Source organism: Malus domestica, chromosome 17 (assembly GCF_042453785.1).
Source record: "Malus domestica chromosome 17, GDT2T_hap1".
Lineage (NCBI taxonomy): Eukaryota > Viridiplantae > Streptophyta > Magnoliopsida > Rosales > Rosaceae > Malus > Malus domestica.
In genome coordinates, this window is record NC_091677.1 from 7,855,561 (window position 1) to 7,979,094 (window position 123,534).

The 123,534-nt window shown below is 36.5% G+C and overlaps 10 protein-coding genes, 1 long non-coding RNA gene and 1 pseudogene across 19 annotated transcripts; 3 read left to right on the forward strand and 9 right to left on the reverse strand.

Moving 5' to 3' along the window:
• Positions 1 to 2,367: 2,367 nt before the first annotated feature.
• Positions 2,368 to 25,749, reverse strand: LOC103404801 (vascular-related unknown protein 4-like). Its single transcript, XM_070816309.1, has 4 exons — positions 25,654 to 25,749; positions 24,944 to 25,137; positions 2,802 to 3,225; positions 2,368 to 2,499 (listed from the first exon to the last, which is right to left on the reverse strand). Exons 1-4 carry the CDS (start codon positions 25,747 to 25,749, stop codon positions 2,368 to 2,370), a joined length of 846 nt encoding a protein of 281 aa, XP_070672410.1.
• A 24,311-nt stretch (positions 25,750 to 50,060) lies between these two features.
• Positions 50,061 to 56,009, forward strand: LOC103404802 (homeobox-leucine zipper protein HDG2). 5 transcript variants are annotated; one of them, XM_029097458.2, is made up of 14 exons: positions 50,210 to 50,454; positions 50,612 to 50,684; positions 50,998 to 51,132; positions 51,744 to 51,961; positions 52,075 to 52,192; positions 52,320 to 52,508; positions 52,695 to 53,138; positions 53,282 to 53,383; positions 53,501 to 53,704; positions 53,817 to 53,991; positions 54,243 to 54,514; positions 55,004 to 55,099; positions 55,198 to 55,582; positions 55,692 to 56,009. In XM_029097458.2, exons 3-13 carry the CDS (start codon positions 51,028 to 51,030, stop codon positions 55,549 to 55,551), a joined length of 2,277 nt encoding a protein of 758 aa, XP_028953291.1. In that variant the 5' UTR covers positions 50,210 to 50,454; positions 50,612 to 50,684; positions 50,998 to 51,027; the 3' UTR covers positions 55,552 to 55,582; positions 55,692 to 56,009. The 5 variants fall into 5 exon arrangements, with proteins under 5 accessions (XP_028953293.1, XP_070672798.1, XP_028953291.1 ...); XM_029097460.2 differs by having other exon boundaries at positions 50,061 to 50,454; positions 50,612 to 51,132; positions 55,004 to 55,093; XM_070816697.1 differs by having other exon boundaries at positions 50,061 to 50,454; positions 50,612 to 51,132; positions 55,004 to 55,093; positions 55,198 to 56,009.
• Positions 56,010 to 67,932: 11,923 nt separating this feature from the next.
• On the forward strand, positions 67,933 to 71,543 carry LOC103417113 (homeobox-leucine zipper protein PROTODERMAL FACTOR 2-like; annotated as a pseudogene).
• A 140-nt stretch (positions 71,544 to 71,683) lies between these two features.
• LOC103404804 (uncharacterized) lies at positions 71,684 to 73,266 on the reverse strand. The gene is made up of 2 exons (XM_008343769.4): positions 72,696 to 73,266; positions 71,684 to 72,176 (listed from the first exon to the last, which is right to left on the reverse strand). Exons 1-2 carry the CDS (start codon positions 73,020 to 73,022, stop codon positions 71,997 to 71,999), a joined length of 507 nt encoding a protein of 168 aa, XP_008341991.1. The 5' UTR covers positions 73,023 to 73,266; the 3' UTR covers positions 71,684 to 71,996.
• Positions 73,267 to 73,526: 260 nt separating this feature from the next.
• On the reverse strand, positions 73,527 to 75,169 carry LOC103404805 (uncharacterized). Of its 2 annotated transcripts, XR_011577766.1 has the most exons (3): positions 74,728 to 75,155; positions 73,662 to 73,948; positions 73,527 to 73,615 (listed from the first exon to the last, which is right to left on the reverse strand). XR_011577766.1 is itself a non-coding variant. In XM_008343770.4 (2 exons), exons 1-2 carry the CDS (start codon positions 75,049 to 75,051, stop codon positions 73,769 to 73,771), a joined length of 504 nt encoding a protein of 167 aa, XP_008341992.1. In that variant the 5' UTR covers positions 75,052 to 75,169; the 3' UTR covers positions 73,527 to 73,768. The 2 variants fall into 2 exon arrangements, 1 of the variants encoding a protein (XP_008341992.1); XM_008343770.4 differs by having other exon boundaries at positions 73,527 to 73,948; positions 74,728 to 75,169.
• A 1,379-nt stretch (positions 75,170 to 76,548) lies between these two features.
• Positions 76,549 to 77,627, reverse strand: LOC139193560 (uncharacterized). The gene is made up of 2 exons (XR_011577780.1): positions 77,125 to 77,627; positions 76,549 to 77,049 (listed from the first exon to the last, which is right to left on the reverse strand). It is a non-coding gene; the product is annotated as an uncharacterized lncRNA (long non-coding RNA).
• Positions 77,628 to 78,021: 394 nt separating this feature from the next.
• Positions 78,022 to 79,805, reverse strand: LOC103404806 (uncharacterized). Its single transcript, XM_008343772.4, has 2 exons — positions 79,361 to 79,805; positions 78,022 to 78,331 (listed from the first exon to the last, which is right to left on the reverse strand). Exons 1-2 carry the CDS (start codon positions 79,682 to 79,684, stop codon positions 78,152 to 78,154), a joined length of 504 nt encoding a protein of 167 aa, XP_008341994.3. The 5' UTR covers positions 79,685 to 79,805; the 3' UTR covers positions 78,022 to 78,151.
• A 6,887-nt stretch (positions 79,806 to 86,692) lies between these two features.
• Positions 86,693 to 88,150, reverse strand: LOC103404807 (uncharacterized). The gene is made up of 2 exons (XM_008343773.4): positions 87,779 to 88,150; positions 86,693 to 87,027 (listed from the first exon to the last, which is right to left on the reverse strand). The coding sequence occupies exons 1-2, from the start codon at positions 88,100 to 88,102 to the stop codon at positions 86,833 to 86,835; spliced, it is 519 nt and encodes a 172-aa protein (XP_008341995.3). The 5' UTR covers positions 88,103 to 88,150; the 3' UTR covers positions 86,693 to 86,832.
• A 2,459-nt stretch (positions 88,151 to 90,609) lies between these two features.
• Positions 90,610 to 91,775, reverse strand: LOC103404808 (uncharacterized). The gene is made up of 2 exons (XM_008343774.3): positions 91,349 to 91,775; positions 90,610 to 91,036 (listed from the first exon to the last, which is right to left on the reverse strand). Exons 1-2 carry the CDS (start codon positions 91,670 to 91,672, stop codon positions 90,854 to 90,856), a joined length of 507 nt encoding a protein of 168 aa, XP_008341996.2. The 5' UTR covers positions 91,673 to 91,775; the 3' UTR covers positions 90,610 to 90,853.
• A 1,943-nt stretch (positions 91,776 to 93,718) lies between these two features.
• On the forward strand, positions 93,719 to 100,513 carry LOC103404809 (uncharacterized). The gene is made up of 3 exons (XM_008343775.4): positions 93,719 to 93,923; positions 99,955 to 100,034; positions 100,219 to 100,513. Exons 1-3 carry the CDS (start codon positions 93,810 to 93,812, stop codon positions 100,286 to 100,288), a joined length of 264 nt encoding a protein of 87 aa, XP_008341997.1. The 5' UTR covers positions 93,719 to 93,809; the 3' UTR covers positions 100,289 to 100,513.
• Positions 100,514 to 100,679: 166 nt separating this feature from the next.
• Positions 100,680 to 103,889, reverse strand: LOC103404810 (septum-promoting GTP-binding protein 1-like). Its single transcript, XM_008343776.4, has 6 exons — positions 103,379 to 103,889; positions 102,872 to 102,998; positions 102,687 to 102,783; positions 102,548 to 102,587; positions 102,195 to 102,278; positions 100,680 to 101,128 (listed from the first exon to the last, which is right to left on the reverse strand). The coding sequence occupies exons 1-6, from the start codon at positions 103,691 to 103,693 to the stop codon at positions 100,964 to 100,966; spliced, it is 828 nt and encodes a 275-aa protein (XP_008341998.1). The 5' UTR covers positions 103,694 to 103,889; the 3' UTR covers positions 100,680 to 100,963.
• An 8,216-nt stretch (positions 103,890 to 112,105) lies between these two features.
• Positions 112,106 to 117,711, reverse strand: LOC103417115 (glutamate receptor 3.4-like). Of its 4 annotated transcripts, none has more exons than XM_008355314.4 (7): positions 117,019 to 117,711; positions 116,047 to 116,448; positions 114,047 to 115,383; positions 113,656 to 113,933; positions 113,549 to 113,580; positions 113,047 to 113,456; positions 112,106 to 112,843 (listed from the first exon to the last, which is right to left on the reverse strand). In XM_008355314.4, exons 2-7 carry the CDS (start codon positions 116,360 to 116,362, stop codon positions 112,376 to 112,378), a joined length of 2,841 nt encoding a protein of 946 aa, XP_008353536.1. In that variant the 5' UTR covers positions 116,363 to 116,448; positions 117,019 to 117,711; the 3' UTR covers positions 112,106 to 112,375. The 4 variants fall into 4 exon arrangements, with proteins under 4 accessions (XP_008353536.1, XP_008353538.1, XP_008353537.1 ...); XM_008355316.4 differs by having other exon boundaries at positions 116,047 to 116,376; positions 117,019 to 117,544; XM_008355315.4 differs by having other exon boundaries at positions 116,526 to 117,040.
• Between the last annotated feature and the right edge of the window lie 5,823 nt (positions 117,712 to 123,534).

The following is a 123,534-nucleotide window of genomic DNA, read 5'->3' on the forward strand; positions in this document are numbered from 1 at the left end:
AGACTGACGGAGACGATGAGTTAAAGGCCGAGTTTTTGTGCCCTTTTTGCGCCGAGGATTTTGATGTTGTTGGGTTTTGCTACCACATCGATGAGGAGCATCCAGTGGAGGCTAAGAACGGGGCATTTTGTTCAATTTCACCTTTTTTAGTTTAATTTTGTAAGTTTTATAGTAAAAGTGGTTGTTTGAATACGAACTTTCGAGATTTCATTAGTTTTTCCCTAAAATAATAATTTGGGATTTTTCTGTGTCTGGTTTGAAGAGAAAGAAATTAAAAAAAGAGAATTATGGGTTTGAATTGAAGAGAAAGAAAATGAAATGAAGAGAAAGTATGGGTTTGATTTACTGAGATTGATTTTTACTGGGATCAATCTGGGCATGCGAAGAACATGAAACGTATGGAAGAAGAGAAAGCAGAGAAACGGGAGAGAGAGGGAGAGTCAAATAAAAAGGGTAAGTTAGTCATTTAATCCCGTTCCGTTCTGTTCCATCTTGCTAGTACCAAACATGACACGAAATCTTTGTTCCGTCCCGTCCCATTCCATCTCGTTCCATCCCGTTTATGTACCAAACGGTACCTAAGTTTCATCCACACTAAAATTAGAATTCCTCGCAAAAAATTCCTAACGCCATATTAGACAATAAAAAAAAGAGACAATCACTAGCGAATTCTTAAAACCTTAGATATTCAAAGAATAAATCGACCATGCATATATCAATGAGGTTTCATTCAGATACCCTTTAGCCAAAAACACAGGAGGCACATATATAGGTAGCATCTTAGTCTTTAATTATGCAGAGAAGAATCTGATCGAAAGGTTTAGAAGAGGAATATTATAGAATATGAAAGAGTCAAAGGGCAGCAGCAGACTAAATTATGAATGCCGTCTCACCTGCTTTTAGTGCTCCGTGCACATGGAGGGGTCTTGTATTGCAGCCGTTTCTGAGTTTTTTTTATACATGAATGGCCTGCAAGAGTTTGGAGCTGAATTAATAAATAAACCTATCAATCTACTTTTTCCCCCTTTTATAACTATTTCTAGCTATTTTTAATGTTATTTCGGACGTACAAGGAACTTGCATCCTTTAGGATTTAGTTGTTTGCGATATTCTCATGCCCTTTGCATATATATTAATATATCATGTATCAATTATTAGTAGTCACCAAATATAATACCCTATTAGAATCTGTAGAATAAGAATTACATAAATTTTATCATATTTTATTTGCAAGTCATATGTATCGTTTTGGTTGGTTAATAGGACATTGTGTTTTAATTTACTACGTCCTAAGTTTTAACATTTTTTTTCTCAATATAACTTAGAATAGTAATGTCGTTTGTAACAATGAAAAAAAAATCTTATTTGGTATTTATATTCATACATGGGATCAGCGGATAAGTCGATGAGAAGAAATGTAGCAAGGGGGGCGCAAAAGGCTGGCCTTGTTTGATGACCCTGTTAATTAACCACAATCACTTTCATGTGCTACTTTCATTATTTTTTTTTTTTTTATTAAAGGGAACTGTTATTAGCAGTTCAAAAATTTTACTGTACACTCCTTACAATGGTATTTTTCTTTCTAATTATAGTAAGTTTGGAGTACAAATTTAGATTTTTGGAGTACTAATAACAATTCCCTTATTAAACTGCTGAATTTTGGGGTTACTTTTGAGGAAAGCTTCCAAAAAAGAACACGATTTACGTTATATAATTTGGCTTGCTTGATATTAAGACACGTTGTGGCATCAAATGAAGATCTCCAGTCTAAGACATTGCGTCCAAGTTAATTGATAAAATTGTTTACTAGTCTTAGCTACTTCATGTAACTTCAAATCCATTAGTAAAACTATTTATATTGCTAGATAAACGCTTATGTTAATTAGACTTGAATATTTATAGAACACGCATTTAGGAAAGTACACAACAGTCGTTAGGTTTATTCAAGCAATATAATACTAGCAAAAGAATATTTTCCAGTTATTTACTATGGTAAGATTTATCTATACATAAATTAGCTAGTTTAGTACTATATATCGTGAAATAACAAACCCATATAATATAGTTCATGTTAGTATACATGATGGAAGATTGATCTGGCAAAAATCTGGACTATAGAAGAAATGAAAGGTATACACACACACACACACACACACATATATATATATATATATATATATATATAGAGAGAGAGAGAGAGAGAGAGAGAGAGAGAGAGAGAGAGGGAATGATCACATATTTTACAAGAACTATATATACACTATATGGACAGATATTTCCTTTACACAGTAAGTTATGGAAGACAAAGAAAGCATCTGCAACTAGCAGAGAGGTTGAAATAGAGATTCTTCTTTGAAAAATGTGAAATTAACCAAGATAGTTCACCAACAAGGACATGGAGCACAACCCTTTTTTCTTTAAGTCCGTACAATCACTAGTTTTTTCATCATCTGCCTGTTCCATCTCTGCAAAATGTCCTACAGTAGTCTCCTCCTTACCCTACAAAACCATCAGGACCAAACAAAATGATCATAATTAATCAAATAATTAATCTCTTTTCAAGAGAGTACTAATAGAAGAAATAATAAGGAAAAGAAAAAGAATAGTACCAAAGAATTCATACTCATAAGAAGATCATCTATCTCTATCTGGGTTTATACCAACTGGTCTCGAATCACCAATCTATTAAAATAATAACGACCGCAAAAGAAAAGTCAATTCCCACAAACTAACAGAAATTGAAAAAAGAAAAGAAAAAGGGAACAATTAATTTGTATGTGTGGATCTAAATAAAGAAGGACCTTGGGACTATTAACCGGAGAACTAGCAGTGTCCTCCAAATCATCACCAGAAATCTTTTTGGTTCTTGTTTTCTTGAAGCTTAATTTCTTGGAAATGTTATTGGGTGGGACCCCAATAGAGCCTGCATGGTTTTGATTGTTGTGGGAAACTAATTTCCATGCAGCACCAGAAGCAGCATCAGAAACCAAAGAAGAGGTGCAGCCAAAACTTTGAGCTCCTCCTCGTCCTCCTCGTCCTTCTTCTTCTCTTCTGTTATTATTGTTGTTTGAGAAGTCTTCAAAGTAAGCAGTCCAACCACTCTCCTCCTCAGTGCATGAGTATGTGGTTTCTTTTGAAGGAACAGCTTTGAGCAGAGATGAATCGCTAGACTTCTCCATGACAGAGAGGGCAGCTGCCTGATATTTGCTGCCTGGCCTTTTGATTCTAAAAAGAGAGATTTATGTATAACTGAAAGAGAGGATTAAAAGAATGAGGAAAAAGGTGAACCCATAATGCAGTATCTTAGTGTGGGGCAGAGAGAGAGTGAAGGAAGTTAAAAAAAAAAACAGAATCTCGACATAAAACCAAGGGGTGAGAAATGGGGAAAGAAATAGGGAGATGGAGAGAGATAACAGAGAACTTGCAAAGAAAAATAAAAGTTACAGAGGAGGGAGGAGTTGACCTTTGTGGTAATAAAAAAATTTTAATTGTGAGGGGAAGATTAGTGATATATCACTTATTTTTATGTAAGTGTTAGAAAATTTTATTTTTTAAATTATTAATTTTTTAACACACATATCTCACTATTTGTATAATGATATATGATGTAACACTTTGTGTTTCCGTCACACTGAAAAATCTCTCTATGGTATTTATCAAATGGGATTTTCACAATTCACACCAATATATAGTAACCAACTTTTCTTTGTATGACTTGTGGCATCGTGGGTTCAAGTAAACCCGATCAATGCTTGGGTACTGCCTTGTCAGTATCCAATTTACTCACCCTCTTAGTTGGCCCACTAAAATCACAACACCTGTAAAAAAAAAAATTTACACAAACCTACAACCAAACACCATCTTCTTCCCTTTAAACCTATAACCAAACGCCATCATCTTCCACCCCTTTCTGGGTTACCATGGCAAATCTGTCATGGTTGCCGTCAGCCCCATCCCCTCCTCTACGCATCTCGCCCCTCGTCATCAACACATGCTTCATAATCAATATCATTTGAATCTTTACTGAGAATTAATGATTTTTTATGCTTTTAAAGTTAAATTTTGACATGTTGCGGGAAAAAAAAGGTTAAATTTTGACCGCAACTAAGAGATTAGAGTCTGAAAAATCACATCAAAATGGATTATTACCACACCTATTTGGTCGGATTTATAGGTTTTTATCAGTGTTGCAGAGGAAGGGTGACGATGGAGAAGAGATATCGGAGGTCTGGGGTGGCTTGACCATTGGAGGATGGAGTGGAGTGTGGGGTGTGATCGATGGAGGACAGAGGTTGGAGGAGAGATGGGAGTGGGTAGTGGGTGGTGACTGGTGAGGCTACTTGAAAGTGTGTGGAACGTGGAATGTCTGCGTCTAGGAAGAAGAAGATGAGTGTTTGGTTTATGGGTTAATGTGACAGGGTGTTTGGTTACCAATATAACAAGTGCGTTGTAGAATTTTTATTGGCCTACTTAGGTTAGTTTGGTATTGTTGTGTTTTGAACAAAAACTGTTTATGTTGTGCTGTAAAAATAAGCAGTTGTGAAATAAAGCAGTAAAGTGTTTGGTAACGATAATTGTAAAAGTGCTTTTAATATAAAAAAAAAGCAGTGTTGTAATGTTTGGTAAATATTTATGAAAAATGTTGTGATTGTGTAAAATGACAAAAAAACAAACAAAACAAAACTTATGGGCTTTTCTTCCTTTCTTTTTCTCCCTGCAAAAAAGTTCATGATTGTTTCCTTTTTCCTTTCTTCTTTGTTTCCCTTTCTTTCTAGCTTTTTCATTCTTTTTTCTTTATATTTTGTTATGCCAAAATATTTCTGGCTTTTCTTCCATTATACATCAATGATCCCTTTTGAAATTTCAAAGTCCTCACCCACCTTAGTCCCTTCGCATTTCTCTTTCAGTTCCTGCGATCTGGAACCTTCATCCTCTCTCCCATTTCTATTTCCGGAATTTCGATTTCCAGGGCATTACATGTTTTGGAAGGTGCAGTGGTAAATGGGTGGGTGGGATCTGGGTTATCATCTAGCAGGGAGTGGGTTGGGATCATGGTTTGCGAGGTGGCGATGGGTGTATTTGGTGGGGATTGGGAGAGAGATGGGGCTGGTGAATCTGGGGAGTAAGAAAAGATGGAGGGGATGGGGTGGTGAATCTAGGTAGTACGAGTCGGAGAGAGACTGGAGAAAGGGGGTGGAGTCCAGAACTGGGATGAAGGAGAAAGAGAGGGTAAGGTTGCCATTTTGAAAAATTCATTTAATGGCATTGTTCACCCGTGTATTGTGATAAAAAGCAAGTTTTCCAAAGGCTTTGCCTTTTTAGCTTTTATTTTTTTCACAAAAAAACTAAGTGCTTTTTTTAAAAATTAAGCAGTACCAAACTGTTACTTAATAAGGTGAGTAAATTGAGTACTGCCTAACCTGTACCCAAGTATTGTCCCTTCCCTAAGTCTCAGTAAGGTGAAAGTCCTCCTTGCCGTTTAATGTGACATTACTTTTATCACACAAACGTTATAATTAAAATTGTTCATTTTTTTTATCATCATCTAAAGATAATCTCTCAAGAAAATTCATTCAATTTTGAGTGTGTTTAGTCATTTATATTTGTCAAACACTCAAAATAGCATTCTTATGATGAATTAATTGTCAATTTGTTTGACATGCATGAATGACGAAACGGTTTTCAAATCGAAGAATTTTTCTAAAAATAATATTTAGGTAATGATATAAAGATAAGTTATCTCATTTCAATTATAACATCTGTACCGCTAAATGAGGCGATAATAGAGGGGCAAGGAGGGATTTTTTCTTACTGGGAAGGAGAAGTGTTGTCCTTAACTGGGGGCATGAGAGATTGAGCTTCAAAACCGTATTTCAAAGCCCAAGTTGGAATTTTGAGTCAAGTATACAGTCCAAATTAAGTTATCCTAGACAAACAACAGGGATTGGTCATTTGACTCATTTCGCACAAACTCATCAAATTCCGAGCTGACTAGAACATACAAGTTCTGTTGAACACACCCGTCCCTGCCATAACCAATTGGTTGTAGGTTAGGCAGATTGTTCCGGACGAATGCATATCGTGCAAGGGTGTCAAGAAATTGTCAAAATATTTCATTACTTTGGCCAGATTTTTCCTGGCCAGCGATTATTGAATAAACGACTGGAATTCCATCTAACATGACAGAAGTATAATGATTTATCACTCTGTCAAAGTTGTGATCATCGTTAAACTTGATTATCAATTAAAACCCCACCCCCATCCCTCCCCAAAAACAAAAGGAAAAAAAAACCAAACACTGTTAACCACACAAATGAAATGCCATTTTGAGTAGGACAACAAAATTTTGGTTCGGCTGGTATATGTTTACAAAAATCAAAATCTTCAAACAAACAAGTGGAAAAAGCCTAAAACAAGTAAGTAACAACTGGGATCGAGTGCGGGCTTATGCCGTGGTCATGAATAATCGGACATAAACACTCGAAGGCTCCTCCAAAAGCTACGAAAATGTCTCTTTAGACACAATTTAGCTAAAGCAACATCTACAACATTTTCCCATTTTTTGTTTCTCACTAAATAATCACACATCATATTTAGGCTTTTGCGCATGGTGTAGGCATTTATGTTCATTTTCTAGTTTGGATTCTTTGTTGTAGGGTTGGACCAACCTCAGATTACAGGTGCACCCAATTAGTTTGTCCTCAAAAATTTATGCCGACACCCAGGGCCCAAAGACAGGCCCAGGCCCAAGATCACTTTTTAACGTTTTATTTCAGGTTAAGGAAACTGCTCAAGTAGGGTTAGGAATAATTAATATTTGCCCATCTTTTAAAGCAAAATGATAACCACACTCAAATTTTCTTTTCATGTACACTCATCATTAATTTTAATCATAATTTTCGTTTAATCGATTCAATTTCGGTGACTTAAATAAAAAGAGGTGTGTAGGAGAGAAAAATTAATGATGTGTGGTTATCAATTGTGCAAATATGTTCTAGGCCTGCATTTGCTTTTACCAATTGTGCAAAGATCTATATCATGAAAAACAAAAACAAAAACAAAACAAAAAAGTGCACGAATACCTTTCTCGGTTAGTGTTGAAGTGCTCTTTTTTCTTCTGGTTGGAAAAGTTGAATTGTTGTTAAGTCCAGAGGGATTGAAATGTCCGTCTCTCGACCAACAACTAGAGGAAATAAAAAGTGAGATGTCAAAGTAATTCTTGTCAACCAAGAATACCATATTTCAATGAAAAAAAATATTTAAAAAAGATATTTAGTCTTTAACTGTCATGGGATTTATAAAATATAATTTAAGTGTGGTATTTTTATAATATAATGTTGATAAGACAATATTTCTCATGCCCTAGTGAGTAACCTTTGCAACTTCAGCATATTCTATTTCTTTTGAAGTACTGAGGTGCATGCCATGCACGTGCACTGCTAGTGATATCAGGTACATCAGAGATGATCTTGGTATAGTATTTTAATATGGGTAATGGTAGAGAAATCAAATTTTTAAACTAAAATTTATAAACCACATGTGTGGACATTGATGATTAGATTATTACTCAAGTATTAATTAACGTGTTTATTTCATATTGGTAACACATTATTTGTTTTAAAAATTTGATCTACCTAGCATTATCTATTTTAATACTCACCAATAACATGATTATAGGTACACGGCACGCCTAAGGTATGAGAAAATAAGGTCAAAATGCAAAGGTGTGGGAAATCAATCTGAACAAAAGAAAGCTCTACATCTGCGTACTACGATCTTATTTTCTTGACTTGCTAGCTCAATGTTGTCGATATGGCTCCATGGACACATAAATGTAAAAGTCCCATGAAAAATTACAGAATATTTCTAACATGGGATGCCCAGCATAGTTCATGCTCATTATACATACGCAAAGCAGAGCATCCAAATATTCTTCTTCACCAAATATATAGTTATTATCTCTTGGTCGACCTTATAGTACCTAACACTAAATTAATGAAGCAAATTATATAATATGTAACAAGACCTTGATATCAATGTCAGTAACTGTGAGAATCTGAAATATTGCACAAAGGGACCCAGTACATCTAGGGTGTGTTTGTTTGCCCTCACTAGCTTTCATTGGACTGGATTACGTGCTAATCCAACTTTGAAGCTCGTCATAGTCCTCCATTCCGATTCATCTGCGAGTTGTCCGTTTCATCAGTTTTCATTTTCGAATCCAGGGTTTCGTTATTATGCTTGAGATTTTTTAGATTTGTTTATAATATACCAGAGCCCATTGAGGAGGCATAAATCCCAGAGAGGTTCATGCATTGACAGTGCCCCCTTTTTCTCCCAAAACAAGAAAAAGAACGTCCACAAAATAAGAATTAAAACTTTAATTAATCTAAAAAGATGAAAATTTTCACCCATTTATTATCTTATTCTTTCCTTGCAAAACTTCAACTTTGTTCAGTCACCAACTTCAGTTTTTGTCCAGCTATCGAAATCTTTTGCAGGTCAGTTAGGATAAAAATATTTGCTTAAAAGCTCCAATCTTTGTTTATCCAAATGCATTTTGTGTGGCGAATTATGTTTCTTAATTATATGTATGTATATTATGTTTGGTTTCTGAGAAAATAAGAGATCATAAACTTGATTAATTGGATTCCAGGTTGATGTTTTGGATAATTGCATTCTATGTATTAATGTCGAAGATATAAGGAAAATAGGTAATTTAATTGGAAGCTTAGGAATTGAACTAGAATTAGAAGTTAGTCTAGTTTTTTAATGTGACAGTACACCAAACGCTTTACTAAGTTAGTTCAATTTTGTCTAATATAAGCCAGTCTAGTTTAGTCCTTGAAGCTAGTCCAGTCTGAGATAGTCTGGTGCAACAAACGCACTCCTAATCCTTTATTAAGTTTGAACTTTGAACCAACAAGAAATAAAAAAACTAACGAAAAGTAAAAAAAAAACTTCCCTTTTAATGAAAAGCTATTTTTAAAGGTATAGTGAATATTACCAGAAAAATGTATAAATGTAATTTTTCGTTAAAAGTAAACAGTATCTGAAGTGTTTTGTTAAAACTTAAAAAAAAAAATAAGGGCTAAAAACTAAGTTTGTTTTTTCTTATTAATGGTGATCGATCTGCAGCTTCTGCAAATTATGAAAAGTATCTAGGTTTGACTTCATCAACTAATTAATAAGGCGGCTCATTTGATGGTTGGTTGTGTGGGGATCCTAGAAGATATTATTGTATGCGCAAGGAAAAATACATAAGAGAATTGAAACCGTCAATTGCGCTAGTGGATTGCTATACTCTAAATATTAAAGGGGCCAATTACCCATGGGCATTGGCAGAAGAAAGGGTGTGTACTGTGTTATGAGGCTTTTTTACTTTGACAGTTAGACCTCATTCAATAAGAAGCTTGAAAATCGGAATATTCTTTGACATTAATACAATGTTATGTGAAGAAAATTTTATGCATATCATCGTAGTATACATATGAGAAGATATTGTCTAAGATTTCTTTGTGGGACTTTCCTGTATTTAACTTGACTCATCAATTAGAGAGCGCATTTCTACCAATTGAGCTATATCCCCATGAGCTAAGTGATGCGAGCAATAACTCGTTTTGTTGATCAATAAATTCAATAAACATTGGGTGCAACGTAGAATATTGATCGATCTTGGTTCGACATAATTTAAGCGTTATTGGTTTTTGAAACTCATGCCATGTAAATTTTTCTCACTTGAGTTTGCCATGAAATTAAAGCTGTATTTATGTTTGGTTTTTACTCCAATATAATGATCATCATTTTTTTGGAGTCAAATAATGACTAAAGAGAGAAAACCCAATTACTTGCCTCGCCCCCAGGTACATGACAGCTACAGTAGACCCCATTAAAGGGCGCCCAAGACAGATATGCATGGGGAACTGCCCTGAGATCAGGATGGCCTACAAGGACATGGTTTCTTAGCAGGACTTGCAATGTGTGCATGACTGGGTTGAATATTGTGGCATATATATCATGACAGGCACAACACAAATTTATGAATCAGGCATTCCTATTTGCTTCATGGCATGCAATTTGTTTTCTTTTTTGATAGGATGAGGAATAATATTTAGTTATTTCATTGTACATCGATATATTTATATTAAAGGGTTTGAGATTTAAGCTAAACTGCACAATAAGTTGACTATAACAAATTAATATTAAATTCGTCATTCATAATAGAACTTAATACCTCTACTTATAAACAATGAGAAATGCCACCAGACCATATTACATTTTGAATTAAACAAAATAACGTATATATCATATTCCTATAATCAAAATTTTGAAAAGAATATTTATCGAAAAACAAATAAGCTTTTTAGCCAAAATGGTCCTTGAGATTTGCATAATTTCTCATTTTGGGCCCTGAGATTTGAAATCGATAGAATTGATTCTGAGTTTGTCTACAATCAATCATTTTGGTTATTCCGTGAAAAAATCTCCATCAAATAAGGGAAAAATGGCAAAAATACCCTTGACTTTTGTCAAATCATTTTGGCCTATTGTTTATTAAATTGAGGGCAATTTTGTTATTTTAATCCTTATTTAACATAATTTTTTACCCAAAGACTAAAATGATTGATGGTGGATAATCTCAGTGATCACTTATATTTATTTCAAATCTCAAGGAACAAAGTGAGGAGTTATGCAAATTTTAGGGACTAGTTTGGTTAAAATAGGCTTCATAGCTTCACGTTCAATGGTGTTAATTTCAACATAATGTAAAGATCCAATGTTTGAATCACAACAACAACAACAACAACAACAACAAAGCCTTTTCCCACTAAGTGGGGTCGGCTATATGAATCCTAGAACACCATTGCGCTCATTTGTGTCATGTCCTCCGTTAGATCCAAGTACTCAAGTCTTTTCTTAGGGTCTCTTCCAAAGTTTTCCTAGGTCTTCCTCTACTCCTTCGGCCCCGAACCTCTGTCCCGTAGTCACATTTTCGAACCGGAGCGTCAGTAGGCCTTCTTTGCACATGTCCAAACCACCGGGACCGATTTTCTCTCATATTTCCTTCAATTTTGGCTACTCCTACTTTACCTCGGATATCCTAATTCTCAATCTTATCCTTTCTCGTGTGCCCATACATCCCACGAAGCATCCTCATCTCCGCTACACCCATTTTGTGTACGTTGATGCTTCACCGCCCAACATTCTGTGCCATACAACATCGCTGGCCTTATTGCCGTCCTATAAAATTTTCCCTTGAGCTTCAGTGGCCTACGACGGTCACACAACACGCCGGATGCACTCTTACACTTCATCCATCCAGCTTGTATTCTATGGTTGAGATCTCCATCTAATTCTCCGTTCTCTTGCAAGATAGATCCTAGGTAGCGAAAACGGTCACTTTTTGTGATCTTCGCTAGATTGCTCCGGTCATTAGTGTGGATAAGTATATAAATGGATAGAGATAGGAAAGCAAACACAAGATGTACGTGGTTCACCCAGATTGGCTACGTCCACGGAATAGAAGAGTTCTCATTAATTGTGAAGGGTTTACACAAGTACATAGGTTCAAGCTCTCCTTTAGTGAGTACAAGTGAATGATTTAGTACAAATGACATTAGGAAAAATTGTGGGAGAATGATCTCGTAGCCACGAAACTTCTAAGTACCGGAGTGTGGTATCGTCTTGACTTGCCTTATCTGTCTCATAGGTAGATGTGGCATCTTCTCTGGAAGTACTCTTCCTCCATCCAGGGGTGGTATCTGTAACTGGTGGAGATGCACAAGGTAATGTATCAATTTCACTTGAAGCTTACTTGTAGTTTCATGCTTGGTCAAGCGAGATACAAACCATGTAGTAGGAGTCCCCCAAGTCGCCGAGCTGGGGGATCTGCTGAAAGAGGTGACAGACAAGGTAAGCAATCAGAGCTCCGGCTGATTGTTCACATTCTCCCTATCTTGCAGGCAGCATGAAGGATAAAGAGAAGAAAAATGAGGAAAGATGATATGGGATACTTTTGCTTTTGAAGAAGTAACTTTCCACAGGCTTATTCTTGAACTGGGCTGGAGGGTTTTCTGGTTTCCTCCAGAGTATAAGGCCGACTGAAGAATTTGAGGGTCAAAACAAGTCCATCAAATCTAGAGTACGTTCGACCCTGCTGATATGGGATACTTTTGCTTTTGATAGAGTAGTGGATGTATCGGCACGTGTGCTGTTACGCTTGTCTCCACATGCTTCCTTGTATCCTTCTCACTTGCCCTATCTGTTCCTCAGGCAGATGCGGTATCTTCCCTGGAAACATAAGATGTTGAAGATGAGTACTCGAGAGCAATGCCAGGTAAGTAATCAGGTAAGGGGTTCCAGGCAGTCAGTTCCTGGCTGGAAGCTTGATTCCAAGTGCTGACTGATTGCTCTCTTTCTCCTTGTCTTGCAGGTAAGAACAAGGCCAAAGGAAAAGACAGGGAAAAAGCATGATATGGGATACTCTTGCTTTTAACCCTGATGATATGAGATATTCTTGCTCTAGTATAGCTTGTTTACAGAGGTATTATCGGGGGGAAAAAAAGCTGAATATTTCGAAAGGCTTTGTTGGGAGTGCCCTCTCAGATAAGAGAAAGGGTTAAGCATTTTTGCAGGTCTGCCTGTCCGTTAGGGATGGAAGTCGACATATATAGGAGTCTCCCTAACATCAAGTAATAATGCTATTCCTTTACCCTGCTTGGTTATAGCACGGTAGTGGGAGCTGCCAGCTTCACATGTTTTAACTCTGTCAGAGCACTTTGAAAAAGTGGTTTGTGGTATCTGGAAAGCTGATGTTGCGTGTGAAGATTACAGACCTGTCGGGGGTCTGGCTCTCGAGATTCGGAGAACGATGCCTCTTCGATTTTTGAGAAAGCAATCCTGCTGGGGGTCTGGCTCTCGAGATTCGGAGAGCGGTGTCTCTTCGATTTTTGAGAAAGTAATCATGTTGGGAGTCTGGCTCTCGAGATTCGGAGGGCGGTGCCTCTTCGATTTTGGAGCAAGCAATCTTGTTGGGAGTGTTTTCTCGAATGAGAGTAAAGGTTGGGCATGTTTGCTAGTCTACCTTGCCACGAAGCACAGAGGTTGACACACAGGGACTTTCCAATTATCCAGCAGTGGTACTGTTCCTTTACCCTCTCTTCGATTTTTGAGAAAGTAATCATGTTGGGAGTCTGGCTCTCGAGATTCGGAGGGCGGTGCCTCTTCGATTTTGGAGCAAGCAATCTTGTTAGGAGTGTTTTCTCGAATGTGAGTAAAGGTTGGGCATGTTTGCTAGTCTACCTTGCCACGAAGCACAGAGGTTGACACACCGGGACTTTCCAATTATCCAGCAGTGGTACTGTTCCTTTACCCTTGTGGGTAATAATATGGTAGCTAGACCTTCAAAATTTATGTGTCTAAACTTTGTTAGTGTTGTTTCTTTGCAATTCTTTTACCCTTCTTGGTCAGAGCGATGTAGTGGGAGCTGCAAGCTTCACGTGTCTCAACTTTGTCAGAGGACTTTGGCAAAGTTATCTGTGGTACCCATGAGCTACTGTTGCGTGTGGGAAGTGGGTGATTGAACAGTACGATTCATGTGCTTTCTACTTCGCCAGAAATCTTCGACAGAATGCCCATAATTTCCGCAAAGCTGAGTGTGCGTGTGACAGGTGCTGACAAGGCTGGAAAAGTAGGTGCCTCTTCGATTTCTGAAATCGGCCCTCGTGGTCTCTGAGCAGTCCAGCTTTTGAGAAAGCAAGCCTCTTCGATTTCTGAGATCGGCCTTTGTGGTCTTTGAGCAGCCCAGCTTTTGAAAATCTCTGAGCAGCCCAGCTTTTGAGAAAGCAAACGCCTCTTCGATTTCTGAGCAGGCGCCTCTTCGATTTCTGAAGCTTCGTCGAGTGCAGATTTTTATAGGGGCTGACATTAAGTTCCAAAGCACACTTGAATATCCACCAGTAGAAGCTCCATTCTTGCACTTCTAAGATCTTGATTTGTCCGACCTCTTCTCTCTTCAACACCTTTGAAAATGTCTGGCCCCTCCGACCGTCGTTTTGACTTGAACCTTGTTGAAGAGGCAGCCCCGCCTTCTCCAGACAACATATGGCGCCCATCCTTCGTCTCCCCTACTGGTCCTCTTACCGTTGGGGATTCCGTGATGAAGAATGATATGACCGCTGCGGTAGTGGCCAGGAACCTTCTCACTCCCAAAGATAACAGACTACTTTCCAAACGGTCTGATGAGTTGTCTGTTAAGGATTCTCTGGCTCTCAGTGTTCAGTGTGCAGGTTCTGTGTCTAATATGGCCCAACGCCTATTTGCTCGAACCCGCCAAGTTGAATCATTGGCGGCTGAAGTGATGAGTCTCAAACAGGAGATTAGAGGGCTCAAGCATGAGAATAAACAGTTGCACCGGCTCGCACATGACTATGCTACAAACATGAAGAGGAAGCTTGACCAGATGAAGGAATCTGATGGTCAAGTTTTACTTGATCATCAGAGATTTGTGGGTTTGTTCCAAAGGCATTTATTGCCTTCGTCTTCTGGGGCTGTACCGCGTAATGAAGCTCCAAATGATCAATCTCTGATGCCTCCTCCTTCTAGGGTTTTGTCCAATACTGAGGCTCCGAATGATCCCCCTCCGGTGCCTTCTCTTTCTGGGGCTCTACCGACTGCTGAGACTTCTCCTAAGCAACCTTTGTGAAGGCTCCCTCTTGTTTGTTTATTTTGACTCAAGTATATGTACATATTTGTAACTTATCGGGGATATCAATAAATAAGCTTTCCTTCATTTCAACGTATTGTGTTAAATACACCAAAGCCTTCTTCGCTAAGTTCATTGAATTTTCTTTTGTTGAAGCTTGTATGTTGAAGCTTTGTGAGTGGAGCATATAGGTTGAGGTAGTGTTCCCTTAATTTCCCGAGTGAGGAAAACTTCTCGGTTGGAGACTTGGAAAATCCAAGTCACTGAGTGGGATCGGCTATATGAATCTTAGAACGCCATTGTGTTCTGTCCTGTGTCATGTCCTCCGTTAGATCCAAGTACTCTAAGTCTTTTCTTAGGGTCTCTTCCAAAGTTTTCCTAGGTCTTCCTCTGCCCCTTCGGCCCTGAACCTCTGTCCCATAGTCGCATCTTCTAATCGGAGCGTCAGTAGGCCTTCTTTGCACATGTCCAAACCACCGTAACCGATTTTCTCTCATCTTTCCTTCAATTTCGGCTACTCCTACTTTACCCCGGATATCCTCATTCCTAATCTTATCCTTTCTCGTGTGCCCACACATCCAACGAAGCATCCTCATCTCCGCTACACCCATTTTGTGTACGTATTGATGCTTCACCGCCCAACATTCTGTGCCATACAGCATCGCCGGCCTTATTGCCGTCCTATAAAATTTTCCCTTGAGCTTCAGTGGCATACGGCGGTCACACAACACGCCGGATGCACTCTTCCACTTCATCCATCCAGCTTGTATTCTATGGTTGAGATCTCCATCTAATTCTCCGTTCTTTTGCAAGATAGATCCTAGGTAACGAAAACGGTCGCTCTTTGGTATTTCTTGATCTCCGATCCTCACCCCTAACTCGTTTTGGCCTCCATTTGCACTGAACTTGCACTCTATATATTCTGTCTTTGATCGGCTTAGGCGAAGACCTTTAGATTCCAACACTTCTCTCCAAAGGTTAAGCTTTGCATTTACCCCTTCCTGAGTTTCATCTATCAACACTATATCGTCTGCGAAAAGCATACACCAAGGAATATCACCTTGAATATGTCCTGTTAACTCATCCATTACCAACGCAAAAAGGTAAGGACTTAAGGATGAACCTTGATGTAATCCTACAGTTATGGGAAAGCTTTCGGTTTGTCCTTCATGAGTTCTTACGGCAGTCTTTGCTCCTTCATACATATCTTGTATAGCTTGGATATATGCTACTCGTACTCCTTTCTTCTCTAAAATCCTCCAAAGAATGTCTCTTGGGACCCTATCATACGCTTTTTCCAAATCTATAAAGACCATGTGTAAATCCTTTTTCCCATCTCTATATCTTTCCATCAATCTTCGTAAGAGATAGATTGCCTCCATGGTTGAGCGCCCTGGCATGAACCCGAATTGGTTGTCCGAAACCCGTGTCTCTTGCCTCAATCTATGCTCAATGACTCTCTCCCAGAGCTTCATTGTATGACTCATTAGCTTAATTCCCCTATAGTTCATGCAATTTTGTACATCGCCCTTATTCTTGTAGATAGGCACCAAAGTGCTCATTCGCCACTCATTCGGCATCTTCTTCGTTTTCAAAATCCTATTGAAAAGGTCAGTGAGCCATGTTATACCTGTCTCTCCCAAAACTTTCCACACTTCGATTGGTATATCGTCTGGGCCTACTGCTTTTCTATGCTTCATCTTCTTCAAAGCTACACCCACTTCTTCCTTCCGGATTCTACGATAAAAAGAGTAGTTTCTACACTCTTCTGAGTTACTCAACTCCCCTAAAGAAGCACTCCTTTCATGTCCTTCATTGAAAAGATTATGAAAATAACCTTTCCATCTGTTTTTAACCGCGTTCTCTGTAGCAAGAACCTTTCCATCCTCATCCTTGATGCACCTCACTTGGTTTAGGTCCTTTGTCTTCTTTTCCCTTACTCTAGCTAGTTTATAGATATCCAACTCTCCTTCTTTGGTATCTAGTCGCTTATACATATCGTCATAAGCCGCTAACTTAGCTTCTCTCACAGCTTTCTTCGCCTCTTGCTTCGCTTTTCTATACCTTTCACCATTTTCATCGGTCCTATCCTTGTATAAGGCTTTACAACATTCCTTCTTAGCCTTCACCTTTGCTTGTACCTCCTCATTCCACCACCAAGATTCCTTTTGGTGTGGGGCAAAGCCCTTGGACTCTCCTAATACCTCTTTTGCTACTTTTCGGATACAACTAGCCATGGAATCCCACATTTGGTTAGCTTCCCCCTCTCTATCCCACACACACTGGGTGATTACTTTCTCTTTGAAAATGGCTTGTTTTTCTTCTTTTAGATTCCACCATCTAGTCCTTGGGCACTTCCAAGTCTTGTTCTTTTTTCTCACTCTTTTGATATGTACATCCATCACCAACAAGCGATGTTGATTAGTCACGCTCTCTCCTGGTATAACTTTGCAATCCTTACAAGTTATACGATCCCCTTTCCTCATTAGAAGAAAATCTATTTGTGTTTTTGACGACCCACTCTTGTAGGTGATCACATGTTCTTCTCTCTTCTTAAAGAAGGTGTTGGCTAAGAAGAGATCATATGCCATTGCAAAATCCAAGATAGCTTCCCCATCCTCGTTTCTCTCCCCAAAACCATGGCCACCATGAAAACCTCCATAGTTGCCTGTCTCCCTGCCCACGTGTCCATTTAAATCTCCTCCTATAAATAACTTCTCCGTCTGAGCAATTCCTTGCACCAAGTCTCCAAGGTCTTCCCAAAATTTCTCCTTTGAACTCGTATCCAACCCTACTTGAGGTGCGTACGCACTAATCACATTGATAAGTTCTTGTCCTATTACAATCTTGATTGCCATGATTCTATCTCCTACCCTCTTGACATCTACAACATCTTGTGTCAAGGTCTTGTCCACGATGATGCCAACACCGTTTCTCGTTCTATTTGTGCCCGAATACCATAGTTTAAACCCTGAGTTTTCTAGATCCTTTGCCTTACGACCAACCCACTTAGTTTCTTGTAGGCACATAATATTTATCCTTCTCCTCACCATAACTTCTACTACTTCCATAGATTTTCCCGTCAAGGTTCCTATATTCCACGTTCCTAAACGCATTTTGCTCTCTTGAACTCTACCCTTCTGTCCTAGCTTCTTCACCCTTCCCCGTCTAATAGGATCAAAGTACTTCTTTTGTGTGTCCCGTGTAAAGTTGATAGGAGCATATGCTCCCAAACAACTTTGAGTGGAGTCGTTCGAAAAGAAGTTTCTATAGCCCCCTTGCTCATTTAACACTGTATCCGGGTGTCGATGGAGATACAGCGACCCTTGCTCACTTATCACTGTGCTCAGGCCACACAGCGCGCCACTTACGGGTGACGCCCTAGCTTTAGCGCGATTTCGTTCTGGATTCATTTTCATAAGGATTCGACGTGATCATGGAGTGCCGGCTGTCGACTACCTGACGCCCTCCCCCTCCTCCTTTATTCGGGCTTGGGACCGGCAATGTAAGATAAACTCACAAGGATGTAAAATTACAATATAATCGTCAAATTTTACAATCCAATGTTACATAATACTGACATGACTATATTAAAGACACATAATGACTTTGTTATTACTGTACACAAGTTGATTTGTAAAATTATCAAATTGGACGAAAACAAATATATGTCACTAGAACCACAACCCCTGAGCATCCAAATATATAGAGTAAATTGTGGATTTCGTCCTTGAATTATTATCCGAGTGAAAGTTAAGTTCTTAAATTATTATTTTTCAACAAAAAGAAGTCCTTAAACTCGTTAGAAATTGTCATTTCATCCATACCTTTTTTTCTTAACAAACGATATTATCTACACTAAAATGGTATGAGAGTGGGTCAAGCCTCACAATGAGCTAGCAATAACGTGGTTCAAATTCTCATTTGGCAAGAATCAAACCTAAGACCTCTCACTATTATAAGTGAAGAGGAATACCACTAAACTGTAGTGCTAAGTGGCTCATCCATACTATTAGATTCAAAGGAAAACTAATGAAAATGGCTTGAAAACTTTGAGTTTTAATGATAAGGACAAAATAAAGGGTAAAGTGAATAGTACCAGGATTGACTTTTTAGTGTAAAAATGTGGTTTTTCGTTAAAGTGAACAGTACCGGGTGCTTTTCGTTAAAGTTTCCTAGATTCAAACTATTCTATCTATTTTTTGGTCAATCTAAGATACGTGACTTGCACATGACACACATTTGAAAGTAAAATCATAATTTTCTCGCCTGTAAATCCTTAATAATGCATATAAGTTGCAAAATGATCAATTTATCCTCCAAAGTTAACTCAATACACTATTTTTCAGAAATTAAAATTTTAAATTCATTAAAACTTACAATCTACCCTCCAAAGTGTATTACATGCAAATCACTTGACTTAATTTGAGGAAAAATTAAATACAAGGGTATCTCCAATAAAAATATGCAAATTTGAGATGTAAAAGCCAGATTTACATTAATTTTATATTTTCAAGAGATGTACATTTTAGTTCTACTTCGATGGAAGAGGTGCAAATTTGGGGTCCTATTTATTTTTCTCTCTTAAACTGGCAGGGTCCACCTTAGAAAGATATTAAAAAAATGTAAATTTGCATTTTTATTTACATCTTATGGTCAAGATAGATGTTTACATCTCTCCCACTTGAGAGTTTTTTGGCCAACAAAAAAATGTAAAAGCGGTTGTTACCACGCATTTTGCATCTTCTATTGGAAATAGTCTAACAACTTCAAACCTTATAGTAGCGGAAACTGACAGTTAAAAAAACAAATTGACTAATTTTTTCAAAAAATTATAAAATCTAATAACTTAGTTTTCAGTTAGGTAATAATTCAATGACTGAATCGCACATCACTCAAATATATATGGGCTTGTTTTAGTGATAGAGTGTAATTACCTCTTTATTCAATACCTAAGTTGAAATTAATCTTATTTCCTATTTCGTTTTCATTGTACTAATGTTGACAAAATATTTGATAAACAAATTTGAAGACTCTAGCATTATTGATTATTATTGGCTTAATTGTAAAAATAGTCACTAAACTTTACGCCTAGTTTAATTATAGTCCTTGAACTTTCACATTAGTTTTCTTAGTCAAACATAATAATGTGTTTTACCATTGGTCTTTTTCACTACTGCCGTCATTTTTCCGTTAAATCTAGGAGTATATTAGAAATTTCATCCCACATTACTAAATATGACAGCCCGTCTCGAAAGATATTATCTAATGGTGTGAAATGTCTAATTTACCCTTAAACGTTTGTGGTGTTGTGTGGTTTCAGTTGTATTGTGGACCAATTATTTTATTTCCTAAGTACTTGGACCCAATTAGAAATTAAGGTTTTAGTTGTTTTTGGTTTGGTTGGCCAAACTTGGACCACACACAAACACACCCTCACTATCACCCTCCCGTTGACACTCTCTCCCTCCTCCCTCTCTCGAATTTTTATCCATTTTCCGTACAACGTATGGACAACCTTCAAACCTTCACTTCCAGTCACGGATCGAGGTTGTAGTTGGCACCTTTGAGCTCCTAGTAAGTTCAGGAGTTGTTCTATACCATTTTTGATTTGTGAATCCCTCGAAAACCCGAGAACCCAATAACCCCAATTTGGAGTACTGGTCATGCACTCGTGATTGTGAAGTTTTCTAGGAGTTTTAAGGTTATAGGAAGCCTTAAAACACCTTCACGAAGCTCGGGGAAGAAAGTTGGAGTGTTTTGGACGTCGAAAGTCCCAGTTCGCGAGTTTCAAATTTTGGTCGGATTATCGAGGTTTTTCCGGTGAGATTCCGTGGATTTTAGGGCTTTAAATTGGTAAGGTTTTGTTCTACTCGTTGTAAGCTTCAATTTGGTATAAATTTCGTGAATTTTGGTTAAGAATCGAAAAAGATATGAAGGTTTGATTATTTTTCCAGTTTCCGGCGATAGCAGTGGCACCAGCGCCGGGCTCCAGCGACCTAAGGAAGGAGGAGGAGAATATTCCGTCAAAATTGATGGAATATTTTGACGCCGTCAGGTAAACATAATGGCATATTCTGATTTTTAACGAAATATTCCCTAACGTCGTTAGGGAATCCGTTTGGTGTGCCAGAGGCACGTGCCTGTGCGTGGGCCGTGCGTTTGGCCGGTGTGTGAAGGCGCGTGGGTACTCGAAAAAATTTTCTAAAAATATGGGGGTGTTCATAGTGTTGGGTAGATCACGTTTGTATATTCAAACACCCCATTTGAGCATTGTATGAGAAGTTATTTCCTAGTTTTGTATATGTGCTTTAAATAACGTTTATTTAGTTATTTCGCATATAGGTGAGGCCTATCCGGAGGACGAGCACCATCAATCGAGGCTCGGGGGCTATGACCCTTCGACATATCAGTGAGTGGGTTTTTGGTTTTCCTATATATCTATATACTTGAGATTTTTCCCAGAAAATGAATTTGAATAATTATACATTTTGAAATGCCATGCAAAGTATCTGCCTATTTTATTTATGCATTAGTAGTTGCATATATTTATGATTGGTGCTGCGGATGCATATGTAAGTGCCAGGTAAGTTCATAAATTAAAGATATAAGGTTACTTTAGTTATGTGAGATATGATGTGATGTATTGAGAGCTCATAAACCTGCACCCCGGTGTTAGTGCTCCCGCCCAGAGTTAAGGCACAGTCCTTCACGTGACGTTCACCTCCCGCATCATGTCCTTACCTTGGATCCAAGTTAGGTGCACAGACTTGTCGTACATACCATTATAGGTGGTTCCGACTCGTAGGTGACCCACGATCATTCGCACAGTCTTCACGTGATCGTAGCACTAGAGCATATTTATTTTACACCTAGTCTTGTCGTACAGACCTTAGGTGGTTCCGACTCGTGTGCAGGATTTGATATGATTGAGATTGGTTATGAGCTATAGATTCAGCCGTACAGATTGAGTTAGAGGGATTCGGTTGATGCGATATCTGACATTGATATATTTTGTCTGGACTACTTATGGCATTGCATTGAGATACTTTGGCATGGTATACTTCTACAGATTATCATCTTGAGTATGATTCATGATATAGCATATATTATATTTCTGGGAAATTATACAGATTTTACGGCGAGGGGTTAGAACTTTTGAGAAATGAAATGATTTTGAAAAGTTTTGTTTTTGCTCACTCACACTTTCTATTTTGCGCCCCTCCAGGTTTTAGGTAGAAGTGCTTGGTGGCTCACGGGGATTTCGACCGTAGTTCTGATAGAACATCATAAACGTAGGATCACCATTGGGTGTTGTATAATTAGTACTTGTCTTGCTTGACTGCACTTAGGTTATTTATGCTCTGGTTGTGTATTTCACACTTAATCTCGCACTAGCACTTTCTCCTAGCTAGTATTGCTGGTAACTTGGTCTTTATTTATTCGTATTTCTTTATATCTCTATTGCTTCCGCACTGTGCACATGGCTACGTCACCCTTATGTGACGGCCAACATGCCTAGATTTAGGTCGGGGTGTGTCACTAAAAGTGAATTTAAAAATAAGAAAAAAAACCTAAAAAAAATCAGATCTTGTTTGTAAGAAAATTAACTGATACATAGGAAATTTTTTTCGTAGTTCAATATGTTGTTTAAGTTCAACCATAGTACGATCTCATACCAACTTTAAAATCGCATTGCCTAACGTAGCCTTAAATTTAAAAATAGACGTCGTTAATGAAAATGATGAATGGTACAACACATTGTTAGGTTCAAGGACTAAATAAACTAATATGAGAGTTTAGGAACTAAAACTAAACTAGGGTTAAAGTTCAAGAATTAATGCTACAATTAAGCTTTGATTATTAATTATTCTTTAATTTATCACAAAATCCATTAGACCAAGGTATATAATTACGCACTATAGAATGTCTTTTTGCCGGGGAATAAATACATCGGAATTTGTTGTGATCTTAGATAAACAGATGTTTGAGATTTCAATTGGGTCACCAAAGCATCACGAGATCATATATTCAATTCTTATTGATGAGCAACAAAAACAAATAAGCTTAATGGATTAAAAAGACCTTGCCTAATTAAATAAAGAGAAGTCCCACATGAAATTATTGATTACAAGATGTGCTTGCTAAAGAGGAGAGTTAAAAGAAGTTCAAAAATAGGAACGTTCATATAATATTTTTGCGTAGACTATAGGACACTATGGTTGCAAATTACACCACATAACATCTTGCATGGGCGGGTTGCATCACAATTTTTAATTTGTTTCCGCTTATCGCCGTAAATGAGCACAACATGTGATACATTAGTTATCTAAAATCCCATCCGTAGGGTTGTGGTCCTTGGGGATTATGCAAAAGTATCAAAATATTAACAATTTTATAGAATTAAGGCCAACCTTACATATGTAGGGGGTGTATTCAATTAGGAATTTAAGATATTTTAATGGATTTATAAATCTATGAATTTTTATGAAGTTTAACTGATTTGTAGAGATTCCATGTAAAATTTTGATTCAATTCCCTCGAAATTTCATAGGAAGAGATGAGATTTGTGGACGCTTAAAATACACTACAAAATCTTTCCAATTCCCTTTAATTCCTCAACTTTCTAAATTCTTTAAATTCAAATTCTAATTGAATACACCTGAAATGTTATAAACTTCTTTAAAATTCTAATTGAATACACCCGGATTTTTAAAGATTTTAATAAATTATCTTAAAATCCTGATTGAATACACATTGAATTTCAGATAATCACTTAAAATCCTGATTAAATACCTCTGGATTCATTAAAAGAATTAAAATCCCTCAAAATCTCAATTGAATACACCCTAGACTACTAAACATGTTCAATTCTTTTCATCTGAATTTTGTTTTTTTAATCAATTCAATCAATGCTAAACAGCATTGAACACAATCTCGTTTTCTGATCGCCATAATATATGGTAGTATGGGTGCTATAGGGCTGGTTTCGGTTCAGCTCGAATCGTAAATATTAGCAATAAGGAAAAAAAACACCAATCCCGAACTGAAATTTCTGTTACCGAAAATCAGTAATCTTAAAATTATTTCGGTTTTTTTCGGATGCTGGAAATTGTTGTAGCTTCAAACTGTAGGAGGATTCAAACCTCAACCATCGACAGCCGATAGCCATAAATAATAAACAACAAACCAAATTAAACCCAAATTGAAATTTAAAAACCCTAATTCGGTTTTTTTTTTTTGTAATTCCCCAATTTAAAACCTCGATTTTAAAATCCCTAAATCGAAAACCATAATTCGATTTTTAAAACCCCAAATCGAAAACCCGATTCAATCCTCAAATCGAAAAAACTAATTCGATCAAAACTCCCCAAGTGTTTCACTAAAAAAACACTAAACTAATCCGAGTTAGGGTGAAATTTCTTATCTTCTAGGCTTGTATGATGAGAGTCTTTCGGTGGAAGTCGACATTGGGAATTCGGATGTGGAAGATAAATTTGGTGGGACTGGGCGATTGCAGAAGTTGACAGGAAGAAATTGAGAGAAGGAGTCAGAGTCGAGAAGAAACAGAGAGAGGGTGTCGGAGTTGTTGGAGAAGATGAACTTTGAGGTGTGGTGTGCGCTGTGGTGTGTCCAGAGAAGAAACAGAGAGGGGTAGTCGGAGTCGGGAGAGATGATGTAACTGGGAGGGACTTCTGAGTGAGAGAGGGAGTTTTAGTTTTTACAAAGGGTTCAAATTCAATCTCATGCAAATCCAACCACCACTGATATTTCAAATACATATTATATAATAAAAAGGATTAAGTAACTAAACCTCCAAACTTTTTAGTGTTATTCTAAATTGATCTCAACCTTTTTAATAAATAAGTACCCAACCTATTGAAAATGTCATTTTCATTAGGCCCCAGTTAATATTTCAAATATAGATTCTATTCAAAACCCACCAATTGAGTACATCATGGTCATTATTAATATTAGTTGGCTCAAAATCTAAATTTCAAACATATATTATATAATAGGCCTAATCGGATAAATGATCCCTGTGGTGATAAGGTATTCGGATGATAGCCCATGTGGTAAAAAAATTCGGATTTAAACTCATGTGGTCTAAGTCTGTTAGGATTTATGCCCTTCTGTTAAATAATGCTGACGTGGCTGCCAAATGTCTGCCACGTGGCAAAAATAATATTTTTTTTTTAAAACCTAAATTTTTACAAAAAAAAAAAAAAAAAAAAAAACCCCAGAAACTCCCCCCCGCCGCGCGACCCTCCTCCCTCTCCTTCTTCCTTCTTCTTCTTCTTCCCGCCGGTCTCCCCGCGCGACTCCTCCCTCTCCCTCTTCCTTCTTCTTCCCGCTGGAGCCCTCTCCCCACGCCCTCCTCCCTCTCCCTCTCCCTCTCCCTCTCCCTCTTCCTTCTTCTTCTTCTTGCAGATCTGGGTTTTTTTTTTTTTTTTGTAAAAATTCAGGTTTTAAAAAAAAAAAAAAATTATTATTTTTGCCATGTGGCAGACATTTGGCAGCCACGTGCCATATATGTGGCAGCCACATCAGCATTATTTAACAGAAGGGCATAAATCCTAACAGACTTATACCACAGGGATTTAAATCCTAACAGACTTAGACCACAAGGGTTTAAATCCGAATTTTTTTACCACAAAGGCTATCATCTGAATACCTTATAACCACGGGGACCATTTATCCAATTAGGCCTATATAATATGAAACCCTATGATCAAATAAGTATTGATTGAATTGAAAATGAACCAAAATTGAAGTTACATTAGCAGGGCAATCTCCTAACAAAGACGAGTGTTAAGAACAATAAGGGTTTCAAGGAGCTTGTTTATGCTCATGTGATTTTCTCATTCGCTGATTCTTGGCTCGTAAAGCTTCCAGTTCTTCTTTGTGGGCGGTAAAGATGGTGGTGGCTGCATCATGATGGTCCATACCATATCAGCAACCTCCATGATATTCTTCTCATTGTTGGTGGCTTGAGTTGTAGGGTGGAGTTGGTGGTTTTGTGTTGGGTTTGGAGGTGATGGCATGATGGGGTGGTGGTGACCGTTATTTGGTGGAGGTTATGCTTCCATGACATTCTGTTAATTTTGGAGATAGAGTAAGCCCCAGTTAATTAACAGATTTTTAACTGGGGCTTAACGGATATGACATTTTCAATAAATTGGGTACTTGTTTGGAATGTTTAAAAATATTGAGATCAATTTGGAATGATACTGAAAGGTTGAGGGGTTTTTGATACTTAATTCTAATAAAAATTACTAAAATATATATTTATTGTTGGGATTTTTTTTTTGTTTTTTGGTATCGATTACCGAATGATTTGATATTATCGGTTTGAAATTTTTTCGGCCGTAGGTGCCAAGGTTCGAGAAAGTTGAAAATAACGTTTGTAGTAGATGAATGTATTCACACACACACACACACACACACACATATATATATATATATATATATGTATGTATGTATGTATAATTGTGAATCTACCCTGGCCACGTCTTAGTTAAATTTTAAAAACGAAATTTTTTATATGAAGAAATTTTGAATGATTGAAATATGATCAAACTATTGAAATGATAATATTTGGATACTAATTTTTGTAGGGAAATTTTATTTGAACCCATTTAACCTATTTATACACCCAACTTACTCTTTGCACCCATTTGATTTTTAACTAAACTATTAATATCTCTTTAAACCCAAATTTAATACCTAATATACCCCATAAACCCAATTCAATATGTAGATTTATTTTTACACCCATTGAACAGATGTAAGATTGATTTTGAACAATTGAGTTTTGAACAGATGTAAGATTGAAATCGAAGAAGATGACTAAGAAGATGGAGAGAAAATGGAATTTTGGGTGTGAGTTTTGGAGATTGATTTTGGGTTTAAGCTTGGTTTATGTGGCGATGTGCGGGTTTTATATGATGGTTTCGGGTGCATTGAAACCAATTATGTCGCCGGAGATGGTGAGAAATGTTAGTGAAAAATCTTGGGCTGTGGATGATATGAATGGCAGGCTGAGGTTCTTGCAGAAAGAGATGCAGGGTCTTGTTCCTGGGAGCAGTAGCGGAGCCAAGGTTGACTTTTCTAAAAATGAAATCCCTTTTACTTTACGCTCTGGATCTAGTTTTTTTTGTCGAACCCATCGAATGCCATCTGATCGTCTAGGCATTCAGAGGAGAAAAATGCAGTTAGGTGGCTTCAGCTTCATTGTCCCTCAGATTGGTGACCCATTGGTGTTGGGTACGGTTTATTTTTGTTTGTCCTTTTTCCCGGATTTAATTTGATGTATTGTATTATTTATCTGATGACGATGCTCCACTAGCTTCGAATTTTGTGCGGCACGTTAACACCCTTTGATCATCCAAGAGTAAGATTCAGAGGAATGTAGTTTATCATACTCAAGAGTGCAGGTAGTATTATGTGATTTGGCATAATTCTGTATGTAATTGATTCTTGTTCTCTAATTCCCCTATTTCCTTTTGTTCTGTATATAATGGATCGTCTTAAATTTACAGGTTCATGGCTCATTCAGGCTGCAAAGGATTTGATTACTTTCTTTTTAGGAATATGAACTGGAACAACTTCAAAGTGTGTAATTATTTGTCTTATCAAGTAATTAACTGTATCTTATCTGTTTGTTTTTCATGCATGGGATTGTATTTTTGATTGGAAGGTTATAAAAATGAACACCTTTTAATCTCAAATGGAGGATTTGGTACCTGGGTTCTTCTTCTTTCTCTTCTATCTGCTACAAAACGTGCAAGCACTGGGGAAGAGAAGAGACACTGGCTTCACCTTCTTCGGTTTTCTAGGGTTTTAGCTAGTAGGGTTTAATTATAGTGTTTGGGTTTATTGATAAATTTAAGTTTTATTATTAATTTCATTTTGTACTTAATAGTAATTATGCAATAGGGTAAAATAGACAATTAACATTCAAAATTTTAAGTTGGGTGTAAAAAGAGGTTGCATGGGTTTAAATAAAATTTCCCATTTTTGTATACACGTATGACAATGATGTATGCTTAAGCATGATTTTCCTAAATCCTTTCAAAACAAACAAATAAATAAATTTTTAGATCCAAAAAACCGTGTCGCGTATTATACTCTCCACTGTTTTTTATTTGTTTGTTATATTGGAATTGGAGAATGTCAAAACCTTAAAAACCTACTCATAGTTTCAATGCAACCAAATTATTCTTCTTCTTTTTATATATCCAATTGTACAATATAGTTTGTTTCCATAATATACTGATTTTGTGTGAATATAAGCCTAATTAATGAAAAAAAAAATTATACAACAAGTCTCACTAAATAGGGTTGATTATATAAATTCTAGAACGTGATTGCGTATGAAAAAAAAAATGATGAAACAAGTTAAATAAGCTTATAACAAATGCAATAGTTCATTACCAATCGTGCCATGTACCCTAAACTCATGAGTTTCTTTGCATTCTCGGAATGTTGTTGATTCCTAAGAGTTAAGAAAAAGAGGGATGAAAGAAATGCTTGAGCTATTATTTCTTCTATGGCTACGTTTAGTCGTTTACACCACAATATATTCTGAGGTTTAAAGAAAGCTTTAAAAAGGAATTTCTCAAGCACAAAAGAAAATTGATAATTGATCTGAGGGGGGGGACAGATGAAATAGACTGGGTAGCACCTAGACCGTCTGATGAGGATAGAACAACAACGTGGACCATAGAATTAGGCCCCCAATTTCCTTGTGAATAACAAGATGTCACCATCCCGTTCCCATGATAAGGTTGCTTTGATGTAGATTTGTTTAATTTGTAAAAAACCAAATGGGAATTTAATTAGTTATACCCTTAAGCTCTAGTCTATACGGTTGTATAATACTGTCACAGCGGAATAGTGATCGTGTCATTAGGAATAGAAGAAGAAATGGTACGAAATTACAAAATTTAGAATTGTAAAAAACTGAAAGTTTTACCAACTTTTCAACAAGAAAATGACACGAAGGAAATGTTCGTTATTGTAATAGTCAAATACACTTTACTCCACACACTTTGGGGCAAATCACTCTTTGATTGATATATCTATTTTAAATTTTTAATCCACTTGAATATTACACTAAGGCCTCGATCGGTATATATAGAAAACTAGATTAGAAGGGATAAACCACTACTTTCAACGTATATTGAAAGAATAAATAAAAATTTTGTGGCAACTTAAGGTTGGAGATGAATCACTAAAAAAAATTATCCAATTCAATCCTCCCACAATTTTTGGATTAGAAGCGAGAAATTTTGTATGAAAAAGATGACTGCCTACAAAATACTTTGAATTAATTTAGAATGGTTATCATTTCCAAGTCAATCTTCTATACCAAACAAGCCCTAAGAGATTGATTGGTGATTTTCTAATGAGTAGTTTGATTCGAATTTTGACCATCAAAACCACTTGAATCGTATTAGTTCAACTCGGTTGCGGTTTTGATCCTCTATAAATCTCACCCCCTATTGAAATTATCGTCCATTTCTTATTTTATTGTTTCTTTGCAAACTTTCAGTTGTAATAACTAAACTAGCCTATACTGTGTATGAACACTTTTTATTTTTGTTTTTTAAAATGAGGAGGGAGGGAGAGAGAGAATGTGGGTGGGAGGTTTTTGTTTTTTTTGTTTTAATATTAGATATATTTTAATATCACCTCTAGGTAAAGTAAAATTCAGATCTGTGAAATTACATTTTCCCCTTTTTATTGTGATAGAAGACTAAATAATATTTTCACTCTCTTTTAGTTAATAAACAAGGTTCTATTAATAGGTAGTTTAGAGTATATGGTCTTGAACTTTATTAATAAACAAGGTTCTATTAATGTGTTATGACGTTAGGATTTATGACAATTTTTGTTCTCTTGCATCCAAATTTAAATCTTATTCTCTTAAAATTAAATTAATTTTAGATTATTTCTTTGTAGAAATACATTTCTATTTATATACAAATTGTGAGTATATAAAGGTAAACGAATTTCACATCGGTGAAAAAAAAACATTGCAATAGCTTATAAGAGGTTGAACTACTCTTTATTTTGGCCATTAATTTTATAGTGAAACCCCAATTTTCTTTATGGTTATAAAATTCTATTTTTTTTTTCTTTTGATCTATAGATGTAGAAATTATAAAATGATGTTTTGTCAAGCTATAGAATTCGGATAAGTAGAAAATTTGCAAAATAACATAAGGATTAATCGACTAGACCAAACCGCCCAATAGTAGTCTACTTTGGTTTTATATCATTTTTTTCATATTTTTTTTAACAAACAATATTATCTACATTAAAGGGGTGAGGAAGTAGGTTAAGTCTCACAATGAGAGAGTTATAATAATGTGATTCAAATTCACTTTTGGCCAGAATCCAAGTGAGGAGGAATTTCACTAAACCGTAGTACTAAGTGGCAAAAACATACATATTTTGAACTACCGTTTTGATTAATTGGCTTAACACACATAATCATTTATCAACCAAATAGTTATAATCTATATAGTCATTTGTTTGGTCACATTTTGAGTGTGAAACCGACGTGGTTTTGGGTTTAATCGAATTGGGATAATTCAGTATGGGTCTCAGTCTTCTCTTCTGTGCCTGAGTCTCGACCTTCTCCATTTGAGTATCGGTTTCCTTTTTTCTTTTTCTTTTTTGTCGTCGGCGTCGTCTTCTTGGGCGGGTCGTTTGGATTTGCCGAGGAAGATAGGCCACAAAGAATTGAAGTGTTTAACAGTGTTTCGAAGAAAGATTGAACTTTTTGTTTGTATTATTGTTAATTTTCAATGTTTTAATAGTGTTTATGACTGTAGTTAGTTAGTGTGGACACACGTTAAAAATTAAGGAAAGTCACAGAGAGGTCACATGGAAATTTAGGTAAAGAAGATTTGGACCCATTCAAATCGGCCCGTGGTTACCCGACAGCCTAAATATTAAATCATATGCAAGGAACCATGAAGTAATTTTGTGAATATAGCAACATTATATGATAAATCATTTTCAAGCACATTAATTTTGTTTTCCCTAAAAACTAATATTGGAACAACCGCTATTCAGCAAATTTCATACCACAAGAAAACTAAAGTTTATTGTAAATCAATTCATGGATACCAAAAATTAAAGAGAAAAAGATAATAATGCTACGCCTGCTTCAGTCCACATGGGAGATGATCTATAAGAGAAAGAGTTGAGTTGCTTGGATTCCAACCACTGGCATTTGGCTTGCAGTTCCACCAGTCCCAGTATGGTGGTTGTTGCGACTGGCCAATGACAATGTGTTCCTAATTTTGTATGGAATGGAACGCAGCGTTTGACTTTTGGTTCTAACTTAGAAGGAACACACAGGTTACAGGTAAACCCTAATGATGTTGGGTAGGAAACGTTGCCATCAATGTTTCACAAATCTACACAACTATGGAGAAGTTTAAAAGTTTGGATAAATTACCGGTACTACGTTGACAACGATAGCAAGTCGAGTGTTTTTTTTTTTTTTTTTGGTGAGTACGAGCAAGTTGAGTGTTATTGTTAATTATGAATTCTTTTTTCAAATAATAGATTTATTATAAATATTTACATCTAAAGTATTGTCACATTAAAAACTCAAAAAAGGGCTATTACTAATCAGTGCTCGTACTAGTTACTACTACCGATCAATGTGACAATTAACTACATTAAGCGAGCTACTTGCATGACATAATAATTATCAATCGCAACTATGTAAATTTTGGCGATGTCATATCAATTCCAGAACTAAAATGTAATGAGAATGTAATACAATATAGTTATGCATACTAAACCAAAAAAAAAAAGAAAAAAGATAGTGCTATCCACACACCTCTTTTTACCTTTCGCATACCCTTTTTAATTTCTAATTATCGATAGAGTGAATTAAAAAATATTAAAAGACATAAATTATAGAGAGTGTGAGAAATAAAGAAATTAGTATGGTATTTTGTTAAAAAAAATATAAAAAAAAAATCTATACAAGGGATTGTGATGGTATACAACACATGGACAAGGTAGACAGATAAATAGTTGGTAAATTATGTGAAATCGAAAGGGGTATGCAAGAGAGGCATGAATGTAGTAAATGCCATTTGCCATGCAGACCCTGCGTGGCTCAGTTTCTAATTTATTGCGAGAGATGATTTCGCACAGGCAGAGAAACCGATTGTATGAGGAAGGGGGTACTCTACTATGTATATAAATCCCATGGATATCACAGCTAGTGAAACCCCTTTTACTCCACCGCACATACATGAGTTTTACACTGCCATGCACCAATCATTTAAAATGGTCTATCACTAGTAGAAAAAACAACTTACGCCACGAGAGATGAAGGATATTTCGTCGCACAAGAGATACTTGCACGACGGAAAAATAAGTATCGTCGGGCAAAAAAGATAGGAAAGGAAAAAGAAAAAAAATTGCGCGACGAAAACCTTTGTCGCACAAGAATACTTCGCGTGACTAACAATAGTTGTCGTCGCACAAAGTCATCAAGAAAACGAGGGGTAATTTATTTTGGCGCGAAAATCTTGCGCGACAAAGGTTTCATCTTGCAAGTTCCTGTCAGTTTTCACTCAGACATGTCACTGTAGGTGAATCAAAGGAATCAATATTGCATTTATTACAAATGTTTGCGCGACAAAGCCTTCGTCGGGCAAAGGCCCTAACCTTCCTATAAATATGCGCTTTTGCTGTCCTGATTCTTCACAATTCTATTCTCCTTATTCTTCACAATTCTATTCTCCTTATTCTTCACAATTTCGTTCGTTCTGGGTTGGAGGATAAAAACAAGGATCAAAGCATGCCCGCCGCCGACCCGAATGATTTAAGGCAACATTTTGAGTTCGCACATGCGATTGCTATAGCCATACGGAATAATTGTCTTATTGCTGAGTCGTGCAAAGTACAGTCAGATTGCGTTCAAACCTTCCCATTTATTGCACATTTATGATGTGTTTTGCACAATGAAAATAGGTATTTGCACGACAAATAGCTTCGTTGCGCAAGGGGATCCTAGTGCTATATTAATACAGTTTCAGAACCCTAGTTTAAAAAAAAAAAATGTTTCAAAAGAATGGCCGATTCTGGAAAAGGTTCTGGCAAAAAGAAACTTGTTGTGCGATCAGGGAGGTATCGACGGAAGCCAGTGCCGTACTTTGAAGACAAGTATGGATGATGTTTACGCCAAATTTAGGTATGACATTGAGAGTTTAGTGTGGAGGAATGTTTTGCTGAGTTTGAGTCTTGGAAAAAGGTCCCTGAGGAGTTGAAGAAGTCCATACTAGGGGAGCTATCAGTAAGTTTATAGTAAATAACGAATAATTTTTTTGTGAAAACATAATATTTTTTAAATTACTAATTTATTGTTATTAGCATTAATCTAGGTTCATTGGGATGCTGATAAAACCGATGAGAAGCAGCTGAAGTATGTGGATGGGCTTTTCAAGCAGAGTTTCTGGCAGTGGAAGTTTGATGTGTTGCAGGTGGAGGAGGATTGAAGTTGAATTGTAATTTTTATTTTTGGAATAAGATTTTGTGGACTTTATATTTATTTTAATTAATAAATTTATGTTATGTGGATGAGTATTAATATTTACATTAATTATAATTTGTATTTGGGATAATAAATTAGTTTTATTAATTAATTTAATGTTTAATTAGGTTTAAGTTTTAACTAGATTAAAATAAAATTTACATTACATAAAAAGAAAATGGAAAAAACTTAAAAAATATGCATTGCGGGACAATACATGTTTTCGTCCCGTAATTTGTTGAAAAGAATAAATTATAAAGTAAAGGAAATAAAATAAAAAAATGGTAAACTTGCGCGAGGAATACATTTTTTTGTCACGCAAAGGCTATTTGAGTGACGAATACTTTGTTAGTCACGCAATGGACATTTGCGCAACGAAGACCATGTTCGTCTCACAAAATCATTCATCCAAAAGTGAACTTTATAATCTGGATTCAGCTTGTGCAGAGGCAAACTGCAGTAAAATTGCAGATTTAGCCTCTGCACTCATCCCCTTCGATTTTGCTCAATCTAGCATCCGTCATTTCTAGTTTCTCTTAATTTCATCAACTAATACTCCCTCCATCTTCTTCTCTAGGTTGATCGAGCAATCTCGGTGTGTCTGGTAAGCGTTTTTTTTTTGTTAGGGTAAAAGTATTAATGTAAATTCATACTAACGCCATGAATTTCGTTGTCTATAAGGATATTGTGTGTGATTAGCGATTGGTGGAGAACGATTGAGAATGTATTTTCTTCATTTTATTTTTAAAAAATATCAAATTAATTAAATTATGTTGAACTTATGTTGTAATGTTTATATTGTGTTGTGAAATTATATATATATATATATATATATATATATATACATATATTATGTTGTTAAATTTGTACGTGACGTACAAATATGTGTTGTGATGTAAAGAGTTAATTGAAATTAACTTCGTACTTGTTTTTTATTTTTAGTAAAACTTAGTTTCCCGTTTGAGGATTAGTTGGATTTCGCGCATGGATGCAAAAGCATGATTGCTGTCCAATTAATTCTTGAATTGTCCCATTATTTGGATAGTTTGGGAATGCACAGTTATGGCGCGTAGTTCATGATTGAAGGATTAGGTTTTGGTTGTGGAGATTTTGGTGTCATCTCTGTACGTTCTTCAGGTGGCACATAAGTATTTTATATCTACGTCGTACATCTAAAGAACTGTACCAAGATGCTGCCGAAATTCATCCAACATTGAAATCTAATCTGATGTAGCCATAAATTACGTGACATGACTATGCATTCCTGAATAGGATAGGGCCCTTATCGGAGGCAGAAGGTGACATTATCATTTGTATGAAGTTGTTATGATTGTTGTATTATTATTGTGGTTCCAGGAATTATAACACGACATGGATACACAACCCGAATAGATGCACGGATGAATACTTGGATGGAATCGAGGAATTTATTTGACTTTGCATGTGCACACAACCCGGGTGCAACTAGAATCCGGTGTCCTTGTAGGATGTGTAACAGCACGTTATGGGAGACAATTGAAAATGTTCGATTTCATTTAGTAAGGAATGGAATGATTATGACATATAATACTTGGAACCATCATGGGGAGCAATTAGACAATACTTCGTCTTCAAATGCCACAAGAGTGGACAATGTTGAACCTATTGTGGATCCTAACGAACAACTCTTGGATATTATAAATAATGCTTTTCCATTTGCATCGACAAACACCAATCAGGAAGGGAAAGATGACGTGCCTACACCAATGGACAATGCAGAGTTTGAACAATATGAAAAACTATTAAAAAATGACAACCAAGAGTTATACCCAAGGTGCAAGAGCTTTTTAGTTCTCACGGCCATTGTGGAACTAATGCACGGAAAAATAAAGTATCATATGTCGAACCAGTGTTTCGATTACTTTCTGGGGGTTTTCAAGAGAATGCTTCCAAAGGACAATTGTTTGCTGAAAAACCATATACATGCGCAAAAGGTGTTGAATGGTTTTAGATTGGGTTATGAAAAAATTCACACTTGCAAAAACAATTGTATTTTATTCTACAAAGAGAATAAAGCATTGGATAAATGTCATGTATGCAATGAGTCGAGGTTCAAAATGACATCTCAAAATAGAACAACTAAGATCCCACAAAAAGTCATGCGTTATCTGCCTTTGAAACCTAGGTTGTAGCGATTGTACACTTATTGTCGGAAGGTGTTGTGAAGTCAATCATGTTGTTTATGCAACGCCTACTTCATGTGGGTATTGATACCTATTGCTGGAAGATGTTATGAAGCCAATCATGTTGTTATCCAGATTTTTTTCCCAACTGACGGTAAGAACGTTACGAAAGACGAACGTTAATCAGTGCGCCATGACATTGTCCAAGTCCTATGCAAGTTTGAGATGATATTCTCTCCAGCTTTCTCCACAAGTATGATCCACGTGATGGTTCACTTGCCCGAAGAGGCATTGCTTGCTGGTTCTGTCAACTATCGTTGGATGTATCCAATAAAAAGGTATATAATCCTTATCATTTGTTTATGCATCATTAACCTATGTTTACTAATTTGTATCGTATCGTTTTATTTTGGTAGGCTACTCGGGGAGCTGAAAGAAAGTGTACACAATAGGGCGAAGCCCGAATGATCAATTACAGAGACTTGGGTTCAATATGAGTTGCTTACTTTTTATGGAATGTATTTAAAAGATGTGGAGACGACTTTCAATCATACTCAGCGCAATAATGATGGGGGTGTAAGAAAGGAGAAACTTTTTGTTTTTTCCTAATGCGCACAACCCTTTTGGAGATCCTGTACGAGGCGAGTCGTTTTCCAAAAATGATATGGAGGTAGCGCATTGATTCATATTGAACAATTGTGACTAGATAATGGCATACCTAGATGAGCATGAAGAGGTGATGAAGCGAGAACATCCATTACATTTGTATGCCAAGAAACACCGAAAATTATTTCCACAGTGGTTTCTCGAATATGTAAGTTATAAGTAATTTGTATTTGTGATATATATTGTACTATTTAATTTTCTCAAACTAACAGGTGTATGTTTTTGTCTAATATTAGGTGACTAAATTGAAAGCATCGAATTCCCCCACTTACAGTGAAGAGTTATATAACTTGGCGTTCCACTCGATTCGTGCTGAATTGTTCTCGGGTTGCTATGTTAATGGTGTCAAGTTTTTGGGGACTACACGAGATGACAAGTTGTGTACGCAAAACAGCGGTGTCCATGCCCAGGTGGAGGTAAAAGTACAGACATTGATTTCTATGGCAAACTGACAACGGTCATGCAATTACTTTACAAAGATCGATACCAAGTGATTATGTTTAAGTGTCGAAGATTTCATACAAACCCAAATAGGCAGGGAAGTGTTAAAATCGACCATGGCTTACTATCTGTAAACATTAACAGAACTTGGTACGATGACGACCCATACATTTTGGCAAACATGGCAAAATAGATTGTGTATCGAGAAGACCCTAAAGCCGAAAGAGGTTGGAAAGTTGTTCAAAAGATGGATTAAAAGAATGTGTATGCTATACCAAAACAAGAACTTACTGATGACAACGTCGTTGACTAACGTTTTGAATCTTCAATGAAAAATGATGCGGACACACTTCGAGATACAAATGTAATCTAAGAACCGTTTCAGATACAAGGAGTGTCTTCAATCGAAATACTGATTCAGTCAATTACAATTGATCTCGGTAATCTTCTGCGATACGATGTTGCAGTGGTCTCGAACGACGACGGTGACGTACTTATCGATAAGGATTGGGAGATCGAAAATGATGATAGCAACGATAACGAAAGTTATTATAGTTCAGATGATGAATAATGCAATTTATTTGTGACTTGCCATGTAAAACATATTAAATGAATTTTTTTGTAATTTAATTATCTTATGTTACAAATAATTTTTTTTTATTTGAATAAATATAAATTTAAAAAAATTTACCGGGGTAAATTAAATTTGCAGCTCATTGTGCGACGAACAAAATATTATTTGTCGCGCGAATGGCATTTGCATGAAAATTAATCACTCTTAGTCGCGCAACGAGCTGAAAATTTGACATCCTGGGCGCGCACAAAAATAATTTCGTGAAAATATGAATTTATTGCGCCACGAATATCTTCTGTTTGTCGCACAATAACTTCAGGATTAAACTAAAATCGCAAACACTTTCCACTCACCTCTCATCTCTGTAAACTCTCCATCTGACAGCCATCTCCCTCAGCTATCCCTCGCACTCTCTCTTCCTCTTTCGACAACCCTATCTTTTCCTCCTTCGACAACAATCTCCCTTTAAGCTAAATTTCAATTTACTTAACTCTAGTAAAATTATGAATTAGGGTACTAGAATTAAGGTTCTAATGTTTTGATTAATTACTTTCGATTTGATAATTGCTTTGAATTAGGGTTCTAGAACTAGGGTTCTAATCTGACCAAGAAGAATGGGTTCTAAAATTCACATCTATAACGCACATGCAAACACAAAGTGAACTTTAAAACTCCAATTTAGAAAAGAAAAAAAATCTAAAAATCCTCGATTTCGAGTCATAAAACCCTAACTTTAGGAAACCTTCAATTCAAAATTCCAAACAATAACATAGATATTATAAAGATACACAAAATAATTACCTTTGATGCTCGCTACTTTTACCTCCCTGATGTCGCCCATCTCAGAAGGTCAGCACCTTTAACTCTCTCTCTCTCTCTCTCTCTCTCTCTCTCTCTCTCTCTCTCTCTCTCTCTCTATGTGTATATATGTATGTGTATTTGTATATGATTAAACCTCTATGTATAATTGAATGTATGTATGCCATGACAATTTTTTGCATATTTTTGTATATCTCTGTTGGTTTCTTATATTGCGTGGAATGAAAATTGTAATAATGCAATATATGCATGCACATTTGTCAGTTTTTCTTGTTCTCTTTCTTTCGGTTAGTGTTAGAGCTTGTGTTGTCATGTAATAGAGGCTGTTTTTAGGTTCAATTTTCATCCTAGTAGGAAGAATAGGAAATTTGCTTCAAATTCGATTTAATATTCCTATTAAATTGATTTCTCTTAAGTGGTGTTTTAATTAGGAATTGTGTTGTCATTTAGTAATAATCGTTTACTGTGATATATTGGGCTAGCAACTTATGTTTGTAGTTCTTATGGTTGCTGGCTAGGCTTTCTAAATTTTCAAACTATCTAGTTCGAAAGATTGTTTCTTTTGTGAATGCTTCACCAGTTTCCTTGCCATTCCGACTTTTGGTATTCCTTTCAGACTAGAAAATTTTGTGGTTGCCAATATTTGTTTATAGTACTTTATGTCAAAGTGTCAAACTTGTTTACATTATCGTGGTATTTAATTGTAAGTCACTTAGGTGTGAATCTGACACGATATTAGAACAATTCAAATTTTTATGAAATGCTATTTGAAGTGGAGAACACAAAGCCTTATTTGACTGATTTTTATGATCTCAAGCTTTATAAGAAAAATAGTTTAAATCCCAAAACCTATATTTGTGGCAGAATAGTAGATAAAAATGGTTGGGATTCTTGAACTTGTCATGTTTACAGTTATTAAAACGCCCAAGAGTGTTTTAGGGTTCACAATTTCCAATGCTCAAAACATTGGTTCAACTTTGCCTGAGTTAACAACATAATTGATATTTTAACAACATAAGTTTTTATCTTCATAAAGTTGGTTTGTTGAATTTTTATTTGGGAATCCCTGTGTTGGGTTTTCATTTGGTCAGATTGGGGATAAAATATTTATGCCGTCTTTCCTGGGTGGGGTTTGAAGCTGCATTCTTTTGTTTGGATACGCCTACAAAATTTTCCGTATTATGTCCTTGTTTTGTTGTAGTTTTTGTGTTGGCACATGGCATTATTTTGCTTTGCTAGCTGGTTTTTGGTGTATCGATCCTGCTCTATACAATTTTTTTTCCTTTAGAAAAGACTCACCAATTATTGTACCTTGTTCCATCAATTATATCCTTCAACATGTATCAACTAGGAAACAATGGATGCCAATATTCTATTTACCTTATAATATGTCTGGTGTACTAGAATTTCATCACAATTCAACTCTGAGGTGATGATTTGCTGTCAAATTTGAGGTCTATTTTGATTCTAAATGTGCTTTGTTTTATTTTTCTTGAATTTCAAATACTTGGAAAATGATTGTTAGTGTTCATGTTTTACACCTGTGTTTTGTTATGAGTTAAGGAGTTGGTGCTTTGTCAAGGCCAAGTAAGATGAGAAATATGTTTGTGCTACCAACTATGGTTTGCAATTTATATCTAAATGTAATATGGAGAATAAGCACTGGATTTGGCACGTTGACTTCAATGAATAGGCACTGATTTTTTCCTAACTGTGTAGATGTTGCAGCTTATTAGAAGTCATAAGGCAATGACAACTGCACCCTATCTGATTCCTCCCCCTTCTACTTCAACTGCCACTACTCCAGCATAAATGGAGCCCATACCGATTAATTCGGTTGATGCGGCTGATGCAGTTGCTTCCCGATTCTCCTAGGTGCCGGTGTCATCAGCCTCTTCAGTTACTCTACCTGTTAGCGCCAGGCGTGGTCACCGCCGCCCCCCGCACGCCCGACACGACATCGGCAGCCAATATTGATGCCTCGAGGTCCCAACCAGGTAAACATGTGATAAATGCTAAATAGAATGTGGAAGTTAAATGTTCCTCATCTGATTAAAATTTTTAGTTGGCTTTTGATTCTGGATAGGTTACAAACTAAATATACACTATGTAATATTTCACTTGGCATCCACTATTAAAGCATTCAACTATTGCGATTGTTGTTGGATATCATATATTATTCATTACAATGTCCAGGGTTTAGGAATTGTTATAACTTTAGGGGAGGTTCTGTCGAAATTTTGGTTTTATTTGTTGTGTTTGTTTGACTTTTTTTTATTTCTTTTTAGCAAAGAAAAATACTGGGGACCTTGTCACCAGTTGAAGACGGTGAAGGTCACCCGGGTCACCAATGGACATATCACGATCGGATACGATGACTGACATTGGGCTGCACCAACGGCGAAGCAGGATAACGCATTGGCCCACGACATTGGTCACGTCGTTCGGACCTATTGCCCTATGCAATGGAAGTCTTTGAAGGCGATGTCGGACGAGGTGAGGACGAAGGTGCGCACATAGTTGTCGGTAAGTACCTTTTAGTTGTTTTTCCTTCAAATGTTATATATTTATATTACTTAATATATGTAATTAATTTGTTACATTGCAGACGAACTACAATTTCGATGACATCAACGACGATATGTTAGCGTACATCAACAGGCTCTTCGTTGAACAATACAAGCAGTGAAAGAGTGACCTGCACCAATATTTTGAGACATTTGATGATCCGCATGTCGTTCTTGAGGAGGGTTGCCCGAAAGAGTTTGAGGATCGGGAAGATAATTGGGTGTGGCTCTGCAGTCATTTTCAGGAGCCCGACTATGCGGTACGTTTTTTATATTAAGTTTAAAAGTATTATACGTTTCTTACTAATGTTTATTGATTTTTTTTATATTTCATTTAAATTAGAACTAATACGTTTATTTTTTGTATAACAGAAAAAGGCAAATGCCAATAAGAGCAATCGGGAGAAGAAGACTCTGAGCCCGTCCCTAACCTCAAGACATTCCAACCGCCTCCGAATGACAACCCTGTAGATTACACCGCATCATTTTCTTAATTTTTTACTCTCTTACTTTTTATACATTTTCCTTGTACATACATTTATATTTATTCAAATAAATTATTTTTCTCTTCATTACATTTTTTTAATTGCAATTTAATTTTATTACAAAATTAAAAAGACATAACAAAAAATTAAATTAAAAAAAAAATATTCTTTTTGCGCGACGAATACCTTCGTCTCAAAAAATTATAGTGACTAACAAGGTTTTGTCGTGCAAGAATAAATTATCGTCGCGCAAAGTTTCGAGAGACGAATACAAGTCGTCCCACGTTTGTATCCTGGTATTTTGTGCGACGAAGGCTAAATCGTCGCGCCGTGTTCTTGCGACCAATGCTATTGTTCATCGCGCAAAATCTTTCTTCACGATCTTTGCGCGACGAAGTTTGCGTCACGTAGACATTGGTGCAACGAAAATACGCTTTGCACGACCAACATTTGTTCGTCATGCAAGTAGTTAAACATAGTAGTGTATCATGAGATTGGCACACTTTAGTACTTGAAATTTAAAATCGAGAAGTGGTTCTTGAGATTGTCAACCGTCAATTATTTTGGTAATTCTATGAATTTTTTTTGTTAATATGAGTGTATTTTTGTCAAATCAACATCTCCTCTTGAACTGGTGTTTTATGTAATTTAACGGAGATTTTTCACAGAAGAACCAAATTGATTGATGACAGTGGACAATCTTTGAGACTACTTCTATCAGTTTTAAATCTCATAGATCAAAGTGAGAAATTATGCCAATCTCAATGACCATTTTATTTATAAAAAAAATAAAAACTCTCCTCTTGAACTGGTGTTTTCTGCAATTTAACGGAGATTTTTCACAGAAGAACCAAATTGATTGATGATGGCGGACAATCTTTGAGACTACTTCTATCAGTTTTAAATCTCATAGATCAAAGTGAGAAATTATGCCAATCTCAATGACCATTTTATTTATAAAAAAAATAAAAAATAAAAAAAATAAAAAAAAGGCCGATTTATTATGATATGGTCAAACCATGAAGGGTCAATATAAATACCTTGAATTTGATAATAAAGAGTCAACATAAATACCATTTGGAATAGCAGTTAAGAAGAGGAAAATATGTATATCAATTATATCATATTAAACACTTGTATTTTAAAATACCCTTAAAAATTCCGACAATCCACATATTTCAAAATACAAAGAAATCAAGAATATTGAGGATAAGTGTCACATCCCGACCCGGGTACATATAAGGCTTACAGGAACCACTTCCCTAAACGAGTAAAGGGGCCCAACATCCTCATCGACACATATCCAGCCAGGGATTGGCTTTGATACCAAATTGTCACATCCTGACCCGAGCTCCACCACATCCCGGGCCTCGCCTCCGCCGTTGCATGATATTGTCCGCTTTGGGCCCAACCACACCCTCACGGTTTTGTTTCTGGAAACTCACACGAGCAGAACTTCCCAGTGGGTCACCCATCATAGGAATGCTCTCGCGCGAACTCGCTTAACTTCGAAGTTCCGATGGAACCCGAAGTCAGTGAGCTCCCAAAAAGCCTCGTACTAGGTAGAGATGTGAATATACATATAAGGCTTACAGGATCCACTCCCCTGGACGATGTGTGATGTTACAATAAGGAAAGTACCAAAGGAAAGTCAGAATCAAATACATCAAAACTGGTGATTAATAAGAATAGAAGAAGAAGTAGATACTGAAAGAGAAGCAGAAGCTTTTAGAAATAATACCATGCATTTGTTAAATCCAATATATATATAAGATTAAACGGAGAATGGATTAGTGAAAGTAAACTTTACAGTCATTATCAAGAACAAATTATACCAGTAGTAGACAAAGACGTAAAGAAAACTAATTTAATCAAAAGAGAATCTTATAATAAAATAGATAAGAAATATAATCTAATACATTTAGGAACAATAGTGGTAGGAGTTAAAGAGTTTAACAAGACCACAATTAGGGGTTAAAGTTTTATAAAAAATATATCAATAGTTGCAAAGATTTTTTCGATAAAAATTGACAATCTAGAAACATATATGACGTTGTATAGAATTATATCAATAGTAGAATAGAGTTGTCACTTGACAAACTTGGGACACAATATGACGTTGGGTTTTCACGCTTTGAAGAATCCTCGTTTGCCTATTTTTTCTATTTTAACTTAGGGTTAACTTTTAGTCATTGAGTTATCACCAGAGTAAAAATTAGATTCCTAAACTATTTTTTTTTCAGAAAATCAGTCCCTTAATTATAAAAATTTGCCAATTACATCCCTAATGTTATATTCAAAGCTACTATATACATTGGAGGGTAGATGAGTAATTTTACATAAAGAAATAGTGTATGGAATTAACTTTGGAGTGGCAAATTAGACGTTAGATTCGCAACCTATATGAAATCTTAAGGGTTTATAGGCGATAAAAGGATGGTATTATATTCTAAAGTGTGTCAAGTAACTTAAGTTGACGAAAAATTGGAAAATAACTTTGAATATAATAGTAGGGATGAAATTAGCAATTTTTAATGAATTTAGAGACTTATTTTACCCCAAAAATAATTTAGAGATTTAATTTTCACCAAAATGATAATTTAGGACTAAATCAGCACTTCCCCCTTTCACTTAAGATAGATCATTCTGCCGAAAATTAATAATAATAAGGGTGGAAAAGTTCAAATTTGTAGGCTTTTGTTTGGCTGCAAATGATTAGATGGAATATGATTACTTTGCAAAACACTTGTATTAAACTACACATGGAATAGCATCACACAGAGTAAATATAAACGAAATATTCATATCATCGAGTAACTTGACACATTCTATGCATGTACTATGAGATAGTAATTGTTGAGAAGTTGAAAAGTAGGAAGAGAAGAGTAGTGGAAGAAAATACGGGTGGATTTTTTCTTCGATTTTTTAAATAATTTTTAATTATTATAATTTTACGTTATTATATTAACTTTTTTATATTGTCACTTAGTACTACCGTCTAGTGGTATTCCTATTCACTTGTAACTGAAAGGTTTTAGTAACCAACACTTTATAAAAAACTATTGAGTATGAGTCTTCTCTAAATAATAGCACAGGTTTAACTCAACTATATATGATATGATCGTCCTCGTTACTAAAGGCTTATAATTTGCATGTACAAATTGGTTAATCTTTGTCATTGCTTCACATCACAGTCGTTGTGTTAATTTTGTAGCTTTTACTTTCTCCAAATTAAATATGCATTCTATATTGGAACACTTATGCTAATAGGTTATCCTTTGTTAGTATAGTGTTACTTCGGTAGCTACCTATATTAATTAACCATGATATTTTATGCGCAAACCAAACTTCATATCAAATTCAGTAGTGAAGATGAATATTGTTTGGTTCATTTAATTCATGAAATATTCTTATTTGTACGTTATCTTCTTTTGGAAGGCTAAGCTTTTCACATCACATTAAGTTGTTGATTAAATATAGGGTAGTGCTATTCACACACTCTGTTTTATCTTCTACACAGTCTTGTTAGGTTTTGTTCATTAATCTTCTTCAATTCATTTGATCCGATGACTGAAAATTAAAAGGAGTGTGTTAAAAGTAAAAATGAGTGCGTAAATAGCACAATCCTAAATATAATGTAGACAACAAAAATACAGATATTCATACTCTAGTATTGTGTTCAGTAAAATAAAATAAAAAAACTCTAGTATTTGATAAAATAAAATAAAAATATACATCCCGTCAACTACGCTCATGTTTTTTTTCTTATGAAAAAACATGATTCATCTCAATGTCAGTATAGATTTCAATTCTATGACCATTTTTTCCACGGCAATTTGACAGTTTTTTTTCCTCGCAAAGTTGTTTTCAAAGACAATTTGTTCATCTCTTTTCTTAACCTATCACCATTTGGACTTTTAGTATTTAGTTTCGAGTAAATTGTAGCAATGGTCTCTTAACTTTAATCAAATTGCAGAAATGATCACTCAGCTAAAAATCCATTACCATTGGTCCCTCAACTTATCAAAATGTGAAGCTATAGTCATTTTCATCAATTTCGTCAAAATTTTGTTAAAATAAGTTATGTTGGAATAACCATTTATATAATTAGGGTCCCTCAACTCATCAAAATGTGTAATTATGACCCTTTTCATCAACTACACCAAAATTTTTGTCAAAACGAGTTATGTTAGAAGGACCATTGCTACAATTGGGTTAAAGTTAAGGGAGCATTTCTCCAGTTGATTTAAAGTTGAGGGACCAATGGTAATGGATTTTTAGTTGAGGGACCATAGCTGCACGTTTTGATGAGTTGAGAGACCAATGGTAATAAATTTTTAATTGATGGACCATTGCTCCAATTGAGTTAAAGTTAATGAACCATATCTACAATTTACTTTTTAGTTTCTACTTTTTGTTTATCGTCGTATCTAGTTCAATGAATCCTGCAAACAAAAATTGCTTGAATAAAAGAAATTAGTATATGCCCACATACAAAGTGTGTGTGGAATTTTTTATTTTTATTTTAAAATTAAAGGAGAGAGGAAGAGAGTGAGAGAGAACATGGACGTGGAGAGAGAGGGAGAGAGGCTTATTGTGTACTTTTTATTTTTTTTTATTTTTTTAAATTAGAGATGATAAAATTACATTTAGATGAGGCTTTAACAAAAAAAAATTATTTTGTTAAATTACTTTACTGTCTTTAATTTTTTCGTTGTGATAGAAGACAAAAATATATTTTCACTCTCTTTTGATTGACAAAGAAGGTTTCATTAATATGTAGTTTTGACATAATTATCCCCAATAAAAAAAGAAATATAATTTCTTTAGCCCTTAAAACTCAATTTCATTCACATAAAACCTGACATAGTTTTTTACTCAGAAAAAAACCCAGTGAGTGGCTCCATATAAGAAAATTCATTAATTCCTTTTTACTTTACACATTTTACATTTTTCCGGATGCCTAAAATACCCCATTACAATTTTTAACCTATACAATTAATTGTATGTGGATTTGAAGGGAGGGATTAATGATTTTAAAAAAATGCATTAATGTTTAAATATTAATTGCATATTATCACAAATTGGAGATTAATCCTTCGGGCGGAAAAAAAAAGCATTAATTATATATATATATATACTATTCTTAAGACGTCGTAATTGTTTCCCAAATTTGCATAATATTAGGCAATTTTAATTTAATTTTTCCTTTTTCTTACCAAATGAAAATCTTAAAGGACACTGTAAAATAATTTACATAAAAATATAGGTAAATTAATTTCTTTTTTTAGTAAATTAATTTTAACACACATATAATAAGTGGTGTTAAGCCCACCCTATTGTCTTATCACTCCACCCATTCTAAAATATAAATGCCAATGACAAATATCTCTTCTTATAAAATGACATTTACATTTATGGACTTAAACAATAACCACTAACATTTTGCCAAATCAACATTAGTTGAAACAGCAGAAAAGAAAAAGGGAACAAAAAATCATTTAAAAACCCACACTACTATACAAACCTAACCAGTCCACATCTGCACGCCTTCCTCATGGCGGCGTCGATGCCAGCAACTCTTCCCTCTTCAAATTCCCTTTCTCTCATGACAAGTTGCAGCCTTAATCTAATTCCGGCGAAAAGATTGTGTACGATGAAGGAGAAAATATGGGTAAAATTGTGGATGTGGATGGTTGTGAGGCTACGACAGTGCTGCGAAGGGTGGCATGGGGTAGGGCATGGGTGTTGGTGTAGCTGAAGTTTTTTCTTTAGATAAATATATTACATATATATACATATATATTGATATATATATACCTATTACAGAAAATAAAATTTAAAGAACTAAAATATATTTAAAAGGTTATAACGTAAGGGTAATCGGAATAAAGAAAGGGAATTGAATTCCGATTACGGAGTATTCCGGTGTTTACTAAATATTAAGGAATAAAAAAGTGGTGGAGCCCACACGAAACAAGGAATCCAATTCCTGAAATTGGAGGAACCGGATTCCCTAGTTTTGTGAGGTATTTGAATTCCCTGAGGGCAAGGGAATTGGGAATGCATCTTTTATTCCAATTATGCCCTCACTTGTTTCTTATTATCCCAACATTGCCCTTCATTTGACACTCATTAGTTATGTCATTTTTAATAAATAAATAAATAAAACCTATTTATATATTTTTATATAGATAATTTTATTATATAAATTTAATTTAATTAATTAGTATGAAAATAATTTATTTATGTAAGGGCAATTTAGTCATCAACTTAGTTTTCATTCCGATTTAAGTGAATTAGTAAACAACTTATATGGGCTCAACATCATTCTTGCCATCTTTTAATAAATAAATAAAACCTATTTATACATGCTTATATAGATGAATTTTATTATATAAATTTAATTTAATTAATTAGTATGAAAATAATTTATTTATGTAAGGGCAATTTAGTAATCAACCTAGTTTTCATTCTGATTGAAATGAATTAGTTAACAACTTATATGGACTCAACATCATTCCTACTCCAATTCCTGACAGTTTTAGTAAACAACTTCAACAGGAATCTGATTCTGATTCCACCTCATTTCAATTCCTCCTTAATCCAATTCCCCCTCAATCCAATTCCTCTCAATTTGATTGCGGATTAGTAAACGCGCCCTAAGAGTAATGCTAGGAAGACTAAATTTGTAGACAAAATTGTGTAAACTAAATGACATATAAGTTGGTAATTGGATTATTACTTGCACGTTGATAAACGTGCTCATTCCTATTGGTGGCACATCATTTACACTATGCTTGGATGAAGAAATTTAAGATTACTAAGGAATTTTAAAATGACCGTAATTGAAATGATGGGATTTTATTTTCTAAAATTTGTGAATTTTCTTGTTTGGTTAACCTAAAAGAACAATGGAATTGAATACGGAATTATATTTTTAAACTCTCAATCATGGAAATTGGAAAATGACACCTATTTACATGGAATTTAAACTTGGAAGTTGGAGGTCCCAAATTCCAAGTTTTTTTTCACACGGAAATTCTAAATTTCTATGTTTATGAATCCAAACAAAGGAATTGATGCATATCAATTTATAAATTCTGACTTTTACCTAAATTCCAAGTTTATTTCTCTCATCCAAATATAGTGCCAGTTTGTAAATTTTGTCTACAAATTTAGTCTCCCTAGCATCACCCTTGGAATAATGGTGGGGGAAAGAGTAATGTTATTATTTACCTTTTATAGTGGGTGGGAAGATAAGACAATGGGGTGGGCTTAGTACCACTCCATATGATATATACAATAACAATACAATGCGGATAGTCTATGTAATCATACATGCAAAAAATGTTATTTGATTCAAAATTAATTTACCTATATTTTACATATAAGTATAGGTAAATCATTTTACACACCACATATAATAACAATAAAATATCCTGAATATATGTAATAATACATGCAAATTAATTTACTTACAAAATAAAAGAATGTTATTTGATTCAAAATTAATTTACCTATATTTTACATATAAATCTAGGTAAATTATTTTAGACACACATATATAATAACAATAAAATGTGCCTAATATATGTAATAATACATACAAAATTATATATCTACAAACTAAAGAAATGTTATTTGATTCAAAATTAATTTTACATATAAATATAGGTAAAATGTTTTTTGCACGCATATATAATAATATAAAAAGTGAATAATCCATGCAAGATAATTTACTCACATAAAAGATTAATTTTTTTTTTCAAACAATATTATTTGATTCAAAATACTTGGTTGTACAAAAGAATTCTTTTTCATACGATAGATGCCTATTATTTTTTGAATGTGGGTAAATTAATTCATATATGTTACTAACATTTATGATATAAGAAGGTAAAATTTTCATATAGGTTTAATTGTCATCATAATTAGGATGAGTAATAACATATTGACATAATTAGGTTTTGCGGCAATAAGTAGTGAATATGTTACATATTTGTCTACATGACAATCTATTTGAAATTTAGGTCTTATCTAAATGTTTAACATTAGGTGGATTTTTGTTTGAAACTTGATTCGGATTTGCGGTTATTGGTGGGTCAGATCTATCACATACAATTGGTTTCGATGGGTGAGCTTCCTTACATAGCCTCCGCCTTGCTTAGCTCGTGCTCACTATAGATCTCTCTAGATGCTATGAAGTTGCTAGTAGTCTTGCCAGTGTGTCATAATCCTATGTATTTGAGTTTCCTTCTAGGATTAGTTTAGATCATTTGTTTATAATGTTATCCCACTTTGCAAATGATGTGGTCTTACTTTTTAGTGATTTGGCTTGTAGTCTATTGTGGTTGCAGTCTTTTAGGTTATATCTCCATATCAAAACACCACATACTTTACAACTTCCTTGTATTGCGCATGTTAAGGATGATCATTTAATCACGCGGGTAAACCTCTTAATTAATGATAATTTTAATAGTAAATTTTGTTTTCATACTTCATCAATCCAATCCAAGTATAATCTCAATGGATTTTTTTTCTATATAGGTCGGTCACTCAAGCGTACATGTGTGACTAAAAATTACGTTACTGACAGTTGCCTATTCGAACTTCCGAACGCCCACACTGATGTTAACAACCGCTTATCTACTCTGCACTATTTCATAATCAAATGTGCTCATACATCTTTACTTTTTATGCATCAGTACACGAGAAATCAAGAACTATTGAATTATTCCCAACATGCAAACACCATACAGCAATAACCAAGATCACACCAACAATTTGTCGATAATCCAGTTAGAAAGCGTCTTCTCTTGTTCATAGGGCTTGTGATTCTCTTCATAGGGAAATAAGCACTGTTGGAAAAGATTCGGATATAAATTTGTATAGGATTATTGAGTGGTAAAAATTCAAATACTAGGCAGTAGCAAATAGATTGGGAGAGAAAAAATAGAGTTTGGTAGCCGTCATCCATTGCATACATAAAATTCCTAGCAGAAAATTAAGCTCTCTCCCTATATATGTCTCTCTCTCTCTCTCTCTCTCTCTCTCTCTCTCTCTCTCTCTCTCTCTCACTCTCTCTCTCTCTCTCTCTCTCTCTCTCTCATTCTCTCTCGCATAGCAATTACACCTTTCTCTCCCACCATTAAATGCAATTGCACCCTCTCAATACGCTCTGCAATTACTCCCTCTGCCCCCTTATCTCCTTCCTTGCCCTTCTCTATTTCCTAAAACCACTTCCCTTTCTTCTTTCTCATCTTCTCCTCCTTTTCCAACTTCCAAAACCTTTTACTAGTCTAGATAATCTTGCACACCAAAAACCGTACGCTGGAAAACCACTTTTGGGACACCAAACAGTGGTTTCCCGGCACACGTTAAGCCCAAAACCAGATCTACAGCGCCTCGCTCTCTAGGGCTTTTGATAAGGTGCAGATACACAACATCATACATCTATAGGTACATATTCTTCCAACCTAGAATTTCGCATGCCTTAAACTTCTCATTTTCTTTTTCAATTTTTGTCCGAAGGCTTCTGTCTTCTCAGTATTTGTAATGCTTCTTACAAATTTTTGTTTTTTGAGTTTTTCTAACATTAATTTGGCTTTTTGGGCAGCTAGGGCAAGACCAGAAAATATAAGGAGAAACTTGGGTTGTTACAGTTTGGATTACTCCCGAGATATATTCGTGTGCGTTATGTGTTTGGTTTAGATCGATCGATTTTTTTTTTTTTTTTTTTTTTTTTTTTGTGTGAAGACTCAAGCCGTATTGAAATCGTCAACCCCTTTAATCTTAATCTCTTCATATACTCACACTCTCCATTTCATCACCAAGTGCAAAATTGAACCGTGTGACAAAACCTCATTTTGTCTTCTCTCTGTCTCTTTGTTTTTTCACCTGAAAAATTTCACATTTATCCCTCTGTCTAGATCAAACTCAAAAATCCAAATCAACCTCAAACCCCCTAAACTAAGAAACTAATCGCACAAATTAAAAATTCAGGTTGCTTTTGAGTATTTTTGGCCTTGAAGTATGCAAGCCGGGCTTATTATTCCGGCGAGAAACATGCCTTCCATGATGGGAGGCAATGGGAACATTACTGGGTTTGCGTCAACTTCAGGACTCACACTTGGTCAGGTCAGCACGCTTAAATTTGAGTTTTTTGTGTAATTGGTATACTAATTTACAAATCTACGCCTTTGCTTTTCAGGCGAATTAGATCTATTTTTTTTTTCCAATGATTCGGCTATTTATCTAAAATAATTTTTTTTTTGAACCAAGAGAAAAATTAACAAGTGGATTTTATCAATCAGTACGTCAAGATCCATTTTCCTAGTTTTTTTTTCCCTTATCCCTCTTCATCTCGGTATTTTAACATTTTAATTAATTAATTTTATAACGTAAGATGGGTTTGACTACTCAGGTAGTCCAAAAAATTCTTTTGTGGCAAAATCCTTCTCGGTATTAGAAAAAAGTTGGAATGGTTTCCACTACAAACACTGGCTCAGAGATCTAAGTTCAACGCGTTTTCTTGTTCATTTTTTCAAAGAATATTTTAGTATTGACCTAATACACAGGTCAGCGTGTGCTAAGAAACTACTATATAGGAGATGCGTATTGGGTTTTTTTTTCTTTCCTTTTGAGTGGATACATTTTTCCATTCTGTTGTTGTTAGATTGAAAAACCATAAGCTTGCTAAGCCCTTGGGACAAAAATCAATATCTTAAAGATCTCTGGATATGTTGCAGCCAAATATGATGGACGCCAGTAATCTGCACCCGCTAGACATGGCTCCAAACACCTCTGAAAGCGACATTCCTCGGTTCCGAGATGATGACTTCGACAGTGCTAACAAATCCGGCAGCGACAACCCTGAAGGCGGTTCGGGTGATGACCAAGAAAACCCTCGACCCAAAAAGAAGCGTTATCACCGCCACACTCAGCATCAGATCCAAGAAATGGAAGCGTAAGTTATATTTATTAATTAGTCTCAAACCTCCTAAACAAGCTTTTGTTAAGCAGTTGTTCGAAATCTTTTAGTTCACCTATGAATTAGTCTTTTTTGGTTGTTTTATTTAGGTTTTTCAAGGAATGTCCCCACCCAGATGACAAGCAGAGGAAGGAACTGAGCCGGGAATTAGGTTTGGAACCATTACAAGTCAAATTTTGGTTTCAAAACAAGCGCACCCAAATGAAGGTATATATTTGTTCTTGAAATATCTTTAATAAGGGCTTTGGAATACTCAAACTTTGTCTTTTTTAATTTTTCCTTTGTTGAAGCTACTAATTGACTGTTTTTGTTTGCTGCCAATGCTGCATTACAGACTCAGCATGAGCGGCATGAGAACACACAACTGCGGAACGAAAACGAAAAGCTCCGTACTGATAACATGAGGTACAGAGAAGCGCTAGGTAATGCCTCATGCCCCAATTGTGGCGGCCCAACAGTTCTAGGGGAGATGTCTTTCGACGAACACCATCTGAGACTCGAAAATGCTCGATTACGAGAAGAGGTAGAGAAAATTAAAGATCAAGAAAATATCAAACACATTTATTATTTGGTGGATATTTTACCTATTTTAGTATAACAAATTAGGATAACATTCTATTGGCAGATGCGCAGAATGTTACATATATGTTTCAGATACGTGGCAAATGATATGTCGCCAGATTGATAACTTATTTCCTTCATTGTTCAGATTGATAGTATATCAGCGATAGCTGCGAAGTATGTTGGCAAACCATTAGGAACCTACCCTCTCATGTCTTCTCCAGTTCCTTCCCGTGGTCAACTTGATCTTGGGGTTGGGAACTTTGGTGGTCAGCCAGGCATGGGCGGTGAGATGTATGGTGCTGGAGACCTTCTCAGGTCAATCAGTGCACCAAGTGAGGTAGACAAGCCAATGATAATTGAGCTTGCTCTTGCAGCTATGGAGGAACTCTTCAAAATGGCCCAAATGGGTGAACCTTTGTGGATGACAAGCTTTGATGGCACCACAACCATACTCAATGAAGATGAGTACATCAGGACATTCCCTCGTGGAATCGGGCCAAAACAAAACGGCTTCAAAACTGAAGCTTCGCGTGAGAGTGCAGTTGTTATCATGAACCACATTAACCTTGTTGAGATTCTTATGGATGTGGTAAGCTTAACAACTCCATTACACATTTACATACGTGTCTTCATTAATGTCATCATATTGTTCTATTAAAAAAAATTAATAACGTCTTTGAATTAAGGAATCACATGAACCCTAACTATTACGTGTGATTTTATAACGTGTAGAATCAATGGTCGACTGTGTTTTCTGGGATTGTGTCAAGAGCTCTGACCCTTGAAGTCCTATCATCTGGCGTGCCTGGAAATTACAATGGAGCCTTGCAAGTGGTATGTAAATTTTCCCCTCAAATTTCAATTTTAGCTCTCCTTGTTTTACCATGAATTGTTTAGATTTCGTGCCACATATATTCTTGCATTAAAATACAGTTTGTGATTAATTGGTAGATGACGGCAGAATTCCAAGTTCCTTCACCACTTGTTCCAACTCGTGAGAGTTATTATGTAAGGTACTGCAAACAGCATGCCGATGGCACCTGGGCTGTGGTTGATGTTTCATTGGACGACTTGCGCCCCAATCCTGAGCCTAGATCTTGTCAAAGAAGGCCCTCGGGATGCCTAATTCAAGAATTGCCAAATGGATATTCAAAGGTATACAATTAAACACTATATAATGCGTGTTTCACCTTCATGTGACATTTAATTATGGCCGAATTTTTAAAGTAAATATATTTCATCAATTGATAAAATTTTGGTGCATTAGGTTACATGGGTTGAGCATGCTGAAGTGGATGAAAGAGGTGTTCACAACCTCTACAAGCAGCTGGTTAGCTCCGGCCATGCATTTGGCGCGAAACGATGGGTTGCCACCTTGGACCGGCAATGCGAACGTCTAGCTAGTGCAATGGCATCAAACATCCCTACTGGTGATGTTGGAGGTAATAACAATTTAGTTTGCTATTTCATTTTTCTTTTGTAATATTTTCGGGGAATGGTATAAGGCACTAATTTGGCATGGGGCTATTCTGCTACGTTTTGGTATTCACTAACAAGATAGTCCGTTAAAAGATTACGCGTCCCGAAAATGGCATAATCCGTTAATGCCCACATGTTAATTTAAGCCTAATTATATTCGATATAAATTCATTAACCCTAATTGTTTATATTTGTTACGTTCATGGTTAATTAGTGATTACAAATCAAGAAGGGAGAAAAAGCATGCTAAAATTGGCTGAAAGAATGGTGATTAGCTTCTGTTCTGGAGTGAGTGCATCAACCACTCACACATGGACCACACTGTCTGGAACCGGTGCTGATGATGTCCGGGTGATGACCCGAAAAAGTGTGGATGATCCCGGAAGGCCTCCAGGTATTGTGCTCAGTGCCGCCACATCTTTTTGGCTTCCAGTTCCTCCCAAAAGAGTCTTTGAGTTTCTCCGCGATGAGAACTCCCGCAGCGAGGTACAGACACTTCAACTAGTCTTCAAACTTAATTAGTTGTGCTCTGATTCTTGGAATAAATTTACCAAATCTAATACAGGACCCAAATTAATGCGTACCTACATTTTGCAGAAGCCTGAGAATTATACTCTAAATTATAAATAAATATTACCATGCATGTGTCTCAGAAAAATGTAACAGAACTAGTACATGAACCATTTCTAAAACATACCATATACGGACTAGTATACACAGACACCATTTGCACAGTAAGTAATTTCTATGGAAGATCAAAAGCATATTTATCACATCCCACCTAATATAGAGACAAATACCACAGAAAACCTAGGCTTATTTTGTGTCAAACTCAGCCGAAAAAAAAGAAAGGGAAAAAAAACCAAGATGGAAGTTTGGTTTTTACAAACAATCAGCTAATTAAACTGAAAGCATACATTTATCCGCCCTAAATTGTTCTAATTGAGTAATTGTGATGGTCACTTATGCTTGCAGTGGGATATTCTTTCCAATGGGGGAATTGTTCAAGAGATGGCACACATTGCGAATGGTCATGACACTGGGAATTGCGTGTCTCTACTACGAGTAAATGTAGCTTTATGTTTTATAATGATTTTGTTTTCCCTAATTAAGTATATTTCTTGATCTTCACATAACAATTGACATAGTAATATAAAATTAATTTGTAGAGTGCCAATTCAAGCCAGAGCAACATGCTGATACTGCAAGAGAGCTGCACTGACCCAACAGCTTCCTTTGTGATTTATGCACCAGTTGACATTGTTGCCATGAATGTGGTGCTGAATGGGAGTGACCCTGATTATGTTGCCCTTCTTCCTTCTGGGTTTGCTATACTCCCGGATGGAGCCGACATTGGAGACTCTGGCTCTGGTGGTGGTTCCCTTCTCACTGTTGCTTTTCAGATCTTGGTTGATTCAATCCCAACTGCTAAGCTGTCTCTCGGGTCGGTTGCAACAGTTAACAATCTTATTGCTTGCACTGTTGAGAGGATCAAAGCTGCATTGTCATGCGACAATGAGTGAACTTCATGACCCAATTAGTTAATTTCTATAGGTAATCTAATTATACATGGCACATGTTACAAGTTAATTGCATGTCACATATTTGGTGTGTAATATTAGTCAAATAATCGTTTCCCTTTACTTTGTTGCAATATTTTGAGGACGAGGAAGGGAGGTGAAATGAGAGACACAGATGGTGGTAAGGAATTTCGGCAGCTTATACCCAGGAGGGGAGAAGTCAAGAGCGCACCCTACATGATCTTTTTGTATAATCTATAAAGAGATTAGGGGTTCGGGTATTGACTTCGTCGAACTATGTTAAAGGCAAATTAAGCGCTTGAGACCTTATTTATTTTTTGTTTTTGCTTTTATTGAACTTTCTCATTTTCCACCTCTAACCTTGTACACAAGATTAGGGTTTTGGAATGGATATTGCTTTTCTTTATGGTCAAACGTTCAGGGTTTCTTTTTTTGAAAAAGGTTTTTAAAAGTACGGTTTTATTTTAAGAATTTTCTTTTTTTAAGTAATTTGTGTTGAATGATTGTGGATTGTTTGCCTTTGTTGGTATTCGCGACTTTTGACTTAAGCTGTTTATTACGGCAAAAGTTATACAACGCATCAGTGTTTGAGATGTAACATTGCATGGAACAATTGGATTATGAAAGTTACAATTTGACTGCTCAAATGCTAATACATCTTATACGCTGGTGTATTTCTATGCAATGCACCAGTGAAGAAAAAAAGCAGTTTATAATCCCAAATGCATAAGTTATTTGATACCTTAAATACAAGTTGTTGATAAAAACGTAGCATAGTTCAAGTGGTTGGGATGGTAGGGGTTGGGATAAGGATTAGCCAAGGGGTTTGCTTCCTCCCATTTTTACTAGGAAAAAAAAATCAAGCAATTAAAGCTAGTCTCCTAGATGAGCGAAGAAGCTTAATCTTAGTTGGGAGGAAATTATCTCAAAGGTGACGAATTTTAAGCTGAAAAACGCTTAAATTAATATTATATGTGGATAAATTATGTAATCCAATGATTTCATGTGCCACCGGTTCTTTAGATTGCGAAGATATATACTCTATGTAACTTGCTATTTATTATCAAACAATCAATTATGAACTATTTATCAAATGAGTACAGGTCATGTCTAAATGTATGATTCTAGTTGAGTTTGATAATTGTCCGACAACATTTGATCACTTAACCAGAATTTTTTTTTGCCTTTTCCAGTCCATTTTAATGTAGGCATCACATCAACAGATATAAAGATTATTCCATTCATTAGTTACACATTTTGAGCATCTGCAACGTAATATTTAAATTTGAAAATATGAGTACACCCTTTAAAATTCAATTTTCTTTAATTAAAATTCATCATGATAAATTTTTTTAACAAAAATCCAATGACTAATCTCTAACTAAGCAATATCCATAATTAAGTTTGACTTAGAAAATTTTGTATTTTTGGATGTCTAAATTACCCCTAATAACACTTACTTTGGGTCTCTCACTTATTATCTACATTTATTTTACATTATTTCATTCAATTAAATGTTCAAATACCTTATGGAGATTTAGAAAAAAAAACTCAAATGTCATGATTCCTATGCATTTAATAGCAAAAATTTACATGATACCAATGTTCCTTATATAGTTGTTTTCACATGATGCTAACACGTAAATTAGTATATTATTTTGCACAACATATATAACAATATAAGTTCTTAGTAAATTATGTAATGACACATGCAAAATAATTTACCTACAAAATAAATAAATATTTTTTATTCAAAATTAATTAAATACCAATATTTTGCAAAAAAAATATATATATATAAAACAATTTACCTACAAAATAAAAGAGTGTTGATTGATTGCACACTCTATATAATAATAACAAAATGTGGCTAGTATATATGTAATATCACATGAAAAATAATTAACCTACAAAATAAATAAATGTTTTTAGCCAATTGATTCAAATTAATTAATTACATATTATTTTACATAAAAATATATATAAATTATTTGTATGCATATATATAATTTTAACAAAATGTATCTAATACATATATGCAAAATAATTTACCTACAATGATTGTCAAACAAATAAAAGAAATGAAACATATGATGGTAAGAGAAGTATAAAGTAGATAATTTTCTAATAGTAAGGCACTTATTTCTCACAATTATGATGGCAGTCTACTTCAAATTTGGGTTTTATTTGGATGTTTAAAATGAAATTGATTTTTATTAAGGAAATTAGTTTTGCATGGGCTTATATCTAAAAAACCCTATTTAAATTGTACATACTTTTGTGCAGCAAGAAAACTCACTGATTGACACTTAATAACTGGAAATATGAACCTCTCTAAACCCTCATTGACTCTTAGTCCTCCATGGTGCAAGAGAAATTGCAGTTGAAGTAGTACAAAATTACTAATTGGAACAAATGCCGCTTTTATAATCAGACAGAAAGGCTTGTTGCTGGGTTCTGGTTCCACATGCATATGTAATATTGTCAGCAGTGCTTTGTATTCATTTCATGGTGTGAATTCTTGGAAGTAATGTTGCAATTAATGTATCTGCAAACTCTGTCTCATCTCATAAAAACGTTGACCTTTCTGCACTATATCTAGCAAGAAAATGTAAAAACATTAAGTCAAGTTGAAAAGTTTTCACCATATTGTTTGACATGAACCATTTGAGACAATGCGCGGGCACACGGACACAGACATACGACAAAAATATCCATACCCACCAATTGTGATGCACTTTTCAATAGAAAAAAAAGGTAACTTTAACGAAAAGCACGCGGTACTGTTTACTTTAACGAAAAACCACATTTTTACACTAAAAAGTCAATTCTGGTACTATTCACTTTACCCTTTATTTTGTCCTTATCATTAAAACTCAAAGTTTTCAAACCCTTTTCATTAGTTTTCCTTAGAAAAAATGGATGTCTTTTATTCTAAGGCCATCTTCAATTGAGAGCTAGCCAGATAGCTCGTTTTAGCCTTCTGGCCCTCCAAGATTATTTAAGATATTAATATTTTAATGAATAGTACAGGGTCATATTTGTCTCCGTCTCCAACCGAGGGCCAGAGGGCCAAAGGGCTCGTTTTAGTCCTGTCACAAAAAACTGTCTCCAACCAAGGGCCAAAGGATTAAACATAATTTATTATTTAAATTTAAAAACAACAATAACTTAAATTTAAAAACTACAACTAAAATTTAAAAATGACAAATTAAATTTAAAAACTACAACTTAAATTTAATATCCATAATCATTATTATCTTCATCATCCGCCATCGTATGAGTATAGTCTGTTGATGCACAAAATCAGCGAGGACTTTGGTACAACAGAAAGTGTTAAGTTTGTGACCTTCGCTAGATTGCTCTGGTCACTAGTGTGGATAAGTATGTAAATGGATAGAGACAGGGAAGCAAACACAAAATGTACGTGGTTCACCCATATTGGCTACGTCCACGGAGTAGAGGAGTTCTCATTAATTATGAAGGGTTTACACATGTACATAGGTTCAAGCTCTCCTTTTGTGAGTACTAGTGAATGATTTAGTACAAATGACATTAGGAAATATTGTGAGATAATGATCTCTATTTATAGAAGAGAGTTTCTAGTTTCATTCTGACATTGACACGTGTCATGTTATGATTGGCTTCTGATGTTGACATGTGTTGCGTTATGATTGACTTCTGATGTCGACATGTGTCGCGCTATGATTGGCCTCCTGGTTGGAGGGAAACTCTTCTAGGTCCTTGACGGTATAACGTTGACCGGTGCTCAGTAGTTTCGGGATTGATCAAGTATGGTACAAACAGTGCTCCCCTAAGTTCTGTAGTAAGGGAAGCTTATCGGTTGGGGACTTGCAAGATCCAAGCTGTTGAGTAATCACGAAACTTCTAAGTACCGAAATGTGGTATCGTCTTCACTTGCCTTATCTGTCTCATAGGTAGATGTGGCATCTTCTCTGGAAGTACTTTTCCTCCATCTAAGGGTGGTATCTTTAACCGGTGGAGATGCACAAGTTAATGTATCAATTTGACTTGAAGCTTACTTGTAGTTTCAGGCTTGGTCAAGCTCGATACAACCCATGTAGTAGGAGTCCCCCAAGTCGCCGAGCTAGGAGATTTGCCGAATGAGGTAACAGACAAGGTAAGCAATAAGACTTCCAAGCAAGCAACCTGGATCGGAGGTTCGACTTCGGCTTCTGGTTGATTGTTCTCCTTCTCCTTGTGTCATAAACAGCAACAAGGATAAGGATAAGCAAATGGAGAAGAGATGATATGAGATACTTTTATTTTTGAAGAAGTAACTTTCCACGGGCTTATTTTTTAACTGGGCTGGAGGGTTTTCTGGTTTCCTCCAGAATATAAGGCCGACTTAAGAATTTGAAGGTTAAAACAAGTCCATCAAATCTAGAGTACATTCGACCCTGGTGATATAGGATACTTTTGTTGTTGACAAAGTAGTAGATGTATCGGCACGTGTTCTGTTACGCTTGTCTCCACATGCTTCCTTGTATCATTCTCACTTGCCCTATCTGTTCCTCAGACAGATGTGTTATCTTCTCTGGAAGCATAAGATGTTGAAGATAAGTACTCGAGAGCAATGTCAGGTAAGTAATCAGGTAAGGGGTTCTAGGCAGTCAGTTCCTGACTGGAAGCTTGATTCCAAGTGCTGACTGATTGCTTTCTTTCTCCTTGTCTTGCAGGTAAGAACAAAGCCAAAGGAAAAAACAGGGAAAAAACATGTGATATGGGATACTCTTGCTTTTAACCCTGATGATATGCGATACTCTTGCTCTGGTGTGGCTTGTTTGCAGAGATATTATTGGGGGGAAAAGAAGTTGAGTATTTCGAGATACTCTGCTGAGAGTGCCCTCTCGGATGTGAAGAAAAGTTGAGCATTTTTTTTTATTTGCAGGTCTGCCTGGCTGTGGAGGATGGAAATCTTTCCTTTTGCCCTGAGATTGATATGTCTGTTGACTTGACAAAGTATTAAGTAAGGCAGGGAGAGGCACCGCCGCCGTTTGGAAGGTCGAGGTCTTCTCATTTGGTTGGATCTGGCTTCCACTCCCTACTTGCTGATAAATGGTGGTTGTGGGGGGTTTCCCTTGATATGTCCTTACCTCAGCGGAGGCATGGTTGTAAGCCTATGCCATCATCTCAGAGTAAGTCTTCCAAGTGTTGGCATTGATCATGTACTTGAAGAAACAATCACGTAGGCCTGCCGTGAAGGCCTTGAGGGCGATCTTGTCATCTGCCTTAGTGCAGCGAGAATACTCATGGCTGAAACGACCAGCATACTCTCGTAGTGACTCGTCCGGCTTCTGGTGAATAGTGTACAAGTCATCTGCAGAATGCAAGCGATCAGTCTGGAAGATGTGTTGAGAGTATTAAAAATTTTGCTTGCATTATGCTGATGACTTGTACACTATTCATCTGCTGAATGTTGCTAGCCGTTATACTCATGCCTATGAATACCTATTACTGTTGGTTGTAACCGACAGTATTAAAAAATCATTCTTTAATGCTGTCGGTTATAACCGACAACAATAGAAAAACTATAAAAAAAATTGCTAGCCCTTTGGCCCTTTGAAATTCCATGGGGCCCTCCCAGATTCCCGAGCTCTCTGGCCTAGCCCTCGGTTGGAGACGGTTTTAGGGCTATTTTCGACCATCTGGCCCTCTGGACCATTTGGTTGGAGATGGCCTAAGTCTTGATATATGACCGTATGATTTGTAGAAAGAAAAACAACGGAAATATCTAAAACGAATGAAGGAAACCACAATGAACTGGCATGTTTAATTGACATCACACCAATAGTTTTCTAGACATCACACTTAGGGTTAGATTGCATTACACGAACCTGGAGAAACGAAGCTTCTTGAAAAGTTATGTTAAATCTTTATTCATCCAAATGTGCTATAATGTAACGACCCGTCCCCAAATATTATGGTTTTTATAATTTTAAAGCATCAATTTATGAAAATGCCCTTTGAAGCGAAAAACGTTGACTTTTGTTAACCACATTGTCATGTCACGTAAGATTCATTTCCTTGGCATATTCTCTAGTACTCGTCGTTACGAACGCGTGAGAACAAACGAAATGTAATTTGAAGTTATATTGAAAGAGTTATAAAGAGCAAAAATAGGGGCGAAATGGTCATTTGACCATAATCTAGAAGGCTCTAGATTTGCTAGAGCAACAATCTGGAAGCCACATGTGTGGTTATGATGGAAAGAAGAGAAAAGAAAGGAGGGGAAATGAGGGAGAGATGACCAATCAGGAGAAAGAAATGTGGGATGCTGCCCAATTAGAAAAGAAAGAAAGAAGGGAAATGAGAGAAAATAGAGCCCAACATATCGGACCCCTTTTCGACCTGTTTGCCGATCGCGACCTGGTTCCCTAAATTGGTTCCTAGCGCCATTTTCCAACAAGATTTCATCAGTATTTTCAGCGATTCGTAGCCACCCCCTACCTGGAAACAACTCTACATCAACTCCTCTTCCATTTCCACCTAAATCCCACTTGGTTTAACCCCATATTCATGAATAACAAAACCCGTAGGGTTTATGGGTGCATGGCGACGATTCGCCATTTCTGCAAGCACCATCGTCGAGCACCACCCTTGTTCAACTCCCCTTGAGGCATGGATCAAAGCCCAAACACATTTGGAGGCGGTGGAACTGCAAATTCGATGAATCGAAGAACACCCATTTTATGGTTTTTCGATAAATTGAGGTGGTTTTCAAGTGTTTCTCGGTCAAATTAGATTTCGGCCTACGTATGAAAGTTATTCCCCTTGATGAGCTATACATTCCTATAAAATTTGGTAATTTTTTGGGTTGGTCGGAAAATTGGGTTTCCGACAACCATGGCCTTCTGGGTCGCCGCCCCGTGGCAGCTCGTGCAGCGGCGCTGGAGGGAACTTGAGGTCCCTCCTTAGGTTTTTCGAAATGCTGAATCCGAATCCGCTATCTATTTTCCCAAATTTGATCGTTTAAGTAGAGTTTTACTACATGGTCCCTATTTGTGTTTAGGTGTGTTTATACCATATTTAGGGCCTCCGTATTTAGATCTCATATAAATACTCGGGGGACTTAAATGTAATTATGTGATAAAGGAAGGGGTAAATATGTAATAAGTGAGAAATCCTTATTCTATAAAAGGACCCCTCACCCTCACAATTAGGGGAGGCTATTTTTTAGGCCAATTCCTAAGGCTCCTCACCCCCTCTCAACGCTCTCACTCTCAGAGCTCTCTCTCCCTCAGATAAATATACAGTCAGTGTGGACGTAGCCCAAACCTTGGGGTGAACCATGATATATCTTGTGTTATTTACATTACTTGTAAATTCACGGTCAGGTTTACGTTGTTCCAAGACCTTCGGTTTTGTGCATCAACATTTGGCGCCGTCTGTGGGAATCGATACGAAAAGTTGTGTCGGTTCTCTTTCATTTTTTCACCTCTGCCATGAATCTACAGAAACCCAAGAACCTCCACAGCACCCGTCACCAAACAGACACTTTCCTTCACCACAAAGACACACTCGAGACATATCCAAAACCTCCAAATCGCCACGTGTCACTTCCAAAGTTGGGGAATCAGGCGTTTAAGAAGAGTGACTCGGAGGCTGGAACGAGGCTGCTCTACCCTGTGATGCTCAAAAGCCTCGAGTTTAGGTGGTCCTTAATCCGTAAAATCTACGCGATCATTTCCATCCAATTACTAGCCACTATCGTTGTAGGTACCGTCGCCGTTTCGGTCCAGCGGGTGGCTAACTTCTTGTCTGCACCGGCACCGGCCTGGCGCTCTACATCGTTCTCATCATCACGCCTTTCATCGTGTTGTACCCACTCAGAAATATATCATCTCCGACGAGGAACCCACGAATCAACGCCGTCGAGGCGTCCAAGAAGGCTTTCGAAACCATCCAACGATCCCGCAAGTTTGTCGTCGAGGCGTCCAAGAAGGCTGACGAGATTAAGAAAGCCATGCTCAAGCAGGCCGATCAGATCAAGTTCATTTCTATCCCTGAGATCATTCATCCACACTTCACCTCGCTCTCGATCGTCAACTCCGCCTCCGCGTCCCTGCTTATCAGATTTGCAGATCTGCTTCCAAAGCTACGAGGTCCTTCCCCTCTACTCCCAAGACCTCATCCCGTTCCTACTCCGAATGGCGAGCTGTAGCTACGGCTGCAGCAGTAACGTTGGGTTTGAAGGCGCCTTTGTTTGTTTCAAGTTTTGGAAGAGCTGGCTCTGACAATGCATCTGGATGATGGATTCCTGGAGCACTTGCCATTCCTGCTGCACGAATGAAGTTTGGGAAGGAATGAACCAGTCAAGCGATGCCCATTGTTTTGGTTGAAAAGCTTTGAATTACTGGCGCCGGAATTACGAACCTCCGCAGAGTCCATTTTCTTCACTGGAAAATTGACAACAAAAAAACAAACCAGGCGGCGTCGTCCAGGCCTCGGCTCAAAAAGCTCACCGCGGGGCTGTTACGCTTTAGCGAAATCTCATGAGGCCGAAAGATCCAATTCAATCCTTGCCTTTTTATCCTTTTCCTCCTCAGCCTGAGGTTAAGGAATTTGTTTATACATGGGTTTGTGATATCCAGAAGCAGCAGGGATGCCCACGACAATGATGCCTGGATCTGCAGATGCCACACTTTCATCATATGCAGGGTCCCATTCTTTGAGAAAGTCAGAGAAAAACAAGTGGGTTGTGTCAAAGCTGTTAGGCAGCTGTCACATTTTACAGGAGAACATGCAGGAAATACAAAAGAGATTAAGCAAAGTAGAAAAGCAGCGGGGAACAAAGCAGAAAAGAGAAAGCAAAAGAGAAAAGCAAAAGATTTTCCTATTATTATGATTCCTTCTGTCTGCCAGGTGAAGATACAAAGAGAGGGCATCAGAAAAACACTGCAAAAGCAAAGAATAAACATCCCACCAGAATAATGTAATTTATTTTTATCTTTCGGAAACATCTGTATAAACCCCATCAGAGGGTAAAAAAAAACAAAAAACAAAAAAAACAAACAAACAAAAAATGGCAAAGCCCAAAACAAATGGGCTGGCATGTTGTGGAGGGCGAAAGCCCATAAGCCCGAAATAGCACCAACTAGGTCATCAAAAGTACGCCCAGTACTCCACAATTATTCGGCAACCCGCCGCTATTACCACCAACCAGGTGATCAAAAGTACGCCCAGTACTCCACAATTATTCGGCAACCCGCCGCTATCATCGCCAACCAGGTGATCAAATGTACAACTCGTACTCTAATATCATTTGGCAACTAGCCATTCATGCCACCAACCCGGTGATGAAATGTACAACCCGTACTCTCCTTCATGCCACCAACCAGGTGATCAAAAGTACGCCTAGTACTCCAAATTATACATGAGCATTACTCATGTCATTCATACATAAACATTCATGAGCATCACTCATGACAATCATACATAAACATTCATGACCATCATTCATGTCAACATTCATGAGCATTACTCATGTTAACATTCATGAGCATCACTCATGACAACATCCATGAGCATCACTCATGTTAATCAACATAAACATTCATGAGCATCACTCATGTCAATCAGCTTCAAAAGCTTTATTTACAGAACTCTAGCTTCAAAAGCTTCATTTACATAGCTCTAGCAAAAGCTTCATTTACAGAGCTCTAGCTTCAAAGCTTCACTTGCAAAGCTTCACCCACAAAGCTTCAGTGCAGGGTATACAAATACCGCCTCCGAACAACCGCCGCTTCGGCCCATACATGGATTCAATTTGAAGTCTCCAACCAACAGACTCTATTGACCGAAGACTTGGGGGACTACATTATGTACCATATATTGGGCCTCAACTGGGCCTCATGAAAAATACTTGGGGGACTTAACCCATCACTTATGTATTGAGAAGCGAGCCCTTATTCTATAAAAGAGACTTCCTCACTTTCATTAGAGAGCACCCATTGTTCATGTACTGAAGAGCGATCCCTTATTTTATAAAAGGGACTCCCTTACAGCCATTAGAGAGCAAAGCTGCCAGTTGAGCAACCGCCTCGCCGCGAGCATTACTCCTAACCCATCACTTATGTATTGATGAGCGAACCCTTATTCTATAAAAGGGACTCCCTCACCATCATTAGAGAGCATCGCCGCCTGCTGGGCAACCGTCTCGCCGTGAGCATCACTCCTAACCCATCACTTATGTATTGAGGAACGAACCCTTATTCTATAAAATGGACTCTCTCACCATCATTAGAGAGCATCAACTCTAGCCCATCATTCATGTATTAAGGAGCGAGCCCTTATTTTATAAAAGGGATTCCCTCACTTTCAAATGCCGTAGGCCGATCCAACCAAGGCAACATGAGCCATGAAGCCGAGCAGTTTCGCAGCGTGTGCTACTTGTAGTTGAGCGTCATTTAAGATTAAGCACTGCCTCACATCGAGCATCAGTTCAAGACAGCATTTAGTTACTTCGGCCCACACATGGACTGAATTTCAAGTTTCTAGCCAAAAGACTCACTTGACTGAAGACTTGGGGGACTACTGTTTATACCATATTTAGAGCCTCCGTATTTAGACCTCATATAAATACTCGGGGGACGTAAATGTAATTATGTGATAAAGGAATGGGCAAATATGTAATAAGTAAGAAGTCCTTATTCTATAAAAGGACCCCTCACCCTCACAATTAGGGGAGGCTATTTCTGAGGCCAATTCCTAAGGCTCCTTACCCCCTCTCAACGCTCTCACTCTCAGAGCTCTCTCTCCCTCAGATAAATATACAGTCAGTGTGGACGTAGCCCAAACCTTGGGGTGAACCACAATATATCTTGTGTTATTTACATTACTTGCAGATTCACGGTCGGGTTTACGTTGTTCCAAGACCTCTGGTTTTGTGCATCAACAAGGTGCATCGGTGGGAAATGGCACCATCCTCGCTAGTTCGAGTAGTTATCGGGCAATAGAATACTTGTGAGTTGACCCCTTCTTAACTTGCATGGTTTTTATGCATTATTTACGATTTATTTAAATTGCTTTTACGAAATATTTATAATTTCTCGAGCAGCTCTCAGACAGCTTCTCTAGCCACGGCTAATGTCAGTGTATGATGTTTATGTTTCTTCTCTAGCGTAATCCAGAGTCGTACAACGTCTCCTTCGAGTGATAGGGTCTACCATGTTTCTTCATTGGCGTAACCCAGTGTCGTACAGCTTCACCTTCAGGTGATGGACATGTACTGCCTTCGGGCGACTATGATACCCCTAGAGAGTATATCATTGATGGGATTTACGGATTTGTCTTCGGGCATCGATATTCATTTTTTAGCACGGTTTCATACGTACTGATTTTATGAACATTTTCATAGCATGTAGAGATTTTGGAAAACTACAATGTAGTATTATATATATGTGTTTTCAAAATAGGGGGTTAGTATGTTTAGAAAGAAAACGGTTTTCTTATTATTATTAGTATTATTATTATAAAGTTTGGTCCACTAACCTTTTCTGTTTTTGCGTCTCCCTTAGGAATTAGAATTGAGACATACAGTCCTGGTGTCAGGGCAATTTTGCGTACGGATCTTCGAGTCTTCTCAGGCTAGGACCCATTCCTTTATTCATACCTTCTTATAATAATTCTTTCACATTATTCTTGAGTGGTTGTATGCTCTGAACACGGTTCTGCATTCATATATTTCTTTCTGATCACATATTTTCTTTTGTATGCATGTATAAAATAGTTTTGTCACCCTCAGATGTCGGCCAGCACGTGTCTATTGTGATATTTGGGGATATCGGGATTGGAGCGTGTCATCTAAGGACTGACAAAGATGTAACTTACAAAGTCTTTAACTTAATAGAAATATGAAGTAATATTTTTTTAGAAAATTAGGAAAGTAGTATTTAAAAAAAAATATTATATACACCAAGGATGGGAAGTAATAGAAAATTAATTCTTATTCGTATAGAAATAGAATTGGACCTGCTGTAAGGCCCATTCTTTATCAAAACCCTAGACATGAAAAGACTAGAAAGCCCTTGAATCATGACTTGCGTTCTTCATTTCGTCTCATAGGCTTAGATAATGACTTTGAAGAACAAAATAAATTATCAAAAATAAGGGAATTATGGAGAATTTTATGAAACTCAGATTTTAAGCTTGTCACATTACTTAGAATGAGCATCTATCTCAAATTAATTGACAATAAATGAAAAAATATTAACCACTTAATGCGAGACTTTAATGCATGATTTCCATTAAAAGCAATTGAGAGATGACAATAAATGAAAAAAATATTAACCACTTAATGCGAGACTATAATGCATGATTTCCATTAAAGGCATTTGAGAGATGTCATTCGACGAACACCATTTGAGACAAAATATTCGATTATGAGAAACGGTAGAGAAAATTTAAAGATCAAGATAATCTCAAACACATTTATTATTTGGTGGATATTTTACTTATTTTGGTATAACAAATTCAGATAACGTTTTATTGGTCGAATGTTACATATATGTTCTAGATTCGTGGCACGTGACAAGTCGCCAAATTGATAACTTATTCCTTTATTGTTCAGATTGATCGTATATCAGCGATAGCTGCGAAGTATGTAGGCAAACCATTGGGAAGCTAATTCTTCTCCTTTTCCATCCCGCAGTCCACTTGATCTTGGGGTGGGAGCTTTGGGTTTCAGTCAAGCATGGCCGGTGAGATGTATGGTGCCGGAGACCTTCTCAGGTCAATCAGTGCATCAAGTGAAGCAGACAAGCCAATGATAATTGAGCTTGCCGTTGCAGCTATGGATGAACTTATCAGAATGGCCCAAATGGTTGAACCCTTGTGGATGACTAGCCTTGATGGCAGCACCACCGTACTCAATGAAGGTGAGTACATCAGAACGTTCCCTCGTGAAGTCAGGCCAAAACAAAACGGCTTCAAAACAGAAGCTTCGCGTGAGAGTGCAGTTGTTATTATGAACCACATGAAACTTGTTGAGATTCTCATGGATGTGGTTAGCCTGCCAACTCTATTAGACATTTACGTACGTCTTCATTAGTGTCTTTATATCGTTGTATTAATAACACCTTTGAAGGAAAGAATCGCATGAACCCACATTATTATTTGTGTGGATTTTGTAACGTGTAGAATCAGTGGTCGACCGTACTTTCTGGGATTGTCTCAAGAGCTCTGACCCTTGAAGTCCTATTAACTGGCGTGGCTGGAAATTACAATGGAGCGTTGCAAGTGGTATATATATTTTCCCCTCAAAGTTCAACTTCAGCTCTTCTTATTCTGTCGTTAATTGTTTAGTTTTTTTGTGATACGTATTTTTGTATTAAAATACTGTTTGTGGTTTGGTAGATGACGGCAGAATTCCAAGTTCCTTCACCACTTGTTCCAACTCGTGAGAGTTATTATGTGAGGTACTGCAAACGGCATGCCGATGGCACCTGGGCTGTGGTTGTGTTTCCTTGGACAACTTTCGCCCTAATCCTGCACTCAAATCTTGTCAAAGAAGGCCCTCAGGATGCCTAATTCAAGAAATGCCAAATGGGAATTCAAAGGTATACAACACACTATATATACATATCATACATGTTTTACTTTAACGGGATATTTTAGGGCCCAATTTTTACAGGAGACATTAATTTCATGTAATGACAAATTTTGCTACCATAGGTTACATGGGTTGAGCATGCTGATGAAGTGGATGAAAGAGGTATTCACCACCTCTACAAGCAGCTGGTTAGCTCCGGCCATGCATTTGGCGCAAAACGATGGGTTGCTACCTTGGACCGTCAGTGCGAACGTCTTGCTAGTGCAATGGCTTCTAACATCCCTACTGGTGATGTTGGAGGTAATAATAATTTGGCTTGATATTTCATTATTCGTTTCTTTAATATTTATATGGCTCGAAATTTTACATGTGGCTATTATGTTGCTTCATACTATTGACTAACAGCACAGTCCATTAAAAGATTGGTCATATACTGTTCATGCATGTCCGTTCGTTAATTAAGCCTAATTCTTTTCGATGAAAATTAATTAACCGTTATTGGTTATAGTTGTTAAATTCCTGGTTAATTAGTGATCACAAATCAAGAAAGGAGAAAAAGCGTCCTGAAATGGGCTGAAAGAATGATGATTACCTTCTGTGCTGGATTGAGTGCATCGACCACACACACATGGACCACAATGTCCGGAATAGGGGTTGATGACGTCCGGGTGATGACCCGAAAATGTGTGGATGATCTCGGAAGGCCTGCAGGTATTGTGCTCAGAGCCGCGGCATCTTTCTGTCTTCCAGTACCTCCCAAAAGAGTCTTTGGGTTTCTCCGCAATGAGAAGTCTCGCAGCGAGGTACATACACTTGAACTAATCTTAAAGCTGAATTAATAGTCATCTGATTCTTAGAATAAAATTACCAAATTTAATACATGAACCAAATTAATGCGCATATATTTTGCAGAAGCGTGAGATTTATATTTCTATTTATAAATAAGTATTTTTATGCGTGTATCTTAGAAAAATGTAACAAACAAGTATATGAATCATTACTAAAACGTACAACAGAAACATGCATAAAAACAATTTCCACATCAAGTAACTTGGATGGAAAAGGAAAAGTACATACTTTCACATCCTACCTAATACAGAAACAAATACCAGAGAAAATCTAGGTTTCTTGTGTCAACCACATAAAAAAAAGATCACCAAGATAGAAGGTTATGTATTTTACAAATAATCAGAAGCTAGATATAGAAAGCTGATTAGCATCTGCTAAACTGGAAACACAGTTATTCTCCTTAAATTGTTCCAGTTGCAATTGTGATGATCACTACTTGTGCTTGCAGTGGGATATTCTTTCTTATGCGGGAATTTTTAAAGAGATTGGACACATTGCTTATGGTCGCAACACTGGAAATTGCGTCTCTACTACTAGTAAATGTAGATTTATCTTTTGTGTTATGTTTTTTTCTCTAATCAACTACATGTATCTCTCTTCACATCACTAATTACAAAGTAACATAAAATTAATTTGTAGAGTGCCTATTCAAGCAAGAGCAACATGCTGATACTGCAAGAGAGCTGCACTGACCCAACAGCTTCCTTTGTAATTTATGCACCAGTTGACATTGTTCACACGAAAGCCGTGCTGAATGGGAGTGACCCTGACCATGTTCCCCTTCTTCCTTCTGGGTTTGCGATACTCCCCGACGGAGCCGGCATTGGAGACTCTTCCTCTGGTGGTAGTTCGCTTCTCACTGTTGCATTTCAGCTCTTGATTGATTCAGACCCAACTGCTAAGCTGTCTCTTGGGTCGTCAGTCACAGCGGCTAACGATCCTATTGATTGCACTGTTGAGAAGATAAAAGCTGCATTCTCATGCGACAGTGCATGAACTGCATAACTCAATTAGTTACTTTCTAGGTAAACTAATTATACATGTCACATATTACAAATTAATTACATGTCACATATTTGATGTATTATAGGGGTCAGATGATCGTTTTCCTTAAATTTGTTGCAGTATTTTGAGAACGAGGAAGGAAGGTGAAAGGAGAGAGACACAGATGGTGGTAAGGGATTTCGGCAGACCCGGAGGGGAGAAGTGAAGCATCGTGATGCCTTCATTAGTTGTTCCGCTTTCTTTCTTTGGGAAACGTTTAATTGTTCCACCTTTGAACAAACATCTCAAAATGATGGAATTGACGTTTTTGGCGTCTTCGCTTGGGCGCCGGCATGGATGACCAGTTTATTTTTAGTTGTGCCGGATGTGAGATTATGACATCATTCCAACAAATAGTAGGTCAATTTAGGTAAAGAAATGAAAGGAGAAATTGAACATATAGTGAATTTCCATCTTTTGTTTAGGCAAGAAATGAAAGGAGAAATTGAGCAGAGTAGTCAAATACAATCTCTGAAAAGGTGAGCATAAAGGAATTCCTGCAACTGAATACCAGCAACTATGACCAAGCCGAAACCAAATCATCTTGAACTGATAAGATCCAAATCTCTAAGCCCTTAATCAACCTGAAAGTAACACAGAGGCTAGAGAGGAAGGGGGAAGGAAGAGAGAGAGAGAGAGCAGAGCTCCTGAAAACAAATTCTGATCTCATTACAAACCAAAGAGCAAGTGCTCTTATACACAAAGAGTGACTACCGCCAGCTGACACTTCTAACAAATAACAAGTAAAACCCTCAATTACAACTAACTTGACTCTTAATTTGTGATTAAGATAATCACAATCCTAAGTTCATAACATGAACGAAAGATTTCCATGTAACTCTGTGGTTTCATATGCTGTAAATGACATCAATTGCCAAAATCTTCCGATCATTCATCATAAGAGTTTCAACGATATTGATCACTCTCACAACGACTACAAAATCTGGATCAGTTTTGTATCTCAAGCCTTCTTTTTCCTACCCAACGTAGGTCTCTTGCCGATGCTTGAAGTGGTCTTGCAGGATGGTGGCAGAAGCCCCCGCAGTATGGCCAAAACAGCTAACCCCAGAAAAGGGAAGTAAAAATATATCAGCATATCAGAAGCCTTGCCGGACTGAACCAGCTCCGATAATTCAGTAATCTGAAATTTTCACAAAACCAGAATCTGTCATAAGAAAGTGAGGTTGAAGAAAGGGGTTGACATTGACACTTGACAATCCGATATGAAATACAAGTTCAATATTACGGACTTTCATTAGTGCAAAACCAGAAGAACTCCACCTCTCAATCTCAGATAACCCAATTATGATTCACATTGCTTATCTGGAGACTGCAGTGGTGTTTCGTTTCACATCGAATGCATGCATAGATCAGGATGCTAAATGCATCATCACAGTAACACGTTATATTCCAGCTTGGTAGAATTTGATCGAAAGATAACAAACATATGTTCAAATATCATACTTAAAGAATTCTGTAAGCGGATTGATTTCTGTCACGAACTTTGTAATTGTATAGTCTAATAGCAAGATCTAAGCAAGCCAAATGAAAACGTGAAAAAGAAAAGAGATCTAGCAAACACAAGTTGTAAAATCAAACAAAACAATCAAATTGGCTATAAATTATAACTTGATTAAAGACAGAAGGAAGAAAACTTTACGATGGAGCCGAAGAAAGAAACTCCATAGATCAAGCAGGTGGTGTTGAACCAAGACTTGGCGGCCAAAATTCCATACAAGTTGGCCAGCGCAAGAGGCCACTGAAGGAGTAGCTGCAGCCAAACGAGGCCAACAAAGAAATGATGTTTCTCGGTCACAAGATAATGGCCTAAGATGCGCACGTATAACCAGCTCTGGAGTTCAACCAGCCAGTCTGGGAAGAGGCACCGAGGCAGAATTATCTGCGAGTCGAGCAAGGGCGCTGCCACCGCAATCACGATGAAGAAGACGATGAGTGTGGCATCTACAAGCTTCAACAAAGCACCCATTTTGGTTTTTGAGGGTAGATGGCTTTTCTTTGAAACTCTTCAACTTTGTTTTGGTGAACTCTTCAACGTTTGGTTGGTGTAGTTTAGAAGGAAATAAGCAAAGTGATGAGAAGCAATAAATGTCAACTTTATCTTATTCGTAAGAAATCAGAGATAAGATTTATATGATATGTATATAGATAGGGTACAAGTTACAACAACAATCAACTAATTTTTTAATGGCACTGTACATGTGCTACAGAAAAACAACCCACTTGAGCGGAGCAAAAGATGTCAATCGAGCCAAGCTTTACAAGGATATTATGAAACTGAATCAACAATAAGGACTTGGCTACGGTACATGCATTTACTTAATGCATTCACCATTTAACAGTTAGATTGGTCATAGACTATATTCTCTCTTTTGAAAACCCAAAGAAAAAGCTAAAACACAGCAATTTGTGAGGAACTTCCATCTTTTTTTCGAAGTAATTAACAGGAGATGAAGGGAGAAATTCAGCGAAATATTGAAATACAATGTATACAAAACTGGAGAATAGCTACAACGTTAAAAGAAGATATGCAATTAAACGAACCAACTAATAGTGAATCCAATTGCTAAAATCTTCCAATCTTGCATAAGAAGGATTCATTTGTTACATTGCTAAAATCTTCCAATTTGTTGCATAACCAGCAACTGAAAGGGAACAAACATGAAACTCTCACAATAACGATAACTCAAAAAATCTAAGTCAGGCAGTTGTCTTTCAGGCCTTCTTTTTCCTACCCAATGTAGGTCTCTTGCCAATCCTTGAAGTAGTCGTGCTGGATTGCGGCAGCAGCCCCCGCAACATGGCCAAAACACCTAATCCCAAAAAAGGGGAGTACACATATAACAGCTTATCAGAAGCCTTGCCGGACTGAACAAGCTCTGATAGTATTGTAACCTGAAATTTTGACAAAACCAAAATCTGTTAAGAAAGAAAAAAGTTGAAGAAGGGTGGTTGACAATCCAATATGGAATAGTTCAACATGACAGACCATGTATGTGCTGCCGAATCCAGAAAAAACTCCACCTCCAATAACCCAATTAGAATTCTCACCACCATTACGTAATAATTATGCGAGTGCTTACGGGTAATGATTAACAGTTTAACACTAACCATGTGACCTTAAGACATTGCTTCGCCTACAATGGTGTTTCGTTACCAATCCAATTCATGCTTAAAATGAGGAAGCCAAATCCATCAGCAGAGCAAACAGTTATTGTTCCAATATGTTAGAATTTGATCGATGCTAATAGTTTTCGGAACTCTCTTATCTGGCTAATAGTTTTCGAGACTTGGGAGCAGCCTCTCCATAAATGGGGGTAAGGCTAGCCGACATTCACCTCTCCCAGACCCTGCGTAAAGCGGGAGCTGGGTACGACCTTTTTAAGTTATATAACATCATTCAAACAAGTTTCGCTTCATTTTCTATCTTGTACATTTTAACATCTTTGACTTCTTAAACCACCCTCGGATTGGATACTACAATTAATCCATGTTAAATCCTATAAAAGTTACAAACTTGGAAGATAATTAACAAGAAAATATATAATTAACCAATTAAAAACTATAAAAAAAAAATAAGAGAACCAGCAAAACCCAAGATCTAAAACCAAACAAATCACCAATTTGCTATAATTTATAATGTTATTAAAAGAAAAGAAAGAAGAAAACGTTACCATGGAGGTAAATACCGAAGCGCCATAGATCAAACAGGTGGTGTTCAACCAAGACTTGGCGGCCAGAATTCCGTACAAGTTGGCAACCGCCAGAGGCCATTGGAAGAGCAGCTCAACCCAAACGATCCCAACAAAGAAATGAGGCTTCTGGCTCACCAGATAATCTCCATAGGTGCGCGCGTACCAGCTCTTGAGCTCCACCAGCACCTCCGGGAAGAAACTCTGCGGCAGACATGTCTGCCCGTCGATAAACGGCGCAGCCACCGCAATCACGACGAAGAATACGAAGAGCGTGGCGTCTACCAGTTTCAACAGAGCACCCATTTGGAATTTTCGGGGTGGATATCTTTGCTTTCCTTCAATGGATCTCTCTGGTTTGCTCCGTGAAACTTTGGTTTTGTTTGTGCGGTCAAATTTCCTGATCTGAACGACGTGTCGTTTCCTAATATGTTTGGAACATATTCAGACGCCAAGTCGTTTTATTGTTTTTATCCTTACCAACTAGGCAACAGGACCATATTCCTATTCTTTGCATCCCCAACTTGGATGTAGATTTTCAGTTATAACTTGGCTTGCAAGAAAAGTAATAGATTGACGGATTGATTTTGTCTTTCGATACAATTATACTAAGGGAGGGTGATTTCGAACTCAGAAAAGCAAACACCCACAACAAATTTCCTTATTTTAATGAAAAATTAAAAGTTACTGTAAATAAAAAGTTTGTTTTCTTGGCTATTTCAAAAGAAAGCACCCAAAGTTATGCAGGAATAGAATTTCTTTTTATACCTAGGAATAAATTACATTCCAGAAAGCACCCAAAGTTATGCAGGAATATGATTTTTTTTTCCTTTTTCGAGTCGATATTTTACACTAAGCAGAGAGGGAGTTCGGCTAAATCACACAATGGACAGCCTAATTTGGTATCGAATTCGCCATCCACGAGATTCGAACATAAGACATCTTACTTCCAAGTGAAGAGAAATACCACCAGAAGTACTGAGTGGCAGGAATAGGATTTCTTTTTATACCTAGGAATAAATTACATCCCAAATTAGCTGGGGAAATTTTTTAAACTACAAATTACGAGAAAAAAATAAAGGGTTCGTTTTTTCTCACCCCCTAACTCTTAGGTTTACCACCCTCACTCTTAGGTTACCCCCCTAAATCAAGATAACAATTACTTTCTTCCATATTTGTGCCACGTGTATAAAAAACTAACCATGATTAGTCTATATTCTTATCTTTTTTACGGAAAAGAAAAAATTAAATTAATGAAGGAAAAAAAATACCATCTGTTCTCTCTATAATATCTCATCATAAATAGTTGATCGACACTATTACCCCCTTTCACCTCCCACTTCTTCCGGCGTAGAAATAGCAACAACTCCTGAAAGAAAAGCCTTTAATTAATTATCATACACCATGCCACTGCACCTTAATAAATTGAGTCAAGTTGCCTCCAAGAAAGACTGTATATCAACCAAACTAACATTTCTTTGGTTAATTCTTCTTTCGATTTTCCTGCACTACAGTTTTTTCTTTTCATTTTGATATGTCGTAGCCGAATTGGTAGGACGGGAAAGGGAGTATTAATGCCAATCAATTGTTTGATGAGGATTAGAGAGAATAAATGGTGGTAAGGTTTAATTGTTTTTCTTTTACATAATAAATAATTAAATAGTATAGACTAACTATAGTTACATTTTTTAACATATGACGTAAATCTGGACCGAAAGTAACGATTATCTTGAGTTTGGGAGCGAGCAAATTAAAACGAACTCAAAATTTAAAATGAAAAAAAGAATAAAACTAAAAGAAATATAAAGCAATTAGGAATCCTTATTTAATAAGAACTCCCTTTTGGATTTTCATAATACAATAAGGAAAAAGAGAGGGATTATAAAACCACCCGCTTCTCAACCTTGTTTATGTCCGCGAATTAGAAGTTGAAACTTCCTGTCAAATCCCACAGCAGAACTGGTGATGCCGATACGCGACGTCAAGACCCTCAACCCTATGAAATCCCACTCCGCCACGAAGCTCTCTGCCGATGCGAAAGCATTCTTTCCAGGGAAAACAAGCAGCCGTGATAAACAAAACCCTAATCATTCACCTCTTTTTCCTCCACCCTTGCCCTACCACCAACAACACTATATTCCTCCTCCTATGTTTTATCACCGTACATCATGTCCTACACCGGTCAATCCGCAACTGCAGTGTGTTCAGTTTCCTCCGTTTTACTATGTTCCTCCTAGTTCCGTGATCATGATTGACCAAGGCCTTACGGTTAATCCATGGGCTCCATTACCGCCACAAGATTTACTGGTTTTGAGAAGTAACATCGTTAGACAAATAGAGTATTATTTCAGTGATAAAAATCTAAAGAAGGATCGTTACCTAATTTCGATTATGGATGACCAAGGATGGGTTTCGATATCCACCATCGCTGAATTTAATAGACTCAAGAATATGTGCACCGACATACCGTTTATCCTTGATTCGTTGTTGTTGGGCTCGACCAGTGTGGAAGTGCAGGGTTACAAGATACGGCTACGGGACAAGTGGTTGAAGTGGATTCCGGCTCATGCAGACTCTACCGTAACATCAAAACAGCATATTCAGCCGGAGCAACTTAGGTCTGCCAATAATCGTGATCAAATTGTTGACGCTTCATCTGATGGAAAAGATTCAACGGATCTCTTGCTATCTAGCACTGGACATGGCACTGCAGATGGTGTTCTTGATGGTGGATCTCTTGTGTTTACTGCTGATAATTGAGTTGGCTCATAGATTGGCAATGGGGTTGCTCATAGAATATTGGTTCGGTTTTCTCTGTCTATGTCTCATGATTTGGTTTGCTTGGAAGAACCTGCTGACGCAATTTTCAATATTTTGTTAGGACGATAGATGATAATGTTTCATATTTTAGTGTGTGGTACATATAATTTCCTTCGATTGGGTGAAATTCCTGCAAGGTTTTTTTTGAGGCCCACACTTCTATCCTCTTGTAAGGTTTCTTTACAATGTTTACATGAATGAATAATTGAATATCGTACTCTTTTAGATAAAAGTATTCTTCTGTTGATTTTCAGATTGTGGCCTTTTCGAAAGAAAATCTTACGTGACAATTGGTATACTGAGGATCAATTCAATCTGGATGTGATTAGGAACTTAGCATGAGATGAGAGATACATTAATCGACATCCTTGGAAAATAAATACTGTAGTAACTTATGTTTATCTTTCCTTTTCTTCAAATTCTGATATGTTACCAAGAGTTTATTGATAAATCCAATTAGCAACAACTTTCAATCATTCATAACAAGAGTTTATTGATAAATTGAGAACATGGACACATAATTGACATATATGAACTATCAAAATAATGATAAATTGCAAAATGTGTCTGCAAGTTCAGTTGTACGTCAAGCCTTCTTTTTCCTACCCAATGTAGGTCTCTTGCCAATCCTCGAAGTAGTTGTGTTGGATGGCGGCAGCAGCCCTCGTACTGTGGCCAAAATGCCTAAGCCTAGAAAAGGGAAGTACATATATAGGAGGTCATCTGAAGCCTTGCCAGACTGAAGCAGTTCTGATAATATAGTAACCTGAAGTTTTCAGAAAAGGAAGACATCTTAAGAAAAAAGTTGAAGAAAAGGAAAGATACACAATCCAACATGAAATAGAATTCAATGTGATCATAGACTTTGTAAATTGTAATTAAGTGGTGCAGAAACAGGAAGAAGAAACACCCTCCCCATCATCCAATTATATTTCTCATCACCAATCACCATTAGATATAATTAGGTGAGTTTTTACCGAATTAACTGTAATGACTAAAATTCAACATGTGAGCCTAAGACACTACTTTCACCTTCAATGGTGTGTATCGTTTCTAATTCAATGCATGTCTAAAACGAGGGTTACAAAATAAAATGTGGTAATATGCATGTATGCTGCAGATTAATGAGGAATTCCCAACTTCACAACCAAATTCGATAATCTACTAGTTGAATCAACAGAGTGCGATGTCAGGATTTTATACCACTTTGGTTTAGAGTTATAGGTTTAACCGATGCTAAGAATAGATAACATAAGCACAATAGTTTTCAGAAGTCTATTATCTAGCTATCTAATTTTTTTTTAAGCACCCACTTCCTCAACATCTTTCACTTGATTACTTTCTCCTTTCTTCTTTTTAGTGGGCCTGCCATGAAATTTGATCGACCACTTTAAACTTCCCAAAGAAAATCAACATGACTCGTACATCCAACCTTATTTGATATCACAATCATTCTGTCTTAAATCCTTAACTATAACTAAAGGTTACTCATTTGGAACTTTTTTTTCATTTCTAAATGATCATTTAAAAAATGAATTATAATGTTAGGGACTTGTAGAGCAATGGGTTAAGAGCAGACCATGTACTCGATTCTCCCCTCATATCACTTGTATAAAACCGAAAGTACTATAACATTACCAATGGAAAACAAGATAAGGGAATCTAAAAAAACCCAAATTGTGTTTTTTTTTTTTTTACAAGAAAAAAAACCCTAGTTCTAACTAGAATCAATAAAAACAACAAATTGGCTATCAAGTTATGATGTTATTAAAGAACAATAAAACGAAAACTTTACCATGGAAGTGAGGACCGAAACGCCATAGATCAAGCAGGTGGTGTGGAACCAAGACTTGGCGGCCAATATTCCGTACAAGTTGGCAAGCGCGAGAGGCCATTGAAAGAGCAGCTCGAGCCAAATGATCCCAACGACGAAATAAGGCTTCTGGGTCATCAGATAATCGCCATAGCTGCGCGCGTACCAGTTCTTGAGATCAGTCAATGCGTCCGGGAAGATGCTCTCCGGCAGACATATCTGCGCGTCGATTAACGGTGCTGCCACCGCGATCACGACGAAGAAGACGAACAGTGTGGCGTCCACAAGCTTCGCCAAAGCACCCATTTTACTTTTGGAGTAACAGAATTACAGATTCATTCGTTTCTTCCTGATCCCAACGACGTGTAATTTCTTAATATATATGTTTGTTGCACTAACACACGCTCAATCGTATTTTTCGTATTGATTTGTTTTATTGTGAGGAAAATCTAAAGACTACTGAGGGGGATGTAGCTTAGATGGTAGAGCAAGCCGATCGATGCCCCGTATCTGCATATTTTCATTTTTTTTCTTCCTCTAAATAAAAGATTTCATGACTGACTAACCTATGTGTAATAATTATTCATAACCCTTCTAACTTTATAATTCTCCTTCTTTTTTTATACAAGTGATGATGAAAAAAGGAAAATCGAACCTTAAGTAATCGAGTGCATGCATGCATAAATATTTTTAACCGCTTGAGTTATACAAATTCTTGCTCTGTTTTTTGTGCATGTCAAACATGATAATCTTTTTTTTGTTCAAAAATATTTTTTTTTAAAAGAAAAAAGGTACTAAAAGATACGTTAATGGCTCATATTTTGGAATTTTTAGATTATGCATATTTGACATGTACCTTTTTTTATTAGAACTTAGGTATACTCTTTGTATAAAAATGTATTCGGTACTTTATTGGAGAAAGTCAGATAAAAAATTCAGAATTTTCAAAATTTCTAAATACATTCCAATTTACATCCAAGGTTTTCAGAATATTAAAATTTTGGGATTTCAAACTCGAAATAGAAATTCTTGTACCCAAACTGGAATCTCAATTTCTTATCCAAGTGGACCTTCGAATAGTACAGTGAGGAGTCCAAAACATTGCAGCCCATAACATTGTTTTCTTTTGTCAACTCTTTCACATAAAGGAGTTCATATAAAAAATTAAAAATCAGGTTCTCACTTCGTGTATAAGAACTGCAAAAAGAAATGATGAAATAAAATATTTGAGTTCTAGTTGATTTTCATATCCTTTGTTTACTATGGCTAAAATAATGGTGGCGGAGGGTGGCAGTAGCCCATGCAGAATGGTGAGGACACTTAAAACAATTATCACAATTTAGCTGACTGATTAGTGTATTCTAGGCAACTTGTGATAAGCATGTGAGTGCATGAGGTTAAAATTCTGCATCGTTGATCATGCCAACTAGTTGTTGGAGGACATAATCTCATAATGGTCATATGACAAAATAATATATGATTACTATATGGAGTTTTCACTTCTAACATCACTGAAACTTTTTGTGATAAAACTCAACACTTAACAATAGGTAGTTAAGTTGAGACAATATCGGTGATATTGATGGTTGACCATGTTGGACCTATAAAGTTTATCACTCATATGCATCAGATCGATCAAATCAAACTCTAAAGTTAAATGAGTTTTGGTGAGACTAGTCCTAGGTGTAAAGCAATAGATAAGGAAGATCAATCCAACGGCCAAGAAGATGCCATCTATCAAGAGATTAAGTGATATGGTTGTTAGTTTGTTAAGGATTTGTTACTTGTTGTACAAGTAGTGTGAAGTGTATAAATAGGAACCTTTTGTATTCATTCAGACAGTTAGTGAAAGCAATAACAAACAGTGCAATTCTCTCTCATTCTCTTCGATCTCTCTCTCTCTCTCTACATTCTTTGTTTACAATCTCTCTCTCTCTAAAACACCATTGATAATCTTCAAGCTCAAGGTAGTTAATTCAACATGGTATCAAAGCCGGTGGTGGCGTCTCTCTGATCCTGATCTTCTCTCTACTTCCGCATTCATCTCTACGATTTCTAAATTTGCATTCATCTTTGCGAATTTCTGTTATGCAATTCTTCTTCTGGAGTGCTATAGTGTATGTGCCTTCTCCTCTTGATTTCGAAGCTTGATTCTTGCTTATCAGGTGTTTAATGAAATGTGTATGTGAATTTTTCTATGTGATACTCTTCTCTGTATAATTGAAATTGATTTTCGTCTCAAGATTGATCAAGAACAGTCTTCAAACCCTAAAGTCTTGTAAGAAATTATGTTTGCTTGTACAATTTGCGAAAACATGGTGATTGATGCACAACTAGAAATTGTGCAATCTCCAATTACGAATTTAATCCCTAATGTGTCCACTTCTGTGACTGTGAAACTGGATGATACAAATTACCTAGTCTGGCATTATCAAATGCAATTGCTTCTTGAAAGTCATGGGATTCTTGGCTTTGTGGATGGTTCTCGATAATGTCCTACTAGGTTCATTGATAATTCTGATCTTGAAAGTGTTGAAACTGAAGCATATCAGATATGAAAGATGCATGATCGTGCTTTAATGCAACTTTTCATTGGAACTTTATCTGTTACTGGAATGTCTTATATAATTGGCTGTACCCATGCAACTGAAATGTGGATGAGTCTTCATGATAGGTTTTCCACTGTCACCAAAGCTAGTATATTTCAATTGAAAACTGAGCTTCAAAATATTAAGAAGGGAACTGAGTTAATTTCTCAGTATCTACAAAGGGTAAAGGATGCTCGTGATCATTTGGCTGCTGCTGGAGTATCATTTGATGATGACGATATTATCATCATTGCTCTCAAATGGTTACCTTCCGAGTACAATACCTTTAGAACAGTGATTCGAGGGAGAGACAATGTTATTTCACTAAAAGACTTTCAAGCTCAGTTGCTTGCTGAGGAAGCTGTTATTGAAAACTCTCCACTATCTAGTTCTTTTGTTCCTACTATGCTAGCTCACGGACATGACTCTAAATGGAAAGGATTACTACTTGCAGAGGATTCTTCTCCTACAAACAGCAATTAGTCATCACAATATCAAACTGGAAGTTCTTCTTATTCTAATAATAGTAGTCACAACTATAGTTCTGGAGGCTACACTAATGGTGGCAAAAACTACAATTCTGGAGGATTTCGAGGCTCTAATTTTAGAGGCCGATCTCGAGGTCTAAATCATTTTGTGACTCCAAGATTTTCTGGTAGCAATTACAATAATGGTCTCGGGATTCTTAGTGATGCAAGACCTCATGTTTCTACTTACTCTGAGCACGACAATAATGTGCCCATCTGTCATATTTGTACCAAAAAAGGTCACATTGCCTCTGATTGTTTTCAAAGGCACTTTTCTACACCAGTTTCATCTTTACCCATCCAGTGCCAAATTTGCTAGAAATTTGGGCACTCTGCACTTCAATGCTATCACAAGGCTAACTTTTCTTATCAAGGAAGGTAACCATCACCAAATCTCACTGCCATGAATGCCACTTATCAACCTTCTACACCACAAGAACAGTTTTGGGTGGTTAACACTGGAGCTACATCCCATATAACCTCTGAATTGGCAAACCTTAATCTTGCAACTCCTTTCATAGACACTGATACTATCACCACAACTAGTGGTTCAGGTTTAGAAATATCCCATACTGGTTTTTCAACTTTAAGAGCTCCTAATATGCTTTTCAGTTGAAAGAAATTTTACATGTTCCAAAACTGTCACAACATATGTTGTCAGTATATCAGCTCTGTAAAGATAATCATTGCAGGTTTATATGTGATGAGTTTTGTTTCTGGATACAGGACAAGATCATAGGGAGAATACTTCTTCAGGGGCTGTGTAGAGCTGGATTGTACCCGATTCCTTTTCACATACCTCCATTCATACTCAAGCAAACATATCAAACATCTCACTTACCTAAACAACAACACTGTCTCATTGGTCATCAAGTCAACACATCTCTTTGGCACAACATATTAGGCCACCCTTCCAATCTTGTTGCTGCAAGAATGTTGAACCAATCTCAGGTTCCATTTGCATTAGACCAATCTAGGCATGTGTGTATCTCTTGTTTAAAGGGCAAAATAATTAAATTGCCTTTCACTTTTACTGCAAATAAAATTGTACAACCCTTAGAAGTCATCCATAGTGATGTTTAGGGGCTATCTCCTACATTGTTAATAGAAGGCTTCAGGTTTTATGTTACTTATATTGATGAATGTACCAGGTTTACCTAGATATTTCCATTAATGAATAAAAGTGAGGTGTTTCAAACATTTGTGCAGTTTCATGCTTTTTTATCTACTCAGTTTTCCAGTGCAATTAAAATCTTTCAAAGTGATGGTGGTGGTGAATTTTCCAGTAACAAGTTCAAATAGTTTTTACTTGACAAAGGCATAATACATCAACAATCTTGCCCATATACACCTGAACAAAATGGCCTTGCTGAGAGAAAGCATAGGCACATTGTTGAAACTGCCCTCACTCTTATGCATACCTCCAAATTACCTTCCCAGTTTTGGTTTCATGCCTGTGCCACTGCAGTTTATTTGATAAACAGAATGCCATGTACTACTCTGTCTATGAGATCTCCCTATTTTTATCTGTTTGGTACATTTCCCATCTTAACCCATTTGAAAACATTTGGATGTAGTTGTTTTCCTTTACTGAGACCCTACAATACTACTAAACTTCAACCCAAAACTACCCAATTTGTGTTTATGGGTTATGCAGGGCAATACAAGGGTTACTTCTGTTTTCAACCAAATACAGGCAAATTGTATGTGTCTAGGCATGTCATGTTTGATGAATATACTTTTCCTTACACAACTTTGGTATCTAAAACTCCTCATTTGGAGTGTGTTTCAAAATGTACTTCTTCCCAGCTTATTCCACTTCTCAGAGAAAACAACACAGTGATTTCCAATCCACCATCATCTTTTTCACCATTAATATCACATTTCATTCATTCATCATTATCATCCGCATCATCTACATCCTTACCACCTCGAGCTTCAAAGTTATTCATTGAACCAACTAGTGCTTCAGAGTCTTTGAATGTACATTATTCAGCTCCAGAGTTGTTCACTACTACACATGCACCTAATACCTTATCCCAAGCTTCAAACTTATTCTCTCCAGACTCTATCACAGCTACACAGTCCCAAATCCCTGATGATCCTGATTTTCAATCTGAAAATCTTACTGTTGTGCTTCCAGTTTCTTCAGTCAATCTGCATCCTATGCAAACTTGGTCTAAAAATGGGATTGTTAAAAGGAAAGCATACTCAGCTACTGTTTCTTCATCTGACCATTTTATTGTTGAGCCTACCACTTATAAAGCTACTAGTAAAATCCCAGGATGGCAAGCAGTTATGCAAGATGAGATCACTACTCTACATTTGCAATAGACCTGGGATCTTGTTCTCCTTCCAAGTGGCAAAAATCTTGTTGGTTGCAAGTGGGTTTATCAACTTAAAAAGAATCCTGATGAGTCCATGTCCAAGTACAAAGCACGGTTAGTTGCCAAGGGTTATAGCCAAAATGAAGGGATTGACTATAGTGAGACCTTCAGTCCAGTAGTCAAACCAACTACAGTACGATTAATTCTCGCTCTTGCTACTCAGTTTCATTGGGATTTGAGACGATTAGATGTCAAAAATGCGTTTTTGCATGGTGACTTAAATGAAGAGGTGTATATGGCTCAACCTTCAGGGTTTTTCAGTAATGATCATCCATCTCACTATGTTTGCAAGCTAAAGAAATTGTTATATGATTTAAAATAGGCTCCTCGAGCTTGGAATGAGAAGTTTACAAGTTTTCTTCCAGGTTTGGGTTTTCAACCTTCCCTTGCAGATCCCTCTCTCTTTGTGAAACATACTGAGCTTGGCATTGTGGTGTTATTACTATATGTTGATGATATCATTATCACTGGTAGTAGTTCAAGTGACATTTCCCAGTGATCTTGGCTCTTACTCAACAATTTGATATGAAGGACTTGGGACAACTCACTTATTTTCTTGGTTTACAAATACAGTATCAATCTGATGGTTTATTTGTTTCCCAATCCAAATATATCAAGGATCTCTTGGAAAAAGGTTGATATGCAAAATGCCAAAGCTTGTGCTACTCCTTGTCTTCCTTCTCACAGGCTTCTTAAGGAAGAAAGGCAGCCCTATCACAATCCTGAACAGTATTGTAGTGTAGTTGGTGCATTGCAATATCTGACATTTACCAGGCTAGACATTGCATTTGCCATAAATCAATGCTGTCAATTTATGCATCATCCCATGGATTCTCATGTAGTTGCAGTCAAACGGATTCTTCGATATCTCAGTGGTACAATGACCTATGGCATACATTTTAAACCTAGAAAATTGTTCTTACAAGCATATAGTGATGTTGATTAGGTTGGGGATCCAAATGACCATCGTTCAACTTCTAGTTGTATTGTCTATCTCGGTGCAAGTCTAATTTATTGGGCATCCAGGAAACAACACATTGTTTCTCAGTCGTCTACTGAGGCAGAATATAGAGCTTTAGCTATAACTGCTGCTGAAATGGTTTGGATATGACAACTTCTGTGTGATTTACAGGTTCCTTTATATGCTCATCCAACGCTGTATTATGACAATATCTCTACTATAACACTGTCTTCTAATCCAGTTTTTCACTATCGAGTGAAACATATTGAGATAGATTATCATTTCGTTCGTGAAAGAGTAGTTCGAGGAGACTTGGCTGTTCATCATGTGTCTTCAAAGGAACAATTTGCCGATATCCTTACAAGGGGTCTGTCTATATCTTTGTTTCAGCGTCATTGTGCCAATCTCATGCTTGGTTGCACCAACCATGTGATTGAGGGGGGATGTAAAGCTATAGATAAGGAAGATCAATCCAATGGCCAAGAAGATGCCATCTGTCAAGAGATTAAGTGATATGGTTGTTAGTTTGTTAAGGATTTGTTACTTATTGTACAAGTAATGTGAAGTGTATAAATAGGAACCTTTTGTATTCATTCAGACAGTTAGTGAAAGCAATAACAAACAGTGCAATTCTCTCTCATTCTCTTCGATCTCTCTCTCTCTACATTATGTGTTTACAATCTTTCTCTCTCTAAAACACCATTGATAATCTTCAAGCTCAAGGTAGTTGATTCAACACTAGGATGGGGGATTATTTCCTAAGAAGCCCTCATTTGCATCCTTTTCGTGACTTCGTTTGTGTCTTCTTCCCTGAGGGGTATGCATTTTAACTTACGGCCACCAAAAAAATCCCAAATAAACACCAACAGCATGATTGACATGCCATTAGTTCATAACAATTCTTTCTCATCAAGACATTAGAATTTAAGGTACATAGAGGTAACAGAAGAGAACAACTAAAAGACGTAAATTTTGATAAAGAATCTGAGTTCTAAGTTTCTTTCCGATACTTTGGTTGGCCGGTGCTTTTTGTTGTTCTTTTGCCACTGGTTGAAGTATTGGCGGTAGATGGAGGGAGCAACCCGCGCAGTATGGCCAGGATGGCAAAGCCCACAGCAGGGTAGTACAACATCAACATTGTATTAGATGCCTTGCCGGACCATAACAGCTCTGGTAAAATAGCGCCCTGCAATTTTCATGAAGGCAGAGAATATGTAACAAGTTAAAGAAACTAAGGAATCTTTTATAAACATCTCTCCATACATGTAAAAAAAAAAGAAAAAAACTAATTTTCGGAATTGTCATAGTTCTAATTCTAATTCTAGGAGAAGTTCCAAAAACAGTGTCTTTGTGACTGTCTCACACTTAATTAACAAACGCCTCATACTCATGAGAAGCTTATTGAGTGTGAGAGCTACACTGAAAAATCACTCGGTACTTAACACCTCCATCAAAACCAGTCTAACTAAATCTTAACAAGAAATTGAACAGTGTAGAAACAGGCAATTAAAACACATTAATCATAGTGACAAATCCATTTAAATTGTCAGGTTGCCGTGTAAATATGATATACTTAATCGACTTTAAATTATCAAAATCTTGGAGGTTTCAACATGGTTTGTTTATATTGTATTATTTGGACTAGTTTGAAGAAGCAAATAATCAGCACCCAAGTGAAGAATCAGTATGTTTACAAAATTTATATTAAAAAGGTTAAAAAATAAGATTGTCCTTGAAGAAGGTGATTTTTTTGTTTTTATCAAACTTTAATTGATGTTAGAATAGATTTTACTTTTGATCAGTAGCCAGGTACATCATTCTATATACAGAATACGTAACTACGTGTATAATCATAATAAAGTAGCTAATTGAATTCTCAAAAATTAAATTCTAATCTACCATTGGAGCTTGTTAGAAATGACAGAGAAGGATTATACCATGGTGGTGAAGAAAGAAGCGCCATAGAGCAAGCAAGTGGTTCTGTACCAAGGCTTAGCTGCCAAAATCCCATACAAGTTGGCAACGAGAAGGGGCCACTGCAGTATGAGCTCAACCCAAACGAGACCAACAAAGAAATGAGGCTTCTCTTCACCAAGATAATCGTCGAACTCCCAGACATACCAGTTCTTGAGCTCCACCAGCGAGCTTGTGAAGAGGTTCTGAGGTAGACACAACTGCACGTCTATTAGCACCGCGTTCGCCGCCGCTATGGCGAACATTACGAAGAGTATGGCGTCGATTATCTTCACAAAAGCACCCATTTTAGGTTTTGATTTGCTCTCTTTCTCAGCTTGTTTAGTGTGGTGGTATTGAACCAATGCTATTAGCAGGCAAAAGTGGATCTTGGAGATATTTGTATGGGCCTACTGGCACACCATCATTGAAGTCTACTCTCATTAATATTATATAATTTTAGAAACTGCCATGTTTTTTAAATAATCCATCAGTAACATGCATGTTAACTACTTCAGCAATTTCTTATTGTTAGACAATTTGATACATAGTGTGATCCAGAATTTTTCTTTGTTTGGTGCAAAAAATTTAGGGAGAGAAAGGCTACTCTATTTCAGGGTTAGGGCGTACTATATAAGTCTTTTTGAAGATTTATAGACAGGGTTTTAGCCTTTTTTTTTTTTTTTTACATATCACCCACATCAAGAGAAATTGTCGACATCGGGACACAAATTTAAAACCTAGTCTAGATAAAAAATTTCAATATAAGGAAATAATATTCAAAAGTAATATCTTGATTAGTAAATATAGTAAGACAACCTCAAGAACCAATTAGCGTTTGATTTAGCGATCGTTATCTTCATTTGGAGGAAGTCTCAATTTAACTTTAGTTGACTTTATAACATATATGATATACGTATATTAGGACATTATATATTTGTGATGAGCCTTATACATACCAGGTTTTCACTAATGATTGCATAACTTATATATTTCTATTGTGTGGAAAAATAATATTTAAGTAGAAAAATAAAACATACCAGAATATTTTCCTATGATTTTACCCTTAGAGTGGATAACAAATAAATTTGTGTTATGATTGATAAGGCAGATATTATATAGTCAGTCAAGATTCTTCATTGAAAGACAGAACAGTTCCAGGTCCCAACTATAACAGCCCATAACATCAACATAGCAGAATTGCAAAAGAAATTATAAAGTTTACAGGAAAAAAAACGAAGAAGAAAGGATAAAAGATTTGAATTCTAAATTATTTTCTTTGCTGGGGCGGTTCTTTTGGTTGTTCCTTTGTCGTGGGTGGAAGTAGTGGTGGCGGGCGGTGGGAGCAGTCCGCGCAGTATGGTGAGCACAGCGAACCCCATAGCAGGGTAGTACAAAATCAACATTTTATTAGATGCCTTGCCGGACCATAACAAGTAACAACTCCGGTAATAAATTGCCCTGCAATTTTCAGCATGCCAGAAAATATTTAACAAGTTGAAGAAACTAAGGAATATTTTGCAATTATCAGCTCATACAAGTTAAAAAAAATTAACTTTTAAAGTTCCTTTGTTAGTCAGCTCTAATTCTAGGAGGAGTTCAAGAAAAAAAAGGCATAAGCCCCATTTGCTCTCCTCCATCTTTTTCATCTGTTATTAAACATACAGGTGATGCTATTTGAACCACATTTCCTGATCACATTGTTAATTATTTCTCTAATACAAATGTGTTTTAGGGTTCGTAAATGTGGTCATAGAACTACAAATAGCATTATTCAAATGTAAAAAATAAATAAAAAAATAAACTCTTTTTACCATATGTGCATGTATTCTTTGTCACTTGTTTCATGACTTAAAAACAAAAAATGTCAATACACACTCGAGAAACTTTTTTCATCCGGAATTTGGAGGGGGTGGGCCATGGATTGTGATGTGAGAGAGCGTAGGGTTATTACATGGGGTAGTGGTAGGCCTCAATGTCAAGAGGTGAGGTATGTGAACTTTATTGTGTCTCGGCCGCACAGACACGTGTTCGAATACTGTATCCATAATTTTATCTCACACTCGCATCCTTAATAATCAAAACCAATCTAACTCTCAACAAAGAAAGTAGAGAAGCAGATAGCTAAACTAGCTAGAATAATGTACTCTCATCCGAATTTCCTTCCGCATAATTTAGATTAATTTAGTTTAAACTATGGCTTGCTTAAAAAAAATAAAAAAATCTCATCCACCCAAGAAATAGAGAGGAATGTTACCGTGGTTGTGATGAAAGAGGCGCCAAAGACCTAGCAGGAGGTTTTGTACCAAGGCTTAGCAAACCAAATCCCATGCAAGTCGGCAACCATAAGAGGCCACTGGAATGTAAGCTCAACCCAGATGATGCCAATCAAGAAATGAGACTTCTCCGCGACGAGATAATCATCAAACTCGCGGATATACCAGCTCTTGAGCTCCACCAGCGAATTTGAGTAGAGGCTCTGAGGCTGACACAACTGTGTATCTACCAACGCCGCTAACACCGCCGCGATCTTCAGAAAAGTACCCTTTGTTTTTCTCGATCTCTTTCTCAGTTTTGATATTGCTAACTCGATTCAAAAATATACTTTCATAGGCACCAAGGCACAATGCACCATCTTTGAACCTTGAAGCTAATTAGGCAAAGTCTACTGCCACTAATTAAATATTAATCTTCATTTGGTCATTGTTTAATATCCACTAACCAACGTCCATGCTTCAGAATCAGAAATGAATTCTTATTAAACAATTTGATAGGCAAAGAACCACCATGATTGATACAATAACGTACCAAACTGTTTGACAAAAAAACATTACTCCACTGATTCGTAACAAGAATAATTGGGAAAATTACCATTCTACAAAAAACCAGTACATTTTGTTCTTGAAATATATTAATTTCCTCCATAAAATATAAAGTCTTAACTAGGCACGACGCAAATGGCAATTACAATGATGAATTAATACAAATTACTCTGATGATGAGATCGATTCGCGTTTACAAAATTTGGGTTGAAGTTGGAGCGCGAGTCTTTTTCTCTATTAAACTTTCTTCTTCCTACCTGAAGCAGGTCTTTTGCCAATGGTTGCAGTATGATTGGTTGATGAGTTGGGTAGCAGCCCACGCAGTATGGCTAAAACACCCAAACTCAAGAAACAGTAGTACACCGTCAGTAGCTTATCAGGTGCCCTTCCTGACCATGTCAATTCTGCAAATATTGGCACCTGCATGAAAAATTAAGGGAGTAAACACATTTTAGAAGAAGATAAACGATAATGATTAATGAAAAATTAATGGACGTGATTGTGATTTATATCTATTACATGAAAAAGGAACTGTTATAAGTTGTATCCTCTCAACTGATCATTTTATGCAGATTTCTCTAATGAATGTGACTCGCATACACGAATCCCACACGAATGGGTGACATGGGTCTTGTATTAAAAAAAATATATATATTAGGCAAACCGTCAATTGAGATTGTATAAATAATTTTATTTGAACGGTTATGGAACGCTAGCAATATGAATAATTACCATGGAAGTGAAAAGAGATATTCCGTAGCTTAAGCACGTAATGTTGAACCAAGGCATGCTAGCCAAGATGCCATAAAGGTTAACAAACACGAGAGGCCACTGAAAAACAAGCTCAATCCACATGATCCCGACGTAGAAATCAGGCATTTCGGTCATGAGATAGTCGCCGGACTCGCGAGTGTACCGGTTCCTGAGGTCCACGAGAATGTCTGGGTAGAGGTTGCGAGGGAGGCATGCTTGCGCTTCAATCAACGGTGTTTTGAAAGCGATCGCCAGGAGCAAGAGGAAGAGTAACGCATCAATGAGCTTGACAAGAACACCCATTTTCGTTTTTTCTTGCTTAGTTTTGGAGGTTTGGCCTAGCTAAGTTTGCGAGGAAAGGAGAATAGCTAGCCAGGGAGAAATGAGAATGGTAGCAAAAAGAGGATCTTGGAACTTTGAAAACTCAACATGGGGTGCAATTTATATTGGGTGTTTTGACTGGAATTGGATCCTCTTCGGATCCCTGGGATCCCGGAAATCAATTAATAACAACCATTCATCAAAGATCGTGCAGTCACAGTTTTTTTTCTTTTCTTTTATATTTTTCATGCAAAACAAGACTATTTTACCTTTGAAAATATAAAAAATATTCAATTATGATCGCACAATTTTTTATGAACGATTGATATTAATTGATCTCCTAATTCCCAACCAGGAGATCCTTCCGTTTTGACTCACTCACACAGGCCCCTCATATGTTTGGGCCATTTAAAATTGCTTGGCTATCAATTGGGCTTGGCAAATGAACATATCCTTATTTTCCATCTTAATAAAAATAACATTGTCATTTTTCAAAAGTAACGAAATCAAAATGAAAATAAAGATGATGGCTTCATGGGGTAAATTCAATACCACTTTTAGTGAAAAAGATTGGGTGATGCTATTTATGCATCTCTTTTTACCTTTTAAACATTATTCTTAATTTTCGGTTATTGATCGAATAAATTGAGACTCTTAGTGTCCCACATCGGGAAACAACAATCTTTCAAAGGCCTTTATATAGGTCTAGTCCTTTTTACTGGTGATTAGGTGTTGGACTATTTGAAATGGGGATTGAGGTTTGGCCACTAATTGTGTGTGGATTAGGTTTGATGATTATACCATAATATTAATATTAATTAATATTAATTAATCAAGACAAGGGCCTTGGGCCTAAGAATTAAAATTAATCTAATCAATTAGTTTTAATTTTTTAATTAAGTTTTTAATTAAAATTAATTAAAAAAAACTTTTTGATTAATAGACACAACTCTTTGGAAAGAGTTGTATAGCTTCATATACATCCAAAAAGTATTTGAAGAGGTATGAAAGAGCCTATATAACTAGAGTTCTTAGTTCCATTGAAAATCATCATTTCTTCCTCTTTTTCTTCCGTACAAAATTCTCAGAGAGTAAATACACAAAGCAATTCGCTAGAATTCTATAATCCAGTGCAGGTTGTAGAATTAGGTAGTTGTATCATGGTCGAGCAGACGTTGTAGAACCACAAGCACAAGAGTGGAACAGAAATACTGTTCGAATGACATAGCTTTAGTGCTAGCCTCTACCTTTGATTCATTCAAGTTAGTATCATTTTAATTTATGTATTTATTGTGTAATTTCATTATGTATTGGAAGTATTTTTGAATAATAAAGTATAAGTATTTCAGTTCTGTAGTTCTGTTATTTTGTTGTTTCTAAATTGTTCTCCAACAGTTGATAGTCGAATTGTTGATTTTTGTTCTAAAAAGAGTAAACTGTTGTTTTACTCTTTGAGTTATTATCTTAGTTGAAATTGACCATTGTACTATTTTTTTGGTAAATTAACCCCCTCAATTATTTGAAATCAATCAATTAATCCCTCACTGTTAGATTTGATAAAATTTCATCCACTTTGTTGTTAAATACTAATACAACTTTATCCTTAAAAATGAATCACATGCTAGTATTTGACAGCAAAATGGGTGAAATTTCATCAAATTTGAGTACGAGAGGTTAATGGAAATTTTAAAATAATTTTGGTGATTAATTTATCAAAAAAATAATTTGGAAAGTTAATATTAACTGAAGTGACAATTCAGAGGATCAAATAGCAATTTACTCATAAAAATGGTAGTAAATTTTTAAAATAAAATCACATGATGAAAAACAATTTCCTACCATTTAGTATTACGATTTAGTGTTATTTTTCTTTATTTATAAATGAGAAGTTTTATATTCGATTCTCACAAAAAATGAAGTTAAACTACATTATTACTAATATATTATGAAATTTAGCCGACCCTCCAACCCTTTAATATCTAAAATATCGTTTGTTAAAATAAAAATAAAAAATGGCACTCCCATTACATCGTTGGCCCAATGTATTACAGTATTACTATAGAATTGGGACCGAAAGACCCGAAGGCTGAAGCTTGAGCTGCATACTTTTACCTGAACGATGAGCGAGACTCGACCGGTGCCAAGGAGAGAGAGCCCATGGGGGAGGCCGGAGGGTGATCATCGCGAACCGAAGGCCCACCGATGCAATGACCGGGCGGAGGACGTCATCCAGGTAACCCAATACCCTCCCCTTTTTTCCTTTTAATTTTAGGATCTCTTATGCTTATGTGAGAATTGAGATATGCAGCTAAATTTATGCAAGAATATCAGTTTTCTAATTAGATTATTGAACTTTCTTATCAGAGGAAATTGATTCAACATTGAGTTGGAATTTAATTGTTGTTCTGGTTGCTCTGTGTTTATGGGTGTGCTTGTTTGAAATGTTTTGATGGGCTTTTGGGTACGAAGAAGTGAATGCAAGTGATTTCCAGCTAAGTAATTTTTCGACTGCTCGCGGTTGATGGATCTAATTGTATGGTTTTTAGTTTAATTGTGTGTTTGTGCTTGGTATAAGTTGAATTTTCAATTGAAATAATGGGAATTTCGCTTTTGAAAGAATTTAGTCATGCATCAAAACTGCATTTAGACCTTCTATAGTTTAGGATCTCCCTATATGTTTCTACTGAATCACATTTTTTTTTATTAGTTATCGTAACTAGTAAAGCGGGAGCCTTGTGCACTGGGTACGACCTTTTTTTTGTTTTTTAGATATCGTAACTAGTAAAACTGAGCACAATGTTTGCCTTTTCCCCCGGTTAATCACAATGTTTGTTGTTTGGGATTAGTGTAAAGATGCTGAATGTAGAGCAAGAAAAAGTTAAGTGAATCAATACTAGCGTAGCTCATCGGTGATAAGGAGGAGGGCATTTGCAGATGTCTGTTTGTGGAAGTGAGGAAAGAAGTTCACAAGTAAGAGGATTCATCTTCAATGTGAAGGTGTCATCATCAGTCTTTATATATGAGCTAGATTTTGGTGATACTGAGTGATGATTGTGTTGGGAAAGGACTTGGAGAGTGTGTGCTGATTTCTTTCGAGTAGTAACTTTGAAAGGTTGCGACTTCCCTTGCTTTTTGTAGCTGCTTCCAGAAAGATCATGTTAAAACGGCCTAAATACTTTCTTACTTTTGTTCTCTACGAGAGAGTGTTGGAATCCAGTAACACAACTATACAAAATAAGTCTAACAGGATTTGAGAGAGGTATTTAGAAAGATTTAGAAGATGTAATCAGAGAGAGAGCACACACACAGAGCATAACCTTTCAGTTTCTATCAGTATATTTCATGCCAGGCATAACAACCCGAAGAGACAATTTAACTGATGACAAAGATGAGAGAGAGAGACATAACCTCAATTCAATTTCAACCAACCATTACAACCTATCTTAAGATCAAAACACTTGTCAAATGATAAGCCCTATGAGACTTGATCAACACACCACAATTTTACACAATAGCTCAGCCTATGAGCTGAGACATAACACACATAACAATCTTGTAATGTGTACTAATCAGCTCAACAACTTACATACTAACATTCCCCTTTAAGTTGTGAACTGATTTCACTCCAAGTAGATTTCTCAAGTAAGTGAACTGCTCCCTTGCCAATGCTTTTGTAAAGATATCTGCTAGTTGCTCCTTTGTAGGACAGTGAATCAAATCAATTACTCCTTGCTGTAATGCTTCCTTTATGAAGTGATATCTTCGGTTTATATGCTTGGTCTTCTGATGAAAGATGGGATTCTTGGTGATGGCAATGGCAGATGTATTGTCACAATTCATTGGTGTTGCAACAGTTTGCATTTCACCAAAATCCTCTAGAACAAATCTCAACCAAGTAGCCTGTGCTGTTGCTTCAGAAGCACTAATATACTCTGCTTCGGCTGTGGATAATGCAACACATTGTTGCTTGACTGAAGACCAAGAGAAAATCCCATTTCCAAAAGTAAAAGCATACCCGGATGTGCTTTTCATGTCATCCTCTGAGCCACTCCAGTCACTATCACAGTATCCCATTAAGAGTGTTCCTTCACCTTTCTTGTATTCCAAACCAAAATCAAGAGTTCCTTGAACATATCTCAATACTCTCTTTGCTGTTCCATAGTGCTTGTTAGTGGGACAATGCATAAACCGAGCTAAGAGACAAGCAGCATACATTATATCAGGTCTAGTTGCTGTGAGATACAGCAGACTACCTACAATCTGTCTATACTGAGCTTCATCTGCATTTCCACTTCCATCTTCTCTTCTCAGTTTATCACTTGGAATCAAAGGAGTACTCACTGATTTGCAATTCTGTAGTCCGAACTTCTTCAGAAGAGATAAGGCATAATTCCTCTGATGAATGAAGATACACTCCTCAGTTTGGATTACCCCCATACCAAGGAAATGGTGTAAGAGACCAAGATCTGTCATCTCATACTTATACATCATCTCAGCTTTGAAAACATCCATTAACTCTTGACAATTTCCAGTATATATAATATCATCAACATAGATGGATACTATGATCAATTCTGTGTCTCCCTTGTACTTGGTGTACAGAGTTGCCTCACTGATGCTTTTCTTAAATCCACAAAGCATAAGGTATGAATCTATTTCATCATACCAGGCCCTAGGTGCCTGTTTTAGACCATACAAAGCTTTATGTAATCTGTAAACCTTTTCTTCCTCTCCTTGCACTACAAACCCATCTGGCTGTTCAACATATACTTCCTCTTCTAATACTCCATTCAGAAAAGCTGATTTCACATCTAGTTGAAATAACTTCCATTTATTCTTTGCTGCCAGTGCAATTAGAGTTCTAACTGTGTCTAATCTTGCAACAGGTGCAAAAGTCTCATTAAAATCAATTCCGGGCTTTTGTGCATAGCCTTTTGCAACAAGTCTAGCCTTGTTCTTTTGAACTGTTCCATCCAAATTCAGCTTTGTTTTATACACCCATTTCACCCCTATCACAGGCTTATCTGAGGGTCTTCTCACCAACTCCCATGTCTGATTTTTTTCAATCATATTCATTTCATCCTTCATTGCCTTTTTCCAAGCTTCATCCTGTGCAGCTTCATCAAAGGATTCAGGTTCAACAATACATAAGTGACATCTCTCATAGATCTCACTCAAGTTCCTATACCTCAGTGGAGTATCATCATACTGAGCAGAGACCTGTGAGTTACTTGATTCACCAATAGCAGTAGCTGGAGAACTTCCAGCTTGAATTTGAGACCCATTAGATCCTTCTTGTTCATGAGATTCAGATATCTCATCAATTTTATCCAACTCTGAAGACTCAACTGCAGATAAAGGAATACAGACTTCCTTGACTTTGTGTTTCTCCCAGTCCCATCTACCATGTTCATCAAAAATTACATCTCTAGATAACAAGACCTTTTGAGTTAAAGGATTCAGTACCCTATACCCCTTTTCACAGGTACCATATCCAATGAAAACACCCATGACACTTGTTTCTTCTAATTTGTGTCTTAGATTCCCTGTAATAAGAGAATAGCAAACTGAACCAAACACCTTCAAGTGTTTAACCCCAGGTTTTCTTCCACTGAATTTCTCAAAAGGTGTAGTATTCTTCACTGCTTTTGTAGGACTCCTGTTAAGCAGATACACAGATGTGTTTACTGCTTCACACCAGAGATTGTTGGGAAGTTCTTTCTCAAAGATCATGCACTTTGCCATCTCCACTATTGTCCTGTTTTTCCTTTTTGCTACTCCATTTTGCTGTGGAGAGTATGCAATTGTGAGCTGTCTTTCTATCCCCAAATCTTCACAAAATTTTCCAAACTCATTTGAATTGAACTCTCCTCCTCTATCTGTTCTTAGCTTCTTTACATAATATCCACTTTGAAGCTCAACCATGGCTTTAAATTTCTTAAACACATAGAAAGCCTCTGATTTGTTTCTCAAGAAATATACCCAGCACATTCTTGAAAAATCATCTATGAAGGTAATAAAGTATCGATTACCACTCAAACTTGATGTTTGCATAGGACCACACACATCCGAGTGTATTAGTTCAAGTGGTTCCTTTGCTCTCCACATTGATTCTTTGGGAAATGGTTCCCTGTGATTTTTCCCCAGTGCACAACTTTGACATACAGTTTCACTGTCTTGAATTTCAGGCAGCCCCAAAACCATCTCTTGACTCTGTAATAGTTTGAGACTTCTGAAATTTAGATGACCGAACCTCTTGTGCCAAATTCTAACACACTCCTGCACATTTGTCCTCAATGCAAGCTCCTTGTTTGTGTTGAGGATTAAAGGAAAACATCTATTTCCTCTCTGTTTCACACTGACCACCAGGTTTTGTAAGGATCTATCATCGAACACATCCACTTTATAATCTCCAAATAAAAGAAAGTAACCGTGCTCAGTCATTTGTCCCACACTTAACAAATTTTCTGTAAGACCAGGTACAAGCATAACTTCTTTTATATATCTTCGACCCTTTACAGTTTCAATGATCAGTGTTCCCTTCCCTTCAACTTCAACCAAAACTCCAGTGCCAACTTGGACTTTTGCTTTCACTTTCCTGTCAATATCAACAAGTAGATCTTCTCTGGATGTCATATGGTTACTACATCCACTATCTATATACCATTCATCACTTATCTTCCTCACTTCTCCAGAATGATTTGCATAAAACAAATTTCCAGTTTCTTCAACCTGATTAGCAAAGTTCACATGTTGCACAGTCTTGTTCATATTACAATACCTTGCAATATGCCCAATTTTGTTACACTTGTGACACTTGACTTTGTTTTTAACCCAACACTCTCCATAGTGAAGTTTATCACAGAATTTACACTTATCTCCAGTATTGTTTGCCTCATTCTTCACAGTGAATCCACCCTTATTGCTCCAATCACCCTTGTTACTCCATTGTTTCTCTTTTGGCTTAAAATTCTTGTGATATTTGTTACTGTTTGGCTGACCATTGAATTTATTAGACCTCGGGACAAATTTCAAACTGGCAAATGCTTTCTCCATACTACTCTCTCCATGTCTATCCAACCTTTGTTCATAACCTTTTAAGATAGCTACAACATCCTGTGCATCTATGGTGTCTAAATCCTTAGTATTCTCTATCACTGCTGCAATACTATCATAGGACTTAGGTAAACTGATTAACAATTTCTGAACTACTCTTTGATTACTCAGATCTTCACCATAGCTCTTCATTTGATTAATCAGATCAAACAACTTAGCAATATACACAGAAAGAGATTCACTATCATTCATGCGAGTATATTCAAAATCTCGCCTAAGACCTTGAAGTTTCACAGATCTTACTTGTTTATCACCAACAAACTCTTGTTTCAGAATGTCCCACGCAGCCTTCGCACTTTCCTGAGTTGCAATCCTCGGGAAAATTTGGTCTGAAACTGCTCCTTGAATAATACCCAGTGCCCTAGCATCCTTAACTACATTCTCACGCAGCAGCTTCCTCTCCGCCTCTGTGAGTTCCTCCTCCTTCGCCGGAGCTCTGTACCCACTCTCGACCATATTCCACAGTTCATACGAGCGAAAGATGGTCTTCATTTTGATTTGCCAGAAATCAAAATTCTCACCATTGAAAATTGGTGCCCGGAGTTCTCCTCCTCCAGATCCAGCCATATTAGATACTCGAATCACCGCAATAAGCTTTTGCTGTGAATCCGAGCTCACCCACTCGTAGAAACAACGCCCAGAAGTTTAGATCGAACTTGGCTCTGAGGCCATGTTGGAATCCAGTAACACAACTATACAAAATAAGTCTAACAGGATTTGAGAGAGGTATTTAGAAAGATTTAGAAGATGTAATCAGAGAGAGAGCACACACACAGAGCATAACCTTTCAGTTTCTATCAGTATATTTCATGCCAGGCATAACAACCCGAAGAGACAATTTAACTGATGACAAAGATGAGAGAGAGAGACATAACCTCAATTCAATCTCAACCAACCATTACAACCTATCTTAAGATCAAAACACTTGTCAAATGATAAGCCCTATGAGACTTGATCAACACACCACAATTTTACACAATAGCTCAGCCTATGAGCTGAGACATAACACACATAACAATCTTGTAATGTGTACTAATCAGCTCAACAACTTACATACTAACAGGACTAGTGTGAAAATTTTTAGAAATCAACATTAGCAGTGTTTCGTTCCAATTTTGTCAGTTGATCTTTGCTTGTTTCTTGTGTAGGCTTGTTTTGAGGGAAACCCATTTAAGACGGTTCCAGGGCCATTTAAGCTCTTCTGGCAGTGCATGCGATCTAAACCCGGGTATGATTAACCTTTAAAATGTTGTCCCAGTGTATACTTATGTATCATATTTCTACATATATATATATATATAGATAGATATATATATATTTATAATTACACATGTAATGCTGCATCAGTTACATAATTCAATACGTGTTACGCTGCCTTCTGTGATTTCTGAAGCATTTGTGTTGTTCTGCAGGGAGGAACCAACAGAGCCATTTACATATTTGCAGCTGGATCCCCCGACAAGAGAGGTGAAACTTGAGTGAAACCACCTTTGTTATCGGAATCAATATCGCTCTTAGGTTGGCGCATTGTCTCAAAATTTCCAGTTTTTGTTATCTTTTCTCTTAATAATATAATGTTGGACCGCAACTAAGATTACAGCTCCCAATGCAGTTTAGTTCAGCAGCTTATTTGAGTTTTATTTGAACCATCAACTTTATGTCATCTTTTCTTATAATATAAGCATTTGTGGTTGTTTGTTTCTGCAATGCAAGTGTAACTGCGATTCAATAGTTTTGTCTGCCACACTTTGTCGAGTGCCGGCTTTTCTTTATCTCCAAGGCTAAAGAACACTAGGTACATTACTGCTGTTCTTGCTATGAGATATCAGATTTTGAGTGATTTGCATGATCATATATGTATAGACTGCAATCATATCAAAAATTCATGATTGGTTTTTCTTTTTCGAACCTTGTCTACAACTGCTGAACAAAACTTTATTCATTATATGTGGAGATGTGGGCTGTCCGCCTCTCCCTTTCTCCAAGTCATGAAATGGAAGACAAAAAACAAGGTCATGAAATGGGGAAGAAAAACGTATCGTTATCAGACTGACGACTACGGCAACTCCAGCCTCCAGGGACCGACCAGTTGACTCCATATATCTCTGGGGAGGAAACAGATCAGAGAGATCCTGCTATATTTACAAAAATCCAACACTAGAAATCAATGATGGGCTCTCCGATGGTCAGATTGCGCTCCACTGTCCAAGGTAAGTCGAAGAGCTTGGCCGTTATGAATTTGAAGATCTTGTTCACGTTTATGTTGTATGTTGCACTCGAAAAGAACAACGTTGCGTTTAGTGCCTTTGCATATGCTCTTGCCTGCATTCACATTTTACATGAAAAATCAACCAATGAACATCCTCAAACGGGAGCACAAAGTGCTCAAAGGGTGTTATGAACTTAGTTTATTTTGGCCATCGAAAAGCATTTTTTTGATACTCAAAAGTGTTTCTGGTAGCGTTTAGCAAATTAGGAAAAGAAGTAGGAATTCTTTTGGGTTATAGGGTCATCTAAAAGCGTTTTCTGATAACCAAAAGTGTTTCTGGTAGCATTTAGTAGATTAAGAAAAGAAGTAGGAATTCCCTTTGGGTTATAGATGCATCTTGTTAGTGTTTTATAGAGAAGCTTTTTGGGTTATAGATGCATCTTTTTAGTGCTTTATAAAGAAGCGCGTACCAATTGCTTCTTGATGAATCGATTTCTAGTGTTTTTTCAAGAAGGATTTAGATTTTTAATAAAAGCTTATTGTACTTTTTTTTTTTTTTTTTGGTAATCGGAAATGCAATAACCGGGTAAAGATGCCAGCAGATTACAAGAAAGCCTACCACAAGGCAAACAAGAAACAAACACCCGCTACAGAACCGTAGTGCAAGAAGGTAGAAAGAAAATCAAGACGCCGCATCTAATGCTAAAGCGTCCCTACTCACACTACCAAAAAGCTAACAGTCAAGGGGGGCTTATTGTACTTTTGACATAATTGCTTAATACATTTGAAAGTCCAAACGAACCCTATTGGTAACAAATGTAGAATTTAAAAGGCCATGACAAGTAGTTGGACACATTACTATTTTATATTGGTTGGTTGGTGTTTGTAGCCAAATTGAACTTGTATTAGCTTCCCTTTTCGGTTTTTCTATTGAGCATTGACTTGGATGTCTCCAACTTCTCGTCATCTTTATTGCTCATCCTAGGTAATTAGAGGTGACTAGGCCCCTAATCATTGATTTTTTTTACTAAACACATTTTTATAATATTTATGGTGTTAGATGTATCGTATGTAAATCGTGAATTATATTTTTGCGGCATGAAATTAAATATTAATTAAAATAGTTAAGAATATTGCTTTCGAAATTAAGAATGTATGCTAGTTAGTAAGCATCTTTACCTGACTTGCAATTGTCCATTGCAAATCTATGGGGAGTTGGATGAAATCATCGAACTTTGTTCCAATTAATATTGGGATTGCCGTCTGCAAACCAACATGAAAAAAGCATTTTACAATTGGGGAAAAAAACTTGATTAATTTTGTGAACAATCATGCTTCGCTGCTGAAAGTATAATAAGTGCTGCTGAAATCCAATCATAAATTGACAAGTGTCTAATTATAGTTTCTAATTTTCAATTATTTAGACACGTAACCATTTATGATTGGTTTTTCAACAGCGCTTACTGCTCTTCTTTCAACTGAGAAGCATGATTCTTTTGTGAATTAAGAGAATGTAATGTATTTGCAGTTACCTGATTCCATTTCCTTGCTCGGTGATACCATGTTATGACACTGCAGTCACATAAATTAAATTCCATGGTTTAGCATGCTAATTAAAAATTTAAACAGGATTAAAATACCAAAAGCTAGAGATTGTACTTAGAAATTCACCTATTTAACGTACACCGACTAGTTAAATCAAACATGAACAAAATAGCTACGGAATCCTTGCAAGCAACAGGAATGTTATCCTGGGATTTTACATCACCTGCACCATAATTAAAATAAAATTATTACAAACTCAATGCAATATTAATTGTAAATCGAAGATTAATTTCATTGGATTATATTAATACCTCCAACTTCCCAAATACTATAGGAAATCCGTGCACCACTGACCAACAATGTCTTATCCATTGAATTTAATCCGGTGGTGTCTGTCTCTCCTCCCTCTTCCTTCTCATCATCTCCTACATACTTTACCTAAGCCAACCAAATAAATTCAATAAATAGATATACAAATAAATAAATGAATAAGAAGAAGAAGAAGAAGAAGAAGAATGAGAGTGTGACGTGATGATTAAAACATAATTCATGGTACAAATTATATGATATAAGAACAAATTTTTAATCCTTAAAACATGACAAATTCATTTTTCTGCATGTGTTCGCATGTCATACAAATTTGTATATTTTAGACGACTTTATTGTTGTTGGAAAAGACGTTAAACCACAAAATTACCTTAAGATGATACGCATGATTGTGTGAAATTTCTATCTATATTCCATAACCTAAACGTGAAAATCAGAAAGAAAAAAATGTCATTTAACTAACTTCGAGAATTAATGAAGAGATTAATTACCACAAAGCTAGTTTTTCCAATCTGGCTATCTCCCAAGAGGCTGATCTTCAACGGCACTAAATCGGAGCTGCTAACACGGTGGCTACTCTTGTTCCGATGAAGGTGATGACACGTGAGATCCCTTGATTTCGAGGACGGCGACGAAGACGCAAAAGTGGAAGGGGTGTCGTTCGCCGACGACATGGCGGCCGAAATGGGCAGCATACTGTACTGGACCGGCTTTCCTAAACAACACATGAGCAGCCGGTCCATGACGCGGCGGAGGACCAAGACGCGGCGTTTAACTCTTCTCCTGAGGCTGAAGTGGCGTATCATTTCTTCAACAAAAAGTAACTAGTAGATCAATCTTCAAACTTGGAAAAAAATGGACGGTTGTGATTGTGGCGATCAAAGGTGGTGGTGGTGCTGGTGTGGGGGGATGGCCTCAACAGCAACTGAGCGACTCTTGTTCTGTTTAGGCCATGGAAACTGAAAAGCTAGCTTCCATTGCTCTCATATTTTCATGACTTGTGGTATTTTTAGAATATTTGCTTTGTATTAATGTAATATTTTCTAAATATTTTTGTTTTATTTTTTCCAATTTTCTTTTGCTTTTTAGCTTTTTTTTTCGGTTACAACGATCTTTTGCTATCAATGTGACTACTTTAACGGGACATTTGACCGGTAATAACATGGACATAATCCCAATCGAAAGAAGTCCTAATTGCCTTCTTCCAATGCTACACGGATCTTGGTCCTATCTACGTATGAGTGAAGGTAACACCACTATATATATTCATAAACATATTATTACGAGAGATTTTTTAAGTATCAGGGTATTCAAAAGGTGCTCTACATGTCATTATACAAGTGAGAAATAATAAATTTTTTCATATCTATCCACTTATTTTATAACACCACTTGAGTATCGGACACTTTGAAAATTTCTTGTATTATACCATTACACAAAAAAAAGTTTCTTGTAAGTTTACGGTTGCAGAATTTTTGTAATGGGTTTTATGAGATTTATGAGGGGTTGTATGCATTCCAAGTTTATCTTTAAATTTTATTGTATCTGAATCAGTATTGAGTTGTAGGACTTTTTTTCTGGTTACTTAAAACACAAAGATCTACACTTTCTGGATTAGCTCAAGTGGCAAAGAAGGATGAGATAAGTTGAGCTTATTATGGGTCCGGTGTTCGATTTTTTTCCAATCCAATAAGAAACAAGATTTAGAATAGGAGGTATGCATAACAAAAGCCATCAATTTCTTCATGTTTCCATTTGGTTTCTCGAGTGATGTCTAAATGACACCAAAAGTCTTCCTAGCCTACAAAATGGTAAACTGCCGTAGTGAAATCACAAGCCGGTCATTTTGTTAAAAGAAAAAAATGTATAGTCACTTGATTTAAGTTTGGTTTTTTGTAAATTAAAGAGCACCAATATGATGCACCTAATCAACTTCGATAATTATTATGTAGTAAATAGTAACCGACCTTTTCCAGAATAAAGCAATACCATACAAAGTACATCAACAACTTTGAGCATAGTTTTAAAGGAAAATTAATGAAAATGGCTTGAAAACATTGAGTTTTAACAATAAGGACAAAATGTAGGGTAAAGTGAATAGTGCCAGGATTGACTTTTAGTATAAAAATGTGGTTTTTCATTAAAGTAAACAGTATCGAAAGCTTTTAGTTAAAGTTCCCTAGGTTTAATCATATAAAATAAAATGGCCAATTTGAATTCAAGTTAAAGTGAGGTCTCAATTTTTTAACCTACCCAAGGTGTGTTGTTAAAAAAGAGGTACCAAGGGGTCTGTATAGTTAATTATATACATTAGCAACGGCTAGGATTTAGTGATCAATAATTAAGTGGTTCGTTGCAATTTTCAACTAGTGGCATGTTCATATACTTTCTCGGATGGGGAAATCATGAATGGGAGTTATCAGTTTAATTCTTGGCTTGTTTAAGTATTTGGTTACGGAATATAATGCATGAGCCAAATATAACACTTAACAAGCTTTTAATTTACTGGTAGTTGCCTTTATTTGGTAAATGATGTCTTATATACATACACATTTGACGTGTAAATCTATAGGGCTCGTATAATTATAACGCACAATTATACTAACCTGGATTTTGATGATTGTTTGATATCTTCTTGACGCTTCTTAGGTTCTTCAAGCGCGCTTAGTAGAAACTCTTTTAATCTTCTATTGATTTCTACTCACTGGGCTATAATATTAAATAGAGAGTATCATATACGTGTAACACTCAGAGTACCAATGACAACCTTTATGTAGATGTTATAACCTAATGAGAACACTCCTCACAATCCCACTAATCTTATGATTCTATACTTTATTAATTTAGCTAAAAGAATATCGGGAAACGCCATTAACCTAACTTATATAAATTTCCTGTTTTCACTAAACCTTAGAGACGCAGGTGTTTAGTTAATATTCTTAATTTTACCCTTTCGAGCTCTATCTGTAACTTACTATAGGCTTGAGAAATAAAAGAGAAAATGTGTACGACAAGACATCCAGCAACAAGAAGAAGGGAAAGGAAAATGATTGAATAGAGGAACTCCTAAACATTACTATAGGCTCGAGAAATAAAGAGAAAATGTGTATGACAAGATATCCAGCAACAAGAAGAAGGAAAAAGAAAATGATTGAATAAAGGAACTCCCGAACATTACTATAGGCTCCGAACATTACCATAGGCTCGAGAAACAAAGAGAAAATGTGTACAACAAGATATCCACTAACAAGAAGGAAAAGGAAAACGATTGAATAGAGGAACTGACACACCCCGACCCAGAATGTCTACTTGGACTCCGAAACGAGTTGTGCTGGCCGACACCTGGAAGGTGACGAAGCCATAAAGTGTAGTGATGTGGAAAAAGTGAATAAATTAAACCTAAAAGTGTCTAATCAAAGGAGTGCGCAGGTGAGCGGGATTGAACATTTTTCACACGTGATGTCAGAGCATAAGACAGTATAGTAAATAGGATGAGGGTTATACCACTGAAGGTAATCATCTCCTAAGATTTGCCAAAATCCTCGTATACGCGTAAACACAGCTACTAAACCTGGAGGGGCAAAAAACAAAGTGGGTCAGCAAAACAATACTTATACGAAAACCTTTATTTTTTAATATACTAACCCCTCACCGTAAAACAAGTATAGTTTCCTCAAAACATACTACGTAAGTATGCAATCAAATATAACAGCAATATAACCAGAAATATGCCAAGTCATGATATATCAAATGCCAAAGTAATATAATCATGTGATAATAAATTATAAGTACTTTGCTCATCATCTAAGCTAGCACACGAGTCGGAACTGCCTAAGGTAATTCTACCCGACAAAACTGGGTGTAATCAATGCGCTTAAGTACTACGATCACGCAAAGACTGGTGCATAAGCACGGTCACATACAAGTCGGATTGCCTAATGCAATCTACCCGACAGGACTGGCACCTAACTTGGATCCAATGCGAGCGAATGGTGCGGATGTGAACATACACGTGAAGGACTAGCCCTGGCCTTGGGCGAAGTACTAATATCGAGGTGCAGCAAGATGAGCATGTACAAATATGTATGAATGTCATGACAATAATATCCTAACCATATAGCAGCATTTATCACAATTCATATCACAATATCGAATACTTGGCAATATAAGCATAAAAGTGAAGTAACTACGCATTTAGGGAAACTATCAATATGTATAGGTATAAAATAAACTGCCCACTCACAGATACTTCGCCGCTGACGAGCCACACAACCTAGCGAAAATGGAAACGCCACTAATAATTTCCCCTAAGCACATAAAGGTACAATTAATAAAACTATATTATAACAATTGAATTTGAGAAAACAGACATTAAAAACGGATTCAGGACATCGAATTACACTAAGAAATGTCCCACTTAAATTTCCGAAAAGTCAACAAAATGAATATTCCCTGAAGGACAGAATATTCCCTAACGGAATATTTCATCTGGGTTAAGGGTTATTTGGTTGGGTTAGATTAATAGGTTGGACTTAAGGGTTCTAAGCCTAAAGGCCTAAACTAAAAGGGTTTAGGGCTTTAGGGATTGGGTTTGGGGTTTAGGCCTTCACAAATAAGGTCCAAGGCCCTTAATTTAACAAATAAAATTAAAACAAAAGAATTAAAAGGGTTATGGGTTTGGGTTTGGAGTCATGGGCCAAAGGCCTTCTTCCACTTGATCCCTAGGGCCTGGGTTTGAAAGGGTAGGGCTTAAAAGCCTGGCCCGAGTCGACCAAATGGGTCGCCGGACCCAAAGGAAGAGGAAGGCTGGAATTCAGCCCGAAAACTACACAACTTTTAAACGTTCACAACTTCCTCATTACTCAACGAAATCAAGTGAAACATAAACAAAAGTTGTAGTTCTCGAAGAGAGGAAGAGATTGATACCTTGCACGCCGGCCAACTCATCGTGGTTTGGTTGGAAATTGGCTCGAAAGGCACGGGTCAAACTTGAACTTCTCGAAACCGAGTTGTTTCACGTCAAAACTTCCTCAAACCTTGACTAGGGACCCTAAGGAGTTGTGTAGAGGCTTTCCCAAGTCCTAAAACATCGTGACTCGGTTGAAAACACATCGAACTCAACTCGTCCAAATTCGGACCTTCCGAGTTGGCGAGTCAAAACTCGTCCATTCTTAGTTTGGTTGGTATGGTTGTGTTCGTGGAGGTAAGGTGAACACAATGGTAAGGTTTTTAAGCTCGAATAGTGAAGATTTGGGGTTGGTCTTCCTTGTTGTAGAGAAAAGAGAGTTTCGAGAGGGAGAGAGAAATAAGGAAGAGAGAGAGTGAGCATTTTTCGATACCAAATTAGGTTGCCTATTGTTTAGCTTAGCCGAACTTCCCATTCCCCTTAATGTAAAATATATCTCGTGGAGAAGCTGCTTTTGCTTTTATAATACTTAAATTGCCATTCTCTCATTAGGCATTTCAAAAAAAAAAAAAAAAAGTTTTAAAAAACCTCACATAGTGGGATGGTGAGTAGTTAATAAGTTCATTATTTTCAAAATATATTTTAATAAAAAAATTGTCACACGTGTTGCAAGAGGCAAGTTATTATTAAAAGTGACACGAATTTCATTTAAAACCATAAAATGGCAAATAGTACAGGCCATAAAGGTCAAGAGTTATCATCCTCAAGCAGATCGTAGATTACAATTGGAGGTTCCCTTAACCAAGTACAGTCAATGCCACAGAATGGCCTAGCGAGTCAGTAGCTTCAGTAATCGATTTCAACAAAGCCTTAGCATCCTCTAGGGTCCTCGGAGGGGGGGGATGTTATTTGTAATGAAGGGAACTTTAGGTCATCTTCAACCGAAGAGTCCAGAGGGCCAGAGGGTCGAAAATAGCCCGAAAACCTTCTCCAACCGAGGGCTAGGCTAGAAGGCTATGGAATCTGAGAAGGCTCCACGAAATCGGATAGGGCTGGCTGAGCCAGCCAGCCATCTAGGGGCTAGCCACAAAACCGCTTAATAACCGACAAGAATTCTTAAAAAGAATTTTGAATCCAACGGCGCGCCAGTTACCGTTGGATTCAAAAAAAAAAATTTTAATTCTCAAAAATTCTATTTTTTTTTTCCTATAAATACCTAAAATTCTATTTAAAAAATCTATCCTTCAATTTTTTCAATAATTTTCAAATGGCCTCGTCTGCAATGAAAGGTAGAGCTTGGACCCAAAAAGAAGATGAATCTCTTTGCAAGGCTTATAGATAGGTGTTAGAAGATAGTGTGAGGGGAAATTGTCAAACAAATAACGGTGTTTGGACTCGTGTGTCCAAAAAATACTTAGAGTTCTATGAAGGCACAACTCCAGTGAATATTCGAAACCACGAGAGTTGTTCTTCAAGATGGAAGAAACATCTTCAGCCAAGTTTGAACAAATAGCATCAAGCATTGTTAGCAACCACAAGTAGACAAGAAAGCGGCGCTAATTACTATGACGAAGTAAGTGTTTTCACAATTTATTTTAAATATTTAATTATATTACATTTAATTTCATAAATTAATTTCCTTTAATTTTTTTCTAGGTACACCAAGCGGAGGAATTGTATATGGAGAGCAGCTCAAAACCTTTTCAGTTTCACAGTTGTTCGGAAATTTGTAAAGGGTGGGTGTTATTTGAAGATCCACCACAGAGAGCTCCTACGCCGGTGTTCGAAACTACATCCTAAACTGCAGATATGAATGAAGATGGATCTCCAACCATTCAACAAACAAGGGTAGAAAATCTGTTTTCGGGTGAAGGTTCCATATCTAGGGCTATGGGACGAAACAAGGCGTGAAGGTTGAAGGAAAAGGGCAAGGCAAATGATGATTACGCCGCTCAACATGAAGTAGTGGCCTCATTGCGATTATTGGCGGAGCAAAATACCCTTGAGGCGGAAGAAAGGAAATGTAGGCATGAAGAACGGGCCAAACAAATACAAGAAGAGATTGATGATAAGAATATGAAAATGAACATTTCGAATTATACTCCAATGAGTAAGGCCTATTTTGATAGGAAAAAAGAAAAAGAAATTATGAGCCGACGGCAGTTGTTTACCTCTGACTATACTCCTACGATGGCGGATGATGAAGATGATGTTGATTATAGATATTAAATTTAAGTTATTGTAGTTTTTAAATTTAAGTTAATGTTGTTTTCAAATTTAATTTGTAGTTTTTAAATTTAATTTGTCATTTTTAAATTGTAGTTGTAGTTTTTAAATATAAGTTGTAGTTTTTAAATTTAAGTTGTTGTAGTTTTTAAATTTAAATAATAAATTATGTTTGGCCCTATAACCCTCGATTTGAGACGGTTTTTTGTGACAGGGCTAAAACGAGCTCTCTGGCTCTTTGGCCCTCGGTTGGAAACGGAGACAAATATGGACATGTACTGTTCATTAAAATATTAATATCTTGGAGGATCTTGGAAGACCAGAGGGCTAAAACGAGCCATTTGGCCAGCCATCGGTTGGAGATGGCCTTAAATCGGGACTAATTAATCTGGTTTTTGGTTTTTCAGATTTTGAAATGCAGGTAGGTTATTGGCAGCCTAATGTGGAGCAAAAAATAATACAGAAAATCTTGGAACTGACATTTGAATTTCTACCCACAAGTAACGAGAATACCTTCATTAAATTAACGAGGCCCACATCCATTTCACGCGCAATTCAACTCTTAAAGACCCAAGCTGCTGAGTATGACGTCTCCAAGCTCTCATACTCGTGGCAAGGAGAAAAGTTAAAGGTGTTAAATATAGGATTAATACTCAAACCCTATCTTTAATGCTTTTCTTATTGAAAGACCAACTCAATCAAGCAAGGAATCACAGTCAAATTCAATCAAGAATTCAACGAGATAATTCCAAGTTATTAGTAATTTAATTAATATTTTTGTGATTATTTCTCAAGTATCTTTAAGATATCCCAACATCTTAAGGATACTTTCCTACTACATCTAACAGATGACACACTTTGACCAACTAGATGTCGAGACATCACATGTCAATCCCTACACATGTAGCTGGCTATCTTATATATATATATATATATCTCATTCTTCACCAAATTCCAGTAAACTTTTGTTATGCAATTAAGCCCTAAACTCCTTATTTTCAAAGAAACTAACTTAGGTATCAAAAATCCATTAGCCAAAAATTCTTACTCTGTGGGGGCGTAGCTTTGGTCTTTGATCAAAAGTGTTTAATTGTTTTGTAGTTACTCAAATTTTTGCTACCACATCTATCACTTCAGATATTATTATTCTATACATCTTAAGATTAGTACAATCCAAACTAATATAATCTTGTAGACTCCAAACTAATATAATCTTGTAGGTTGTAGCAATCAATCTCAGATGAATGAGGTAGACTTTCTACTCGTTTTCATTTGGAATTAATAGTATAATTAACTGCATGTTCGGATGTTCCACATTCAATTGAAGTGTCGTTATCATGACTGATGGGAGACAATAAAACAAAATACAATTGATTGAAAACGAAAGTAAACTTGGATGGTATGGAACTGATTGCGGCAAGATTGAAGAGCTATTAAATAACACAATTATTCCTTCAAGTAAGTTTGAGGGAGACGCGAAACGCGAGTTAGACCAATTGTTGGATTTATCCAATATAAATCAACCTTTAAGTGGTCTACTACATGTAATAGGAATGTAATATTGGAGAATAATGTTAATTGTGATTTGATCTCTTAAAGATATCAATCCTATATAAGGTGTCTTATATTGAAAATATGATTGATGGAATCCTTAATTGAATATGATTATGATACTTGATTTAGAGGTTAATAAAGTAAGTTTAGGTTTCCTTTGTGGATGGAAACTCTAGCTTTTAGCCTATATAAAAACACCGGTCCCTATAAGCCCTAGAGCACACAACATAATGCTTCCCATAGAGTAGTTGTATTCGGCTAGAAGTTTATAGAAGATCTTGGTGTTGCCGTGCCCTACTGTTTTCATGTTCGACTTCCATGGCCGCCGTTGGAATCAGATCAGTCACTCCTTCGATTGTGTTTTAATTGTATAACCTAATAAGGCTAACACTAATTAGTCAACTTAACCTGCTCTCTTGCATTCGAGTTTGAATCCCCTCCCCTGCATTCGAGTTTGAATCCCTTCCCCGTACATTATAATTTACAGTAGAGTAAAACAGCGAAAGGTTTCAAGCCAAACATTCTATTCAGATATTCAAGGGAAAATTCATTTCACTTGGAAAAATGGAAAAATATTAGTCTACAATTTCTGGAACTCTGTCCTTCAGATAAAATAAGGAGTACGAGCATTCTTGTTTTACGATGCAAAATGGTCTAAAGCTAGCAAACATTTTCTCACAATTTTTCTTCTCTTTCTATATACCATGTAAAGTTATTCTATATACCTAGCTTGTGGCACAAGCATTGAATATAATTAGTATAAATTTGGATTACCATCTGACGCCGGGGGAGCATTGCAAAATCAACCAGCCGAAAGCGAACGGGGCCGCCGGTCAGTGCTCGGGCTAGCTTCGTCCTTACTATCACTAGTCTTTCGCTTAAGCATGTGCTTGATCTCAGTTTCTTTCCTATCTACAAAATCAATAAGATCCTTGAAACTAGTTGACCGGAGTGAGCGTCTAGATCTCGTGTTTGGAGGTCCAATCTCCTCAACGTCCGCTTCCACAGGCTCTGGGGTAAATCTGCGGTATTGAAGAAGGATTCTGCAGAAGAAAACCGTAAGAGCAAGGAAGCATGCAATGCCGCAGATAAGAAACAGGCCCCAAAAGCTTGTTAGAGATAGCCGGTCGTCTTCATCGTCATTGAGTTGAATAGAGCACTCGTTATGCGTAAGCCACTTATTATGTATCTTTTGGAGATCACCATTCTCTGAAAGTTGAAGAATTGCGGTCGACAAGTCGACAGCAAGAGGAGAATCCCTTTGGAAGGCCTGAGACAAGGAAACTAAATATGAGAATAAAACAATATAGTGGCCGTCTTGTGAATTCCTAACTGAATTTGTAACGATAACGTTATTTGTTCTTGTTTAAGGCATCCATAAGAAAGATAATCAAGGCAGTGTAGTTTAAGATCAGCATTTCATGGTCAGGATTTTTATTTCTCAAGCTAAATGTATTAATATTTAATACTTACGAATCCCCATCCGCTTTTGGTAAACTCCTGCCCTACAGTCCTGAATGCGCATTTGGTGCTGGACATAAACAACTCAATGTAAGGAAGCTCATCAACGATGGCAGCTACCCCACCACGTCTTGGTCCATCCGTAAGGGCTTTAATATAGGCTTCCATGTCTTTCAACTTAACGAGTCTAGATTCTGCTATGTTTAGCTCATCAACCAAATACTTCCAAATGAAGGACCCGTCTTGAACTCCGATTGGATCATTACTTGATACCAAGCTATTAATCCCTTCAATCCGTGATGTCAGCTGCTGCACCGTGAGAATTGAAGTCAAACTAGCCGTGTAGCTGGAATTGATAATTAACACTACAAACAACCATATAACCAGCACCAGCCGTCCCAGGGTGCTCACAGTGTTCTCTCCTGCACCAAGTGCAAGTCACAAAGGATGTTAGAAGTTAATCTTACATGTTGAATTCATGAGATAAAAGGAAGATTAAGCATGAAGTACGTACTATGTGAGAAAAACATTGTGGAGAAACTAAACCTGCAAAGCAAAAGCGGTATCAGTAAAAGTACTCGTATAGGCACTCACCAACGGCCATAATGATGTAAGACATACCAAAAAATGGTTATGAGCTGTTGCCTTGGTGGACCACGGAACTCGTGATTCATCCGGTGCTCAAGAATCCAAACAACAGCTCCCACAAAAAGGAAGAAGGCGCCGGTGACCATCCACATCTGATATGTAAATGGCTTGAGGAAAGCCCAAGGTTTTGATTTTGCCTGTTTGACAGGAACAACTACAACAAGTCCCGATTCCATGTAAGGCTGTGTAAAATCAACAATTCTTGTCCTATTAGTAGTAATTGTAACATCTCCAACAGCTGCATCAAAGTTCTGAAGAAAAAAAAGGAAAGGAGCAAATCAAAGTTCTGATTAGACAAACCATATATATAGGTGATTCTGTTCACCTCTGATCAAAATGCTAAAATTTAAACCTAGATACTCACATTTTGCGCAACCTGGAATACAAGATCGCTGTACTCAGGATTCCTCTTACCATTTCCATACAACACATACGTCCTTGGCACAGCATATGGCAACAAGTTTACAGCAGCTTCAAAGACATCAATACAGTATCCTCTGACACCTGGAGGGCTGTTGTCTTTAGCCACAAAATCTTGGTAACTTACCCGATAAGGCACTGCAATTCGAAGTGGCCTGCCATTGTTGGGAAATACCCATCCACGAGGTGTAGCTGTAACTTCACCAGGCCATATAACGCTATAAAGTTGAGCAGTGTTATTCTTATTGAATGGCTTCTTATATAAGATCTCAGGAGCAATGACTGAGAGACCAGTAGAATTTGACCAATAGCCAATTCTACGGGAACCAGTTCCTCCAATATTCAGAATGTCGTATGCTGGACGAACTAGATATTTTTCCTGATCAAACTCAATCTGACCACTTATACCTGTGAAGTTCGTCTTAAGAATCGTCTGTAGATATTTTTGGCCTCCATCAAAAATACGGAGTGATGTTAAGTGCAGTGTGCTTCTATTTGTGTCTTTCAACCTTGGGTCATCAGAGAAAGATACATTCCCACCTTCGTTGAAAAAATCATCAAGCGCACGGGCAGCTAACCAAACAGAGTCATATGCATAGAGCGCATAAGAATTGAAGCTTGGACTACCTTCATGTTTCAGCTTGCTCCATCTAGACATAAAGCGCTTTTTGAGATCGGTATCTGGGGTATGATGACGAAGAGCAACAACCCCTTGCAAGAGATTCATTGTGTCCGGGCCAGGGGGATTTAGAGAATCTAAATGAGAAGGAAGCCAATCGGTTGCAATCCAAACATAGCCACCGGTCATCATTCCAAGTGCCTTGGCAAGGGAAAAAATTGTTAAACCAGAGTCAGGATTAACATGAACAATATAAACGCGAGATTCCATGAGGTTCACTCCCACCAACAATTCATTGATATCACTTTTGGGGGCTCCAGGAGAGAAGGCAGCCTTGTATGAGATCTTGGAACGCTTCTTCGCCAAGGCATCGCCTAGTATAGAAATCCCATTCCTGCCATAATCATCGTCTACAAAGATTGCAATTACTTCTCTCCATCCAAAATACTCAACTAAATCAGCAACTGCATACATTTGGAAATAGTCACTCTGTGTGGTTCGGACAAAATATGGGTACTGGAGAGCAGCAAGCGAGGGGTCTGTTGCTCCAAATGATAGAAGTGGTACATGGAGCTCATTAACAACATGGGATATGACATGAGCTATTCCGGAGGATTGTGGGCCAATTGCAGCAACCACATCGTTTTCAATCAGCTGCAGAGCTGCAACGAAAAAGACATCACTCTAGTTTTTAGTTTTAAGACGGAATTCCACACCATGAACCCGCTGATTATCAAAGTCCTACTCGATATATTTAGTTTCAGTCTGCACAAGGACATAGTAATGCCAATAAAATTCGAACTATAGCGCTCAACCAGGAAGAATCATACAAAACGAACCATTTACAGATCATAATGCAAATGCGTAAAAACAAGGACTAGTATTTGAAGACCCTGATCATCTAGCATTCTAAGCAATAATGGCACAGACTACAGAACAAGAGCTTTGAGCGGGAAAAAAAAATCAGAACACCACTAAGGAACAAAATGTGCAAACAAGAACTAAGAGACTCGAGATACCCTATCAACATTACAAGCTACAGCAACTCTGATGAAACTTATGGAAGTAGGCTTTTCGATTTTTTAAAAGACACCAATACCAGAATTCTGAACTTTCAAAAGGCAACAAAACAGAAATACTCAACATTATGATAGCAACTAATTTGATAAATGAAATCAGTAGCAGCTTGCTCTGAAAGCTGGTTTGTTATTTAGTAGCAGCTTGTTTTTCTACTCCCCAATATTAAAGGAAACAGCAACTTAGTAGACTATAAAAGAAGCAGGTTGTAGTTCCATACGTGCTCTAGAATTGAGTTTCAGGAATACCTTCAACAGTTCCAAGAAATCCGCTGCAATTCGTATCATGGAAAATAACGTTCAATTTAGTCCCGTGAAGAACACTCTGATCAGAATTGACATCCTCGATTGCAGCTAAAATCGCTGGCTTGGCCGCCTTCCCAATAACTGAATTGAAAGTAAACAGCGCCCCAATATTCAGAGTACTCGGCCTTGCAGACGAACGGGTGGCATTTTCAGTCCCAGCCATCACTTCCATGGATACCCACATGCAAAAGACCAATGCCAGCAGTGTTCTTGTCTTGCATACATGGCTAGGCCTCCAGTTCATCAGCAAGATCTCCATGCCTACAGAAATCTCTGCAACAAGCCGGTCGAAAACTTGTCAAGTCTTCAGGTTGGACTAGGCATTTAATCAAACATAACAAAGACCTGTAAAGAAGCAGATTGAAGATTAACATCACGGGTTCCAAGATTCTCAGAAGATAATCCAGATTAAAAAAATTTACCTTGAACATCAAGATTCTGCAGCAAAAACCCAATTAAAATTCCACTTCAATATTGTCTTATAACACCTTGGATTCTTGAAATTGATACCCAAATGGGTACCAGATGAACAAGCCTGAACATGGGTTTTACTCAAAAACTTCTACTAAAAAAAAAGTAATAAAAAACCACTTAAAATCTTTTTGAATAATGGCTTAGACCACCTGGATTTTGAAAATTAATACCCAAATGAGAACCAGAAGAACAATTTTTAAAATGGGTTTTACCCAAAAACTCCAGTTTTGTACGGCTAATCGGTGTACTAAACTACCATCATGACCAAATCAAGCCTGGAATCTCAATTCCACCAAATGTTTTATATGAAAAAGTTGGTGAAGCAAACCACATGCAGCACATAAAAGTACAAATAAACTTAAAATAAAACAAAAGGAGCATTAAACAGTAAGATTTTCCAGAAGAAGTTGAGTGGAAGAAGATAGCATTTTTAGTTATTACCTGAGTGAAGAGCCAAAGTTGGAAAAAGCTTTTAGCTTTCAACAGTTTATATAGCGTAGATATGCAGCTGCCTATGCTGTTTCTCTCAAGTCCCCAAACTTCTGTCTTCCAACAACAGTCTTCCAAGCACAAGTAAAGAATCAGCTTCTGCTTTTCATTTTTGGGATATTTGCTTTCTTTTACATCAATATTGTTATTATTTTTAATTGTAACAGGTGGGTTTTGTTGTTTTGTATGATGATCAAAGTGGAATATAATTAAGCTACCAAAAAGCTCTATCATTCATTAAGATGATACACAATGTAAATTGTGTTTTCAATACTCATAATGCTTCTGTATTTATAATAAAAATTAGAAAAAAGGAAGAAAAGAAATAAAGAAAACATGGTTTTCTAATCCAAGTTTTAGTAATACATTTTTTTACATCAAAGGGCAGAGAGAGAGAGAGAGAGAAATTTAAATATTCGACGCAATGAGTTGAAGAAAAATGTATTAACCACCAGTACAATCCAACACATATAAAAACATATTGCATTGTATAAAATGTGCCATATATATGTGATACATGCGTGAATTATGTATGCTTGTGTAAGTTTGAGACTGTAAGCATAAATAAATATTTGACCAAATTAAAAAAAATGGATTTGTGGTAGACAAGTATGTCTTATCACTTTCAAAACCCACTGTAAGTCTAATTATTCCAACAAGGAAGCAAAATCCCACTATAATATATATTTATTTCAGTTTCACATTGGGATGGAATCTTAGAGAAGAGATTAGAGCCTACCATGGAGTATGGCATTTCACTATTTTGCCACAACCTGTTCCTAATCAATGAGATTTTGCATCGAATGTCAAATTTTCAATAGGATGATGAGAAAAGAAGAATAGGTGCTAATGGTGACATTTCAAGAACAGTTCCAAGTCCTGATGTTGACTAAAAAAAAGACGAGAAAAGAAAAGCTAGAGTCAAACTTTAATTACTGACGAGAAAAGAATATGTAAAGTGTATTAAGATAATTTTTAAATGAAAAAACAAATATGAAATGTATTAAATATGTAAGGTTTATTCAACAATTTATGAGATGTTAATATAATAAACCTTTTTATTTTAGCTTTCTTAGTGATAATTAATACCATAAACATCTATGTCATGGGGGGCAATTAATAATTTAATACTGCCAATTTAATGTTGTATGGCGGCCCAGCAAAAGCACAGATGGAAAATGAAAGAGATTGGGTATGGGGTCCAAAATGAAGCTGTCAAATTCCGTGACAACAGTTCACACAGCCACGTTCATACTTATTTTTCATGATGGTGAAGTACCTCTTTCAAAATTGGGGCGGATTATGTGCCCTTTGTTTTGGATATAGACGCTCAGTTCTGATACATGTGACTGTTGAATTTGATTTAGCTGCTTAAATTGAGTCATTGATGACCATTAAATCAAATCAAACGATCAAGTTTGTATATCGGATGTCTAAAATTTAAACCATGTACTCTGTATAGGCTATTTGATCATAACCTTAGCCATGTCCCATAATGTAATGCTTCAAATTAAAGAAATGTATTGTCTCAAAATGTAATGCCTCTCATCCTCAATTTTTAACATGTGGTTGGCTCTGCCTTGATGAATACTTAAAGAGGTGTGCTATTCACACACCTTATTTTACTTTTCACACACCCTTTGATTATTTATGTTCGTTGATCTTCTTTAATTCATCCGATCCGACGATCGAAAATTAAAAATATGTGTGAGAAGTAAAATGAGGTGGGTTGATATCACACCCCTACTCAAATTGTTGGTTGTTGAGAAAGAGGAAAATAGAAATAGCAATTCAAGGCATGCCATTTTGTGCTTTCAATTATTGGGGGAGCCATTGTCCATACCAATTGCCATTAAAATAAGAATCTTGTCATTTCCATGGAATTTGGTAAACTTAATTATTGTCCTTCATTCGCATGGGAAGTAGGACCTCTAATTTGGCATGAATATTAACGTGCTTATTTTTAATTAATGATATATCATTTAGTTTGTAAATTTTGTTTACAAATTTAATCTACCTAGGATTATTCTTATAAAACATATTAAAGGGTTGCTAGATGAAGGTATTAACAATGGAGGGGATTCATAATTTGGTGTAAGGGAATGAGCACATTACTTTATCTAAATGACGTAGTTACATGGGATTAGGATTCAAAACTTGATGCAAGAGGGTGGATGCATTATATGTCATTGGTCTAGTTTTGTCTTGAGAATGAATCGCATATTAATGGGAGGAAAAACTTTGTGTAGGCTTATAAGTAAGTTGAGCTACTCTCTATATTACCAATTGGTTTTATGATGAAACCTTAAATTTCTTCATGATATCCGAACAGGTTGTTCCGTGTGTGAAGCCCAAATGACCACACGTGTTTTACGCCTTCTTTTATTTTTATATGTCTACATGTTAGACTTGAAAATTTACGACTTGATGCAGCCATCTTCGCTAATTAGTAAATTAGATTCTTTTATACAATGACAGCACATAGAATATTGAATAGAAACAAAAAATATCTCAGTTACACCTTAATAAAATTAAAAAAAATAATAATTGGACCATGAGTTTATATAATATATATAACACCGAACAAAAGAATCTCATAATACGTAACTAGATTAAAATCCAACGATAAATTATTACAATTTTTTTGAACCATGAGCTTGAGGAGAACTATGTATACACACACAGAGTTGTCAAATTTTAAGAGCCTGGTTAAAAATGAATTATGACAAAACCTTAATCAAAGCATGATTAATTAAGGTGAATAATCAGTCTTGTTTCCAGACAATCTTCCAACAAAAAGAAGCCAAAGTGTAGCACATGTTCCTTTTACAAAATACTTATCTTAATTTTTGGGTTTTTGTTCACACAACACTTTGGTCACATTTTCTGTGGATTTGGATGGGGGTTGGCTGCACATTTGTCACCTCAACTGGAACAAAAGTACAAAATATCTCACACTAATCCAAGCAATTCCTGTTCCTTTCTCCACAAGGGAGAATAACATCACCTCAAATTACCCACCTCTTTCATTGCTTTAATAATTCACGCGTGGTTTATCAAATCAGAATGTTGAATAACTTTTTAAAGGTGTAAGTAAGGGAGGCTTGGCTGCCCTTCTGTTTAGGTGTCATTCACATTCTTTTTTATTGTGATCACGATTAAATCATGTTAATATTTTATATTTTTATTATTTTTGATCTTATTATTCTTATAAAAAAAATTAATATAAAATATTAACATGACTTAACCATGACTGTACAAAATAGAAAGAGATGAAAATAACATACAAACAAGAGAGCAGACAATCTGCCTCTATAAGTAAGTCGTTGTTCGTTTGTAAATATTTTCTAAGGCCAAAAGGAGATTCTTTACATAGGCTAGGCAGCCTAGACATTTTACTATACTAATAGGGGCACCCTATCATGGGACTCCTGAAGTATGAATTAGGTCACAAATGGGGAGACGAGAAGGACCTTCTTATCATGTTTCTTCATTCTAGACACACCAAACAATGATTGATTACCTTTTTTTTATTTATTCAGGAACCCACTTCTGCATACCTAAATTATTGCTGAGTAACTTGACAAAATCATTAAAAAATGAATAAATAAAAAATCTGCCAATGGGTTGAGAAATTGTGTTAACCTTTTTATTTTATTTTTTTCATGTAAAAAATATATTAACACTTCTCTACATGTGTAGGCCTCTTTACTCTTTAGTCTTTTACCATTTCAAGGCTACTTTAGTGTTCTTTTATGGCTGGAAACAGAAGGAAATGAACGATACATTTGTACTAGGACACCTGAAACCAGACAAAATCATCCAACTCCAGTAAATGGGAAGTTGATCGGTAACTTCTTAACTATGCAAAGTGATACAATGCGTGTATATATGCAAAGCATATTTGCCATATCTGCACCAACCAAAGCTATTCTTAGGTTGATCTTTAATTATAGAACGGCTTATTTTTAGCTATGTTCTCCTCTATTTTAATCTCACTTTACTCTATGTAACTCAAAAATTGTTATTTTACTCCTTGAAACTCAAAGTTCGCTACACTATGTCATCTGAAACTCGATTTTGATTCTATTTTGCCCTTTAGAACTTGAAAGTCATGTCTATAAAACTCAAAATTCGCTCTACATTGCTTTAGATCTATTAATTTCTTTGTTGGTTTGATTTGGTGAGCTAGGCTAATCAATTTTTTTTTTCATCTTTTCAATTTCTTTTCAACTTAATATTCATTAATTGTTGAATATTAACGTATAATAGAGATTTATAATCAAATTTACTGCACATGTTGCATGGTCTTATTGGGTGTTGGGTCCCACATATGTTTCCGAAGCGACCTATAAGTTTCAGGTAGAAGAGAAACGAATTTTGAGTTTTAAGGAATAAAGTTGTGACTTTTGAGTTACATGGAGCAAAGTGGGATCAAAATGGAATTCCAGGGGCATAGCTAAACATAAGCCTTATAGAATACTGAATTGTCAATTTCAAACACGACATATTACACTATTTGAATTCGTACAAACACACGACCTGATGTGTAAGAACACGATTCACACTGTTCAACTAATATATTATTAAGATGTAACTTTTCACATTTGTCATAAATAGTATCATTTGTAATATCTTTATATATAAAGCCAGCAGTCCCTTTTGAGGTCACGAGGTTACCAAAAATAACCCCCTAAACAAAAATGTTCAAAAAGTAGCCCAAAATAATGCATCAAATAACGTAAGGGTATTTCTGTCACATCCCGACCCGGGGTCCACCACATCCCGGGCTCGCTCCACCACCGTAGCACTATATTGTCCGCTTTGGGCTTACCATTCCCTCACGGTTTTGTTTTTGGGAACTCACGAGCAACTTCCCAGTGGGTCACCCATCTTGTGAGTGCTCTGACCTCCTTCTCGCTTAACATCGGAGTTTCTACGGAACCCGAAGCCAGTGAGCTCCCAAAAGGCCTTGTGCTAGGTAGGGATGAAAATATAATTTAAGGATCACTCCCCTGGGCAATGTGGGATGTTACAATCCACCCCCCTTAGGGGCCCGACGTCCTCGTCGGCACACCACGACCAGGATTAGGCTCTGATACCAAATTGTCACATCCCGAGCCCGCTCCACCACCGTAGCACGATATTGTCCTCTTTCGGCTTACCATTCCCTCACGGTTTTGTTTTTGGGAACTCACAACCAACTTCCCAGTGGGTCACCCATCCTGGGAGTGACCTGACCTCCTTCTCGCTTAACTTCAGAGTTCCGGAACCCGAAGCCAGTGAGCTCCCAAAAGGTCTCGTGCTAGGTAGGGATGAGAATATACATTTAAGGATCACTCCTCTGGGCGATGTGGGATGTTACAATTTCTGTCATATAAACATTGTTTTTTAATAATTATTTTTTTGTACAGTGTTTTTTTTATTTTAATTTTTTTTAATAATTAGTATCTCACAATAGGCTAGCAATAATGTGATTAAATCAGTTATTTATTAAATATTATTTTCTCTATTTTTAAACACGTTCAAAACATCTTAAGAAGCGCGTAGTACCGGTTATAAAAAAAAGTTTTTCGCATGTGTATAATAATGTGATTCAATTAGTTGTCAAATAATTATTTTTTTTGTTTTTGTTTTTTTTTTAACAAATGATATTATCTACTCTAATGGGAGGGGGTGGGCTTAGCCTCACAATGAGATAGCAATAATATGATTCAATTAGTTGTTTATTAAATATTATTTTCTCTATTTTTAAACACGTTCAAAACATCTTAAGAGGCGCGTACCACTGGTAATAAAAAAAGTATTTCGCACGCGCACAATAATGTGATTCAATTATTTGTTTATTGAATATATTTTCTTTATTTTTAGACACTTAAGAAGTGTATAATGCCGATTCTAAAAAAGGTTTTTTGCACACGCATAATAATGTGATTCAATTAGTTGTCAAATGATTGTGTTTTTTTTTTTTTAACAAACGATATTATCTACACTAAGTGGGAGGGGATGAGCTTAACCTCACAATAAGTTAGCAATAATGTGATTTAATTAGTTGTTTATTAAATATTTTTTTTCTTTCTATTTTTAATGTAGATGGAAATTGAAAGAACAATTTTATAATGTGAGTTCAATTGCTTTAATTGGTTTATGAGGAGTTTCTTCTAGCATGATCTAATATTATTCATTTAGTCCAAATATTTGACTTTCTTTTTTGTCATAAAAAGGGTTATTGAAACAATTCATGCATATAAATACATTTAAAATATGTAAATCGCGTGTAGTACGCCGTGCATATAAACACTTTTCACTTTTTATTGGCTGGGAATATCTAGCCATGTGCAAAGCAGAAATCACTGCCAATAACAGATACAATAAACGCATCACACCACAGCATCATCAACAACAAAGGAGATCAGAATTCAGGATAATGCATGTTTCCATTATTCCTCCTTGACCAATGAATCTTGT

Excerpts from the sequence above, each read along its gene's own strand:
- LOC103404810 (XM_008343776.4), bottom strand. The coding sequence starts at position 103,693 with ATGATACGCCACTTCAGCCTCAGGAGAAGAGTTAAACGCCGCGTCTTG. Across the intron at positions 102,588-102,686 it reads AGTCGGTGTACGTTAAATAG|TGTCATAACATGGTATCACC; the intron begins GTGAATTTCTAA and ends ATGTGACTGCAG. Across the intron at positions 102,279-102,547 it reads GAGCAAGGAAATGGAATCAG|ACGGCAATCCCAATATTAAT; the intron begins GTAACTGCAAAT and ends GTTGGTTTGCAG.
- LOC103404806 (XM_008343772.4), bottom strand. The coding sequence starts at position 79,684 with ATGGGTGCTTTGGCGAAGCTTGTGGACGCCACACTGTTCGTCTTCTTC. Across the intron at positions 78,332-79,360 it reads TTTCGGTCCTCACTTCCATG|GTTACTATATTATCAGAACT; the intron begins GTAAAGTTTTCG and ends TGAAAACTTCAG.
- LOC103404807 (XM_008343773.4), bottom strand. The coding sequence starts at position 88,102 with ATGGGTGCTTTTGTGAAGATAATCGACGCCATACTCTTCGTAATGTTC. Across the intron at positions 87,028-87,778 it reads CTTCTTTCTTCACCACCATG|GGCGCTATTTTACCAGAGCT; the intron begins GTATAATCCTTC and ends TGAAAATTGCAG.
- LOC103404804 (XM_008343769.4), bottom strand. The coding sequence starts at position 73,022 with ATGGGTGCTTTGTTGAAGCTTGTAGATGCCACACTCATCGTCTTCTTC. Across the intron at positions 72,177-72,695 it reads TTTCTTTCTTCGGCTCCATC|ATTACTGAATTATCGGAGCT; the intron begins GTAAAGTTTTCT and ends TGAAAATTTCAG.
- LOC103404801 (XM_070816309.1), bottom strand. The coding sequence starts at position 25,749 with ATGCCATCACCTCCAAACCCAACACAAAACCACCAACTCCACCCTACA. Across the intron at positions 25,138-25,653 it reads TCATGGAGGTTGCTGATATG|ATCTGCAAGAAGAAGAAGAA; the intron begins GTATGGACCATC and ends AAAAAAACCCAG. Across the intron at positions 2,500-2,801 it reads CTCCGGTTAATAGTCCCAAG|GGTAAGGAGGAGACTACTGT; the intron begins GTCCTTCTTTAT and ends ATGGTTTTGTAG.
- LOC103404808 (XM_008343774.3), bottom strand. The coding sequence starts at position 91,672 with ATGGGTGTTCTTGTCAAGCTCATTGATGCGTTACTCTTCCTCTTGCTC. Across the intron at positions 91,037-91,348 it reads TATCTCTTTTCACTTCCATG|GTGCCAATATTTGCAGAATT; the intron begins GTAATTATTCAT and ends TTTTTCATGCAG.
- LOC103404802 (XM_029097458.2), top strand. The coding sequence starts at position 51,028 with ATGCAAGCCGGGCTTATTATTCCGGCGAGAAACATGCCTTCCATGATG. Across the intron at positions 53,992-54,242 it reads CCCTACTGGTGATGTTGGAG|TGATTACAAATCAAGAAGGG; the intron begins GTAATAACAATT and ends ATGGTTAATTAG. Across the intron at positions 54,515-55,003 it reads ATGAGAACTCCCGCAGCGAG|TGGGATATTCTTTCCAATGG; the intron begins GTACAGACACTT and ends TTATGCTTGCAG.
- LOC103404809 (XM_008343775.4), top strand. The coding sequence starts at position 93,810 with ATGAGCGAGACTCGACCGGTGCCAAGGAGAGAGAGCCCATGGGGGAGG. Across the intron at positions 93,924-99,954 it reads GGGCGGAGGACGTCATCCAG|GCTTGTTTTGAGGGAAACCC; the intron begins GTAACCCAATAC and ends TTTCTTGTGTAG. Across the intron at positions 100,035-100,218 it reads TGCATGCGATCTAAACCCGG|GGAGGAACCAACAGAGCCAT; the intron begins GTATGATTAACC and ends GTTGTTCTGCAG.
- LOC103404805 (XM_008343770.4), bottom strand. The coding sequence starts at position 75,051 with ATGGGTGCTCTGTTGAAACTGGTAGACGCCACGCTCTTCGTATTCTTC. Across the intron at positions 73,949-74,727 it reads CTTCGGTATTTACCTCCATG|GTTACAATACTATCAGAGCT; the intron begins GTAACGTTTTCT and ends TCAAAATTTCAG.
- LOC103417115 (XM_008355314.4), bottom strand. The coding sequence starts at position 116,362 with ATGGAGATCTTGCTGATGAACTGGAGGCCTAGCCATGTATGCAAGACA. Across the intron at positions 113,934-114,046 it reads TATTCCAGGTTGCGCAAAAT|AACTTTGATGCAGCTGTTGG; the intron begins GTGAGTATCTAG and ends TTTTTTCTTCAG. Across the intron at positions 113,457-113,548 it reads CACAATGTTTTTCTCACATA|GAGAGAACACTGTGAGCACC; the intron begins GTACGTACTTCA and ends CACTTGGTGCAG.